The following is a 144,179-nucleotide window of genomic DNA, read 5'->3' on the forward strand; positions in this document are numbered from 1 at the left end:
CTTTTTCTTAAAACGAGTTTAATAATGTTGGATTTTTGTAGCAGCAATGTTTCCTTTCTATCAACATCTTTTTTTCACAAATGAATTTTTTTTTCACAAATGAATTTATGAATTCGGCTAGCGTTTCAAGTCGAATACAAGAAGCCCTGGGGGCTCTAAGAATTTCCGTTCGCTACCAAAACATTTGATGACAACCTGCTTATTCGTTGTGTTATCGTGCCAAACATTCGAAGAGGTTTGGTGCATGAAGCTCTGAAGATAAAGCACACAAGTGACATTATATCTTACAACAAACGCAAACAAAACGTGCTAACAAAAAATACAGCCATTCATGGTTGAAAGTCTTGCGATTGAAACGTTTATGGTCTTAAACGGCATTTAGTTGACAAGAAATCAAAATTTTGATGTGACCATTATGTTCACCATTATGTTCAGCATACTTTTTTTGTTAACTTTGCCAATTTTTGTTGAAAATGAAGCAGCTTTAATTTTTGGACCAATTTTGGCCTAAAATGGCATTTAAAGGTGGCAAAAAATTAAAATTTTAATGTCACCATCATGTTCAGCATACTTTATTTGTTAACTGTGCCAGATTTTGTCGAAAATTAAGTAGTATTAATTTTTGGACCAATTTTGGCCTAAAATGACATTTAAGGTGGCAAAAAATTAAAATTCTAATGTCACCATCATGTTCAGCATACTTTATTTGTTAACTGTGCCAAATTTTGTCGAAAACAAATACCAATTTGGCCTGAAACGTCATTTAGATGACTTCCCAGTACTTAGGGAGCTTGGGTACGAAGTTTAAATCTGTGACGTTGCAATTGACTATTTGGGACAGGGTTAGTTAGATCCTCCTCTCAGAGAAACGTGAAATCCCAGGGTCGATTTTTTCTCAAAAAATGCTCCGAAAGAAAAAACGACGGTTTTAAAGAATTTCCTACGCCTTCGGGCGCGGAAATTCAATTATTCTTGTGATCACTTCATAGACACGTCCTGCTACGGTGAACATGTAAAGATAGAAGTTATTTAAAATATGTACGAAACCTTGGATTTTGAGCGTAACGTCAAAATATAAAAAATAAAATGAGACCACAGCTTCAGATTATTAATTTCCATGACATTAGAGAGTGTTCCAGAGGAGAAGGATAACTTTTCGCTGTGATCAGCAGATAAAATCATTAAAAGCGGAAATACAGTCATCGAAACCGTGAAATTAAAAATGAGCAGAAAATTGTAAAATCCTATCTCCGTCTATTTTTTACTAGTTATCAAGAAATTTATCAAGTTATAGACTAATCTGTTGCGTTTAGTTGGTTAAGAAAACTTTGTTATCCCTGGTGTAAAGTTTTTTTAATGTTTTGAATATCCGTTGCTTAGAAACAACGCGTTACTAATCGGGCAGCTGAAACAAGAAGCGCGACCTCTGTTTGCCACATGTAGTCAAGCAAATAGCAGTAGAACTATACTTTTGATACAAAAGCAAGCGAGACAAACATTTGGAACGTCATTAATAAATTATTTTGACAGTTACAAAATTACAAAAAGATTTCTACTAAGCCAGCTTTTCACTGTATAATTTTTATCGCCTATATTTGACTGTGACTACATTATCTGCTGCACAACTGAAGAAAGATTGTGTTAGTTAAAAAATATAGGATCGCACCAGAACAGTAAAATGGATATTTTCAGGATTCATCTCGGAAACGCGAAAGTATAAATAGTTCAGACAATACTTCTGTCTGAAAAATACTAGTAGAGACAAACGTGATTTTTAAAAAAAATTAATTGGGTACAAAGAAGCAAAAATTCTTTTAATCTATTAAGTTCTACTTTGGATGCAGTGAAAATTTGCACAACTGAACTTAGCAAATTGTTTATCTAATAATTAATAACATTCACTAAGCTTATTTTACATTTGTAATATAAAATTTATAAAATTCACAAACCTTTCTTGCGCCTTTTTTACTGCGTCGGTTTTCTTGTTCAAACACGAAATTAAAAAAACTGTAGCAATGATTATATCGACTGTTAAAGAAAAAATCTCTTTTCTCTGCTGAGGTTGAGAAAACGATCTATGCTTTTTTCCATCGATGACTTATATGTGTAAACAATGCACACCCTCCTACGCGGATCCTTTGCATCTTGAGATAATTAATAAACAATAATGGGGGATGTTTTGAAATCATGAAATAATGTGTATAGCAATTAAATGAAAGATGTTTTTAGGTGTCGCAATAAACAAATGAGCAACGATTTATCATTCGAAAAACATTTTAAAAACAAAGAAAAGCGATATTTGTCATTCGCAGAAGTTAAAGAGGAATATAGAAACAGCTGATTTTTGACATTAAAATTTAATGATTTTCCTTTCCCCCTGAATAAACCGACGGAATATCAGACCAAACTGTCATCTTTAAAGCTAAAAAAGATTGTATAGCTGCTAAAATGACGTGTGGTAAAAAAACTACCAATAAATAAATAAAAAATAAATTAATAAAGAAATAAATAAAAAATAAACATAAATAAATAAAATAAAGATAGATAAATAAATACACTATAAAAGAAAAATGAAAAAAATGAAAGTAGACCACCTATATTAGGGCGCGTCCAAAAGGGTGTGTATAAGCGAAGGGTGTGTATGTTTATATATATAAAGCGGATTACATTTCCGTATATCTTATTACTCTATTTACACTTGCAGCTGTCTATTTTAATTACTTACACAAGGGCGAAACATAAAACTCTATTTACATTAGACAATTTAAGGATAAGAACACACAAAGGCCTATTTTACACGGCGAGATTTCTAAACCATTTAAGTTTTATTGTTTTCCTTGCCACAGATCATTTTCATTGCCTAATTACAACCGTCCTTAATTACATGAGGCGAGTTGTTTCTTTAGCAACGAGCAGCAGCTACAACTCTCTCCACCTCACTTTCTTTTACAAAAGTTGTTAAAACGAACCTTGTAAGAAAAACTTACGTAACCTTGTTAAGCCATCACATGCTTGGCTGTTTAAATGACACTTAAAATAGCAACCATAATTAATTCTGCAGCCAAAGTGAATAAATCAAAAACAAATATAACAACAACAAAATCAACATCAACAAAAACAACGACAACAATAACAACAACAATAACTTTTACAACTAGTAATGTAAACAGCTTCGTGTTAACACACACACAAAAAAAAAAACGATGGTAAAAAACGACATGAACCTTTCTTTAAAATTACCACAATGGTAAAATGTTACCATGGTGATGTAACTTCAAATAAATTAGATTAATTAAAATATGGAGTCGTATTACCCGTCACAAGTTTGAAAGCAAAGTTTTTTAAATTTGTATGTGTGATTATTTTAAATTTACTCATGTAAAAAAAAAAGAAAATTCAAAACCCTTCTAAATAAAAAAATTAAAAGTCTACTTCGCTGGACATGATACAAACATCATATTAGAATGAACATCGTACCAGTTTTTGTTAACTTAAGTTTTTCATATTGGTATGTCAGATAAAGACTCGTCTAGATTGTCTACCAAAAAATGCATGTATTTTTGTCATGTACACATGGCACATAACAAAAATACATCTTGTTTGGTCTGTTTAAATAAATTTTTGATCGCATGGTTCGTGCCAGTATTAGTTTCAAGGCTGTAGCAAGCTAGGGGAAGCGCTTCTTAAGTTTTTTAGATCACAGCTAATATAGGAAAGACTTACCCAATAGCAGGGAATGTGTTTTTAACAAATTTTAGGAGGAAAAAATGTGTGTGTATTCTGAGAACCTGAGTTCTAATTTTTTTAAAGCATGTAAACATAAATAGAAAACCCATTTTCAAACTAATACAACTTTAGTGCTAGCACAAATTCATGTCAGTAGGAGATTTTTTTCATGTATGATTTGTAACAGTTTGCAAATATAAGATTTTCAAAATATTCAAATCTCATGGGCATTGCATATTTGATACCCATGTTGAATCACACAAGTTATACATGTGTTTTCAGGTCATTACATCATTTTGGTAACGAAAGTGTTAGAAACCATTAAAAAAATTATTTAAGAATGAGACCGTAAATGCATAAAATTCTGAAGTATTCATATTCATCAAATGAATAGGTGTCTATTACCACATCTAAAATATCAACCACCATTTACTGAAAAACAAGTATATGCAACAAAACAATCCACAAAAATGCCAACAAAATATATTTATTAAAACACATGAATCATTCCATACATGAAAGTCCAAACTAATAAATAAGTAAAAAGTTCACCAAATACACCATTCGTCCAAACATGCATCTTTGTCAGAAAGTATCGATCGTATTTCGATTGAGTTTTTAAAGCCAGTAAGATAGACATGGCCAAAGAAACTATACCATAGAAAGCAAAACCGTAAAGTCCAGTCAACCCTAATATTCCAGCGGCCGAACCTGACATCAATGCCAAGAAAGCGCGACAATATTCGACTAGTGCTAAATTATTTCGAATTGCATAGGGGCTGTATGCTTCTATATCTAGTCCAGCAAATTCCTCGGCATCTCCCATGATGTAATAAGTTACTTTTCTAAAAGAAGGAAAACAAATATTAAATGGTAGAAAGGGAAACATTCTTATATATTTCTAAATATAACGACTTTAAGAGTTATAAATTTTGAACAATTGAATTTTTATAAAATACAATTATTAAGTATAAATGTAATATAAATATCACAAATGAAAATAGGTGTGTTTACAGCAACATGCAGAAATCAACCTCATATTCATTCACTCTTTACTATAAAAAACTTTTGCATTTTTTTGTTCTTATTACCATGATTACAACTATAGTGCATTGGCATTTGTGCTGAGAATTATTTTCATAACTTTGGACAAGAAGTATAAGCCTATTTTGTTATGAAATTGCAACGGAAAAGAGGATGATGTTTACAATAAAAAGCTTTTTGCAAAAGAGGACCTTGACTGTCCATATTATGGAAAAGTTTGAAAATGGGCTGTTTCAAGGTATAAATAGCAGGATACATACAGTACAATCATACTGACCAAATTTCAGGATGATTTTTACAGTCACAAATATATTAACACTAGGCTGAAGTCCCTTAAACAATCTTTTTTTCAACACTGTGGCATTAGATATGGTTGACGCATAACACTATCAAACTGATGAAAATTAGCATACTTTATAATACTCTTTTAGGAACAAATAAAATTCAGATTTTTGTTCCACTTTTTAATAATACTTCCCCCAAGATAAATGGAATTACAGTAGCAATGTGAAAGCAGTTTTATTTAAAGGTTAGTGAAAATGACAATATCTCCGCCATGTTTACTTTCATTTGATATTTTTTTAAGGGCATATCACACCATGCTCAGGACTGTACACAAGCATGGTTGAAAATTACAACCTTGTATAAAACAAATTAAATCCTATATACTAATAATCTAACTTTCTCTGGCGTCTGTGACATGCATAGTGGATGTGTTTTTTTTAAGGAAATGCAATGTCTCAAATGTTAAACAACATACATACTGAAAACATTACAATGTACTTATAACTTTGGGCCTAAACAACTTGAAAACAGGTGGAAATAACCAACATCATCTTCTGCATGCGTAATTAAGGAAGATCTGAGACCCAAAATAGGCCAATTTCCCAAAGTCAGGCAAGTTGATCCATATCAGTGCCAATATGTTCCTTTTCCTTTGATGTAGCCAAAAAATATCTTATTTGTTAATTTTTGAGACGTTACGGTATTTTGTCAATGCATTAGACTGGTGTCAATTGATTTTTGAGATTAGTTAAGTCATTGCATTGCACTGATGTTTATTATTTAGCTTAGAAACGGATGGACATTAATAACGTTATCTACTGTGTGGGTAACTATGGGATAATGGGAGCCAAATTGCGTAAGTTCCCACATACTACCTGTTTTGGAACAGACGGGTCGATTATAACACCTTTAAGCCCCAGTATCTCTTCAACCGTTCATCAAATCCTTGCAATTATTATGGAAATAGGCATCAATTTTACTGAAAACAGCCTAAGCCATCTTTCCTGACTACCTAAGTTTTAAATGTATTGTATTGTATATACTAATTACATATCCTGTCTCCTGAATGTAAATAAATTTCTCCGTGGGAGGGCTTGTTACATCAACTCCCAGATGATAATTTAACTGACATTGACGCCGCCTAGGATTTTGTATATACAATGTGTTTTAATATTTATAGCATGTACTGAAGATAAGCTTGCAACAGGTACTGATGATAAGTAATGACTTGTTTGCCACTTCTCTCACGAAAATTATGGGCTTTCAGTTTTAGTAAAATAATCTGCATAACTGTAGAAAATATACAAGAATGTCCACATAGACAAAGTTCTTGTTGTTTACAGTTTGACACAGCAAGCTTTTTTGATATAGAAGGTCAGTAAAGATCCTTCTTTGGCTACATTATTGGCAGCATTGAACAGCCAACCATGTGAGTAAACACACAAAGCCAAAACACCTGGTCATAGTTGTAATGGACTGGGTGCAGCCTAGCATCTTGACTTAAAATTCACACAACCTTGTCCCAGTGGTTCATGGCGTTCTTTGATATGAAACATGTGAGTGACACAAAAAACATGAAGTAATATTGAAAACAAAGAAAGAAAAAAGAAGAACAAGTACACATTTTATCCCTGGTATTAAAAGTTTGCTACATTGCTTGTGATCAAGGTTGAACTTCACACAGACACCTAGACATAGAGAGAATAGATAATAATAAATAAGAATAATGACAAGTCTGGTTAGAATTTTCCTATTGTTATAAAAAAGCGTGTAATAAAAAAGCCCTAGGCACAGCGCAACCTAAGAGAAGAGCGCGTAGCTATACCAGAATTTGTGCAGGGTCTATGATCAAAAACAGATTAGTGAAGTCATTGCATTGTACTTTTATGTGTAAGAGGCTTTTTTGCCATCCAAATAATGGGTTTAATCTAAAAAAAATACCACAAAATGCATAAGGAATAAACAAGTAACTACCATCTTATACAGAATGGCCAGAGAACTGGCAGCAAACTATATGTGGAATAGCAGAACAAGAAGCAGTTCAGAAAACCACTAAAGAAAAAAACCACAGGGAAAGGATAACGATGCCGAAACATTCCGAACGAGGCTGTGTGATGAAAAAGCTTTATATCTGACACTACAAATAAGGAAGCTGTAGGATAATGGACTCATTAATCCTATGTTAATATTTATTATTTGATTTCAGAGATGATTAAATTTGTTTTCCTGACAGCTTTACCTTTACATTGTATATTATGAATTTCTGCGATATTTTTTTGATTTTTAAATAAATTTCTTTTTAATTATTTAAACAGGCTAACCTATTCAGGTCATATTGGTTTGTTGTTTTAAAGAATCCTATAAGGGGGACCTAGATAGTGCCTGCCCAAGATATTGATTCTAATCTTGTGCTAAGCAGGAAGGATAGCTCCACATTCCAGTCTTTGACATACACTAGCCAGGGTGTAATCTTGCACACTTAAAGCAAATGCTGTACATAATTTTTTACAAGAACCACTAAAACTTTAACCAGAGGCTGGCTGTTTCATTTTTTCAAAAATTTTCCACCTGATTTGCTCTTTTTTTGTTCTTAATAATAAGAACAACTATAGCTTTGTTTGTTCTTTTTTATGGAATTTTTCTGAAAGTTCGCTCTGAATTTTAAATGTTTATTTATGTGAAATTTGAGTGATGCTAAAGGAACTCTATAACAATTACTGCAATATGAATAAAATTCAGCCAACATTGTATGTGGAAACAATCCTGAAAAAAATAATTTAGTGGAGGCTTAAACAAGAATTGATATTTAAAGCGTATACCACAAACTTTATAGACCACATTTTTCTTCTGACAAGTCATAAAAAAATAAGAACATTAAAGCTCACTAAAATTTTTCTGGTTCTTTTTAAAAAAGAAAAAAATGTAGTTTATTGAAAGAGAAACGAAAATTATGAAAAATTTTGTTTTGTCAAAACACTTTAAATCTCAAGATAAATGACATGATATTTTCGATTAAGATGATTGAAACATGGATAAAATTCATTCAATTTGTTATTTACTTCTGTATATCATAATGAATGTTCCAATATAAACAAAAGATAACCCCGAATTAACGTGTTGTATTAGTGCTCTTTTGGGTGGAGAGTTAAAACTTTGACTTTTGGGTGAAGAATTATGACGATGGTCTAATTCCACCGTTGAGAGATCAGCAACTGTGGGACAAAAGCTCTACAAGACATGTTTGATCAGGAAATGAAACTTAAACAATAGTTTTCTTAAAAGTTCAGAAACATCTAATCTAAAATCAAAAATTTGCTCCTTATAAAATTATATACATTGCCTTTTTTAAACAAATCAATATATTTTAATCAAGAACGCCACCTTCTTTCTGTTTCGTCACATTTTAAATGTTGGGAATGAAAACAAAACAAATAGATTTATCTTTGGGAATATTTAAAGGCTAGTGATTGCACTCTCCCGCAATTCACAATTTGCAAATCGAATGTTATCTTAGAATCATTCCAAGAAAGAAATGTTAAAATTCTGAATCCTATTTCTTCATCAGTCATCTGTATCACCTATTATTTCTTAACAGTTGCCGCAACAAACTAACCATTATCAAGGGATCAATGGCAAGTAGCCTACAGTGCTTTCACTGTATCGCACTAAATGACAGCTTTTGATGAAAAAGCATGCTGTAAACACAAAATAATATGGCTTTGTATTTTTTTATTACTTCAAATTTTACTTAATAAATGCTAAATTACTAATTCTTAATATCGTATCAACAGGATCAGATAAACTTTTTTGAAGTTTGAGGTAGCTTTAAAGGGATTCCTGAATTAAAAATGATATTTTTATGTTGTGGAGAATAAAAAGTTATGGAATTTTTTAAAAATCTTGTTTTGTTCTCTAAGTTATTTAGCTAAGATTTAAATATTTAAAGGATGACAACTTATCATGTCATAAGTACTTTTCTAAAAAATGCTGACGTTACATTTCCTTTAATTAAAGATAAATTTTTAAGCTACAAAACTTATGTCAAGATATTATCAAGATCGAGAGCATAAGTCCACACTGCTAAAAAGTTATGAAATTTTGCAAGTTTCCAAGATATTTAAATGATTAATTTATGCTTACTATGTTATTACATCATAAATGATGATGTCATAAGATCAGATGGTAATCTTTGAAGATGAATATCTGAAGAACAAAAAAAGATTTTCAAAAAATTCCAAAAGACTTGATATAAACAACTGTTTATCCTCCTAATATGCAAAAATATTATTTTCAATGCAGGAATCCCTTTATTAAGGTCACCAGCTATATAACTAGGTAGCTATCTTGTTACCGGCAAGAAGATTTATGTTGTGATATCATCATGTTGTGTTGTCATATTGCCGCACATAGTGTAGTGGGTTCGTCTGCGGCTCCCAGTTCTGGGGACCACGGATCGAATCCCGCTCACTGCTTGGCAGTATGTTAGTGATGAACAAAGTAGTTCTTCTTCAATATGACTTACATGCATTATACTCGCCCGTCATGATCAGAGGTCTGATCGGGGTGAAGCATTCTCTGTTGAGAATGAAATACGGATGTGCCATGATAAATATTCACCTATATGTAAACAGAAAAGTGTCGCGATAAAAAGGATACATCCACGGCGACAGAGGTTTACGTTAATAGGCGATAGCAATTAAACGTAGCTAGATATGTGTTAGAGCCAGCTAGCTATACTTATCGCCTGAAAAAGTTGTCCCATGTGCGCTCGTGGTAATAGACTGTACTGCAGTTCTGGCTATAAACAAAATATACAAATTTTATATCTTTGCCTGACAATGTCTGACGAGCTAAGCGGAGAAATAGAGTGGATGTAAAGTAAAAGACGAAATGCATCCGAATTTCAGCAATCAAATAATTTTTTTACATAGGGAGACATACCTCTTAAATCTCACTATGGATTTATTGATTTACTAAAATTAGCTACACATTTCAAAAGCATGTCTTCCCATTGGTTATACAACTTCCATGTTGGGGACTGGGCCTTTTACTTCGAAATTCTCGCGCATGGTACAGTCAACTCTTTTATATTGACGGGGCTGGCGTTGCAAATATGGTAAATATCTTGTTATTTTATTCATTACTTTCCTATGTTTTGATGTTATAATTTATGTATTATATTATTTGTAAGTGCCATGTAGAGTAGCTCTTATATAGCTAATGGAATATAGAAGACTTAGCTTAACTGTATAGCTAGTATTGTCAACATATCGCTCACAAATGATGCTAAAAATCAAGATACTGTAGTCTTATTTTTAGCATCATTTGTACGCTATAAAATTTACCTACCCAACTAGCCCTGTCAAAGTCATGTATATTAAGCATTAACTTTGTCATGCATGGCCACCAAAGTGTTTCTGTTTAAAACCTTAAATTCCACTTAATTTTTCAGTTAGGCCACCATCAAAAATATGTTGTGTTCGCGTCCCGAAGACCCGCAAAAATGAGTCGGTCGGGCAGTCAGGCGTATTTGTTTCCGGGATTTTCAGATCGGAGCAAGCAAATTCGTTCCCAGGGCCAAGACAATATAGCACCACTCATCATCGTTTGTAGACCATTTTTCGCCACCTTGTAAACTGTCAGTAGCCACAGGAGTGCCCTAAAGGAATTAGTTTTTACCAAAATTAATTTTCGTGAGTTTTTGTCAATTGTGCATAAATTTGTTCTGGCGAAAAAAAATTTATTTTTTAAAAATATTTCGCGAAATTTTTCCCGGTCTTTTTCTGACTTAATGACTCGGTTTTTTTTTTTACCACAAGTGAGTCGGTCGGAGGATGGGAATGCAACATATTTTTGATGACGTCCCTAAGATGTTTTTTTTTTTTTAGTATTTTACAAAAGTGATCCAATTTGATATCAGCATGTTAGATTTCCAACTATAGCACATACTAATTTCTATTGCAATTCTCACAACATTTTTGCACAGTTAAGGCGAATCCTCACAGGACGAATTTTAAAATCGGCGCAAATATGGTACAGTGGAGATTCGGCTTCAGGGGCTGTTGTCAAAAACTTATGCAAAACAGACTTCGTTCATTTAGGTCCAGGGGGCTGCTGACAAAAAACTTTTGTCATGCAAAACGGACTTTATTCATTTAGGTCAAGACACCTCCCCTGTATGTCAAAATGGACCATTAAGGGAAACTTAAAGTAGCAATGCGAACATCGGAAAATATTCACTGTTTGGAGTCAGACATTTATTACAAAAGTAGTTTAGTAAAAACTACTTGTTTCTTCTTCAATATTAGGTGTTGCAAAAAAATTATTTTCGTCTCTCATTTTTATTACTCTCCTTTCTATAAAAAGCTGCTACATTGGATAAAGGTGCTTCTTTCATGGTTCCTGGATAAGTTGCGATTCTTGACATGCGTTTGCATTCCAACACGAAGAAAAGAAATACCCCAAAGAAAATTTTCTTAATGTTTAGAGAGAGAGAAAAGAAAGACCCAAAAGAAAATTTTCTTAATGTTTGCATGCACATGTTTGTGTTTCTAGACACAAAATCATCACACTGCAACTCATCTTAACATTCAAATAAAAAAATGAGCAAGGGTAAAAAATTATTGTTTTTGCTTTGAATATGGTTCATATTTCCACCATTGAGATTTGAATAAAAAGGCTTAAAACGGGTGCAAATGTAATGTCAAACAGTAATACTCCCAACTTTGAAAATCCGTTTAAGAAAACAATTTTGTTAATTCCGGTTGATACATACAGTATATATTGAACTGTTATTACATATGGAAGATTTGCACTTATTTTAAATAAGTATTTTTTCAAAACAAAGACTAACCCCAGAGTTTTTCTACATTTTCTTTGGAATTTGCATTATATATTATTATATTTTGGCCCAGAGGGAGTAGGTGCTAATTCAACTTGATCAAGCAATTGTTAGAGTTTATAGAGGGTTTAATTTACAATAAATCATGCTTAATGATCATATGGTATTCAAAAATTCCTATTTTTATAATTTTTGCTAATAAATCCAAATATGTCACTTTTTTTTTGGTTTCCTCTTTACAAATTCGAGAATATGTTTTCGGTAGTTCAAAAGTCAAATAGGTACAGCTTCAGTTGTTGATCCACAAATTCGATTTCTTTTCTGTTATGTTATTACTGTTATGCCAAGTCTGCTTGTTGGAAATTAGGAATTAGCTCTCATTGATCGCTTTAACTGAATTTTTCCCTAGACCGAAATTGAATGGAAGTGTGTTGTATATAGTGACTCCATTAATTATCTTGGAGTTATTCTTGAGACTTTTTTGAATTGGAACAAACATATTAATAACATATGTTTGAAGCTTAGAAATGCAACTGGTATTATTACTAAACTAAGACACTTCTTAACTTGTAAAGCCTTATTACCTGTCTTCCATACACTATCTCTCTCACATTTGAACTATGCTTGTTAAGTTTGGGGTCAAAACTTATATTCCACTAATAGAATTCTTCTCTTTCAAAAGCGCTGTATCAGTCTTCTCACTTTTTCCAAATTTACTGATCACTCAACTCCTTTATTTTTCAAACTTAATTTCTTAAAATTTCTGATCTTATAAAATTCTGCAATGTTCTTTTGATCTTTCAAATCTCCAAGCAACTTACTCCTTTAAGGATAATCAACCTATTGTATATCAATCAATAATTCATTGAAACAGCTTTTAGAAACATTATCCTGGCACATGCCTAAACACCTTTTCTATTAATAAGTTGAAAACGTTATATTTCTGTTTTCTTACAGATCAATATCTAACTTGATTTGTCTAAATAAAACAACTTTACTTATATTGTTCTAATTCTTCTGTCAATCTTTATTTTAATTCAGCATGCATTTTTTTCTTTGTCTTTTTTTTAGTTCTTAAATTATTAATATATCTCTTATCTCGGTGACCTCTCCTTTGATTAGTTTTACTATTGGGAGGTCTCCCTCCATTTGTAAATTGTAGTTAGTTATTACCTCGTATACTATCTATATATGGAAAATAAGTTGTTTTTTTTGCCTGGCTGGAGCCTGCCAATAATTGTTTTGTGAGGCTATTTTTATATATATATATTTTATTATAGCCTCCAAAGAAGGATCAAAAGGGATCAAAGACCCCAGCAAAATCCCAAAAGCCAAAACCATCTGGTGGTGGAAAAGCCAAAAAGAAGGTAAATTTGTTGTTGTAAATTTGTTACATGTTGTTTAAAGTATTGTTCAGAACTGAGACTAAGGGCATCTTAAAGCAAATAATAATGTTGAAAATGTAAAGAGCACAAGAAACCTTCAAAAGCAATTCTTTAAGTCAAGCTGAGTATTAAAATATTAAAGTTTATCTTCACACTAGTATTTGGTAGTTTGTCTTACAGCATCGTTAAACTCATTTTGTCTTCATAAAAAGTCGTAGCTAATCCTTCCTTTCGAAACCCACATCAGCTTCTTATATTTTGTGTTGATGTCAGCTTCTTGTTACATTTTGTGTTGATGAAAATTAGAAGAACAGCATTAAAATTATTTTGTTTTTAATTCTGTAGAAGTGGTCAAAAGGAAAGGTCCGAGACAAGTTGAACAACTTAGTTCTTTTCGATAAAGCCACCTACGAGAAATTGAACAAAGAAGTTCCAAGTTATAAATTAATTACACCGTCCGTTGTTTCTGAAAGGCTGAAGGTCCGTGCCTCGCTTGCCCGTGCTGCTTTGAAAGATTTACTTGCGAAGGGTCTCATTAAAGAGGTAGATCATCACCATGCTCAGCAAATCTACACGAGAGCTACAAAAGAAGGTTAAACTTGTAATGCTAGTGTAATAAAAAATAACATAAAATAATTGGTATTATTTCTTTATTAGTATCAAAAAGAAAAGATTTCGTAAACAATTGCAGGGATGTTTCATACCAGCAGACAGTATACAATAGTAAGTAAGGGTGCAAAATAGCGCATTTTGGATATGTAGAAATGTTCCTTCGACGTTAAAAAGCAAACTTGGATTATATTGTCCAGCTTTCATTATGTTGCGATGGTTTTTTAAATCAAAGTTAGCTTTAGATAGATTATATTGTTTTTCTGTTAATTCAAGGTTGTAGTTTACAGAATCTGACTTTTACGCCCCTGGGAAATCATCTCTACGCATTGTTCGGTATTTCCTTCTGCACGATGTTAGAGTTCAAACCACTATGGTTGCCATATTTATTTTGCTTTTCTCAAACAAAATTCGAATGCGAAGATGTTTATGTTGGTTGGTTAGCATGCAGCTACCAGTTTTTGTGCACACTGTAGCGTCTTCTTTTCACCTCACCAATACGACAAAAATATGTGATACAAAGTAGGTACAAATGCAGTGCGTAACAATAAATGTAGTGATAGCTTGCGTCAGTGATGGTAAGTAAATACCTGCAAATACAGAATGTATAAACGTTCAAAACAAACAATAACTTCCTAAAAAATTTTTTTGACCATCAGGAGCTTATTAATGGATGAAATTACTAAGCGTCCCCCCTGCTTGAGCAAGCTTTTTGATGACTTAACGCACAAATTTTGATATGTTTACGCACTCACTCTGGCTAGGGTTTGTTGCCTGATGTCAAAGCCGCTAATGTTAACTTGACGGCTGCGTTTTAATTATAAAAACACTAGGGACGAGGTTGTTGCACACCTTTTTCGAGGTTCATAGGAGAAATTAAACCGTGAATGTTTTTTTTATAAGCTATCGAAATTCTAAAATGAGGCTTAGGGATGCGGTTAAAGGGGCCACGGAACGCTGTTGGTTTTCGACTTTAGTGACTTCACGAAAGTCGAGCTGATGGCGGCGAAAAACAAAAATGGCTATTTTCCGGCATGTATGTAATTTACAGATTCGAGCATAGATATATCTAGAATTTTTATCTTCTCCAGCCGTGGTCATGTTTTCATCCAGAATGAGTCTCGATGAAATATTTCTTTGTAATATACTTTTCAAAAAAAATATTGAAACAGCGAGCAAAGTGCGCCGGTCTGTTCATTGCGCCAAACGCGTTTGCCAGATTTTTAATATGTGCGCGGGATATGCGGAATGTGAGCATTTTAACCGGTTCGTAGCCCCTTTAAAAAGTACTTTTTCAGGCTGAAAATATGCTTAGGTTATGCAATAACAAAAAAATTATTGCAATATGCTTATGAAAAGATCAGGCTCAAAATATGCTTATTATTTGAAAAAGAAATTTTGCATTTAAATTTTAAACATCAGTAATTACAACTTTAATTTCACTATATTTTGGTTAATTTAGACATAAGAAAAACTGCTTGCGAAAAAAAAGACATCACAACATTTTGTTAGGAAAAAAAATTTATGCTTTTCCACCTTTACTAAACTCAGTGGCAACTCGTGCAGTTTCTCGATAAGCTACTTGCTCCATGGCCAAACTGACGATGCGCTTTGTTGGATATGTCTTTTGCCTAATCATAATTGTGGAGGATTTTATTAAAAGACGACAAGTTGCATCAAATAAGTTCAAATTTAAAACTAATCAATCATTCTCTGATTTGTTTTTAATGTGAACTTATTTTTGATGCAACTTGTCGTCTTTTAATAAAATCCTCCACAATTATGATTAGTTAATTCTTTTTCTACTTTTTTGGGACTGTACGCTGCAGAATGATGCAATCACATTTTTATCGATTTACTGTCTCAAAAATACGCGCGAGCGTAAAAATAGCCGGAATGAGAATCATACTTTGAAGAAAACACCAAGACAACCAAAATATAAAAAATTATATATTTAAGTCTTCTTTGTAAAAAAAATAAACTTTATCCTAGATGTCAACTTACATACTAAGAAATAAACTTTGTCGTGGAAAAGTCATTTACAATACCACGACTATAATAGATTTGTCGTTTCTAAAACATACTTTCAGTACAAGTGCTCCGAGGTACACCACGTGCTCCGAGGTATAGCTACACTCAAAAACTTTTCTAAATTATTCCAAGCGTTTTTCATATATTATATTTATCATATAATTATATATCAATTTATCTTTTATCTTATAGTAATAGAACAAATCTACAAGGACCACTTTGCTGCCTGGCTTTGTAGCAGGGATGTTCGATGCTTAGTGAATGGTTTTTAAGCGTGCAAAAAACGATAATTTTATAAAGTTTGTGAATTTCCATGCACTACTATGATCAAAGGAGCTAAGGAGAGACATTTATTTGAGAGCGCGTTCAACCATTTAGCGGAACATAGCAAATTTCAGTAATATGGAAGACAACAAGTAAATATTTTTTAAATAAGAAAATATAACACAATCTGCTCGTGCATAAATAGAAATATCCATCGTTGGCCATCCAACACACGCACGTGTGGTAAAAAAAAGATAACTCCACCATTCTCGTTCCCAGACTTCTTTGAACAAGGTTTATTTAAAAGAGCTTTGTGGACGAGGATGTATCGAAACAATTCTTTATGAAATCATCTGTACAGAACAGAGGCGATGTCTAATGATTTGTGATATAAATAAATAAAACGCAAAAGTATAAAATATCACATAAAAATATGGATCGTTATAAAAAGTTTTAGCAGAATTTCACAGTATTTAAAATACCGTTAACAAAATATTAAAAAACAAAAAACCGAACAAATAGCAAAAAATATATATATTACATCTTATCAACACTGCGACTAAAACATTTAACGAAGCGCACATTGACACTAAAGTGTTGTAACTTGAACCGCCCATTAGGTTAAATGGACGCTCAATCGCCAGGTGGTTTAACGCCCTGGCTCTTCATTCAAGTAAACTCCAAAAAGCAATGCGTTATGTGTTCAGTTAACACGAAGACCAGGAGACATTTTATGTCTACTGTTGTGCATAAGTAGGTTGGTTATTATCAGTACATCCAAGAAGCTGGAACCCATTCTGAAGAATGTTCTAATTGTTGCATGTGGTTGATCAGATCTTCGACAGTATCTTCAATCGTGTTATTTACAATCGTGTGATCGAACAAATGTTTATACCGATTCTTTAAATCGTTAGATTCGGAAACCAATTTCTGCAAGCTAGCATCCTACAAGAGTGAAAAATAAAAAAAAACTAAGCAATTTGTTTTGGTATAAAACTGTTGCGACATCTTTGGGGACCGCAGAGTAAAAAAAAATACAGAAATTAAGTTGGCCAATTCGAATCATGAAAGAAATCTGATAAAACACTCAAAAAATAATTAATACCCTATTGCCCTGCTTTTATCTGAATTTTTGTCAATTTTGAAACTTTCATTTTAAAAAACGCTTCCGTATAAAGCCCCATGGGCTTTTAAACTGGGTGGGTTTATATACGCCGGTGAAATAGGGTACATCCATCATCAGGGTGATTACATCCACTCCAACAATTTAGGAAAACCGAAAGTCACATTGATATTCTTACTTCAAAATAATTTAACATCAAGTCGTTAGTTTTAACTCCGCCACCTTTAGCAGCAAAATTTAGTAGAGAAAAGAAAATGATAAAGAGACAAGAAACAATTTCTACGTACCATTTTGGTATCGCCGCTATTTGGAAAGGTTGAAGGTGAAGAAACGAATACGAGATATGGTGAGAACTCCTTACAACGGAGAATCTTCAACGCCTAAAACAGAAAATCATTCAACAATTACAGATATAAAGTAACATACACTTTAAATAAAGCCGAAGCTAAACTTACCGGTGTTTCTATGTCTAGAATAGGAATTTTTCCGTCACGAATAACATCTCGCACTGCCGATAACTTTGTGCCGTACAGCGAACCTTCGTGTTGGCCGTACTCTAGAAAATGGTGTTTTGAAATCGACGACAACATATCTTCTTCACTAATAAAATGCCAGCTTTCTCCGTTACGTTCGTCTGATTTGCGACGACGAGACGTGTCTAGATTAATAAGTAACTTATGTGTTAAATAAACAATCAACCTTAAATGTTTTGTGTATACGATGGAGAACTAATTAAATTTTAATATATAAAAACAGAAATTTAAACCTCACCAAGCGTGGCTCAATGGTCTAGTGGTATGATTCTCGCTTTGGGTGCGAGAGGCCCCGGGTTCAAATCCCGGTTGAGCCCGAAGATCTTTTTATTTTTAAAATAAAAATACTAAAAAATCTTACGAGGTATAGGGTAACCATACTTTTCAGGATATCTTGAGATTAAAGAATGTTTAATGTGTCTTCTACCAACTCCATGTGCACCTAAATAATATTCGGAAGTTTGTTTGCGTTGTTTTGCTCCACTGGAGTATAGAAAGGAGAGGATCTTCTTGATTATTGTATGAACTTACCGATTAGAACAAGAGTTTTTCTTTGAAACGTTTTTTGAAAAAATACTTCCTCATAAGTCACCAGATCTAATTTGTCGAAAGCTATATAAAAAATTTGTAAAAAATCTCTTAGCTATAGCTTAGCTAGCTAGCTATCTTTCATGTCGAGAAGTTGATGAACGCCCATAAGCATACCTGTATTTAGTCTTATAGAATATTTTTTGTTCCCACGGGATTTTAACTTCTTTTTTCGCGGCCATATACAAGTTATATCTACCAAAAAAAAATAAAACGCAAAAGTATAAAATAATTCTACCCACAAGTAGAGATTTCGAAATTTCTGACCATGTTATATCACGAGAAAACATAAACTTATGATCTGTGTTGTATGAGCCGAGAGAAGGTTAGCATCTCCCTCGATAAGGACGAGAATAGACCTTGCGTCTATCAACCACAACACATATGGTTAAGGCTATGTCACTTACTTCGTGGCATCTAACCAGTTTTTTATGCAGGTGAGTTCGTATTTTTGTGTTCTGATAACAAAGAATGGAAACTTACTTTCGCCTTTTGCACGCCTTTCTATTGCCATGTTTGCTATTCTTCTAAATTTAACATAGAGTCAATTATAACAGTATATTAACTAGCTGTTGTTATATTTAAATTATTAGGAATTCCTTAGCTATACACAAAGAAAATCTAGCTCAAGATCACTAACAAATTATCAAAGGATTGTTGTAGTTTGTATAGGCAAAACCAACTAAACCCAACATATTTATGCAAAATGATGTAAAAAAGGTTTTTATTACTTTTTTCAAAACTATTGTGCCTATCCTTCAGTTCTTTAAAACAGCGATAAAAAGGTTTCTGTAAAAAGTTCAACAGGCGTAAAAATATAGCTAGCAAATTTATTGCTTGCGACTTGATAAAAAAGTACATAGGTTAGAAATTCAGGTAGACTACAAACTACAAATACAGATACAATCTTTTTGCATAAAATTTTGGCTTCAGGCTAACAATGTAAAACTTTCTTAGTCAAGCTGTTATTTTATTACCAAAGATAAAAAAATGTTTATAGACATTACATTTTAGCTTGGCAGCTCTATCAATGCAAAAAAACATCAACATGAAAAGAAATTCGCACAAGCCTGTGAATTCGAAGTCATAACGCAGAGAGCTAGTAATTTTATCTATTTTTTCTATCACAAACCATGCAAGCTTATCTCTTTGAAAATTTTTAGTTTTTGATAGTTTCCTCAAAAAATTATTTCTTACCTTTCTTGTAGTTCAGGTGAAGGAACAAGACCAGCTATTTGCTTTTCTCCTTCTTTTCGAGCCTAACCACAAAATGCAAAATACTGATTTCATAATTTTATCACTAAAATGCTGAAATAAAATACTTTTGAAATTTTTACTACAATTATTGGGGCATCATTAAAACTTTTCCACAAAGCAAATAAATAAAAAACAACAAGAAATTGCATTTGGTTTGAAATAACACATAATGAAAAAACATTTCATTCAGTCTACATGTTTCTGCAAAGAATATGTCGATATAATACCGATCTAGATATATGTTTTGTATTTAAGGAGGATGGGATAAAATTCAAACCAAATTGTTCATAAACTAATTAGAACATGGTGTGTCACAAGAGAAAGACAAACTAGCCAAAAATAAACCCAGCCTTTGACGTGTTAAGAATTTTAAAAATGCCCTGTGTAAGAGGTCGTTAAACTTTCTGCAAGCTTTAAAAATTTTTTAAACATTTTGATCACTCTGGACAATAGTTTTTTTTTAAAATGTTTTTTGTATGCAAACTATTTTCTCTGCGCGTGAGAGCTTATTTCAAAAGAATATGCAGAAAGAAAGCAAAACTGAATATGTATTTTGTTTGTGTGTGAGAGCATGTGAAAACATAAAATAAAAAAGATAAACTTTACATTTTTCATAATTTCCCTGCATAAAGTTAAAACTTTATATGTTAATACAACACTGTCTAGATAAGACACAATAAATTATATGACACATATATTTTTAGCTACAAATCTTTATTACATGGCGAAATATATATAATGAAAATTGGTTATTTTGTTTGTTTGTTTGCTTGTTCATTTGTTTTGCTGAAAAGAAAAATTTTCCTGCATAAAGTCTACAAATTCTGGCTAGCTATAAAGAACTTTGCAAACAGGAAGAAATATTACGTATTATAACATTAAAATACTTTTAAAGCATGTGTCCCTTCAATTCATCCTAAAATTGTTGGTTTTTAAAATTATTTTTTTACTTCACTTAATTTTTTCTTAAAAAATTTCAGCAACAAAAGGGTCTTTCTTCATCTGAACTAAGGGCCATGCTTCAATAAAAACAGCTAAAGATAAAGGTCATGTTCCTTAACCTTATATCAGGAAAGCACAACATCATCTTTCTGTTTACGCAAGAAAATAGTAGAGAATTTTTTTACTCAGTAAAATAAGCAATTTCAATGACTTGAATCTAGTGTGGTAAAACTTTCCTATAGACCACCACCATCACCGCTACGAAAGGGTAAAGCAACATATCACACTACTTTGTATGTGTAATTTAAAAATTATTGTAAAATCTTCCACCATGTAATTCTGACAAGGAACAAACGTTCCACAACACTTAACATAAAAATCTTCGCTTTTAAATTTAAAAAAAAAAATTTCACACACGCTCTAAGAAAGTTTTCATTGTATCCACATTTTACATGTAAATTATTAGGGGCCAGTGGCCAAATAAGTGTTCAGTGTAATAGTTTTTACACATTAAATAACCAGTGTGCTTAATCGATCATTCAAAGTAACTATCTTTGTCAACCTGCAGTTTTATATTTGTTCATTAAGGTTACGTCTTCCAGCAATTCTTTCATTTTCAATAACAGCATATTTTAATAAAAACTGAAATACTTTAAAAAGAAAAAAAAAAATAATCACCTGCCACCACTCATAATCAGATTTTGAGACAATTTCTATAATGTCACCACATTTAAACGGCATACCAGCTTGTTGGCAGGGAATTATGTGATCGGCCCGTGGATCATAATCAAACAAACATTTCATGTAGAGCTAGAAAGTTTAACATGTAAATAAAATAATTAATGTACTTCCGGTTTATGATAACAAATTGGAACAAAATAATTATTTGACGAAACTCTATCCTACCTTTTTTTGTTCCACTTCTTCACATCGTGCACTTGGAATAATTTTAAATGTGACATCAACGGCATCTCTCTGAAAACAAAAATGGAAGAAAGTTACAAAAATGGAAAAAAGTTAACTTTTAACTTAATCAGGTAAAAATGAACACAAAAAATTGACAGCCTACCAGTAACTGTTGTAATTGCTCAATCGAACGTCCATGCACATTTACACCATTTATCTCTCGGATGACGTCACCAACTTTCAACGTGCCTAAATTTAGAAAGGACACTTATTAAATACTAAGTATACATCTTCAAGGAGTATACATCTTCGAGGTAAGGTGAGCTTATTTAAATCTGCTAATTTTTGAATTACATGTTCAGGAAGATATGTTGGTTTACCCTTTAACTTAATTAAAATTATCTACTATTTCTATCTCTAACTTAGCATATACAGAAAGGTGATGTTATTGTCCTCTTTATATTGTGAAATGTGTTTAAAGTTAGTTAACTGAAGTATTGGGCAATTGCGAAAATTTTTAGTTAATTATATATCTACGCAGCTAGGAGAGGATGTGATGTTTAAATTAATTTGTCAATGTGAGTGCAGGAAGCTTTTCCATTCTTCTTTGCTTCAGAACAAAGATTTTTTTTAAATTGTAAAGTTATAGCTAGCAGTATTCATTTTAGTGCAAGAATTTATCAATATTGCTTTCATTATTCCTTTTCTGGGTATTTCTTGTGTTTTAACTGGAAAATTTGAACACAAATGTTCGTAATTTTTAATTTGATACATATATTTCATGTTGTTTTATGCATCCTTTTTTCAATAATAACACTTTAATCAAAGCACGACTAGAGGTTTTTCTCTTGTCTGAATGTGTATGAAAGTCATGCTTTTTTTTAAAAGAAAAGCCTCTCTGAAATTTTTAATATTCAATGAGATTTTAAAGCATAAAGAAAGTTTTGACAGAAAGTTTTTTTAACTTCGTACAGAAGAATTCCTTAAATCGGATTTAAAAAACCCATACCCTCCCCTGATTTGTATTAGACTTTGCTTTGTTTTGTTTTTATTTTTGCATCCTCTGAGATACTTTTCTAGTTGAATCAAAGTTACCCAGTTCATTTTCATAACTAACAAAAAATTTTGGCAGAGCTTAATGTTGCTTAAGCTTTATTCTTACAGGTTCTATTGTTATTTTTGCATTGCTTGCAGATTTTTTACATTAGAAGACAAAACTCACATGTTGGCTTACTCAGTTGGGCTAATGCAACAATAAAAATCAACTAAATTGTGTTTTTTTCGCACAACTAGTCTTTAGTTATTTACCTACACCAAGAAGCCTAAACACTTCGTTTTCAAAACGATTTTAGCTTTTTGTGTATGTGTGATTTCAAACTAAGCATGTTTTCTTTTTTTATCTCAAAATCGAAATATGGGTTCAGAAGCATATTTCAATTTTAATATTTTAACTTTTTATTTAATACTGTTTCAGTCCTTTTATCTAATGTCTAACACTGAAGGTAGTTACCTCAAAATTCTTGAAAGTGATTAAGACATATTTTAAAATTAAATTATAAAAAAATGTTCTTAAAGCATTTCAAAAATGCGAACAGGTACAAAATCGGATAGTTTCCTCAAAAAATTATTTTCTTTATTTAGTGTTTTGTTTTCGTTGAATTTCCTAAATACGCTAAAACAATTAATTCCATATATGTTTTTGAAACATTAACCCAAGTCAAATAGAAACAGACTCTAATCCAATCTTTGAAGTGAAGCGGTATTCTAAATAAGAAAAGATTTCCTGATTGTTTGCCACATTTTATGTTTGTAAGAAAATTACCTTGTCGATGTATCATACCACCATGAATGATTCTTGCTACAACACATTGTTTTTCTTCGTTTACTTTTAGTGTTATACCCTAAAAAATCAATAAGGAATCAAAGAAATTATTCCCTAGACTGTGAGTCTGTAAAAACAATATTTATGCTTTCTAGAGGAGTAATCATTATATTATGGATTGTTGGTATACGGTACAAGTGGGTTTAAATTTTATTAAAAAGACCAGAATGCCATAAGCGTAAATATCATAAAAAGAACTTTCACAAGACTTTGTAAATAAAGAACTGACAATATTAGATGGCGGTGCACAACAAGAAGTTGTGTAGAGGTTTAGTTACTTATTTTTAAACAAAAAAAGGTAAAAAACACTGGATTAGTATAGCTATCTAAATGTAAATGTATAACAGTTTACTTTGTGACTTCTGTCATATTTGTCATATAGCTGTTTCAGCGCATTATACTTTCTTTTGTTAGCCCTGTTAACTAAGCTTTTTCTGAGGATACTAAAGCTGTATTCAACACCTTGTTTATCAGAACGGCCAATGGTAAAAAAAATAATGCTTGGTCTTTGGGCTCTTCTTTTGTTGAAACTTACTTTTCTCTATATTTTTAATGTTTACATATCTGAAACTGTAAATCCCTTCTGTACGTCTCTCTCTGTTGAGTAGATGTTAACTTGAACTGAATATTTCAAAAAAACTTAGCCTAGTTAACTTAACTACGCTTTCTTTAGTTTGAGGATATTCAAATTAAGAACTCTTTGGACTTCATGATAGTAAGAAAAATCAAGCTATGTCTCTTGGGTAAAAAAAATCTAACTATTTTAATTTTGGGCCAAAGTCGTCACACAAATTTGGTGAAGTACATTTAGAATGTTTTGTGCACCTACTTATATCCCCCCACCTATATGAAGTAGACAATCATGTCATTACACAAAGTTATAATTCGTATAGGTATAGCCTGGGTATAGATACATACTCTCAACACCTTTTTATCATTAGCCCTGGTCATGGGAATATTTGAATTTAAAAAATTCAACCTGTGTCCTGGGATCATATGTCCCACTTTGCCTGTATGCCATGAATTGTTATTGATCTATTTTCATTTCCAATGGGAAATTTAAATTTGACATATTCAGATGGCAAAAGTGTTTTTCTCAACAAGTTATTTTTGGGAAACTTCACTGTTATACACTTTGTCACTCATAGAAAGGCTAAATAGAAAGAACAATTGCAAGGCTGAAATTTCACTGAAATCTATTTTTACTGAAAAAACAAACAACTTAACAGTGGCAGAAATTTATCCAGAATTAATTCTAATTTTGAAAAAGTTGTCCTATAATTTCATATTTTTAAGGGGGTGTTTTCATATTTTGAAGGGGGTGTTGGAAGAAGTGTTACTTGCAGGATAGGTTCTGCTTGGAAAAAGTTTAGAGAGTTACTTCCTTTATTGACTAGCAGAGTCCTGAGGTAAAAGGTAGGTTGTATGAGGCCTGTGTAAGAAGTGTTATGTTGTACGGTAGTGAGACATGGGCAGTGAAGCAGGAAGATCTTGACCGTTTAGAAAGGAATGATATGAGAATGGTTAGGTGGATGTGTAATGCCAGTCTGAGAGACAGAAAGAGTTCAGATGAGCTAAGAAGCAGGCTAAGTCTCTGTAGAATTAAAGATGTTATCCAGATAAGAAGATTGAATTGGCTGGGGCACTTGGAAAGAATGGAGGAGGATAATTGGGTAAGAAAGTGTAGAGACTTGATAGTTCCTGGGGCAAAGCCCAGAGGCAGACCGAGAAATACTTGGCAGGAGGTTATAAGGACAGACTTGATACAGAGGAAGTTGAGTTTAGATCTAACACAGTCTAGATCAGATTGGAAGAGGGTCATTAATATACCCCGTCCAACCCATGCTAGCATGGAAAACGGACGTTAAGCCGAGAATGATGATGATGATGATGATGATGATGATGATAATGTAATGCTTACTTCTTGGCCTGTAAGTGACCTTGCTACTTTATTTTAGAGTGCTGAAATAAGTAAATACCAGAAAGCTTCACGCCAGACCTTACTTAGGTTTCTGCATTTGTTATTTTTGTCTACCCAACAGGTTTTTTAAAAAGTTTATTTTAATTATTTATCCTTTTTTATAGATTTCTACAAAACTTTTATGGCTGTGCATGAGAAGTAATTTATGAAACCATGTTTTAGAGCAATTGGCTAAATAGATTGAAAGAAACCAATTTTAAAGTTGCAATTTCATGATATATAAATTCCTGTAATTAAGATTTTGTTCTTTTCGTATTTTTCACTTAAAAAGTTAAAGGTTTGATTTTTTATCTTCTTGTTGTTAGACTTTTTTGCATACCTTTGTTACTGTTTGATCAATTTTTAGACAATGCTCAGTGCATGTTTGAATTTCAATTGTATGAAAATACTCATGAAAAAGCCTAAAACTTCCTTGTATTTATGAACACGTCCCTCAGTGAGTAAATTGCATACAAAGCAAAAACAACAAAGAAATAATAGGCATCAACACCAAAACTCACCATGGGTTCACTATTGTTTTTTGTAAATTGAACAAGTCGCACTCTAGTTAAATTTCCAGTAAATCCTTCAGGTATGCTTGGTTTATATTCCTCATATATGTTGTTTTTTCCTTGTAATTCTTTTATGATATCATCATGACTTTGAATTACTGCCTAACACAAAGAAATACTTTTTACTGTATGGAAATTATGAATGAACAGTGTCAATAACAAAATTTATTTAAGTTTATTTAAAAGCAAAAAAAAAAGGGATTTGTGAAAGACACACTATGTATACCATCAGGGGAAAAACATTTTTGCAAGGTCTGATCTCTCGAGTGGAAGAAGGTGTAGAATTTACAGGATTTTTTTACAAACTAAAAAAAAATTTAAGCATGACCGTAATTTCCCAGACGCACATGAAGCAACTTAAGTTTCCAAGTGAAAAGAAGTTTTAAAGTAAAAAAAATCAAGTAAAATGGCATTCTTTCTTACTGCAAAAAATTATTTTAGCAAACTACAGAACACACAAAGCAATACAAAGCTAAATAAAAAGTGAATAAAAAGAAAAATAGTTTTTACCATAACGTGTGGATTGCTTAAAAGTACTTTTAGTTCAAGACAAGTGCTGTCCAACTCTTTTAAAGAGCTCAACAACAGTTCAACCTAAAACCAAAAGCTTGAAAATGTAGCAAGTTTTAAACAAATAGTTGTTAGGCTAATTTAGGAACAGATTTGGATGGCCAGAAACTAATTTAATAAAGCAATCAAAACAAACCTCATAATGAGCTTCTACAGCATTTGACTCTGCTTTTTTGATATCCAAATTGCTTGATGCTTTTTGTGATAATGAATGAATCTAAATACATAGCAGAAGAGTGTTTGTCACAGCAGTACTTATTAAATATTTCATATGTACACCTTAACCAAGACATTTATTAAGTTGTATACTGTATTAAACATTAATCTAGCTCAAAATGCCTGAAAAAGGGAAGTAACGAATAATACTTGCAGAAGAAATTTTACATTCTAAAAATATTTCGACTTGTCAGTCCAGCTTTTTCTATTTCGATAAGATTGTTTATCACGTCATGGACCTGAAGATTTCGATATGATAAACAATCATATCGATATTTTACATTGCGTACTTAGTCCATATCTATATACTTCGCAGAAGAATAAGAATGTACAGTGGACATACTCAACAACTTCTTTTATTTACTTTTATACAAAAAACAACTCCAAAAAAGTTTTAAGAAATGTTTACCCGTACAAAACTTTCAACAGTAGCCATCTCAATACATGCCCTAGCACATTAAGCTCTTTTCTTATCGTCAGAACAAGCAAACTCTATTTTTCCAACTTGTCACAAAAACATTTAACAAACTGTTATGAGATACAGGAGACTGAATGGCTGTTTTTTTAAAACAATGACCATTCCATTTGTAAACAACACTTCCTTGTTAGTGCGAAAGATCTTATATCAATAAACATACTGTGGTTAACAACTTTTGAACAAGCTAATCAAACTTGTTTTGACAAAACAAAAAGATGTATGAGAAAGATTGTTATTTAACACTCTTAGATTCTTGTCACAGTCATCTTCGACAGGTATAACAATAACTAGTGTGTATTACCAGCTTTTTGAAAATATAATGTATTGTAAAGCTAACATGATTTTTTTTAACATATGCGCATGTGACATATCTTAATTTTTATATACATCCTTAAAAGATAAGTAAAAACATCAGTCTTAAAATAATTGATGTATTAAAAAGAAAAACGTAGATATTTTGTTAAAAAGTTTTTAACTTTGTTGCTGATTTTATCTTAAAATATATTTAGAACCATTATATGTCTAGACACAAAAGAGCTTTCTCATAATGTACTTGAATATACTTAATGGATTTTTACTTTTTGCTTTAAGAGTTCAAAATTGCATCTGTTTTTAGAAGTTCTTATTTCTTCCCAAATATGAACACGTTAGCCTTTAAGCAGACATCTTACAAATAAAGAGATTTTGTTGTGTTTCTCAAAAAATAGCATGTCTTTTTAAACAAAGAATATGACTTTGTTGAGTATCTTAAGGACAAGCTGGGATAGAGTCCTTTTACATAAACATTACTTATTAATATTTCCTTATCCTTACACATGTTGAGCCGTTCGCAAATTTTTAAGTGACATAAGATTTACCTCTAATATTGCTTGAAGCCTTCTGTTTTCAAACAAACATTGTAGGAAATGAATGTCTGGCTTGGCTGCATTTGTCAGATCACCGATATGGTCCAAAGCATCTATTAACTGCAATACAACACCTAAAACATAACATGATGAATCAAAACCCTTTACCCTACATGTAAATGTCCTTGAGTTGTAAGTGCACTTTAACTTTTATAACGATATGGTTGCTCTAGTAAAATAGCAGTTGCGCTATATTTATATAATATATAGCAACTGGTATGTAACTGGTAAAAATGGTATTTATTGGCCGATAAAAAAGCTGCATGAGAAAAATTTGTGTTTTTTTATTCTCTTTGATAGACGCTTTGCACCTTTGTATGTGCGTAATTGGCTAAACAGGATTAATAATGTTAACAATACAAACTGCCCAATCACAACAGACGCATCTTGTATAGCCTCATATTTCTGCATTACAGTAGTCTCAATTGCTACTAAAGTTACATACATGATCTTTTTTAAAAATAAAGATTACCTGCACCAGAAGCTGTGTCATTTTTTCTTGCCTAAAAATAATAAAACCTTATTATATCATGAAAGCATAAAGGATAGCATTTTCTACTATAGTTACTATAGTTATTTAAGCAGAAATCGATTTCCTCTGTAATTCAATTTCCTTAAGTGTGTAATAAAATTTACAAAGTAATATGCTGGCTGCGGCAGACAAGAGATTCAATCTGTAAACTACTATAGAAAAAGAAAAAAGTGCATGGTAATGGTATCAATGAAACAGAATATTATAATTTGAAAAATTGTCACAGTAGAGAAGTGAAGATATCTCATGCTGTTTATGATTAACAGGAATACTTTTTAAAAATAAAAATGTTTTGTAATAAATTATTGATTAAACATTAACTCTTTCCTTTACTTTTACAGATGCAAAGTTTCGTTTACAAAAACCTCATATTTTAATACAACTTTATATTTTAATGTATAACATGTTATTAAGTTGATTACATTCATTCTTTTCATATTTTCCTTGTCCTTCATCTTTAAATGTTCCAACTGGGTCTTATTTTGAATTTTGCTCACTGTCTGAGAAATATACTACTTAACATACTTGAGTATCTCTTGCGAGAGAGAAAAACAATGTTGTCAAAAGTAGAATTCATCCAGTTTTTTTCACTAAGCACAAGAGCTGCTTTTCAGCATAAAAAATCTCTAAACCAGTTGTAACTTTGTCAAAATTTACATGCCTGAACAAAAACAAGCTTGAACTCTTTGTGTTATGGAAAATGGAGCCAAATAGAAATGAACCTTTTAATATTGAGGGCAGTACATTTTTCTATTTATAGGGTAGCCTGTTAATGTAACAAACATTAGCTGGCCTGACTTATTCATGTGAAAATTTCTTATTACAACAACAAATACTTTACAGCTGAATTTTATACAATAAAAATTCTAACTTTCCCTTGGCTTTTTGACCCAGTTTTAATATTCCCTGACTTTTACAGGTTTTTCACAACCCTGACCACCATGCATTTGTAGCAACATATTACATACGTCTGAGTACAGAAACCAACTTGAACTGCTGAAGAAATACAGCATGGAAGGGCAAATTAAAGAGACAGCAAATTACTCACATAGTGGTGTAAGGAACTGTATGATGATGTTGCACTGATCTGTTAAAAAAAATATTTGGCTTAAGTGAAGAAATCAAAACAAATAAATAAAGAGCCAGAGATGCTGAAATAAAAAGAAAACAAGAGTGGTTTTGCAAATTTGAAAAACTTTTTTATAAGATCTTTAGCATGAAATACATGACAAGTAAAATGTATAGTAAACAGAAGAACTATTAAAAAATGATACCTGCATTTTATCAGCTCGGCTACCTAAAATTAAAGTCGTTAAAAATTACAAAGATGGTTTAAACAACAAAATGCTAAGAGATCATTAAAAAACTGATCTGTCAAATGCTTGATATTATTGAAATACATTTTGTCTATTAAAAAGAAATTATCCACACACCTGCTTGTAGAGACCTGCTTGCCATTGTAGCAATGACAGCACCCTAAAGATAAAAAAAAATTAAATTCCATAAATACGTATCTTAAAGAAATTTTCCTGCAACTTATTTTTGCATATGAGTCCCAAAATGCTTTATTTTTAAAGAATAAATGTAGGTGACTAGATTCTTCTGAAATTTGAAGAATTAATTTTGGGCATGCTGCAGAATTTTAATAGAGGCGAAATCTGTATTTTGACTAACATATCCTTCGGAAATAGGGGGATTTTGAAACAAGCAATGGCTTAGGTCCTAAAGGAAATCAAAATACAAAAATTTTTAAATAAAAATTACTGGCAATACAAGAAATGTAAAATAATGTGGAAGAAAAAATTCTGCAAAAGTGAGTTCCACAAAATTACTTTCACAGATAATTTGTACCCTTAAGATAAGCAAAAGTCTTTTTTGACAAGTTGAGTCAGTTTATTGCTACAACAACTAATCATGTACCTTTAGTTTCCTTCTTGCATTAAATTTTTTTAATTCGTGTATAGATTCAGATAGGTGCATTTTACCAACATTATCTCTTTCCTAAAATAAAAATTATTAATAACAGTACATCCAACAGAAATACGTTGTATGGCAATATTAGTGATTAAAATTACTGCTTGAGTTATGAGTAGAAATAAGAATTTTTTGTGATACTTTGTTCATTATATAACAGATTAAAGTAAGTACACAAAAAACATGCTGAAATGTTAAACAACAAACCACAAAGAATTAAGCTACATAAATATAAATGAACTGTCAGAGTATAGAGGCAATTAAATTTTAGAAAACAATCTGTACCGTCAGCCATGCATGTTCAAGAGCTTCAGTGGCAGTTATACGTTCATTCGGGTCATACTCTAACATTCGCTTTACCAACTCTTTTGCAGAAGATGAAATATAATCCCATGTTTTTGAAGACATCTAGACGTTTCCGTTTTTAAATCAGTTTGAAAACTAGTTCAAAAGAATTACATAAAAAAAGGCAAAAATCATATGATATAAATACTCACGGAAATGTTGCCTTCAGCAATCAGCTCAAATAGAGTGTCTCCAATTCCATGAAATGGAAAGGTACCTCCCAAAAGGATGTATAATATCACACCTACGTATAATGTATAATAAATGTTGTTTTGTCAAAAAATTATTTAATAAATTTTTAAAAAAGGGTATTGCAACAATGGAGTAAAATAACTAAAACATATACATAGAACTATAATGATGAAAATCACACTATTTTAGCTTAAAAAGCGACGAAGGAAAAGAATATTTACAAATGTATAAATCCTAAATGACTTCAAATTAGTTATATGTATCATTGTCTTTTATGTCACATATTACATTGCAAAGAAACTTGTAGAAACTAGATTAAACAGCAGTGTAATAAAAATTCCACCATTACCATCTGTAAGCATATTTTTGCTATTAACTGCATGCCCAAATAAACATTAAAGAAATTACACAATAAAAATGTGAAAACTTACCACATCCCCAAATATCTACTGGAAATCCGTATGGTTGCCTGTTTACAACTTCTGGTGCCATGAAATGAGGAGTGCCGATACGACCACTTTTAATGTAACCACATTCAGGCATTTCAATAGCTATTCCAAAGTCTCCAATCTTGACAGGAGCTGCTTCATCTTGTGATGCAAGCATTACATTGTGTGGCTATGTAAAAAGTGACAATATTTTATTTTGAACACTATTTACAAGCAATGCAAAAAGTAATCCAGGGTTCGAATTAGAAAAGTTAAGTCGGTTCGCAAAAATTTTGGCACTCTGTAACGAAGAAAACCATAACGAAGAAAATATAGATGTGGCCTGGGAACAGCGTAGATCAATTATCATTGGCTTATTCTTTAAAAGCTACTTGTTTTTCAGTACTGTCCAGATGAAAGCGTGCATGTATGCTCAACTTGCAAAAATATTTGCTTTCATGCAAAAAAAAAATAGAAGTTCATTGTGTTAATTTTTAAACCACGATCTATTCCTTTTCTATCGGCGTTCTTCGTTCTTAAATTTTTAAAACGCGATTTAAAAAATCATTCCTATCGCCGCTTTTCGTTCTTAAACTTAAAAAACTTAAAAACTTAAAAAAAAAATAAACTTAAAAATGTGATATAATGAAGCTTTTTTATCGGCGTTTTTCGTTCTTAAATATTTAAAACGCGATCTGAAAAAGCATTTTTATTGCCGCCTAAAAATATTCGATTCGCAATTTTATCATTTTCTTCGCAATGTGATTCGCAAAAATGTCATTTCGATTCACGAATTGCGAACTGCTAATTCGAACCCTGTAATTGTGCTTGATAAGGTTTAACATACCTTCATGTCCCTATGCACGATACCACACTCATGAATCATGGCCAATCCTTCCAAAACTTGTCGAACATAATGGCTACAATAAAAACACAAGAGGACTGTATGATGGAAGTAATTACATTAGTGATGAAAATATGTGAAACTCACTTACCTAGCCACAGCTTCACTGTAAACGAATCCAGCATTTACTTTATTTACAATTTCATAACATAGATCCAAGCCACTTAATCTTAAAAAAAAAACAGATTACAGGATAATAAAGTATATAAAAGTTAAACAAAGGACAACATTGTTTTTTTCTGAAAAAAGTTGACGAAATTCTTTACTAGACAATAAATACATGGAAATTACCATACATATATTTGATATGCCAATCATATTACATCGATAATGCAGTGTATCATTGCTTTTGTGTAACACACCTTTCCCGAATTTCATAATTTATAATAATTATGATGTCATTCAAAATTTTATAATGGTTCTATGCGCTTCAAATAAGGATATTCAGATAGAATATCAAATTATCATGACAAAACTCTGCTAAGGGTTTGACCATAACTTTCAGTTCGCAATTGAAGCACTTAACGAACAGAAATATTTACGAAATTAGGTAATTGTTCTACCTTTTGCTACGGAACTTAGGGATAAGAATTATTTTTAATATCAACCTCTTTAATTGAGTTTGACATAATTAGAAAATTCGGGAAAGGTCTATTGCTGGCTAAATTAACCTTGGTGTACATCTATTTTATTCTCTCCTCCTCTCTGTCTCGTTTTTTGTTTTATTGTGTTGACATTTTAAAATTTCTAACTCTCACCATCAGACTACTCGTAAGAATGGTTTAATTGAGATATTTTCTACTCACTTATATGAGAATGCTAAAATTATTTTGCTTATCTTTAAATGTAATCATGGTGTGCTCAGTAAATGAATTACAGGAATGGAGAGGAAATATATCCTTTTCTATAAAAACCTAGTTTATCAAAACATTAAGGTATGGGCCAAAATTGAGAAAACATTAAGAACATTCTAAACCTGAATTCCTTCTTAGATTGTAAGAACAAAATAATGCATTAAATAATTTTTCCTTTATACTCCATTTATGCACATAATTTTTCACAATATGATCACTTCAACAATATCTACTTATTCTAATGTGCTCAAAGTGATTGCAAAGATATAAACAGAATAGAAAAACATTCAAAACAAAATAAGAAATCTCCTCAGGATTGTGGAATATTGCATGTGTAAGCCAACAAAACATAAAGCAATTTCATTGTGTGAAAAAGAATTGAACAATAGATTGCAAGGTAAAAAGTTAAATTATGTAAGGTTACTATTATTATTGCGTACACAGTTATATCAACATGTGCATTTTATAATGTGGGCATTTCAATTGAAGGTGGGCACTTCAATTGAAGGTGCCTTCCCTTGAATTAAAAGAGGAATTCATGTGTGGTAGATAGGCATGCTTCGAAAAAAATAAACCGACTGGCAAACAATATTTTCTATAGCAATATTAACAAGACAAACTTACAATTCACTGATAATGTATACTTCATTTTCCACTTTAAAACTTTCGTACACTTCAACTAAAAAACATAATACCAGCTAGTGTGAGCTGAAGTAACACATTAAAAAATAATTTTTTGAGGAAACTAAGCTAACAACCAGTTAAAAAAGAACACCTTTCACACATGACCGAGATTGGAACTTTCCTTCCTTTCTTATGTAAGGATTATTTCCCTTGTGTTGTAGCTTGCCCTAAATCATTTGTTTAAGATTTTACAAATCTTTTTGTGCACAATGGTTTACTGCACAATAATTTTCGAACACTTCTTGCAGATAATAAATACAAAAATAGCTTGAAGAAGTATTGTACATTTCAAAATTAGGTTATAAAGTTTATTAAAGTTTATAGAATAATAATTTTGTACAATAGTAGTAGTAGTAGTAGTAGTAGTATTTGTTTTCCATATATAGATAGTATACAAGGTAATAACTAACTAAAATTTACAAATGGAGGGAGACCTCCCAATAGTAAAACTAATCAAAGGAGAGGCCACCGAGATAAAGAACTACAAAAAACAAGTAAAAAAATTCATGTTGAAAGAAAATAAATAAAGATTGACAGAAGAATTAGAAAAATATAAGTAAAGTTGTTTTATTTTGACAAATCAAGTAAAATATTGATCTGTAAGAAAACAGAAATATAACGTTTTCAACTTATTAATAGAAAAGGTGTTTAGGCGTGTGTCAGGATAATGTTTCTGAAAGCTGTTTCAATGAATTATTGATTGATATACAATAGAATTTATACCATATGTCGAAGTATGACATTGAGGTTTCATGAAGTAGCCAGTTGCCCTTCCTCTGGTTACATGTTCCACAGGGTAATAATGAAGATCAAATGTGTTGATTATCCTTAAGGAAGTAAGTTGCTTGGAGATTTGAAAGATCAAAAGAACATTGCGGAATTTTATAAGATCAGAAATTTTAAGAATATTAAGTTTGAAGAATAAAGAGTTGAGTGATCACTAAATTTGAAAAAGGTGAGAAGTCTGATACAGTGCTTTTGAAAGAGAAGAATTCTATTAGTGGAATTTAAGTTTTGACCCCAAACTTGACAAGCATAGTTCAAGTGTGAGAGAAATAGTGTATGGAAGACAGGTAATAAGGGTTTACGAGTTAAGAAGTGTCTTAGTTTAGCAATAAATATTTAGCAATAAATATAGTTGACTGGTGTTCATCTCTCCTAGATTTAAAAGCTTCACACAACCAAATGTTGATGCAGCAGATCTGTGCAAAAATTGGATGTGCATGAAAATCTAGGGTATTTAAAATTCATAGGCACAGATGTTGTAAGAGTCTAAGTCAAGTTTATCTTCCATAAATAAAATGAAAACACAAAGGCCTATTAACATATGTCATAAAATAAAGAGCGTGATGAAATATGCACCCCATTGATGGAGCAAAATGTTCATGGACTGCCACATATTCCCAGTGGACTGACAGAGCGAATGAAAATGCACTTGTAAACAGAGAGTAGTAATTTGAAAATCGTATTTAAATAATGAAACAGCATAACCCGTATGTTGTGTGTGGTATATGGTTATTTATCAGGGTATTAATTATATATAGATGTTTAAGTTGAAAAAACGCTTAATAACATAATGCAGATAGAATTGTGGTTGGATGGTCTATACTGCAAATGCTATCTATGTGCTACTTGTGTATCGTGTTTAGGTTATATAAACTAAATTTTTTTTCTAAATTATACTCTGCCTTAATTAGCTTTGTAGATTGATCATCTTTCCTCACAGAAATTTTATCTCACATAGTTAATGATAGTTGATCAATCATTTCTGGCAGGGATATAGTTTACTTAATTTTTTTTTTATTAAAACGTCAATCAATGTATATTTCATTGACTCTCAATAAAGTTATCTTATCTTATCAATGATCTGTTTAGTTTGTACATACTTTTACTGATAAAAGTATTTGGCAAATAACACACAGGTTTTTTAAAAATAACCACTAAAAAGCATTCCCTTACCTATATGTGGATGGCTTAATCTTCTACATATTCGAACTTCTCTTTCAATATCTATAAGTTAGTTAGGAAAAACAACAAACAAATTTTTGATTATACCATCAAATATTTTTACCCTGTATTTTTGGGGTCTTGGTCAGGAGTTAGCATATTTTTTTAAACCTTCATATTATTATTTTTTATTTTATTAACTTAAAATCAGGTTTCAATCCAAGATACATAATTAGCTTTTAAAATTCTTTACTTTGTATACTAAAGCAAGAACAACATAAGAGTACAGGTGATAATCAATGTTGTTCAAGTTGAATACTGCACTTCAACAATAAAAAAGAAAATTCATAGTTAAATTTAAAAACAAACAAAATTGACTAAAACCATTATCTAAACAAACCTTCTTCTGTGAGGTTAGTTGACACAGCCAGTTGGTATAAGTTCACAATCTTGACAGCATACTCTTGTTGATCTCGCAAGTCAATACACCTCTTACTGACACAGAATGCTCCACTATGGAAAAGCAGCAGAGTTGATTAGGATAGTATATATTGACTAGTTGACTGGCACTTGGAAGTACTCGTTTGATTAGGTGGGACAACTGAAGACTGCTATCAAGTTGACATTCAACTAATAAGAAAGGCTCAGTGTGTATGTGAAAAATATTAATCACAGCAACAGATGTATGATATATAATATAGTTTTTGTCTTTTTTTCATATTTTAAAGTGGCCACTTGTTGCTTAGTGCAAAGATTAAAAAAATATTATTTGAATGTAATATTTAATTACAACATTTTTACATAGTTTTAACACACAGCAATTTATATGTAAGTCTTAGCCAATGGGAAATGACACATACAGTAGTTATTATAAAGCAACATGTTTTTTCTTTAAAATAAAAAGCAAATAGTATTAAAGGAAACCAGAGGTATAAAATGATGTTGGACTTATATTTTAGAATGCTTTTTCTTTGTTAAGACATTCACATTTAAAGCATTTGACTTAATTATGTTGCATAAATTATGATGTCATATTTAAGTAATACCAAATTTTGACATTTTCTGTCATCTGTAATTTTAAACCTGTTAAGGGGTGCATTTAAACTTTATCAGTGCATAGATATTATAAAGATGAATTGATTAACATGAATTTTTTTGCAAAAATCACTGTATATATCCTTGTTTTATGTTGTTAAAGCAATTTTTACCACAATAAAATAATAATAAAATTAGACCAACTAAGCAAATTGAATTGATTTTAAGAATACTTTTTAGAAAAGGACAATAATCAGAGATTTATTTCTTTTCGTTTTACTTGGGAAATCTTCTTGTATTTTGAGATACAAATTTTAAGATTTCACTAATAACAGCTTTAATTCTCCCATACATTTCAAAACATATATTTGAATATAATGTTTACATAGCAAAATTAAAACTAAACATCGTTTTTCAGTTTGATATTTTCAATGCACACAAAACTCTAGTTGCTAACTCCTATGTAATCAAATTATACTATTGAAAAAAAACTTCTATACATTTTTGTGTTGTCCCAAAATTAGTTTTTTTTTAAATATTTATTTATTTTAGGTTATAAACAATTTATACCATAAATATGGTTGTGGTATCCTTGCACATGGAAATGAAATTTGTACACAAAATTAATCTTTGAAAATACATAATATATACTGTAACAACTAGAAAAACGGAACCATGAACTACATATTTTTTTATAGAGAAGGAAAAAAAAACTGGCTTTTATTTTTTTTAAACAAGGATCAAATGTTGACATACTGTGAAAAACTTTTTTTTATTTTTATAATTTTCCAAGTTATGGCATTTACATATTTCTAACTTAGAAAAACCTAATAAAAAATGTATAAGTTATCCCTATACAGTCTTCTTGGGAAATAAAAAAATGAATAGGAAGCAGAACAGGAAAAGCTCCTTCATCAAGGTCAAGATTACATGAAGATAAAAGGAATATCCTGTCTACTTAACATGTAATAAGATAAATTACTCTTAAGACAACATACCATTTAAAACCCATATCAACCTTAATAAATAGATCACTGCTTTTTAAAATGGCTTTTGTTGACACAGCTTATAATAGCTTATACTTCATTAATCTTAATCCAAAGTTCTAATACATGATTTTTTCAAATTACTTGTATCTGCATAAATGTAATTGTTTGACATGTTCATAGCTTCTTAAAGGAATAAGTTTATTAGCAGTAACCCAACTGTAATGGTAGAGCTATGGCTGTTATGTACAGGAAGTGACCTTGTAATGTAACAACTTGTCAAAAAGAAAGAAAAAAAAATTGTAATAAAAAGAATTGTATCAGCTTTAATACCTTCATTGAAAAATAAATTGTGTACTCTGGAAAAAAATTCATACAGGAACATATTTTTATTAGAAGTAGAAACATTATATACATCAATACTTATACTCAAAACTATAAGTCCAAAATTTTTTGACACTAAACTAGAGCCAATTTTTTCTACACTATTACACCTTCTGTCACTGGAGATTTTTTATTGAATAATTAGGCTAGATGTCCTTACCACACGTGCTTATTGGTTTTGTGCTGCCAATGTTTAGGTTTTATATTTTCACATAGAGATTTTAAAAAAGTGTTGTATTGTAGTTTTAACATTTAAATTATATAATGTAAAACTGCCATGTCATTTCATCTGAAAGGTTAAACACATATAGATAATAAACGTGGCAAGGTTTGGTAAGGATGTCACCCCCTACATAAAATCAAATTTAAACACATCCTCAACATCAATGAAAAAACTTACCGTCCTATTTCATCAGCTAGAGTAAAATATGATGGTAGTCCTGCTTCCATCTTTACATTTATAAAAATGTTTAGTTTGTTATCTAGTTATATGCTTTGTATATACATATATATATATATTGACACTGAAAACAAACACATTTGATTGGCACATCTGCTTTATAGCTACAGCTATCTACAACACTTCAAAGCTAGCTTGCTATAGCAAACATTATAAACACTTATTTTGGTAATTTGATAATGCATTAAAAATTAAAAAAAATTATTTTTATAATTTAGGGACAAAATATAAAAGTACCACTTAAATATAAATTGAATAAATTTATAAAGAAAACAATGCTCACAAACCAAATTGCATTAATAATGAAAGCTATAGTTAGCTATAGCTTTCTTACTTAGTTATAAATTCATTTGATTATATGATATAAAAATGTTTGTCTTGTAAAGGGACTACAAATAACCAATGTCGCCAATATAACAAAACATCATTAGCTAGCCAAACAAAAATTATCTAGCTAGCTATAACCAGCAGCCAGTAAGCAAAAATAGAAATATATAATAAAAGCCGCTGTTAAATCCCACCTCGTTAAAAAATTATCTCAGCATTTCAGAAAACAAATAATATAGTAATGATATCTGATAACCAAAACTTAATATCTAAATTGAGCAAAACTTAATATCTAAATTCATGTGTCTTTTACAAAATAACTTTAGCCTTTGTCTTTTAATTGCGACCTTTCTTCTGATATGCTTATCAGCAAATAACATTTAAAGACAGGCACCTTTCTACATCGGAAAATACTGGCACATAAACGTTAAAACATGACTGCTTAAGATCAAAAGATGAATAATAAAAAAGGTAGCAAGTTTGGAAATAAATATAAAAGAAAATGGCGGATGGAGCTGCAGAGGTATACACGAGTGCATCTTCTTCACAAAATCCTTTATCAAGAAAGTTAAAAAAGATACTAGAAACTCGCTTAGACAATGATAAGGTAATCTCTTTCTCATGTGTTTTCAGTAGTATAACAGTCCGGCAATAAATACCTTTTGTCGCAAAATATTTTTATCAACAAGAAAACTAGCGACGAAAAAAAGGCAGAGGGAAGTCATATATGGATTTCCCGTCAGCACAACTTTTTAAAACCATGCGACTTACAAATACATATGCCACCGTCAAAACATGTCATGTTCGCCATTTCCCCCTATCCTTGCAGACGCAACCTGTCATGCCATGGCTATTTTTCGTAGTGGACAAAAAATGTTACTCAAGGTGCCAAATAAACTGGGGGTGGGAGGGTTCAAATAAATAGGGAGGGGTGGGAATTTTCTGAAAAATTTAATAAACATATAACATAAAAGTATAACACAGAAGTGCGATCAAAAAACCTAAAAGAGCTAAGATTCACGGCATATAGACCAACAGCCATGACGAGGGTGCCTATAAGCCGCATACGTCGTAAAAATTGCGGGCGTATTTGGACGAGTTCGGCGTTTTGAAAAAAAATCCAGTATTCGCCCGAAAAACCCTGCATAGGCCCGAACAATGCCTGAAAAGAAAAAAAGACAGTAATATATGATTCAAAAAATCTATGAAAATTAAAATAGTTTATTTAAAAATTAAAATAGTTTATTACTATGTGGTAGCAAAGTTCTTAGAAGAACTGTTTTTGATGGTTTTTGAAAAAGTTTACTTTATAAATAACTTATATATAAACTTTATTAAATCCTTTCTTTTCAAGTGCCTTCTTCCCAACCATCGTCCACATGGTTTGTTACAAGAAATTGCATTTCGGGAATGTTCCGGGCGAGTTCGGGAAAGTGCGGACGGTTTCGGGGGACAATCGCCAATTTTAATTAAAAAGTCACTCAAACTCGCCCGTATATATGCGGGCGTTTGCGGCTTATCGGTACCCTCTCCAGCCATGGCTCAAATATACCAAAGCAGTGACAAAATTTACGAGGCAAGAAAACAATCGGTTTGGTTTGACATAATGGCAGTATCAGACACAAAAAACACGCTAGAATGGGCATGGTAAAACTTGATTTTTTTCAAATTTGTATGGTAAGTAAGATTCCTTGAGCTCCAAAATTAATAAACAGGGGGTTTAAATAAGGTCTGGGGGTGACTGAAAATTATTAAGCAGGAGGGGACGTTTATATGGCACCTTAGAGTAGCTATTCTTGGATCCAGGTTAACATGCATGAAATTTTCTGATCATTTTCAATAAAAATGACCAATTCAGCACCAAAATTTATGGTAACAGGCAAATTTTCAAGTTTATACACTAAGTACAACTGGAGCTAGTGGCTGCTAGAAACATCGTCATATACCTTTCTCTGATGCTCAAAAAACAGACGTGGCATTTTTGCAACAAAATACTGACGATTGCCTTATAAATCAGACAAAATTTCTCACCTGGTGTTATTATCTTTTTAATAACAAAAATCATTTAACTATAACAAGTCCACAGTCATATTATAATAATATAAACTCAAGCTGGCAGCTATTAGAAACCTAAACTTCTAACAGAACTTTGATGGAAGCTTAAAATTTTGATTACATGTACAGGAATTTCTTTTTTGTATTATACTTTTTTCAGATACATTCTTTCAATAGCTTGCCGGATATAGTAACTACCCGAATAATGTAACCCTAATTTTTTCTACATTACATTTACTCATTTTTAAGGTCATCTGAATTTATTAGAAAAGTAAAACTTCTCAATAAAATCAGTGTTTTTGAGATAACTTTAAATTCCAACTCCTAAATGGCATAGAACACAAATTTCACAAACACCTATGCAGTTTTTAACTGTATGGGGATTATTAGAAGGAGGTTGGCAATTTGTGAGCCAAATCATTTAAGTATATTTTTAATGTCACAAAACAATAACATATTGGCATTGCAGGGTTGGAATTAGAAATGTAAAGTCGGTTCGCAAAAATTTTCACTTTGTGATAAAGTAAACCATCATGTGGTCTGAAAACACAGTCGACCACTTATACCATTGATTACTTCTTCAATTAGTAGCTACTTGTTTTTATTTTACTTGTAAGCAATTTTTGTTTTATAAATTTTTTCTATCAAAAGTTACTTCACCCTGGAAAATGTTGTAATTCTCTCTTTACTTTTCCTGGAGAAGGGTTAGGGAGGTTTAAACTGGGGACCTCAAACACAAGAAGCGATCGTCTGAGATATTGACTCTCTTAGCCTTTAACTTGTCTCTAATAGCCAAAAAATGTTGCAAAACCTAAAAAAATATATACTTTAACATCGCCAAACTCACGTCATAATGTAACTATTGTCTTAATCCTGTCTAAAACAGTTCTTAGCCATTTTTTGTGAAATTTTTTGTGTATCGTTGTTGATATGACGAAAAGGCCAATCTCAAAATCGACAAAAATTTTTTTATTGCTGAATCTGAACAAGAAGATCCAGTTCTTTCATCTGCATCAGGACTTAAAGAGCTAATTCCACAGGTCTTCTGTATTTGATCCAATCTCAATAATCATAATGTTGAATTATGACAAAAAGGCCAAATCCTACATTGGCCCTTTTTTCAGAATTTGTTAAAGTTTCACATAATGGCCAATCTCTACTTTGGCCTTTTTGTAAAAATGCTTTCTTTACTTTGTCACCAGGTTATAACCCTAATGCTGAGATTGGCCCAACATTGATGTTCTATCTTTTTCAGGTTTAAAGAAGTCATTACATTGTTTAGGCTAGTAAGTTTGATTTCCTAGGTTTAGAGAAGTGATTGCATTGCAATGTTTAGGTAAAAAGAAGTGTTTCTGCAGTTTAGATTAGATTAAAAAGTTTTATGGCAGCAGAAATTGCAAAACTACGTTGTCAACAGATTCAAGACTTTGTCTCTGGTGAGCATGTTTGGGTCGATGCAACCTACTTTGATGATCCAAAATCTGCACCAGAAAACCATTTCTCAACAAGTTGTGGTGAAGACAAAAAGGTGTATGGAGTCATACATTCAGTTGCTTCTGGTAGTTGCAAAATAGTATTTGATGATGGAACTAAATCATATGTTGCTAAAGCTGAATTACATCCTGCTGGCAATGCCAGGATTGTGAATTCAAATGAAAACGACGAGGAAGATAGTGAGAAGAACGAAGATGAGGAATGGAAACCAGTGGAAGAAGAAAGCAGTGACGAAGAAGAAGAAAATGAAAGAGCGGAGGCACGTACTTTTCTTGTTTTGCAATTTCAAAATTTACATTGACATCTTTCCTGTCTTTTTATTATCCCAATTTAAAATCAACCTTTGTGGGCGTATTTTCTAAAGTTAATTTAAAAAACCCTGTGTCATATCCCTAAAATCTTTGATGTCTTGCTGTAAACTTAGATCTATCCTTTTCATATAGGAAGATGATACAGAGTTCACACCAGCGGCCAGTGAAAGGTTGTATTATTTGATGGATCAGGATCGTAAGCTGTTTGTTGGGAAGTTGATTCCTGGAGCAGATGTTGTCCACAACATACCCTTGGTAGATACTCAAAGAAAGTTTGAAATAGTTTCTGTAATTGATGCTAAACAGTGGGAGCACTTTGATGAGGACAGACATACTGAGGGAACGTTTATTGCCTGGGACCTAAAATATGCTCAAGTGAAAGTAAGTGTATGCACCTGCACAAGTACACACAGACACACATGCACATACATACACACTAATAAGGTAAGTGCTTATTACACACACACACACACACACACACACACATATATTTCTATTTTGACATACCACTAAGCCGCAAAAACAATTTCAGATGCAGCCAAGACGTCCAGAAGCCGCCTTGGAATTGGTTATTCCTGCATACATTCTTGTTGGTTACAAGAGCCATTTTCAAGAAGGTTGTGATGTTGTATGTGGGGAAGTATGTCAGTTTCGCGAGGATAAAGTTTACCACGAGTGGACAGCTTTAATCCAAGCTCCTTGTGAAGGAACACCACAAAAAACCATAAAGCGCGGTAAACTGAACAAAAAAAAAGCAAGGAAGCGACTTAAGTTGGAAGGTAAAGAATACACAACCCAAAAGGGAAAGACGATGCCAGCAAGAAAACCAATGCAATGGGTAGAATGCAAGTGCAAGAACAAATGTGCAAGAATTTTCACCATAGAGGATCGAAATCTTTTATATGAGCGATATTGGAATATTCGTTCAGACAACGAAAGGAGACAGTACATTCTCGCGATGACTTCAACAAAAGATCCTGCCCAAAGAGCAACAAAAAAGGGAGAGAATTCGCGAAGAAACCAAACTCTTGTGTACTTCCTCAGTAAAACTAACAATGAAGAAGCTGAAGTCTGTGCAAACGTTTTCTTATCAACGTTACAAGTAACTAGAAAGTTTGTTCGATATACCCGTCAAAATGCAACTCAAGGCTTCAGCAAACCGGATAGCAGAGGTCAACAGACTCCAAAACACAAACTAACTGATGTGAGACGAAAACAGGTTTTGGCACATATCAACTCATTCCCTAAAGTCCCTGCTCATTATGTGCGGAAATCAAGCCAAAAAATCTACATCGAAGATACCACAAACTTTTCCAAACTAACTGTAATCAAAATGCATAGACTGTATCTAGCTGATTGTCAAAAGGAGGGTGTCAACGATCCTGTAGCGCTTAGTACTTACAAAGAAATTGTTAAATCTCAAAATATAGCAATACATAAACCAAAAAAAGACCAATGCAAAATCTGTGTTAAATATACTAGAAGTAATCCCAAAGAAAAAGAAAAATTAGAAGCAACCCAACAAACCCACATCAGTAACAACAAGAACGTGATGGACCTGAAACTAGCTTACAAGACAAGAGGAAAAGAAGATGCCAGTCTACTTGTATTCAATTTTGATCTTGAAGCCGTGTTGTATACACCATGTGATAAAGTCAGCACAATTTTCTACATGAGGAAGTTGTGTACGTATAACTCTACTGCCTTCAATTTAGTCACGAAAACGGGACAGTGCTACATCTGGGATGAAAGTGAAGGAAAACGAGGAAGTAATGAGATTGGTACTACTATCCACCGCTATTTGGAACAGTTTCATGGTAAAGAATTGGTAATGTTTTCAGACACGTGTGGAGGTCAAAACCGTAATCAATACATAGCTGCCTTGTTATTGTATATGGCACATAACCACAAAACCATCAAATCAATCGACTATATTTTCATGGTTCAAGGGCACTCCCACATGGAAGTGGACTCGATGCACTCAGCTATAGAGCGAAAGTCAGGTATACCTCTTATCTACCAGTTTTTTATATAAACAAAGTTAACATTATTCTCTATAATCGAACATGAACATTCTTCAAACTTCAACATGCATGCATTTCTAGTAACGTAGAAACGATTAAAATACTGAGCTTTATGTTATCAGTACAGCACTGATCTATTTAAAATTTTATATCAGTATTCAAGTTTACTTTTGTTTTTCAAGGTGGATTGCAGATATACGACCCTTATGGATGGACTGTTGTAGCATCAATTGCCAGGAGAAATCCTTATTTTGTTGAAAACTTGGAACACACTGACATCCTTGACCTGAAAAAGTTGAAGCAGGATATGAAAGTGACAAATGTCAATAAAGATGACGATGGCCAAAAAGTCAGATGGAACAATGATGGGAGTATTACCTGGATGCGGTTCGAAAAGGAACAACCAGACACCATTCTATACAAAGTCACATATGATCAAGCCACACCGTTCAAAAAAATGAAGGTTATTCGAAGTATGCGCCAGAATGTAGCTTCAGAGGCCTCAGGTTACACTTTACCAAAAGCTTACACTAGCAAACTTCTAATATCTAAAGCCAAGCATGAGGATCTTTTGAAACTTTGCAATGACCTAACCATCCCAACCCCCCACCATCAATTTTATAAAGATCTGCTATGTCCAGACCAAGAGGTCGAGGAGAGTTTCTCTTCTGAGAGTGAGGTAGAGGAAGAAGAAGAAGAAGAAGAAGAAAACGAGTGACATTCATTATGACATTTACTTTTCCAGTTTAGTTTATCAAAGACCTTGTAATTTTCGTTTTTTCGGTTAATTATCTCGTTTAAAGTATTAAGAACTGCTTTTTGATTTATAGTTCCTTTATTAGACCTTTTTAAGCATATTTTGACAACTTTTAGGCAAAACATACTTCTATGCAAAAAGGCAAACCTCAAAGAATTTTCTATAGTGAAACATGAAAAAAGGGCCAATCTCTTAACTAGGACCCATTCCTCCATATCCATCATGAAGACTACAACTAGACAATAGGCAAAAGAAAGTTAAAACTGTCACCCTCATAATTCATTTAAATGGTAACTGGTGCATTTGCGAGACAAAAGAAATTAAAAAAAAAACGGTTAAAAAAAACTTGTTTTGCTATTTCCCGAAATGCTGATTTTGAGATTGACCCTTTTGTCATATCAACAACGGTATATTGATTGAGTTGTTCTTTACAAATAAATTTGTTCAAAACAGTCTTTTAGTAAAATGTTGTTGCTTATTATCTTGGCTTCGTTGCAAGATAATGTGAAAAGATAATGCTGATTGCAAGTATTTTGAAAGAATACAGAAAAGACTTTGTACATAGCTACAAGAAAAAAAAAAGAAAAAAATGTCTTTTAAAACTAACTGCGCTGAAAATAAGAATATTTGTAATTTTGTAAACACTTTTGATCTACCAATTCTATTCTATTTTTATTTTTTTATGCCCTCTACTTTACTTATAATAAACTAGCTGTTCTAGATAACAAACGACTGTTGTAGCTTTGTGAAAATCTAAAATATCACCTAAAACCTCAACTTAGCCAAACATAGCCAACACAACAACACCAAATATTGAAAAATAAAAAAGAAACTGATGGATTATGCCTGAGGGTCATTGCACAGGGGATGTTCTTTTTTAACTTGTTGGCTCATTTGCTGATTCTTTTATGTAACCACGTTGGCTTTTGGCTGTTTATATGCATATTTTTCAAAGATAAAGAGCACTGAAATTGATGTTTAAGGATTTTGTTTTTTATTCATTACTAGTTAGAAGGGTTGAACAGAAGAACAATGGAAAAGGTCTTCTATTTGAATTTTAGTGTTGTCTACTCAGTGACCCAGAGACTACCTATTGCCTCTATTGTGAAGAGCTTGAAGCTCGAATTAGGATCCTGTGCTTCCAACGACGGTGAAGAAGATACAGGGTTACTGTACACGAAATAAAGTTTCATTATTCACATTTTTACATTTTACATTTTTATTTACAAAAGAAATACAAATCAAAATGTAAATAATGAAAGAAATTAACAAGATTATGTAAAGAATCAAATACTGTCTAAGGAAATATGAATGAAATATTTAAACACCCTTTATTTTTAAACGAAGAAAACATAAATTTTTATCATGTTGAGCAATCACGCAACAAAGATGCTAATATGCATTTGAGCATTTATTTTACCCTTTTTGTTGGAATTGACCAGACAGTAGAGATTGAACGTTGTGATGTTTTTACGTTGTTTATCTTATGAAAGCATATAACCTATATAAATTCAAACGCAGATACGTATATACTGAAGGGAAGAAACAACATCATAAAAAAATCAAAGATATATATTTAAGATATATATTTATATATTCAAAATTCGAATTTTTTTTTTCTTTCAGAGAACATAATGTAATATTTCAACTACTCGTGCAACAGAGAATTTTTAACAGAAACATTAAAAGTAAACATGTAATGTAAATGGAGACTTCGCTCTTGTCTTTTGATATTAAGTTAAAAATCAAGAGCATACAGTGTTATGTGTATGCATAATTTGAAATCACAGAGTAGAGAATTCATAAAGTGTTAAAAATGTGAAGAAACTACATTATCACTGTGTCGTCATTTATTTTTTACAGATTGAGTACTAATTGTTGCGTGGCCAAGTTCCATGGTTGTTTTATAGTGCAGGCATGCTAGAGAATGCCACTAGCAAATTTTAAATGCTGTCTGCCTGTCATGTGTGCAGGGCAACAACTGCCTTTCTCTCATTTTTTCCATGATTGTAGGTCTCCATTCTTTATTTTATAGGAATTGATTGATGCATTAAAGGCTCTATCAACATTTTTTGGTGAAAACACCTTACGAGCAAGACGTAATCTACGTGGTGATGTTGAACGGAGAAGTCTTGATATAAGTGAAAAATTTGAGACACAGTTCCGTGATGTCAAAAAGGTTGGTTTATTGATTAGTGTGTTTAAGGATTAACTTTGCCTTTTTTAACAGAGCTGGTTTTACTAAATTGAATTAACATCCTCTTATTGTTGTTTTGAAAGTGATTACATGTTGTTTACACTGGTATATGACGAGTAAAGTCCAGGTAAATCCCCGTAAAGGAGTATAAAAGAAGTTATTATTATTATAAGTTATGCAAGCTGAAAAATGTAGAACTTTTAAAAAACTTTTTATATCTGCCATGTTAAAGTATAATGACTTTTCACATTAAAACACGCACAATTAGATCTTACAATCTGAGATGGTTATTCTTTAGCATAAAAAACGCTTTCATATCAGCCCCACAGAGATTGTTAATATCTTTGCATACATTTTTTTAAACATGTAGAAATTGGATGAAATTTCTGATGATGTTCAAGCAATGAACAAATGTTGTCAAGAAATGACGAAGCGTCTGAAGGTATTCAATTTTTTTTTTACTTGTATCTGTTTGACTTAATGTTCTAACCGACTGGTGGCCTTGTGGTAGAGCGTTAGTCTCCATTGCGGTCTTGGGTTCAACCTCAGCTGAGTCAAGCCAGAGGCTATAAAAGTGCAAATCATCCTTTTACATGAGAATAGGATTGATATCTTAGGCGGTTGTCTAGTTAAGCAATTATTGTGCTTGCATGCTTTTCATACCTGCAATGGAAGCTCTAAATGTTACTAGGACCCCCTTGCAGGAACTCAGTGATAACAGTTCTATTAGGAACTAAAGAGCTTATGCTGGGTAAGATAATAATAACAATAATCTTTCATCTGTGTTTAGAACTCAAAAGAGTCCACTTCTGAACTGATTGTAAAAACTACCAAGCTTCAAAATGAAAGGTGTGTAATGTCTTAGTATATGACGAGGTTTTATTGTAAAAATAAACAACTGTTAGATGACAGCTAAATTTGTGTTAACATTTCTTGATCTGGTCAGGAAAACTGGGTATTTTATTAGAATTTCGTAACACTATGCAGCATTTTAACTAAGAACAGTTATATATAAATTTCTAAATGTATGGTGGCAAGTAAATAATTAAAAGAGACAAAAACTTGTTTGGTAATTAATGACATGCTTTATAAACTTTCATAAAATAAGGTACTAAGCTATGATTGCAGCACATGTAGATAATTCGTTTGTATATATAATTCTTTTGTAGAAAACAACTTGAACTTCAGTCCACTCTGGCTGAATCCTTTCTAGAAAAATATCAACTCAAACAACATGAAGTAAAGGCTTTGAGAGTATCGAAGGATAGTATTGTAAACGAAGTATGTGGTTTAATTGTTGTCTACCTTATCGAATTCTACCAGATAGATTCCTTACCACATGTTTTTTTAACAATGTTTGAGTCTGCAAACAAGGGATTTTAAGAAAGCAGAGTTGCTGAAGGGATAGAAATAAGAGAAATTGTAGTAATTAATAGCAATACGTTGAATGTAATAAAATTTGTTGATTGTCATAATTTTTTGTTCTCAGGATTTTTTTAACGCATTAACAAGAGCCAAGCAAATACATCAGGACTGTAAAATGCTTCTTCGTTCAAAACAACAAACTGCAGGGTAAGTAAAACAGCTTTTCTAAAGTTTGCACATTCAGTTTCTGTGTTTTTCTTACATTTGTGAACTGTAAACTAATATAAATATTTGTTATCACCATTAGTTTATAACTTTACCAAATTTGTTAAAGTTGTAAACTAATGGTGATAGCTTAAAATTTTTTAAATAAATAAATTGTAGATTGGAAATTATGGAGTCAATGGCGCTTTATCAAGAAACGGCTTATGAAAAATTATACAGGTGGACACAAGGTATGTACGTAATAACTTCATTACATCGATACCATAAATGTTATTTTATACGAATCATCTTTTTACTGTCATCCATATAATCGAAAGCATTTGTTAATTTTAAACCAACTTTAGGCTTTGTGTTGGAAGGAAACAAAAAAGCACCAACACATTTCCTCTTTTTCATTTCAAAAATTCTTTTTTACTTTATCCTCATTTCAACAGCTGCTCCACACATTTTTTACAATCAAACTCCATTGTAAGTGTTCGTTCTTTATCCATACGTTTATCCACACATTTTGCAACTTTTTTTACAATCATATCCGTCTTGTTCGAGTGAATGGTGAAATGATCTTTCGTTTTAGATATTTGCACATTCTTAATTCATGTTATCTTTGTTTTTAAGAGGAATGTCGTGGTATGACTGGTGATATTCCTGACGTCAGTGGAGGTTTGTGTCGAGCGATCGAAGCTTTACAAGACAGACAAGTGCTGTTGCGGTATACATTCGATGAGCTGGCTACTGCACGAAGAACAGCAGTTGTGCGATGCTTTATTGATGCCCTCACTCGTGGAGGTAAGTGCAACTTTTAGGAAGGTGTGAGGTGTTTTTGGGATACTAAGAGTCTGAGAGATGGAAGAGTTCTTTTAAATAAATAAGAGCGAAGAGTCAAGTTATAAGATAAACATATTCTAGTAGCTTCTCTGCTTTGCTTTTACATTGGATAGTTACTAAAGTCACTATTTCGCATGTTTCCAGCTTTAATTTTCAGGTTTCTTGTGTTATATAGGTTCGGGTGGTACGCCAAGACCAATCGAGTTATATTCTCACGATCCAGTTAGGTACGTCTATCTTCTGTTGATTGTTGTTATAAGTACAGTTAGTGTCCTCACTGTGTGCAAACTATGCCAAACCCCTTTTTTCGTTTGTTAGCGAATTTCTTTTTTCTTTTTAGATACGTTGGTGATATTCTAGCCTGGTTGCATCAAGCCGTTGCTGGAGAGAAAGAGTTGCTTCATAGCTTATTACGACGCACAAAAATAGCAGGTATGCTAAAGTGTATAGACCTTGAGTAGCGCACATGTATGTATTTCCCTTCGTAACTGTGTATCTTTAATGTGAGGCCTATTTTTTAAAACATTCACGACCTATTTTTTGGATATTTTCGGCGACGTTCCGATATTACCAAACAACATGAACTTGCCATCACTGCGTAAGCGTGCAAAAGTTGTTGATTTTAACAAGGTAAACAACGCTTCCCTTTGTAGAATAGTTCACATTACGACTAAAACCAAAGGATTCGAGATAGCGTGACATGCTGACCTCAGCGAAAATCAGTTCCGCCTAATATTTTTTCGCTGTGAAGTGTGAATGCGTGTGAATTACATATAAGTAGCGTTGCTAATTGCTTCTAGTTCCAATATTCGCAATTTGGTCATTTTTCCTGAAATAATTGTGCTGGGTTGTACATATTCTTCTTTCTGAATGCTTTACGTCTGTTCATTAGATCACAAACCTATGATTTTGGAAATCCTCAATCATATCATGGATGGTGTGTGCAGACCTTTTAAGGCGAGTGAACAAATTTTTTGTCATGTCATATTCCGTCTTGTAACTCTCTGTATATTCGAAAAACCTTTCTATAAGTCCTAAATAAAACCTAATTTAAGTGCACAGGTTTATTATGTGAATCAGTAAAGGTGCTACTGACAGAAGTATAAAAAACCCCACTGTCACACCTCTTTGTGTCCCTTTATCCACGTGAGTTAGTAAACAAAAGCAAATTTCTTTTCTTTTATAGGTTCGAGTGGAACAAGTGATCACTTCCGAAGCAGAAGCTCCAACTTTGTTTCGTCTTGGAAATATACTCAAGTTTTACGAAGATACTCTCCTGTACAGATGTTTGTTTTTCTTATTTTACAATATCAGGGCGGCCACCACTCCTTGATTTGCGTCTTAATGAGTGGTCACCCTAAATATTTGATCTAACCGTATCTACTAACTTTTGAGCAAATCTGGGTTGCCATTTTATTTTGGGAGAAGTAGAAGTATTGATTCCCCGAAAGAGTTGCTCTTATTTGAGGTTGGGAGTTTTTTTCCATCATAAGTACAAATTCGAATGAGTAGACAATTCTTCAGTGGTTTTCATTTTCAGCTTTTCACGAAACTAAGTTGTTTCTCTGGATTTAGCGCTATTTTTGAATCCGAAGATGTTACCATGTTAGCAAGTATTGAAGAGATGAGACACTTGAGTCATCAAATGTTTTTTAACAGTTTGTCCTGTTATGGTAGTAAGCTGGCAGAGAAGGTGAATAACTTTCCTATGTTACATATCAAAATTCTGCTAATTGGTGTTTCCCAGTGTTTAGTGTCAACCTGCAAGTATTTGATGTCATCAACCCATCTGTTATACACGGATGCATTGTCTTCATGTATTTTTAGGTAGATATACCGCCACCAGATCTAAGTCCTTCGCAGACTGTTAATACGACAATGCAGTTGTTGAAAGATGTTCTCTCAAGCCATGACTCAGCTATTACTCCTCTCAAAGAAAGACAACAGGATTATGGGAAGGTAGAGGTTATTTTTAACTTTTTTAACTTTTTTTGGAGAAACTACTTCCGACTTTACTTTCACTTACTTGTGTAGTTTTTGTAACCTTATCGTATCTTTCTTTTGTCAGATACTTCTACCTCCAGGTCAGTCAAAAACATTCCTAGTAATTAATTAAAATATTGACGGAAAAGATTATTTTTATACATTCGTAGACGAGACGTGTTCAAGCAAAATTAGATGCTAATTTTGATTTGTTCTTAACTTTCGACCGAACTGGAAGACCATTTTCCAATCCGTGCTTACATTTCAAGTTTCCTTTTAACAAGTAAAATTTACTGACCGCCATCCAGTCGTAAATTCTTCTGCTTTCCTCTTAGATCTTCTCGTGTTTGTTAGACCCGTTGGTTCAATGTTGTGTTCTCGCCGCTAGTCGTTTAAATTCTGCTGACATGGCGACGTACATGGTGAACTGTTTGTATCAGATGCAAGTCACTTTAGCCGTGTACGAATTCACTGACATTAAGTTAGAAATGTTGGCCGTTCAGGTAAGTTTCGTGTGACTTACCACGTAATTGTAGCTTTCAGTGGTTTCCTTTTGTTATGATGTTTTCGCATTCATTAGTTACAAATTTAAGTGTTTGCTTTTTTGTTGATGTGTATCTATTTTTGTGTGAAATTTTTTCCGCCCTTTGTAGAGTTATCAGGGCATATGTTTGTAATATAGCCCAATGCCAAAACAATAACAAGAGAACATTGACCAGTTTTCCCTGTCTTCAGAATTTCTTTTTGACGAGATAAATCGTATCTTCTTTTTAGACGCTTTAATTCATTCCCATCAATTACCAATTCTTACTAATATTTTTGTGTCCCAACAGTTGAGAAATTTCAGAAGGATTTGCTAACTTAAGTACTTGCTATTCAACTTTGAACAGGTGAAGATAGAAGTGTCACTCGACTTATGGAGATTTCTGGCAATTAGTGTAACTTCAATATTTCATTCTTGCTTTAGAACGATGCACACACCGAAACGTTGACGAACGAACAGGCATCTTTTATTCTCTCCAGATCTGGTCTGGGAAATATATACACGCCTTTGAAAGAAAATGAAAATAAAAAAGTAACTTTTTTATTTATTTATTTTATTTATTTTATTCATTGTCAAATTGTAACAACTGTAAGCGAATGGTAATTGGTAACAAAATTTATCAACTGCTCACTGAATATCTCGCAAGTAAATGTTCTTTAACATATTCTTCAGTTGCAGATTCAGATAAGAATGTTTTAGGTTCTTTGACTTTAATATTTATAAACAACTATAATTTCCAGCCTAGATATATTCTTATCTTAAAAAAACTTCAAAAGTGGGTATTTTTAAAGTTGCGAAAGAATATGTAATCCCAACTCTCTCAGTGCTCGCTTAAACCTTGAGCAACGAAAGAAGTCAACCGGGAAAGTTATTTTTCGAATTAGCAGCGAGGAGAGTTCAGGAATTCCAAACATTGTGAAAACGTCTTTACTGTAGAATATATCGTATATGCGTGTAGAAGTTTGAACCATGCCATTATTCATAATTTCTTATAATTGTATTTTCTAGATATCTCTTACTCATGGTATAGATGAACAGTTGGTTAAAACAGCCATGGTGAGTTTTTTGTAAATTAGAAATAATGAAATTTTGGATAACCACCATAATGATTAGAATTACGCCCTGGGCGCTGATTTTTAATATGGGCGCTCAATCATGTGAGTGCTTTTAAATTTTTCCAACGGAAAAAGATGGGTTTTTTTCAGTTTAAAATTTAGCAGCAGCAGTTCTCGAACAGCAAAATTTTTTTATAAACAAGTAACACAAATAAAAAAAAATTCAACAATTAAATATAAACATAAAAAAAGACAGTAATACAGTATAAAAGTTCTCAACTGATGAAATGTTTCATGAAAACTTAAAACATGGGTTTTTGTTTTTACCTTGCGAGAGAATTAAAATAACTAGAATATTCTATTAAGGGTTTCTTGAATAGAAAAGGCGCTTAATGTAAGCGTTAAAGAACTTTGAGACATAACGTGAGCGATTATTTAGGGGGGGGGGGGGGGGCGACTGCTGACAAAATGTTGGCGTTAATTCGAATCATTGCAGCATTCCTCCAATATCACGCCAACCGCATAAAGCAACTCACACGCACGCCTTACATACCCATATTGGACTTGTTTTTTACTATTTTAGTGTCCTTGTGTTGAGTTTCTATTAGTTTTGTCTCGATCTCTCAGTCGAAACGCATGCTATACCTCAACCAGAAGTTTTCACAACGTCGTGATCTCACACACAATTTTAAAATACGTTTAGACAAAGTTTGATCAGTATTTATCACATCCCGACAGTTTGAACATGCCTCAGTTGGAACTTATACGAAGTACACGCATAAGGTGAGGTAACTTTTTTGATTTCAACTATCACTCGATAGCACATTTTTTTGTTTGCTATTATAAATTGATGCTCCGATTAATGAATATTCTTTTCAGGGATACGATTCGTAAGAAAGCCGTAGATTTGATAAAAATGGCATTTTCAGCCGTTTACGCTGTGATTACGGACCCTAAAAGTAACTATGAAAATGCTGAGCATTTGATTGGTCGAACGCCAGAACAAATCAACCAATTACTGAGCTAATGTAATTTCCGTAGATCGTATTTTGATGCTATGTCAATTTAGACGGATTTATTTTTGATACGAAACAAACTCCAATATTTATTTACCATGCAGGTTTTTTTGCTTTTTTTTTTTTGAGAATGTTTATTTACTCGCGAGTAATTTAAAAAATTACCGTACATGATACTGGTTAGGCGGGACAAATTTTATCCCTAACTAATCTTCGTAATTTTAAAAGAAGTCGGGATGAAATTAATCCCTAAGCAAAAGTTCATCACCGATCCTACCTAATCGGGACAAAATTTCTCCATATAATCACTTACCCCGGCCAGCCGAGTCTTATTATACAATGCACCTATGCGCTTTTATCGATTCGTTCTAAAAAATTAAACGAATGATGGAGGAGACAGCAAACGAATGATAGCGGAGACAGCAAACGAAAGATGGCGGAGACAGCAAACGAAAGATGGCGGGGACAGCAAACGAAAGATGGCGGAGACAGCAAACGAAAGATGGCGGAGACAGCAAACGAAAGATGGCGGAGACAGCAAACGAAAGATGGCAGAGACAGCAAACGAAAGATGGTGGAGACAGCAAACGAATGATGGCGGAGACAGCAAACGAAAGATGGCGGAGACAGCAAACGAAAGATGGCGGAGACAGCAACAACAAACTTAAGAAATATTGTTTGCGAATAATCTGTCTTACAAACATATGTTACTATAAATGCATAGGCTGTACCGCCGATAAAGTTGAGCAATATGCAAAAATACTGGGCATGCTTGCTTCAGATTTTCCAGACTTTTCTCAATAGTACAACAACCACGTAATAATTTAAGAGATATCATTTTTCGTTGATTTTATTTTTTTTTTGATTTTTTAAAATTTTTTTTTTTAGCAGCGACAAAATATACCATTCACAAATTTCGTTTGATATGGTTTGTTTTTCTCATGATGACCGTATCGCGTTTAACAAGGTTCTGTAAAAACCGTTAACGTTTAAGCGAGGTTCACATCTATACGGAAAACGTTATTCTTATGTAAAAAAATAATTCTTAAGGCCGTTTCACATTCCAGCAATATATTGCTAATAAGAATTCCGGGAATGAATATACAGTTTCTATAATTCGAACGAGTGCTTAGTCACCGTCAATTTTCGTTAAGAAACTGTTTTAAGAAACTTTGTACAATTCGAATTTCTCTAATTCGAAACTTTCTATCATTCGAACAGTTTTTCAGTCCCTTCAGCACGATTCTCTCCCTAATTCGAATTTTAGAGTTTAAACATGGCTTTAAATTCAATTTGTTAACCTAAGAAAGCCCTTCGTGATGCAACTCGTATTGTCGAAAGAGATCGTCTCTCCAATGTAAAGCAATCAAATATCCAACAGTTTTTCAAATAGAGTTTTGTGAAAATAAAGATTGAACAAAATTTGAATTGTGTTTTCTTGATTGTGGAATAGCGTAATTTCTCTGACTCTCTGAAGCTGAAAGTTCGAATTACAGAGACTTTCTATAATTCGAATCTCTCTATTATTTGAACAAAACTTTTTCCCATGGGAATTCGAATTAGGGAGATTCAACTGTATGCGGATTGTTTCTGAACTTTTGTGTTTACATCAAACAGAACACGAATTCGTAAGAATAAAGACAGCTTTTAACTATGAACGTTTGTGATAGAAAATGCTTTGCGCTACAATTTTATGACCTAAATAACGAAAAGAAGACCGAAGTTAACATAAAAATGATCTACAGAATTATTTCTTCAAAAAGAATAAAAAAGTAAGTACAACATATTGCTAAGAGAAATTAGACTAAAATTTTTGATTTTCGACTTGACTATTTTTTTGCTCTATGATTCGTTTTCTTGAACAGAAATAATCACAGCAATTTTTTTTCTCCATTAAAACTTCGTAAAACAAAAGATTTAGAAAATAGATTTAGAAAGATCGAGCGGTGTTGCTTTGATGTTCCCATTTTGCATGTTATTCGCACGAAAAAATATCAAAAAGTTTTTATATTAATTCGCATGCTAATTCTTATCTAATTCATACGAATGACAGATGAAGTGCATAACGTGCGAATAAGGGACCTATTCATACCAGAAATTTTCATTCTCATCGCATGCGAATAACATGCGAATTGGCAATAGAATTACGTTATTCGCATTGGTGTAAATTTGTCTTTAATGGTTTTCTGGTGCAGGGCATTGTAAGTTAGTCCTTTGATGTTTATGTGCCTTATCAGGGAAAACATTGAGAAAATAAGCGTCTATTTTAGGGATAGTAAAATATCACATTTTTTTTAAATCTAGGGCAGGGAGAGTGAGGGAGGGTGATTTGTGAGTCATCCCTAGATATAAATAAGTTACTATATTCGGTGTTTAACACAAAAACGAGAGTGGTGTTTACTACAAGAGCGATCAAATCTCACTTTTGAACAAGAAGAACCTTAGATCACCAGTTGGTTGTTCCCTAAGGTCCATAAATTTGCCCAGAACATTTTGAAGAGTGTTTCGCAGATTCAAAACATTTGAAGAGTGTTCGCAGAACGATATCATGCAAGCAATTTACAAATGCAACTACTTTATGCAGAAAATCGTTTTACTTTCACAACTCTTCAATTTCCCCAATTTTTTTCCATAGAGATAAACCTTTTGGTTAATTTCAAAAGTGTAATAATTCCCCGTTTTATTTCAATGCTCGTTAGAAGGAAGGTACAATGCGAGGTCATCTGACTATCACAGACATAAAGTCACAACGTTCAAACATGGTTCCACCTTCCAACGTTCTTGTGACAATTCAACAACAGGTTGTATCCTACGTTTTCTTTAAACTAATCTGTTGAAAATTTTTAGAAAAGACATTGCACCTGACTTCACCTTAAGCGCTCCTATAGATGTTCAATGCAGCAAATCTGTGCGAATTAAAAAGTGCCATTACTCAACCAGTAGAAATATCTCTATAAAAGAGGAAATTAAAACCGCTAATTAAATTATAACTGGTTTATCCCCTGTTTGACATTCTTTCACATTTTTGTGCAATGAAAAAACTTTATTTCACACCCTGGTCTGCACATTGAGAAATTTCTGATAATCGAAACAAAAAAACAACCTTCGATTAATCTCCTAACCTTCTTTCATCGCCAACAACGTAAAAATCCCCTGAAAAATGAGATTGCAATGAAATTATTCTTATTTAGGTTGGAAGCTTAAAACAAAATATAATTGTCTGTTTTGAAAATTAAAAAAGTGTGTTTTTAGATGAGGTTGTTAAACAGGTATTAAAAAAGCGGTTACGCACGCAATACTACGAAGGTAGATGACTCATAACAGAAAACAAGAAAAAGATTTAGAAGGTTTTCTGATGTAATGATAGAGTTTGAACAGAAACAAAATTTAGATCCATGAATTTTAATCACAAATTTATTTTTTTGTTAAAAGAAAAACCATGGCTAGTTGTTTCCAGGTTCTACTAATATACGGAATAAGAAAACCCTTACGAATTTGATACTCGATCCTTCTTTTTTTTATTAAAGCCAACCTTTTTTACGTTTTTTCTGAAATTTTTCTTTTTTCACGTCAAAATTCTTCTCTTTTTGTTTTTATATTTTGATCATTTTTTTCATTCATTTTTCGACGCTTATTTTTTCCAAATCGAACGTTTGAGAAAAACAACAACGATATCTTCATTATAAAGATGATGTCAAAATAAAAAGTAAACAACAATAAATACTGCAAATTATTCTGCCACGTTTTGTTTTCAAAAAAATTCACAATTATTATTCTATTTTGTAAACTGAAAACTCGTCCGTAAACTGACCCTAGCTTCTTCTTTTTGAGCCACCAATTAACTGTTCAAGAAGAACATACCCAACCTTTTTAAAAAAAGTACTTATAAATTGAAACTGAGAAAAATGCTATCTTAAAATTTGATAAACACAATATCTAGCAAGAATATAACCCCCCTCCCCCCCCCCCCGCGTGACTGAATCAACTCAATGCTAATTTCAACTTGAGATCGAGTCTGCTGATATATCCCGCAATATTTCAAACCACCCAAACGTGAAATTCCCAAGGGATTTTTTATTCCGAGAAGTAAAAACCATCGTGTACAAAAAGAGAATATTCTTGCATGGAGAAAAAAAGGAGCAATACACAAAATATAAAAAAGCGTACCAAATTTACAAAGACAAAACTTATACAAAAGCGGAAACATTTTAAATATACATGGAATCGTAAAAAATATAAAAGAAATAAAAAAAATTATCAGATATAAAAAAATAACCAATCATCGAAGGAGAAGTCGAATACTTTAAACACAGAAATATGTTCCGAAAATCACGCCTGTGCTAAACTTTTACACTCGCTTTTCTTTTAATAATTTACTTTCATCACAAATCAATTGCAGAAACACACAAGTTGCGGGTAAGGCTGCGGGGTAAAATTACAGTTATAATGTAAATGTGGTGGCGACTTCTCTCCCAAACTTTTTCCAGATCGCGCAGGACTGTAGATAAGCACGGGTTCCCCTTGCACATCTGGCACCTAAAAAAATCCATTAAAACAATATACATCTTCACAGTTTAACTTGTTTGCTCATTTTCTGTAATAAAAAAGGAAGTAAATAGAGTGAATTTAACAAGGCTTTGACCATATTTATTATAAATATTTTTTTATTTTTTTGAATAAATAATTAGTCTCACGGCTCATGGAAATTTAGTATATTATTGGCAGTAACTCTACCTAAAACATTTGTGAAAAAATTGTGGCTTTTTTTTTCAAAATTTTTTACAAAAAAATATTTTATTTTTTTCATGGCTAGAGCCTTCCTATTTCGTAACAGTTCACTTTTTCAAATCTCATTGTTAGAACGCAACAAAAGAAAGATTTATTTGAACAATGGATAGGTGAAACTGTATTGTTTTTATAGAAATCGGTATAACCCCGTTATAGCATAATGATGGGTGTGAAAATTACAGGTGATTATAACAAACACCTGCTCTGTGTGTGATTAAAGATGAAGTTCCACCCAAGAACGAAACTTTTCTTGTGGACAGAAATAAAAAAAAATAATTATAAAAATGAAAAAAAATTTAGCTGATTCAGCATTTTTCTCGTTCCGTTCAGTTTACCTGTTGAGTGGAAATTTAGGTTAACTTCAAAAAGATAACTTTGTCGAATGATTTTCAGAATAGCAAAATTAAAAATATACCTGTTTTCTTACGGCCGGCCCTAGATTTAATTTTTGGCCATTCAAAAAGAGCTGTCCATGTTTCAATACATTGCTGACATCGCATTGCCCGGCGAAGGAGACAAAACCATATCTATGGAAAACATCAAATAATGAGAACCTGGGGACGAAGTACACGTTACAACAAACGACTTTATAAGAATCATACTTTCTGGTTCGCGTCTTACAATTCTTATATAAAACAAAATACGAGAAAAAAGCAAATATCTCTTTTTCAAAAATATATACAGATTGGTAACAAGATTTGGTGTCTGGATGATCGAGCTTAGGGATTATTCTTAAAAATTCTCAAATTAGAAATCGAGCTTTGACGATTCTTATAGAAAGATTTCTTATAAACTTAAACACCGAACACTTTTTGATATGAAAAATTATTTGTCCTAAAACCCTAAATACACTATGTCCATAAATACACCGTAATATTTTTTACCCCTTTGAAGCCCCAAATTTGTTAAGAATTATTTTCGCTTCAACAACTGTTCCATATCGTTGGAAATACTGAGCTAATTCTTTTGCTGTTATCTGAAAGAAAAAATAAATAATTGAAAATATTTTTTTTTATATTTTTATTTTCTCATCTCGACGAAGCTTACATTTTTCGCCAAACCACCAACGAAAAGTCTTTTCGGGAATTTCATTCCATGGATGTAAACAGAACGATCCTAGAAAAGCATAAGTAACAGTAGCACAGAGAAATAAAAATAACAAAAACTAAAAAATCCATTTTTAATATCTTACCATATTTTTGGAGCTGAAGAGAGTACAATGCGAACGCAATGAAGATGTTGTTAGAATGAACCTTCCACGTGCTTACAATTTTTATATCTTACTTAAACAATGACATCATAGTATTGCGTGCTCTCCTTCTCCTCTCCAGCTTTCTCATTTGCAAGTACTTGTTTACAATCCCAAAGGTGGGGTCAAAGAACAAGATGTCGTAAAAAGTTACTTTCACACCTCACAAAACAAAGAACCGTGTTGATGGATTTTCTTCTTTCTTGGTGCGACCATGTTCAGGCTCCACAGGCATAGTTTTAGGGCAGAGAAACTTTCGCGGGCAGAAACTTTAGCGCATTAAAAAAAAAAACGCGAAATTAATTTGTGGAATAAACTTTCGCGTTTTGCAGTTTGCAACAAATTTTGCGGAAAAACTTTCGCAACTGAGCAAAAAATAGATTTTTTGTTAATGTTTTGATTTTTTCTTGCTTGTTTAAAGTTGATTTTTTTAAAACAACGAAATTTAGGGAGGGTTTTAAACTTGCTTGGAAAAAAGAATTTTTCGCGTAAAAAACTTTCGCGTTTTTTAAATTGGATATGATTTCGCGTGAAAAAACTGTTTTGAAATTTCCAAAGGCAAAAACCTTCTCGAAAAAGGACCAAAAGCGCGAAAAAACGCGAAAGTTTCTGCCTGCGAAAGTATATTCATGTACCAAATTGCAAATATTGTTTTAAATCCTTATAAATCCTGCCTACCCATAAAGTCGACAATGGCTACTGAACACTTCATCACTTTGGCAACAAAGACAAATTTTGAAATTAATTACAGTATACTCACGATAACTCGAACCTCCAATAACTCGAACTTCCAGTAACTCGGACTGTTTTTGAATTCCCGTTAAACCTTCACTAATACTTTCTCACAAAAATCACTCGATAACTCGAACACCTGATAACTCGAACATTCGTTAAGTCGATCCATTTTTTCTGTCCCCTGGACAGAAATTCCCCCGATAACTCCTGATAACTCGAACTTCAGAGGAAAAATGAAAACAATCTTAGTAAAAAGTGACTACTTTTCTTTCAATAATATAAATTGCTCTTCCAAAGTTGACAAAAACTTTCTTGTTAGAATAGAAAAGAAAAAATTTTTTAGTAACTTGAAGTATTTTCACTTATCGGCTAAAGTTCGAGTTGTTGAATGCCCCGGTAAGTCGAACATTCGATAACTCGAACTATTTTTTTACCGTAAAATTACATCCTGAATGTGACTCGTTAGAAATCACATATTCGCTTTCAACCAATCTCGTTCCCAGTGATTTCTTTTCTTCTATCGGATCAGAAGAATGCATGTCGTAAGCTACACCACAGGGAAGTCATGGTGGTAGTCTCAACCTGATATTCTTATACAGAAAAAGTGAGTAGCTTATTACCAGACCACCCGAAATTTGATAATTTCAGTAACAAAAACCCATTGAAAAGTGAAATCACATATACTGCGATATACATCGGATCAACAGAGGTGATTGTCTGCAGCTAACCTCGTCCCCAGATCATCTTTTTCGGATATCAAAACGGTAAGGGATATTTAGACGAGGTTGTCATACATCATGATTCACCCTACACAGTAGCGAAATACTTAATTTCTTTTTTTTTTAAAAAAAACGGCTGTGAAATCATCGTTTGTCACATTGTGAAAGCATCGTTTGTCGCATTGTGATTACACACCCTTACTAAGATGTTGTTTATTATTCCCTTGCAGTCTTTTAAGAGCTTATTACAAACTTGTTGGACATTATTTGTCAGTACCAGTCGTTAGTGAAATAAGAAACCAACCATATGTAAAATACACTGCAATTTGCCTGTCGCTACTCCCAGCTACCATCTTTAGTTATCAAATTGAAAGTTGGGTATTATAGTACGGATTATTTGTTAGACAACAACAAAACGAAAGAATTTAACTTATTCTGAACATCGGTATTTTGCGCATCTTTAGCATAAAGTAGTTTTTCGCCATTTTAAATAAAATCTTGTCGTAAAAGAATCCACGCCTCGGATTTTTGCCCACCGTGCATATTTTTTCGCATCTATATTTCGTGCATTTTGTCCGCCTGTTAACATAAAGTAATGACATTACTCAGACAGGGATTCGAAAACTATTTTAAACACACAGACGAAATACGGCTAGTATTAAATAGACTAGTCAATAGCCTAGGAATAAAGTTACGAATTCGCTCGTTTTTGTATATATTGAATTTCGTGTAGCACAGTTCATGGACGTGTAACTGTAAACAAAGTGACAGGAACGATATTGTATTCAAAATTATAAGTTAGTGCAATTTTATTATAATGACAGTTACAGTGTCTTTGTGTTAGGAATTGGCTCTAGATAACATTTTTTTCGAGTTCTTATTTAACTAAATATTTAGTTTGAGCTATATTTATAAATAACATCCTGGCTCACTGCTAATACCTTAGTATTCTAGATAGGAGAGAGCAAACAAGCAACAAATTTTTGTAAATTCTTAAAGCCAAAATTTCTCTGTTAAAGTAAAAGCGGATTTCCTATCTCCTAAATTTACACCGCACAATTAGGGATTACGAATTGGCCTGTTATTGTCTATTTTAGTGACTTACATGAAATTCTACTGGTGGTGACTGATGTTTCGATCAATTCGTTCATTCTTTAAAATAAAAATTATAACAAACTAGCTTCTTAAGCTCCAGCGTACATGTATTTTTGGTCTCAGGGAAACAGAAAACGTGGTTTGTTTTGACTCAATCATGAATGTAGGGGACAATAGAGAAAACTGAGAAATCCAAATTTCTTGTATACACTGATTTGTGTCACTTTTTAATATTCCGTCATCATTTGTCAATTTACTTTGTTTTCATTAAACATTTAGTCTTTGCAGACTTTGTTTTATATCTATGTTTGTTCGTGCATGTATTTTAAATCTTCGATAAAACAATTTTGTTTAAATGTATCAATGACTCCACTTACAGCAATGCTATCTTTGATAAAAGAATTAAAAACAAAAAAGTTTGGAATTACACGCATGGCTTTGAAGGTTGACAAAGTGACACACTTTGGTCTCGGCTGACGTCATTTTAGCCTGAAGACTGCAGTTTTATGAAAAACTTTGTCATGTGTCTGGCGTCAGATTATGTTAATAAACCAGGTTGACTTTCATACACTACATACCTCCCATACAAATTTTAGCGCTGTTGCTTATTAAGATCACTAAAAATTTTATCAAAGAAATAAAAATTCATTTTTTAAGAAAAAATATTTCTAATAATTCAGGAAACAAAGATCACATAGCGTCGGAAAAACTTATTTTCTTTTGAAATCAAAGTTTTTGTATCATTCGAAAAATTTATTCTTGCCAGATCTTTTGTTTTTGATACAAAACAACGTGGCCTGTCGACTCTGCATTAAGTTTTACTATTTTTTCTGAAAATTCATGCGCTTTTCGTACTTTTTTTTAGTTTCCTGTATCGGAAACGCAAGTGGAATAATAAATTGCAAAAAAATTTTATTTAGAAGTAACATCTACTATATCCAGTTCCCATGGCTTTGTTTCTCTCTTTGACAATTTCGTCTGGAAGTGAACTTAAACATACTGTTTTTGAATGAAATTGATGTTTCGCTTTTATGGCTATGAAAACAGAACTTTGTTTGCAAGTATTTTTACCTTCTAACAAAGTTTTCTTTAAAGCTGCATGGACTTTCTACTTGAGTTTCCAATTTTTTTAAACTGTTCAACACAGAATTCACTGATTTGTTGGCTGGTATACATTCTTGGGAGAAGAAATCATGACGTAACAAAGCGCTTTCATCAGTTAAAAGGCTAGAACGAGTAACATAGATTTTTATGTAAGACAAAAAAGTGTGGTTATTTTGTTGTTATACAATTTTTTAAATTAGTGCTAATACGAGTCACGGAAGATCCGAGCCAGAATGAGCAAGAAACTGTTCCAAATTTAGACAAGCATAACTCGGGAGCGATAGGTTGTCATTGGAAGGGCTCTATGTGTCTTTAAAAGAGGACGAAATAACCTACATAACGGTGTGCAAAACGCTCTCTCTAGATTTTCCCCCGGCCTCCCATTGTAGGATCAAGTTAGGATATGTCTAGGCTGCAAAAATTAAATGCAAAAACTAAAGAATGTTTTTAAGTTTTCTCGAAATAAGTTTACTGAGTCAGAAGATCCGGGAAAGCAATCGCTACTGTTAACATTTCAAGAAAAAAAGTGTTAATACTCGAATCAGAAGGTTTAAATAAACTTTAAACCTTCTTGTTCGAATTAACCTTACCGTGAATGCTCTAAATAAGTATTCGGGCGTAGATTTTAGGGGGCGTTAAATAGATATTGGACTTATAAAAAAATTAACAAATAGAATATTCATTTTTGACATATACCTAAAATTTCATCATAAATAAATTGCTTGAAGGTTTTAGCACAGACTGTCCAGTTATTTTTTTAAAGAAATTTTTAGTGGAACGCTTTGGGGACGGGGTTGCCAATTTTGTCAATTAATTCTTTTCTGAGGAAAGGGATAAGGGTAATTGGAGGCAGGCGTTCAATAAAAACTGCGCGTTTTCTAGGTCTCTTTCACCTGAATAGAAGGTTTTCTTACTGATATGTTATTTCTCTGATATATTTCATTACTTTACAAACTTTTATCAATTTTATATATATACACCGTGCGTTCAAGTTAATACAAAAGTAACAAACAATAATAAATATAGAATCTCGTGAATTTTCAAGTTATGGGGGAAATAAATAAAGAAAAAAAAATAAAAATAGAGAGAAAAAATGTTTGTTTTTGTGTGAGAAAAAAAGGTACTGTACTCCTGTTTCATTTTAAGCCGAGTCTTCGTACGGACCTATTTGGAATGAACATCTTCACTTGAAGAAGAATGTCCATTAAAAAAAACCCTTTCCCCTACTACTCTCACTTAACAATATCTTCTCCAAAAATGAGAACGTTAATTCGATACATCAAAAATGAGCGTCCATAGTTCAGTATAGTGAACACGCTTCTTTTAACGACTTTCTGTCGTGGAAAATTTAGCACATTCAGCTTAGAATTATGGTGAATTACTTTCAGTATATTTATTTGGAACAGAAAAACATCTCGAGTATCATGTTCTTTCAGGAAAAAACAAATATCCTGCCCAATTAGTTAGACGCTTTTTTAAAGTGGAAAAACATAAGAAAGTTATTAGCCTGTGGTCACACGAATTAATTAAACAAACTAACCTAAATCTTAATAACATACTTAAGTACAAGGCGCCATGATAAATATGAGAATGCGTCACGATAAATTTTCCGGTTGGCCTCGATGACACCAGCCTCTTTTTTGGTTTTATATACGTCTCTTGCATGATTATGGAATATTTATTTATTATCCATATACTTCTAGATTATCACATGATGCAATTTTATGTTTCCATTGTTGATAAACCATACATTCATCACTTCGAAATGACTTTTTTGGTTTTCCTGCAATTACACATGCTTTTAAAGCAATTAATTAATTTATTTATTTATTCATTGCAACCACATTTGCATTCTGCAAGGACATCGAGATCCATTGATCTCCATTTACACCCCGAAGATACGGCATTGTAATCGTTCAGACAAGTGTATATCAACACAGCTACTGTCTTCCATTTTGACTTTTCACATTTCATACCCGCGGGAAATGAACATGTCTTTTTTCTTGAGCACGATCCTCTTTTAATAAAACGCGGGAAAATATTTTCACCCAGATCAATCCATCGATAGCGAACAGGACATTTGGATAAATTCCACAGCCACTGCTGAAACTTATACGTTAATCTTTTTCCATATTCCTTCTTCTTTCCACTCGGTTTTCTCCCGAAGAATTTCATGTTTTTCAGTTCCTGACTCATTTTCGGATTACTTTTCACTTCAGCTTCGTTATGATCTTTTATTTTGATCGTACTTGGTTCTCGCGCTTTCAAAGACTCAGGTGTAAGTATAGAACTGAATCGCGGGTTGTATTTTGAACCAAGTTGGCTCAATAAACTTTTAATGTCTTTCTCAGCAGCCTTAGGTTTTTGCAACGATTTAAAAAGTGGCAGAAAGTCTTTTATATCCGGCTTAAGTGGGGAAGTTTTTAACCTTGAAAATGTCAACGTCATTGCTGAGCATATGTCTGTGTTGAATAACACGACCACCAGAAGGAACGTGATTTTCATGTTGTTGTTGTTCTGAAATAAGAATGTTACATTACAGTGATACAAAATGTGACAAGTTACAAAACAATAAAGATATATATCTTCATCATCAACAACATTACCAAAAACAACAACAAACAATAACAACAAAATGCAGCGGAAAACAGTAACGACCGCCATCTACCTTCCTTCCTACTTTTACAAAACTAATTTTAAAAAGTTGCAGTATACCACAATTATAACAGATTTTTCTTCTCACCTCAGATAACAATCATATTAAACAGACTAATAACACTTAGCATGGCGGCACGCAATCTCGATTATGTTGTGAACTGACGTGCTGCATATCGATTTTGTTTTCATAACGTTTGGTATAATCCACTTCCCTATTAAACCTGAAGATTATCGTCTACAAAATGTCTTATTATTGTTTATTCTTTCGCGCCGCTACGCTTAACAAGCATTATACCAGTGCAAGCAAGATCGATGTTATCTTCTTCTATATTCATACACTTAATATATATACTGTACTCCCACACGATGAATATAAGAATTAGTTATTAAATAAATCATGAATAAAATTAACCTTTCTCTTGGTAATTTTTCTCCCTGGTTTTATACAGACGGAAAATTTTAGAGTATTGCATTTTATCACACTAGCAAATATTTGGATTAGAGGCCACCTGTACTGCAAAGTCTGTTGAGAGTAATTTATTTTTTTCAAAGCTTTGCAACGAATGATAACAAACGAAGTTTTTTTGCGACGTGTCGGCGTTACTCTAACTAGTTCGCTTCTAAAACGTCGTAAGAATTGTTTCGTTGTGATAGCATGTGGACTCTTAAAAAAATTTCATTTCAAGATTTATATTCGCCGTAATAGCGGACAGGATACACCGTAAAGCTCTAGTTGTTATAAAAACATTTATTTCCAAACAAAGTGTCGATCCGCAAATACGCAGAGTTTAAAAATCGGATTAAATTTTTACGGTGACCGAAAACGATATACACAAAGCACAATAAAGTTAACTGCCAGAATCTCCAAGGAGACGAGACGATATAATAACATAAGGGCAATTTTTATATATGGAAAGTTCAAAGGACCCAATAAAGTAGTTCCAGAGAATGAAAGTTGCAGTCAATGGAGGCTCTCTCTATTTTTCGTTTCATGCAAGTTTCGTGATCCTATGTGTAAATTTGACACACATCTGTGAACGGTTTTTCTAAATGAATTCAAAGTTGTAAATAGGGCTACAAGTATTTCATTTTCGTCATCAAACTATCTATTCATGCGGAAAAATGTCGGCTTGCCTTATTCAAGCATGTTCTTTTAAAAAAAAGTCAGAAAATATGATAATGCTATTAGTGTGAGCAAAAGAAGATAGGAGCGAGGTTTGAAACTCCTGAACACATACTTCACAGATTAGTGTTCTCATTTTGATGAACATAGTTCGGATTTCCTTGCCAATACAACACGCGAATTGTCATTTCACTTGGTATATTTTAACACGTAATGCGCACATAAAATTTAACATTAGTTCTAACGTTAATCTGAGGTTAGCGAGACATATCGCGTGAAAGAAGAATGCAGTCAAGGATGCTAAAATTAATCTGATGGAAAGTACCGCTTTTAAAAAAACAGATATCCTTAAAAATTTACACAGATAAATGTGACGCAGCTCTTTCAATTCGGTTTCCGTACTATTAGTATTGTCGGAAAAAAATTCGAAAGATTCGTTCTTATTTTGTAGGGTTTTTCAGCGAAATAATTGAGTCAAACACGTCACAAGTCGTCACTGCAATTGCTACTACTGTTTCTATGAAGAAATCAGTGGAACTCCTTCCCATTGTTTCTTTTTTCGTTTTCTAATATGGTAACCACTAATTAGAAAGCGAAAAAAAAGCCCTGGAAAAAAGAAGCCCTGGGAAAAGAAGCTCTGGAAAGGAGATTGATAAGAAATTTTTTAAGTACGCTTTTTACAGAGCTGTAACGTTTTTGTCATAAAAGGTTTAACATTATTCATTTTTATTATATATGTTCCCTGTACCTCTCAAACACGTACCTCTCAAACACGTACCTTGGTGCAATTAACAAGGTTCACGATTTGGTTACAACACCGTCCTTGCCAGATCATTTTTAGAAATAAAGATGGATAGTGTGGAACAAGTGAGTAATGTAGAAGCCAACTTCTAGTCACAGATGAACGTGGTCCCATAGCCACGGGACAATGTCACCTTCCAGGGGTTTTGTCTCTCACTAGCGTTGCGCTTATTGGCTGATAGCGTCGCAATCAGATATACAAATATAAAAACAAGGCATGGGATCGAGGTTGGTGCAACAATCGTGCTGGTAATCAAAATATGTTAGCTTATTAAGTGACCTAGCTGTAAAGGATGTCGGACAGAAAAGAAAAAATTGTGAATAGACATCAATACATTTAGAGCTTAAAACAAGCGGATATCATCCAAAATAGACTACCCACTGCTTAGCCTTTCCGTTGATAATATAAGCCTTCATTGGGTATTCAAATTTTGGCGAATTTTAATAAAAAACAACACAACTCGAATGTAAAACATACGAAAGACAATTAAATGAAGTTTCCTAACCTGAAAAATAAATATATACAAGCTTTGATGTTATAAGAATATGCTTTATAAGAACACCCGGCTGAGATTTCAACTTAAAAACAAAAAGTCTAATGTTTAAAAGAATAGAGAAATGCGAATAATGACCAGCCTGTTTAGAATATTGATATTCTTATAAAAAAACGTGTGCGACAAAGGACTCGATCATATTCAGAAAAATCGTGTAACATTTGTTAACACTATCTACCACAGAGTGATAAAAAAACATTCTGTTCAAATAGAATTCCACACGATTGTTTGAAAATATAGATTGATGAGGTGGCATACTATATAGTGGGGTAAAAAAATAGAATATTCGTCTCTATTTTACGCATGCGCTCTAAAGTTTTTTTATATGGCACAGACAGATTGTCAAACATTTTACGAGTCAAGGTATGGTAACATGCAAAGAAAATTTTAAACACGTACTTTTAGAAACTCTCTGTTATTGAGAAGTTTTTTTGCAAACTAGATTTTGTTGTCGATTACAATTGTTTGAAAAGCAAAATTTATATATCTTGTTCATCCAATATGTGGCAAGATGAAAAAGTTAAAAAGAAGTTAAAATTTTTGCGACTTTTCTCACTGCACAAAATATGAAATAAAAACAAAGTTGCAAAAGATATAATCTACATACTTACAAGATATAAAACTTTTATGTCTGCTTGATCAAAGTAACAAAAATTTATAAAGTTCATACGAAAAAATTGTATCTTATATATACACTTTAATTATAACGTCGTAATCTCTCTTAATAAAGCAAGCAATGAGCACTATAGAATCTTCATTTCCTAGTTATTTCGCAGATTAACATTCGTCAGTCACACGAAAAAAAGTTGTTTTTTATAGTTAGTGCTAAACAGGCCACCAACTAAGTTATCGCATTTTAGATTGTCGTCTTTTAACAAATGTTGTAGAGATGTCACACAACAAATGTTGTAGAGATGTTGCACAACAAATGTTGTAGAGTTGTTGCACAACAAATGTTGTAGAGAAGTCGCACAACAAATGTTATGGAGATGTCGCTCAACAAATGTTATAGAGAAGTCGCACAACAAATGTTATAGAGAAGTCGCACAACAAATGTTATGGAGATGTAGCACAACAAATGTTATGGAGATGTCGCACAACAAATGTTGTAGAGATGTCGTACAACAAATGTTATGGAGATGTACCACATTTTCTTTACCGTCCACCGATTTTTACCGATTTCATTCTTCGGTGGCTAAGTCATTTTTGTGCTTAAAGATCCAAATGTCTTAAAATGAGGAAACAGATGTGGCACATTTTTAGTTGAGATTTTTTTATTTTGTAATAAATTCCTTTGTATATATTATATATTATTATAACGTGACTAAATTTTTTACCGACAAGGCACTACACTCTGAAGTGAAATTTGTATACAGACAAATCTTCGTATACATATTTTAAAGCTACTTGTGCGTTCCATTTTATTCACGAGTTGCGAACATTCCCTTTTTAGTGGAAACATTAACAATAATTACTGTCAATACGTAAAAGATTTCTAAGACAATCGAAAAGATTAAAAATAGCAAATCCGACCTTCTTAACAAAAATTCCTGACAAGCACAAAAATTAACATGTGAACGTCGATAGAATAAAAAATATATACATTTTTCCATATTCCACACCAAATGGATGAAAGAGTTTTATTAGGGAAGTTTAAGACTAAAGTGTCTGATCTAAAAAAGATTGCGAAATGGGTCATCAGTCTTGACTTTCGTGACTTACACGAAAAACATTTTGTGGGTTAAACAAATTATATTTGCGCTGCGATTCAACGTAACATAACGACATTCAGTACATACTGTTTTTTCTTATACACACTGTTTTAAATAACCAAAATCTTATAGAAACAACAGCCACCATACCCTGGAAGAAACAGCAAGAATTGGAAAAACAGCAATGCTTTTTACGAGACATGCCCTGTGCAAAAAAACATACAATCTTTAGATGATAATTAATGTGATTAAAAGTTGTTCATTGCGCACATGGCTAACTGAGAAGTCAAAGCGCCTTCCTGTGTAGATAGTCAACAAGCAACATGTACTCAACAGTCGAGCTTGTAAAATACAGAAACTTAAGCAACATTGGGCTTGGTGCCCATAAAAAAAGTTTGTAACAATATATATATATACTTGCCTATTTATGAATTTCAGCGAGTGGATATATTATACTTTTACTAATAGCCACTCGTTCTGTCGACAGTTCCACTCTCAAGTTGTTTGTTATATTGACTATTATACTTTATTATATTATATATTTACGTTTGTATGCTTTTAATAACAACAACTTGTTTATTTTGTTGCAAAGCATAGAGTAAACATGTTAATTTCACACCCGTTTATTACCAAAGCGTGAAAAGACGATTCCCGAGGTCTATTTTGTACGGATGCTAAAAACACATTCACGGTTTACTCACAACACCCTCCTTGTCAGATCATGCTTAGAAAGAAAGATGGATAGTGTGCAAGAAGTGAGACATGTAGTATCCAACATCTAGTAACGCTTCTTTCCATTCACTCGTTCTTCACCGCAGCTTTTAGCGTTTAGTATTTGCGCATGCGTATTAGAATTTCGGTCTGTCCGCCCTGCCTAAGTTTGACAGTTTAGAATAGTTAACATTCTAATGTTTGCCGACGTACAAATTTTCAAAACCCATAGAAACTCAGAAAACGTTGCCATCTTTCACATAGTGAGAATTAAGCAGCCTTATTAAGCTGACAGTAACTGAAGTCTGTTTGAGGATGAAAAATTAAAAGCTGTTTCCTAGACTTATGATGAATCGCGACGAGATGTAAATCTTTTATTTACCATCTTACTTTGCTTTGATTTTATAGGAAGGATAGAGCAAGACGTTTTTGTAATAAATCGCGAATCAAAAATAATATTCCCAAGCGCTTCACAATTCTTGCAACGCGACTTTTTATTAAGTATTATACGTTAGCCCATGGAAAAATATACACCTTTTTTTTATAGAATACGTAAAGTTCTAACCAGGCTAGTCATTTTTCCCTTATTCTTATTTCTCTATTGCTGTAAACAACAGACCTAGTGATTTAAACCTGAACCCCAGTTTGATGTTCTTTTAAATTTATATTCTTATATAAAAAACACCTATGTGGCATTTTTTTTCGTGCGTCGATATTCGGCACGACTGTGACCTCACGGATGCAGACAAATTAAAGAGATTTAAAGCATAAAATGGGGTCAAAATTATCATCAAAGGAAAATGACCTAATGCAAAAAAGAAAAATAAGTGGATTACTTGTGCTGCTCTACTTTATTCAATGGCACCACCCACCCACCCACTGAAACACCCACCCACCAGAAAAGGAAGTGGTTAGTGGTAGTGGTTTATAGTTCACGTGATTAGCCTTACTAAATTATGAGAGATATACCTTGTCAAGACACGAGGGATCACAAAGGCTGTTCTTGTGTGTTTAGAGCTCACATTTATGGTACCTTTGAAATTACTGCCAAACTATTACGTTAGAGGTTGAAAATCTTAGAAAAATTGTTGACCAGTTTCTCCTTGCGTTTGAGTGATTGATTTTTGGGAAATAGAAAGCATTTCGTCGTGAACGATAAACAATTACCTGATACACACAAATCCCATTTTTCCGCTCAATACGTCATTAGTTCAACTTGAAGACAACAACGAAGAAAATACAGATGCCATGCTGTCTAACCGAAACACAAGCTAGCTGCGATATTTGAAAAGCATTATTAAAATTTTAAATATCGTTCCAAACGTACTTTAAAATTTCGTAATATCTGAGTTTTTGTAGAAAAAATAATAAAACAGTACATGAATCATTTAGGCTACTTATTGTTAATTCCTATTATCATTGAAACGAAACCACCAACAGAATTGTTTTCATCGTATTCAGCAACATTGACTCAAGAAAAGCAACATCTGAGCACAAGTGTTTTTTCCCGTAAACAGGATGACATCAATAATGAAGTCTTAGCAAAAACGTTAAGCTTGATGATCATTGGTTAATCGCTTAATACACCCGATGATAATTAGTTAATTATTGAGCATGTAGATAGATAACCACCTAGCCCCTTGATATTTCGTCGTTAAAACATAAAACATTTTTGTAAGCCCACACAATCACTAAAATCTTCATATAAAATAATTTTTGAAAGTGCATCGTTGAGGACCCTAATTTTGCAAACCAAAACAAACTCGTTCATCTTCACCTTCTCGCCTTTTAAGGTCAGTGGAAAAAAGAAAAAACGCCTAAAGATTTCCTTACATGCCATAGGCTGAACTAAGATCAAAAATGCGCAGATTTTGCAAAATATTACCTTTGCCTCTTTTTCCTTTGTCCTTGTTTTGCAAAACGTTAGAAAACCACCACAGCGGATATTGATTCAGATAAATCTATTGCGACCTCCGTTGTACTCCAACAACACTGTTAAGATTACTCTTGCAGCCGTTGTATGAGCACTTTGTTTAAATGTTCTGCCCATTCAAGCAATTAATTGTCCATATTACGTATCGTCATGACAACATGGTTTCTACTTGTAAAATATATATCCGGCAAAATTATTTAGACTGGAAAACTCTCACCGAACTGACTTGGTCATTCACTGGGTTTGCAACTTCGTTTCCATTGGTCATATCACTGTCCTAATGGCCGAAACGGTGGATAATTACATAATCGCAATAAAATTTCAGCTTTGGATAATCGGGATAAGTCAGATATTAGTTAAATAAGGGAATTTTCAAGCAGTGATTTACAAAACAAAAAAGAATTAACACAACTTCAGTAAGTCGTGCTAAAAAAGCACAAGAACCTTGTAGAAACCGGGATATTTTTTCGTACATTTTTTGAACGTTGGAAGCGCGACAATAGAGACTCATCACCGACTGTGCTAATGCAAAAGACCAAAGGTGAGATTAATCTAGTTCGTTATTAACAGCAAATGAGACAATTAACAGCTCACAGTTTTCCCATCAATAACTGCTGTGCACTACTTAAAGATGGCTTCTCTATGTGACACCATATAATTGATGACATTAATGAGTGCAGGCGTATGAACAGACAATAACAATATTAAGTCTTCAATTTGATGAGACAGACAATGTTGACTTTTAGGAGTTTTTTACTTGAAGAGTACTCTCCCGTGGCTTAATTATTTTCGGAATTTTATTCCATCTTTATTCGCACATCATATGCTTATTTATTATACAGACCTTCTAAAAGTTAGAAGGAGTTACACTTGTGCATTGTCCAACCTCGTCTCCAGAGCCGTTTTTATAATAAGATAGGCAGACGGTTTAGAAAGTGCCCGCATTATTGCATGAAAAATCCTGGGAACGACGTTGGGTCTCTTATCAATAACATTTTAAACCTTATTTAAGAATTGCATTTTCCTAAAAGTTAGCTATTTTTAAAAACAGCAAAATAATATACACGCGGCTCAACCTTTTTCTATAACTTTATCACATATTTGTCATTTGAAAAATTAGCAAATGGCTCCACCCAAGGTTACCGAAATATGTTGCTTTTTTCTACAATAATATTCCTAATTTCCGGGGTTTTTTAATTTTGTGATTTTTCTTGTATGTTTGACATGTACGGTGTTTGGTGGTAAAAACATAATGGCAGTTTTTATTCTGTCTTTCATGTAGTAATTAGCTAAATAATTATAACACAGTAAAAAAATAAACTTCGGTTTACATAAAGTTTGTTAAATTTTTAACCCTGTTTTTCAGATTGAGTTTACAAACAATTATTTTTACTCTAAATTTGATCTTGGAAAGCATCTTCTTCATTCCCATTTTCTTTATTGCTCAGCCAATAATGTTTTTTGGCGCGAAGTTATATGAGGCCTTCTCGTCAATTATAAATTAGCTTTCTAAAGCTAAATTTACACTTTAAAAAAAATTTACACTTCTAACAGTCTTTTCGAGAATGCTTTATGTTCCTGTTCGTGAAAATGTTAAAGTGTTATAAAAACACACAAACTAACAAAAAGGTTTTATAACAGCCAGCAGAATAACAGATAAACCTAGAGTGTAAACTCAGCTTAATTTTAGGCTTAAAAAGTCTCCAGTGAAGTAGAGCTCGCCAACCAAAGTGAAATGTATATTCAACATTGTAGTTGATAAGTCTAAGCTGTTGCGGTGGAATAAATTGAATTGATAATTTTGGTTTCGTATTCTTCTTCTACTTAAATTCTTCTTTGTTACAACTTCAATTCTATACTCCGTTAAATTTCATTCTGTTTACAAGCAAATTCAGCTCCTATTTATACTGCTTCGAAATTGCTGAATCGTCAAGAAATTTCGCTTATCTCATATAAACAAGTCATGATGACTTAGCATTATTTAGCATAAATACAATATATCATAACAAAAGAAAGAACTATGTTCGATTGTTCGGGAAAATTATTGCGTGAAAAGTCACACGTCTTGTTAAATATTCGTGAATCTAGAACGTTCACGACATAAGCTTGTAGCCATGTTCAGTTTGACTATGTTAAAACACGTTTTTCTGTAATAAGGTTTGTACAAAACCTCACGTAGGCGTCGAAACGTTACAAAATAAACTTTAGGCGGCCTTTGGAACAGCTTGCGGTTTAAATAGACTGTCTGGCTATTTCAGTAATCATGACGAGACAAGATAAAAACGTACAAGCAAATATCAGAATTGGATATTTAATTAACAATTTAAAACAATTAAACTATTTTAATTTTATTCCTCGATCAACCAAACTATTTTCTGAAAATATTTGCGATTATTCTAGTCGTTTAGACTGGAAATATACACGGGCTCGCCCGTCTTTAAATTACACGCTATTTCGTATGGCTGTTGCACGTTGCTTTTCTTGCGGACAGACAGAGGCTATTTTTTTAGAGAATAGCCGGTAGCCCGTAGAAAAATTCACGGGGTTGCCCGTCCTTTATATATTGCATATTTCATGTTTCCGTAGCACAATGTTTATTTTGTGCACAAACAGACAGACGAAATACGGCTATTAATAAAGAGAAATAAATTCCACTCCATAAACCCAAGGGTAGAGGGAAGGAGGAACTCCCTGCTGTAGGTTTCCTTTTGCAAATTTTTGTATATTAACATGTTCTTACTGAAAAAATTTGTCATTTCGCGATATAACAAACATTGATAAATCTAAGTAGGAAACCTTAACACAAGTAAATTAATACATCTTTTCAAAAACATGATAACAATTTACTTGATTTTCCTGTATATGTCGATTTTCACACTTATCGGGGATTTTTTACCATCAACGGGCCAGGTCTTTTTGGACTCAAATAATTTGGAGAGAAAGAGGGGGGAGGAGGAGAGTGCTAAAAAGCCCCGCCCTAATAAAGTGGACAAATGTTTGTTAGAAATTTGGAGGACTACTGGAATAAAAATTTTTCAATGACGTCATCCGGTTTTAGATGACGTCATCATCCTAAACCTAAAAAATAGTGGAACATAAACTTCGGATGAAAAAACTTGGTAAAGACAAGAACGCTGAAATATGACTTTGAAGTTGTTAATAAGAGTCTTTAAAAGATTTGTGACTGATTTTTTCGTGAATCACCGTGACAACAGGTGTGACGTCACACCAAATTTTTTTCTTGTTTTGAATCTAACGAAAAAGGATATATTAATCCTGAAAAACGGGAGTTAGTACAGAAAATTCCAGAAGGGGCATTTTTAACCACGCTTTAACCCTCGGCTCAAATGAATGTCAATGTTGACTTATCAGAAAGTGCGGAAAACATCAAACAAATCTTTATGCCAATCTTCTGCTTTTATTTAATAATACTACATATTTTTTTTTCAAATTTCACCACTTCAACTTAATCCAATCAGAAAAAATCGAGGCGATGGATATTAGGCGTAATGTTTTCTCTAAGCGTATGCAAGAGAAGCGAAATAAATTTGAAATACATAATCAACTCACCCCGGGGTGAAAGTAAAACTTATTATAAAATCAAATCGCGAGCAGCACAACAACTTCTTGAAGAAATTGTAAAATGTATAAGTACATAAGCGATAGAAAAACAGTCTTTCACCATAGTTTCGCGTTTTTACTCCTACGAAGCAATGTGGTTACATGTAAAAATCATAAATCTTCGCCCCATTCTGAAATCTCGCCCCTATGCTAAAAACAGCGGTGAAATCATCCCGGGGCAAAACTTCACCTCTGCAAACGCATCTAACTAATAAGTACAACTTGATTAAGCATGGAGTTGGTTTCACCTCGACGCAAAATTCGCTCGGGGCGAAATTGTGGATGTAAAAGGACCCCGAAAGAAACTCAATCCTAATATAATTGAATCCCTATTATTGAAACCGCATAGATACAAAAACAACAAAAAACAACCGCTCTTAATTAATTAGCTGCGAAAATTTTTTTTATCAATTGCACCTAGCCATATCCTTTCAAAAATGTCAACTTCCTCAAAGATATATCTAAGAAATAAAAATCTCTCGTTTATTCTAACTTGTTGTTGTTAAATTAGTGTTTAATTCCATCTAAGATTTTCTGGTGGTGTTTAATTCTATCCAAAAAATTGACATTGAACTATCGAGACGAAAGAAAAAAATTGTCTCGTTTATTCTAATTATTAAAACCAGTCATCATCATCATTTTAAGTAACAAGAACTGCTTTTTTATCGTCCCTTTCAAATTATTTATTACCTAGTTGTATTTTTTAATCTCTCCATTTGCTTTTTAAATACCATATTAAAAGTTAGTGATATTTTTAGTATTATACAAGCGTTTTTCCTCTCCATTTGAACGAAAGAATCAGAGTAGCCTTAGCGTCAGATTTGTCACAAACACGTAAACTTAATAAGCTGTAAGTACTCTTAAACCATTTTTAATTTTGTCACTGAGCAACCGACATATTTGACATACAGCTAATGTCGGTCAGTGCAGTTTCATGTTGCACTGTAAACAAAGATTCATTCATTTGCAACGATGCTTAATTCACTCGCTTATTCACTCATCACTTACCCGCAACTTCACTCATTAATCCGACTCATTTATTCATTCATTCATTCATTCATTCACTCAATTATTCATTCGTTTATTCATTCATTCATTTATTTATTTATTCATTCATTCAATCATTTATTCCTTTACCCAAATAGCACTATCAGTGTCTAGGCAAACATAAAACAGAGAGCATGGAAAGGCTAACTGGAAAAACGATTTGCAGAATTGAAAAACCAGAAACATCTTACCGTTCTTTATACTACTTTCTTCAACCGCTCTTTTTTATTCGTACTTCTTTTTTACGTTCAGTTTTTCTTTGTATCGCACATCAACCTGTCTCCACGTTTGGTCGAGCTGTTCCAAATCACGTCACAAATTCGTAGTTAGAAAATAACTACTTGAAATTCTCTCACACAAAGAATGTCCACTGACTAATATCTATTTTTTGCAAAAAAATTTCTTACTTAGCAAGTTTTGCAGTAATTTTCTACACCTGTAATGTCAGCTTGTCATGCGTCTCGTCCTCTCATCATAAAAGTCAAGTTACATGAATTGGTGTCTCTTGCAAAATTGACCTGTTTTATTTTAAGCACGTTTACATATGCAAAGAATGTTAGAATTGTATTTTTAGGCTTGTTTTACATTGCTTGGTTTTAACCTTTTTTTTTAATTGTCTTATTTGAAACTAACGTTACAAACAATAAAGCTAAAGAGGTATTTACAAAATTATTTCTGTTTTTAGATCTAACATGTGTTTTTGCAGTTATAAATACAGTGGTTCGTAATTTACCTTAAAATTGTATTTTCCGAAATTGGCATGTTGTGTGGTATTCTGAACAAAAAGAATGCAAAAGACGTGCTTGTCCTCAAAATTAAACTAAGAGTGACCTGAGTGAAAAGTTAAACTTTTCACGTTAAAATTTGTTTCTTTTAACATAAACTTGTGAAGGGTTTTCACTGAACATCTGCGAAAAAGAGCTTCACTTGTGAAGGGTTTACACTGAACATCTGCGAGAAAGACCTTTAATTGCGTCCGTGGTAAGGACAACTATGCAGACCTTTAATGACATTTGTCGCTCTTCATCTGGGATGAAAACGACAATTTTGAAATATAGTGTAAGAAATACTCTTCATCTTTGATGTCGTTTCCGCACAAGCTTCATAAACCTTGTATTTCTTAGCACCTAGAACGTGAAGTAGTGAATGATTTTCTCAGGATGTACTTCAATTTATAGACAGACATGTACAACTTCCGGCGTATTGGCGGATGTATGCTGGAATAACAACAAAATTTCCGAAACGTTATAACAAATGCGGGGAAGGGAGATGTTTGTTTTCTTGTGCCTACTGCGCTTACATTGCCAGTTTTTAAGCTATACATAAAACAATATGTCAGATCTGTCATTTTGCTGTCATACTCCACTTTTTGAACTTATTTTTGTTCCACTTACATGTACTTAATGTTTCGTTACTTCCTTCTGCAACGTTGTGCGTTCACACATATTTTATTCTGCTAATTTTATTACATCATCTTGCAACATGTAGCTAGAAGGGTCACGTACAGGCGTCATGAAACTTTGCTTTGCTGAAAATTGTGTTTATTATCATCAGACAGAGAAGAAATGTTCGTCTTGAATCAGTATCTTATAGCACAAAAGGAAATGATGTCATGATATTTCTGGGAACAAATGGTTTTGACTTAAAGTCATATAGGTTGTTTGTGCGTGAGTGAAGTTTTGTTGAGGAAAATGAGCTATTAAAATGACTTTTTTACATTTCCCAACACCGCAACTAGGAAGTAAAAAGAATTTAAAAAGTATATTTAAGATTAGACAAAAAGAAAAACGTTGAAAGTCGGCAAACTTAAGCGGAGAAGGATTTTAGGAGGTTTAGCTAAGAATTGTTTAACAGAGAATGTCAGCTGACTATTAAAAAACATTAAAAGTAGGAATACACTCTTTAATTTTCAACTTAATCGCCGGAAACCCAAAATGCGCGGTTTCCCGTAAGTCTCGGGCCCGGCTGGGATAGTCGAATATAGACGAAGAAAGTATCTGGCGAGTAAATCTATTTCCCGAACGACTTTTGAAATGCGGTTTCCACCACTAAAACGCGTGAGACTTGTAGTTTTCAAAAAGGTTTCATTTTCTGATCAGACGCGGAATGACAACCTCGTTCCCAGGGTCTTGTGGCTCCTGAGTGGTCACCGCTATCAACTTTATCACAAGGCAAAATGCCCTGGAAACGAAGTTGGCTGAATAAAAGCAGTTTAAAATGTTAAACTTGATAATGTTGTTTACTTTTATATTTTGTAAAGTTGTAGCAGTCTATTCTTCAAAAATGTTCTGCCTTGGGGAAGATCTATTCCATGTTTAATCTTATTTTTCAAAAAAAAAAAAAAAGAAAACACTAACAAATTTTAGTTTAACCATTGTTTTTAATTTGGGATTATTACATATCCCCTAACCCACTGTTCTTACAAAATTGTTGTTAACAAATGTTGGTATGTGATAAATATACATCAGCAACTTTGAAAAAAGCAACAACAGAAGTTGGTACAGATTACCGAAGAAGTAGTAAGATATCACGCAATAAAATAGGAGCACCAAAACAAACAAACAAACAAACAAACAAACAAACAAACAAACAAACAAACAAACAAACAAAACAAAAACAAAACAAACAAAAACTAGAAAGCGAACGGCCTCATAGTTTTATAAGGAAACGCTTCCTCTTAAATAAAATCCCCCTCCTTGATCCCTGAATGAGACATACTGTGTGCCAAAGTAAACGCAATATAGTGACCCTTGGGGTTCATCACATGTCTTTTTCAATTGTTTACCTTACCATTTTCTCCATAAACCGCCGTTTTTTTTAAAATGTTACGAGGTTTTTTTAAATGTTTTACGGTTTATAAAAAGCAAAGTGCTTTTTTATTCGAATGTTACGCGTATGTATAAATGTAATGTGCTTTTGTCAAAAAAAAAATGCAACGGAGTTAAGTATATATTCTAACAAATTTTGTCAAACTGAGTTTTCATGCTGATTTTTGCAATTCTTTTCAATACGCCCTCACACTCAAAATCATTTCTGACAAATACGCCTCGGGGTGGTTAAAATCGGAAATTTACGGTACCATATTTACTATATTATTCCCGCCTCTGTATTATTCCCGCCTCTGTATTATTCCCGCTTCTCTATTATTCCCGCTTCTCTAACATTCCCGCCTCTCTATTATTGCCGCCTTTCTAATATTTCCGCCTTTATTTCTTAGGTGGTAACACTCGCAAGAAGCGGAAATAACAGAGTAAATACTTTTATTTAAGCTATTATTTAAGCTCATATTAAGGGCAGTACGGCCTTTATATATAGAGATACATTTTAAGTTTTTATTTAACTTTATAGATACTTATTTTAATCAATATTGTGCTATAAGAATAAGTTAAATTAATGTTGTTGGCGCTAAGTTTGAAGAGAGATGACATCGTGAGACACTTCCCATGGCGATAGATTACTCACACATTTGTAAATTATGCTCGTTCATTAGCAAGCCAGAACACTTTGGACTTCATAGTGAGAAAATTTTTGGCGCGCTTAAGAAAATAAACAAAAACATATTAGTGAGTAAAACAAAATGGCGTCAGTTTACCTCTGAGAAAAACTTAATATAGAAAATAAATCCATTGAGTTATAACACAGTGCAAATTCGATATCTTTTTGTTTTAAAATGCTTTTAATATCATCCAAGCTTAAATTTTGCAAACCAAACCTGGCTAAAAGAACAGAAGGTAAAAGTAAGTTACAGGCGTCTAAGAATTTTAACATCTCGTTGCAAAATATCGACTCAGCCTCCTTTACAGACTAATGTTTCCGTCCAAAATAGAAAGTTCACAACGCAGAATATTCACAACACAAGAAATAAAACTGGCTGTCTGCACTACGGCGATTGTTTTCCACGTGGTCTTCTCCGCAGAGCTTTCCTATTGAATGATTCTTTGCACTGTTCCTTTATTATTAAGAACTAGTCGTTACCTCGTGGAAAAATCCACGGGCTCGCCCGTCCTCTTTATACCGCATTGCGTGCGTCTCGCTACTCGCGCAGCTAAGCTACAATTTTGCGTCACAGACAGACAGGCGTATACGGGTATTTTAATATAGATGACATTACGACGAAGGAAGTATAAGAGCGGTTAAAATCATTATTATTAACTGCTAACTATCTCGTACAACCATTATGTTAAAAATAACAGTTATCTTTCCCGCCCCTTTAATATGTTGAAATGTATTATGGCGTCTGATATGGAGACAAAGAAATTTTATTGACTATAGGATAAGCTGAGGAAGAAAAGAAATAACCTTTTCGTGTCACTTACCGAATGTTAATTGTACTTTTACTAGGAGAAACTTTGTTTTCCGCTTTAAACTTGAACTTGAATAACAAATAACTTAAATAACAAATTAGGTTTTCGGCTAATACTTACGAAAAAGAAAGCATGGCGCCAATATACACAATTACGTCTTTAACTGTCGTTTTACAAGGAATTTTATGTGTTTTATATCTTTTGTTTAATTTCATTTTTTCCTTCTTTTAAAATGTGTTTTTCTCTTGTTGCGAAGCATACTGATAAAGCACCGGATAAGTGTTGATTTTTGATAGTTAAAACGCTTGCGCTAAAAAGTGACTTACATTGTAGAGGTTTTATAATGTTCTACATAGCTGTAGTAATAAGCATGATCCATAAGTTTCCGATATACCACGGTGTGCCTATCTTATCGGACAGAAAATTTCGGGAAAATGTGACAAAAGTTTTCGCAGTTAACAAAAATTTTATCCGGCAAATTATGCTTTAGAATTCTCACTTAAAAATTAAACTCTAGAGTTGTTTTAAGTGTTGCTACCGTCTACATAGCTAAAAGAAAAACAAACAAGATTTTTAAAAAGGGACAAAAGTGATGAAATTTCCGCTACACGACGAGAACTTTATTTCACATTATTTTAACCAATCATCCATGGAAAAGCAGCATATTCATGGTAAAAGGTGGAAATCTATGTAACGTGGTGATTATATGCAGGCACTACCAGTATGATATATCATATTTAATCCTTATCAATTAAGTACAGCTCTCTCAAGTAGTGAGAGATGTTACTTTCGAGCAGAGTATCCATGATAACTCATCTAATACATACATATATCGGTAAACAACATTCTATTTACATATGAAAATATAAATAATAAAAAAATAGATTTAAATAATTTCTTAAAAACATATTTTTAAGCAAATAAAAAAAATGACCTAAGCATTTTCGGAGAAAGTAATATAATACAGTAACGAAGAATCGCGACGTAAAACGCTTCATCATTGGTATTGATGTGTTTGAAGTTCTCAATCAACCAGTTATCTTAAAAACCATCTTTCACAAAGTGGACTCGCTATAATGTCGAAAAAACTAACACAAAAAAAGAGATGCGACACACTCTATCTATCGCCAAAGTAAACTCGCTTTGGGAAAAGGTTATCCTATATTTCGTAAAAAGTTTTTTTTATTTTTAGATTATTTTCATTACCAAACTTCGCATTTTTCTTTTGGATTCATATTACTACCAGTTGGACATTGGAAAGCTTTAGCAAATTCTTTCGAGTTGCTCAATGTTCCAATAATTCTAAAAACAAAGCAACATACATATCTAATCGAGTCTTGAATTAAAGAAAATGTTGAATGCTTTTTGTTTAACTAATCATGAGTCTGTGGGAAAATTTAGGGAAAATTTATCCGCCAGAAGATCAATTAAAATTCGCACGAAAATTTGGGTATTTATAACACAAATAATTCAAAACAAACTCGTGCATTCTAATCACGTGTTCAAACTTTTTTCTTAAAATTCTACTCCATTGAACAATCAATTTCAGAAAACTCTCTCGTTTCAAAATAAAAAAATTATCAACAAATTTTGTGTTCTCATCTCTTACCTAAACATAGAAGGTGCATGCACATCATCTTTAATTGCATCTATTAAAGCTTTCTTTGTCGAGCTATGGCATTCCTTCTGAAATGTTAGAAAAAAAAATTTTGCATTGCAGTTATATGTACCAAGTGTTGATGTGTTCATGAGAACTAAACTCACCTGCGCATAACCAATGAAAAACATCTCAGCATTAGTTTTGTTGATCTTAGGAAGCACATATTCTTCTCCATTTGTCTCCACCCATCTTTTGTAAGCCTGAAAATTCAATATTAACTTTTTATCGGTGATTCAAGTAAACCCAGGTGACTTTTACTTGTTGTTAAAAAAGTTTTTTCTATGCTTGTCAACGTTCACCGATTCGAACTCGATTAGTTAGACATTCAAAAAGAATTAGACGAAATTCTAAGCGCCAGAAATAATTTAATAATTTAAACTTCCATCAAAGAATAGGATACAGGTAGTTACAAATAAAACAAAACAGGGGTATGTCAGGGATTGAGATTGGGAATTTATTTTAGCTGTACGCCAAAATATTATTTTTGCATCGCTGTGGCATCACTTAATACATATATTTCATTTTTTGTACCATTTTTATTACATGTTTTTCATCCAATCAAAAAACTTACCATATGCGCCATTTTAACTCCTCCACCATCAGCTATATTTTCACCTAATGTGTTAGTTCCATCAATCTAAATCAGTCAATAATAAACAATGAAATTGCAGTACATTGTGTATCGTCATTCATTCCGAACATCCACAAAACATGATAACATTTTGCAGACAGTTAACGCCGTGCCACTTCCACCCCCTAGGCCTTAGCCCCTAACCCCCAGCACCCAGCTATCTTGTCCTCTATCTTGCTGCTATGTAGCTAATATAAAATTTGAAATGATGTTAGCCGAGGAAAAGAAATTTAAACCTGTCCTCACTTCTCCAGCTCTTTGAGTTAAGTCTATAACAATAAAAAAAGAGAATCTATTCTTACATGTAAGGTATTTCCGATTTTATATTTCGAAAATTGCCTTGATAAGCATTTCGCTCGCTTCTCGAACATTTTTATAGAAGGATCACTCCACTTTGTTCGTTTCTGAATCAACTCTCCAAGTTTGTTAAATTTCCTGCCTAAACAGATAAAATACACTGTACAATATACCCACATTATCATACTTTAACTTTTGTGTTGGCGTACTGTCGAGAAAAGTTACATGATAAAGTATCAGGAGATTGTGAGACATTTACCTAGAGTATCAAAACCATGCGTCAATTCGTGACCAAGAACGTGACCAATCGCGCCGTAACTGATGGATCTATATAGGAAAGAAAGTTTCATGTAAAAAACATTCAATAAAATGTCAACTATGTAGAAATGTTTGAGATTTACCTACCTTGGAATTGGCTCACCATAAAAGAATGGTGGTTGAAGAATGCCAGCAGGTATCACGATTTCGTTTTTGGTGACAACATAGAACGCATTGGCCATATGTGGTACGCTCACCCATCTAAAATAGAAAGCATAATCATACTACTTTAAGTTCGTTAGGGGTTGTTCATATGAGGCGGGTTGGCTCGGTTAGGCGGGCTGATATTTTGTTACGTTCATATGACAACCGAGCCAGCCTGCCTTGCCGAGATCTCGCTTGTTTTTACCGAGATCTCGGCTAGGCGGGATGAAAATTTTCATATGAACCGGCTAGGCCGGCCAGGCGGGCTGACTCACTTTAGATTGTTTTATTTGTAGAAAGCATTTTTATTCCGCACAGAAATACTGCAGATGTTGAAGGTTTATCTTTTTTGTCAATTTATATAACTATTTGTGAAAATAATATTACATATGCATTGGCACAATCAATATATAAAGACAGTCCAGATGGATAAGATTATCATCAAATTTTATTGTTGTAATGTTATCCATCTGGACATATTTTTTTATGTGTTTCTTGATAGTAGCGAGATCCCGCCCAGCCAAGCCAGCCCGCTTCCATATGAACAGCCCCTTAGTCTACGAAGATAACTGAAAATAACAGCAATAACAATTTGTTATATAGAACAAGAAAATTAAACTATTAATAACAAACATTTATATACAGTTCATAAAAGGGTCGTATTCCCGTTTTGATTTTCATTTTAAAGGTTCACAGCTGAATTTGGACTCCACCAAATTTCTTGCAGCAGAATCCGGTACAGACGGTTAGATAGAATAATTCAGTTAAACAATTTCCAGCCCGCCGAAAATTCATATATGGAAAATTCGAAAACCAAAATTCTTCTTCAAAATACCAGCTGCATGTAACAGCATGGGGCACTAAAATAACTTCCGCAGTAAAGTTAGGTAATGACAAGACTTACTGATGAGGGTCCACTGGTTTGTCGAGTTTTCTAAATGTTCTTCTGTTAGAAAACTTATCGATACTTGCCACGTTTTCAAAGAATGTGTTCGGCTTAATTGAGATCTGAAAAGTAAAATTACTATCTTACTTCTACGAATTTCCTTCTTTTTACACCAAAAAAAGCAGTGTATCCTATGTCCCGGTTATTATCCCTTATGTTGATGGATTGTTGTCATTTGATTTGTACAGGAGTAACAGTCTTTCTATCTCCTGCTAATGGTTATCGCATAATCTGGCATGAATTGGAACCCATTTCAATGACAGTACTTTGACTCAAATCTGTTTTCATAAGGTGTGATTGGTTATACGTGTTAAAAGAGTCAAACTGGATCTTTTGTAGTTGGGAAAGTCAACAATTAGTACAAATCAGATAATGCAGTGTCAGGTGCAAAGAGAATTGTAATAACATTTACCATTGCTAAGAAATATTGTTTTTTGTTTGAATAACAGTAGGACAAACTGCGATCAATGATTTACTGTTTATCAGTTAACAGATGATGTTTACCACTGCAATGAATGATATGAGACAATAAGGAAAGCTAGTTTACCGTGGATTTTAATTCCATATTTCTGTCAATGTTAACACTCTCCATTAATGTGACTACTTACGATTCATAACGATCGTTTATATCTTCCTAATGTCGTTCGGGATTAATGGACACAAAGTAATCTTTCCAAAAGAACCAAGTGATTTTGTCATTGATTTGTTGGTTTTTGAAGAAACGGTAAATAGAATAACAAGCAAATATAATGCTTGAGTAATCATCTTTTTGAGGGGACATACAAATCTGACGCACAACTGGTTTAAATAGTCAAAGATTCCAAAAAAATTTAGCAGTTAATATGCCAGAAGTATTATCAAAATCACCTGTCGATTCAAACAATCTGTGGCTGCAACAGGCATGGGTGGCATTATATTTTTATTCTAATTTTTGAGTTTATGTGAAGTTGGTGTCATAGAATTCAGTTGAATTTCTTACACAATTATTATACATTTGAAATTTCTAGAAGCTAAATAAAAGTTATTTAACATATTTTCCGGTTTTTACGTGAATCGCATAAAAAATTGCCAAAAATTGCCCGAAAATCCGTTTTTTCCGATTTTCGGGTAAAAGCCGACAAAATCGGAAAATCGGATTATTTACGTGTCTAAATTATGCAAATTGATTCTTCTTAATAAACAAAGTTGTGTTGCAAGTTTCAAGGTCTAAGAATAATCCTAACAGGATTTATTAAATTTTCCCCATTATAAGGATTTTATAGAAATTTTTAGGGGTAGTTTCTAGTAATGGCCAACATCAAAGTCTCTGAAAGGTATGGGACCAAAAAATTTGGCATTCAGGTGTCTAATAGACAAATATTGAAATTCAGAAAGTTTCATAGCTATGTAACATAGCAATAAGGAGTTATTAAAAAAAACCCGTCAGGGTGCGGAATCTGCCACCGCCCCCCCACCCCCGGGCCGAATAGGGTTAAGGGAGAAGAGGGGTGGGTGAGATAAAACGATGTTCTTTTAAGATGTTAAGTTACAATTTTTTCTTGCAACTAGCGCCAACACATTGCTTCATCATTTCCTGACAAATATTAAATGTAGAACCGAGCACTAGCGCTGTATTTGAGCAGAATCCCGGAGCAGATTCTGAAAAATCTATACTTTTGTATGAAAATATCAAGTATTTTGTGAAGTATCACTATTTACGCGAGAATCCTAAACTTTGTTTTTAATTCGTGATTGGCATATCAGTTAAAGAAATAATAAGTATTCTTTCACCTACGGGAATAAGTAACCATGGATACCTTTAAATCACACAGAAGCTGAGTCATGCCAAAGTATTGCGGTTAATTATCTTCCACTATTTTTGCCATGAAATACTCTGCAATGCTTTGTTCATTTTACAAAAGCAATGAGCACGAGGTGATTTTGCTTGATTTTTAATTTTTTTTTAACTAGTGAGTTTCTTTACTGAACATGAAATGTGATTTTGTAATTTTATACGAGCAAGTTGAAAAAACTGGCTCGTCCGGGCTAGCTTAAAAAATTATTTGTCAAATTACGTAAATGCGCGTTACCTTGGATACCATTATATATAATCAACTCAAAGTATTGCGAGTGCCCACGTAACACAAAACATTCCATTTCAATCAGATATTACCTATTGTTTTTTATATCTTGATTAAGTTCCAACTTCTTGGTTAAGACCTCGAGAAAATAATACACGTTGTTACTCTACAACCTTTTAGGCCGATTCTCAACTTCTGGAAACCTTAATAAAAAATGGCAACAAAGAGTTCTATTTCACTGAATCTTTTTTGACAGGAAAAATGTTATTCCTCTACTAAACCTGCAAAACGATTCGTATAAATTTCGTCATAGTTAATATGGGGAGAATTATTACATGTGTGGAAATGGATGTGGAGAACAACGTAAAACACAGAAAATTTCTATTAAATGGTAACATCAGTTAAAATCATTGTTTTGACGCCAGCTGTGTTAAAGTGCTTAGTGCATCTGTTCTGCCCAATCTTAGGACGCTGCCCAATCTTTGGACATAAAATTGCCCAGTCTTAAGACTGGCCGGCCAGTCTTAAAACTGGGCAGGGCGTCACAAGATTGGGCAATCTTTGGCGCCTTTTTAGATTTTAAGGAAGGGATGTACCACACGAGCTCTGTTTTTTGGACACAGTAGAGTGAAAATCGTAGATAGCGAGCTGGCTAGCTAGCTAGGTAGCTGGTAGAGCATGCGTTATACATTTAGCATTTATATACAGCTTGTAGTAGTGGCTAAATTTTAAAAATAAAATGTTTATATTTATGAAGTATCAGAAAAATCGTATTCAACGATATTATTAGTTAGCTAGCTGTTAATTTCATTGGATGAGATGTTTAACCAGCTAGCGAGCTGTAGCCAGCTAGCTAATATCATAGTCTATAGAAAAAAAACCTTCTAGACTATGCTAATATGGTTGAGTAGTTTCAATTTTTTTATAAAAATACATGGTATATATAAATTTTTGGCTTTTGATTTTCCAAGAAAAGTTTCAATTTAAAGTTTCTATTAAGAGGTAAATTCTAAAAAATTTATTGTTCTGTTTGTCTTCCACAATTGTCCTAAGATTGGGCATGTACGTCCGTAGATTGAGCAGTCCAGTCTTAGGACTGGCCACCCATTTGTCACTGTCGGAAGATTGGCCTGGCCAGTCTTAAGACGGGGCGCGTTCCAAGATTGGACAGAACACATCCGTCAACTTTCATTGGCATGACAAATATGTGAAATATGCTTTTTTTCAAAATTACTCGACGGTCCAAATTACTCGTCGATCAATATTTTTGACAACATTCTAAGGCAATGATGGATTTCTCGTAATCAATGAGGAATTTTTAATAATATGATGAGATCATGCCACAGAGCGAAACAATCGATCGATAAAATAAAACGCAAAAAGCTTTCGTAGATAAAATGTAGGCTCTATTATGTGTTTAAACCCACCTTAAATTTTTTGTTCGATCTAATTACCTAATTTTGTGGGGATGACAGGACAAATCACGGAGACGATATACTGTCAAAGTTCCCTCATAATAACCATGATCAACATCATTCAAAGTAAAGTTAGGAAGGACTGTACCCTTATTAGACTGTTACAGTCCTGTTTTTTTAATTTGTTACTTTCTTCAAATTCAAGGCAAGCAAAATATCATGTCAACTCACAACAACTTTATGGAGAATTTTCGTAAGTTCAACCATATGGAAATGTCAACTGCAAATTTGCATGACATTTTGAGAAATGAAGAATGTTGAAACAAAATATTATAATACTTGTGAGTCAAAAATGGTAGCTACGAGTAATAAATTTCTATGGATTCCTCAGAACGCGGGCTTACGACTAGTCATACTTTGCTAAATTCTGGACGCTTCAAATTTATGCAAAGTAAGTTACATTTATATTAAAACGATTACAAACTCTTTAAAAGGTAGATAAGGCCGGATAAATTGTCACCATAAAGCCAGTTAATCAAAAATGACCACAACAATTTTGCTTGTGACTTTTATTCATTAAAGTGCGCTTAAAATATAACAAGATGGTATTTTTAAACACAAGGATAATAAAACAGAATTGAAAATCATGAATACCTAATTTCAGCAAAAAACCGTAAAAAACATGTTACAGAAAAACTAGGCAACAGAAAAATAGACTGAAAATATTTAACGCAACCAACAGTTTTAAAAAGCAATTGATAGATATAAAAATAATAAAAATGTGTCTTATTACTAAATGCTGCATATAATAAATGACATTGTCACATATTGTGCTGTATGCAAAAGTTTTCAATTCAAAGTTTTTATGGTAAAGTCAAGTATGGAATGTTGTTATAATTTGTGCAAGGTGGGTTAGAGCATGTCCAAAAGTCATTATTTTGGCAGCATAAGCTATCTATCCCCAAAACACTTCCATTGCAACTGACACCTTGTGGCATTCTGATTTCAAAAACGGGTTTTTCCATTCCAGTTGCACAACAATATTCACCATGCCAGTAAGCGTAAGGAAAGTTCATTGAACACTTGCCACCAACTTGATTATTATCACCGCAACCAAAACCAGCTGGACAAGCGACAAACTCGTTTTGATAGCAGCATTCACTTGATGCACCGATATCTCCACCATCGCAGCCTGCATCTTGAACAATTCTGTTTTCATACGCTGGTTTCTCATACCGGAACTGGCAGCAGTATGCACCACTGAAGTATGAGTAAGGATGTCTCAGTGGACAGTTTTGACATATTACGTTTACAGCAATAGCTGCCATAATGGCAAAAATGATCAAACATTTTGGAACCATTGTTGTTTCAAGTTAGTTCTTTTTAAATGTCCGTTGCATACAATTAAAAGTCGTCCACTAATTATTTTTATTCGTTTACAATCATTAGTCACTATTTATTTAGCTATTTTTTTGAGCATGCGCGATTTGATAATCAATTGCGATAGAGGTATCTGCATCATAAATATGTCTATTGATACACCTATCTCTGCAATCTTATTTATTCCGCCTCTGCAAACACAATAACCCAATAATTTTAAATTCAAAAGTAAAACTCTTCTTGCCCACTTGTTTTGAAGTTGTCTGGGGAAGCAATTGGCAGTGAAGGAAGTATGACACGATGAGTCATTGTGTTTTATATTAGGCAGTCGGTGTCCAAAATAGGGTGCTCTCAAGAAAATGCTACCATCATGAACTTACCTGTAGATTTTAAAATATTAAGTTCTTTATTTATATGCATATTTAAAAAAATAGGCGTCTCGCACATCTGACTATGGCTGCACTGAAAAAAATTGATAAATAGCTTCGTCTGCACGCATAAAAAGTCTATTTGGTGAATAATAACTATTTGTTCCCGCACAGTTTTTTGCATGCTTAAGTTTCTGTATAACAAATAACTCCATAGAGATGTTTAATAGATTAGCTGGCAAGATAGCAAGATAGCAGGGCAGTAAGATATTCTAAAATTTTTGGTTTGAAGCATAATTTCATTGACATCTGTTTTCACACTTTAGAGTTAAATTAAGTGGTTATTTTAGGGGCGCACGCTGCTGACATCAACAAGATCTAAAGCTGACACTCTCCAACTTAATTTACGGTCGTTTGTGATATGTAAGATTAGATTCCAATTAGAGGATATTTTTACAAATTCATGATGATTTCAATTCTTCACGAGTTTACTTATGCATTTCAGGGTAGGCTAGGGTAATTCTCTGCATATTTATTACCCTGGATGGAAATCAGAATAATCTCTAAAAATTATAAAATATTGAAAGAACTTGATAAATTAGATTATAAGTACTTTTTCATAAATTGTGTTTGTCGGACTGGTTAACAAGTCGAGTTATAAAGAGGTTCTGTTAACTCCTTTCCGAAAACATACCCAGCGAGGGTTCGATTTGACGCTTGTCTATTGTTATTGTGTATCATGTCAATCATACCTTCCCAATCATACGGTCCCATTCATCTCACTACAATTACTTTAAATTATATTTAACAATGCAACAACAAGTAAACGACAACCAGATTTTTTATCAATATACCTCTGAAATTGTCACAGCAGTATATTGTAAGTCTTGTTTACTTTGAAATGTCAGTCAAGAAAAATAATTATATTTGAATTACTTGAATAATCTAAATTAATTAAATCTGTCCTTTCTTTAGATAGAACCTGCTAAGTCCCGTTGGCTACTTTACGTGATGCAAACTTCTGAAAAAGGATTGTAGACGTTATTAAATAAATACATCTTAGTATATTTTGTGTTATTATTTGCCGGGAGCGTAGCTTATTGGTTATGTGGCACCGTAGCTGACTGGTTATAACTCTCTGACTTTGTGCGGGATACCGTGGTTCCATTTCCCTTTGCAGCGATTCAATATGGGCGAGTGAATGTTATGATAGTTCCAGGTTAACCACAGTCACGTAAGCGAAGTGGAAAGGATTGCACACTATGTGTGACGTTATATGTCTCAGGGAGTTGTCTGGAATACCCTAATTGGATATGCGAAGCTCAAAGTAAGCATTAAATACTCCAGGACTCCCCATCTAAGTCTACCCCCCTTGGAAGTAATAGACAGGGTATATCCCTCGATATTTGTAACCCTGGCCATATAAAAAATATGCGCATGCGCATCTTGATAATAGTAGTGTGTAACTAATTTGAATTACATTTTCGTTCAATAAGAAGAGTAAAAGGCAGAATATAACAGTCGCTTCATTATTGACTTCATTATTAACTTAGGATATTAAAATTAAATCAATATGTGAATTCAGTGTTTGCGTGCTCTTCAAGAACACAAGAAAACAAACAACAGGAAAACTTTGAATATTATTCTTAACCCCATTTATGCTGGGCAATTTAGGGGCTCCTCTCAATGCTGGGGGAGGGGGGCGACTGCTCTCTGTACTTTTCACTGTTATAGTTTAATAGACATAAAATTTAACCACAAGTGTTACCCAAAGAGCTTGGGAGTTCGGAAGCTATGCGAACATACCTTAAGTAATATGATGCATATGAACGTGAGAGGCTAAAACTATATTACTTTTTTTACTGCAACCAGCACCAACACCCTCTTCCATTAAGACCTGGCAAATTGCGATAAAACTATAGATATAGATGTACAGGCTAGCACTACATGAAATATTGTTTTGCATTTCGGGAAAAGTCCGATGTGATTGTGTTCATTAACAATCGCGATATGGATATCATTTTGCAGTTGTGGATAAAAAAAGAACAATCGAAACCATTTATCGGTAACTTAACGCAGAATTATAAGAGATTTCTTTTTCTGGATTGATTATATTCTAAAAAAAAAATGCTAATGTGATTTTCTTCGATTTCATACTAATAAAATTAGGCTATTCTTATTCTGTGCAAAATCTCACATTCGTGTAAAATTGTACTTATAAATAAAACACGTGTAGTTTTGATATTTTCACATAGTCATATCAGCAATCGTTACCCGGAAATTTTTATTTGAAAAAAAACCTGGCCGTACTCTTTATCATGCAGTTTGGTAAGCATTTTGTGGATATTAAAGTATTAGCCCTCTGCAGATTCTGAAAAATCTATACTTTTGTATAAAAAATATCAAGTATTTTTTGAAATATTACTGTTTACGCGAGAATCCTAAACTTTGTTTTTGATTCGTGATTGGCATATCAGTTAAAGAAATAAATAAGTATTCTTTCACCTACGGGAATTTAAGTAACCATGGATACCTTTAAATCACACGGAAGCTGAGTCATGCCAAAGTATTGCGGTTAATTATTTTCCAATATTTTTGCCATGAAATACTCTGCAAGGTTTTTATTAATTCCACAAAAGTCACGAGCACGGAATGATTTTGCATGATTCTTTAATTTTTTTTTAAACTAGTGTGTTTTTTTACTGAACATGAAATATGATTTTGTAATTTTATCCGAGCTAGTTAAAAAAACTGAGTCGACCGAGCTAGCTAAAAAATTATTTGTTAAATTACGTAAATGTTCGTTACTTTGGATACCATTTAACACAAAACATTCAATATTAATCAGAGGTTACCTATTGTTTTTGATATCTTGAATAAGTATCAACTTCCTTGCTAAGACCTCGAGAAAATAATATACGTTGTTATTCTACAAACTTTTATGCCGAATTTTAAACACCCATTAATTTCCATACCCCGTCCTCTCGATGTCAATCCACTAAGAACAGTTTTAACTTCTAAAAACTTTAATATGAAATGTCAACAAGGAGGTCTATTCCACTGATTTTTTTTTAACCGAGAAGATGTTATTCCCCTACGAAAGCGATTCGTATAAATTTCGTCATAGTTAATATGGGGAGAATTATTACATGTGTGGGAATGTGGAGAACAACGTAAAACGCAGAAAATTTCTACTAAATGGTAACATCAGTTAAAATCATTGTTTTGACATCAACTATGTTAAAGTGGTTAGTGCATCCGTCAACTTTCATTCGCATGACAAATATGTGAAACATATTGTACATGAATATACTATGTTGTGCAATTTATTGATAGCAGTGAAAATTATTTTTAATGTCTGTTTTTCAAAATTACTCGTCGGTCCAAATTACTCGTCGATCCATATTTTTGACAACATTTAAAGGCGATAATGAATTTCTATTAATCAATGAGGAATGTTTAATAATATGAGAAGATCGTAATCCGCCCCGACCCCTGATGTTTTTTTTTAATAACTCCTTACTGCTATGTTATATGGCTATGAAACTTAGTGAGTTTCAATATTTATCTATTAGACGCCTGCATGTCAAATTTTTAGGACCCATACCTTTCAGAGGCTTTGATATTGGACATTGCTCGAAACTACCCCTAAATATCTCTATGAAATCCTTATGGTGGTGAAAATTGAATAACTCCTGTTGGGATTATTCTTAGAACTTTAAACTTGCAACATAACTTCCTTTTATTAAGAAGAATAATTTCGCATAATAAGGACACGTGAGTAACACGATTTCCCGATTTTGTCGGATTTTACCCGGAAATCAGAAAAAAACGGATTTTCGGGCAATCTTTGGCAATATTTAATGCGATCCATGTAAAAACTGGAAAATATGATAACTTTTGTTTACCTTTCAGAAACTTCAAATAGAATGCAAATATTCGCTCTGGAACAAAAGTAATTAAATTCTAAGCAGATAGTGGCATTTTTGACAAATTTCAAGCTTCTGATGACATCACAGAAAATGTGCTGACGCAAGGAAAAATTTATCGCTGCCATTTTGTTCCTTTTATGACGTACTATAAATGTGCCAAGTTTGATTCAATTTGAACAAAATTATGAAAAATTATTGAGGGGGGACGGATTCCCCCCCCCCCCCCCGGTCATAGTATGTTCGAAAAGCCCCGGACCGAATAGGGTTAAACTGTTGCAGTCCTGATTTTTTAATCTGTTATTTTCTTCAAATTTAGGGCAAGCAAAATATGATGTCAACTCACAACAACTTTACCGAATTTTCGTTAATTTTCAACCATATGGAAATGCCAACTGCAAATTTGCAAAACATTTTGAAAAATTGAAGAATGTTGAAACAAAATTTTATAATACTTGTGAGTCAAAGATGGTAGCTACGAGTAATAAATTTGTATGGAATCCTCAGAACGCAGGCTTACGACTAGTCATACTTTACTAAATTCTGGACGCTTTAAATTTATGCAAAGTTATGTTACATTTAAATTAAACAGATTGCAAACTCTTTAAAAGGTAGATAAGGCCGGATGTATGAAGCCAGTTAATCAAAATTGATTACAACAATTTTACTTGTGACTTTTATTCATTAAAGTGCGCTGAAAATATAACAAGATGGCATTTTTAAACACAAGGATAATAAAACAGAATTGAAAATCATGAATACTTAATTTCAGCAAAAAACCGTAAAAACAGGTCAAAGAAAAACTAGGCAACAGTTTTGAAAAGCAATTGATAGATATAAAAATAATAAAAATGTGTCATATTACTAAATGCTGCATATGATAAATGACATTGTCACATATTGTGCTGTATGCAAAAGTTTGCAATTCAAAGTTTTTATGGTAAAGTCAAGTATGGAATGTTGTTATAATTTGTGCAAGGTGGGTTAGAGCATGTCCAAAAGTCATTATTTTGGCAGCATAAGCTATCCATCCCCAAAACACTTCCATTGCAACTGACACCTTGTGGCATTCTGATTTCAAAAACGGGTTTTTCCATTCCAGTTGCACAACAATATTCACCATGCCAGTAAGCATAAGGAAAGTTCATTGAACACTTGCCACCAACTTGATTGTTATCACCGCAACCAGAACCAGCTGGACAAGCGACAAACTCGTTTTGATAGCAGCATTCACTTGATGCACCGATATCTCCACCATCGCAGCCTGCATCTTGAACAATTCTGTTTTCATACGCTGGTTTCTCATACCGGAACTGGCAGCAGTATGCACCACTGAAGTATGAGTAAGGATGTCTCAGTGGGCAGTTTTGACATATTACGTTTACAGCAATAGCTGCCACAATGGCAAAAATGATCAAACCTTTTGGAACCATTGTTGTTTCAAGTTAGTTCTTTCCAAAATGTCCGTTGCATATGTTTAAAAGTCGTTAACTAATTTTTTTTTATTTACACACATTAGTCGATATTTATTGGTTATTCCTTTGGACATGCGCGAATTTTTAACCAATCATAATAAAGGTATTTTTGCATCATAAATATGGCTATTATTACACCCATGTCTGAAATACAATTATTCCGCCTCTGCAAACACAATAATACTCAATAATATTAAAATTAAAAAGTAAAACTCTTGTTGCCCACTTGTTTTGATGTTGTCAGTGAAAAAAATTTGGTAGTGAAGGAAGTATGACATGCATAGTTAAAAACTGAGGCTATGGCACGTAGAAAATTCTCGAGAGGCCACACGTCGCAGCAATCAATAAAAATATATCGCATTTGTTATATAACTTCGTGTGTGGATTGACCAAAAACTATTTTTATAGAGACTAGTCGTTAGCCCAAGGAGAACCCATGGGAATTTGCCTGTCGCAGCAAAGCTAATAATAGTAATATATCGCATTTGTTATTTGTAGTTTGAACATTTCTTTCTGGTTTGCATGACCCGGTTTTGATTTGCAGAAAAGTACGAGTATGCAGACTTGCAGACTTTAATAGATTATATGGCAAGATAGCAAGATAGCAGGGTAGCATGATAAACATTTTGTTTGCAGAATAATTCTATAGACATATGTTTATACTATTAGTTAAAAATTAAATCAAGTAGTTTAATCAAGTCTCCGCTACTGACATCAACAAAATGTCAAGTTGTCACTCCCCAACCTAATTTACATTCGTATGTTATACGTAAGATGATTCTAATATGTGTAAATATATCACAATAGGTTTCTGTTAAGTGAGATTCCGAATAGAAGAGATTTTTACAAAGACACGATTTTTAATTCTTTATGAGTTTTTTTATGCAATTTTGGGTAATTCTCAGCATATTTAGTACCTTGGGTTAGAAATCAGAATAATCTCTGGAGATTAAAAAATACTGAAGGAAATTAATAAATGAGATTATAAGTACTCTTTTATATTCTATTTTTTGGACTGATTAACCAGTCGAGTTATCGAGAACTTGGCTAGGTAATTTGTAAAGTCATACCCGGTAAGGGTTTGACGCTTGGCTACTGTACTTGTGTAACAATGCATACCTCTTTATAACGTTCTTTGAATTGTGTTTCGTTGTAAAGATAATCTGGATAACCAACTTTTATAACAGCTGAATCAGCCTAAACAAAAATACACTGTGATGATATATAAATATACATAGGCTTTTTGTGAAAGAAATCGGTATTCTATAAAATATCTCTTCTATAAAAGAATGTTAAAAAGGCGACAAAGCATACCATATTGACAACTCTTAAATATTTTTTACATAATGGTTACATAGCGGTTTTCATGATGAAATATTTACTTGATAAACGTGCTTATTTTTGCGGGTTTTACGAGTTGGAGAAAAAAATGTCACAACCTTACTCAAGATTTGCAACTGCATCAAAGAATAGAAAAATGAAAACGGAATATAAAAACAAGTTGTTGGATGTGATAGCGGCAAGAGGTTGACAGTAAAAAAATAAAAGAAAAAAAGGAAGAAACAAAAAACAGCCATAGCGCAATTTTAATTAATTACGCGTCGTATTAAGTATGTTTTATGTTGTATTATAACAAAATTTAATAAGGAATTCTAACCTTCTCTCGAACTGATTTAATGGTTTGCTTGGATATCCAGTCAACAGTCTCAGCATTCCTTTCAAATGATTTCACAATAAGTTCCATCATTTCTTCTACTTCTGCTTTATCGTTGGGTGAGAAGGCGTAACGAATAAACAACGCCCCAACTAAAGGTCCCAATATTTCATCTGTATATTTAAAGCAGATCTCCTCGCGGGTCTTGTTATTGGCAACTCCAGTAAGTTCTGTTTTAAAGGAGTTGTATTGTTTTGTGAAATCCGAGCCTAAAAATGGCACCATGTCTTTCACCATACGCCATGCCATGTAATTGCACAATATTCTAAAATAGAAAAATGGTATAACTCTATACTTTTTATTCTTGAGGCTTTGTTGACTTGAATCTTTTAACTCAGATGTTAAAAATTTTGTAAACATTTCCATATCAAATTTTTTTGTTTGATACAACTCCATAAGGTATTGAATTCCACATGCAGTTAGGTTTACCTCCAGTCACTTTCGTCGATTTACACATATTCTAGACAGTTACCAACTAATTTTGACATTTGAAAAACACAAATTAAAAACAATTTTTTTCCGAAGTAGCAATAGATATATTTACTTACGCTGGATCTGTGTTATTTATTAACTTCACCACATCAGCTAAATAATCGTTTGATAAGACAACTATTTTGTCATCTTTTGTCACTTTGCGTGGAGATAAAACTTCTTTCAGATGGTCAAGCCAAGGGAACTAAAGAAAAAATTGTATAAATATTGATAAAAAGAAAACAGCACAGAAATGTCAGCTTGTAATTTCGAAAGAAATAATTATGGAATGTTCAATAGAGATACCTCTGGGATAGCATCTTTTAAATGTTCAATCGAGGTTCTTGCGTATCTTTTAGCTTGCTTTGGCACTGATATCTGGAAAAAAACAATAAAAATGCAGCAATTAAAATGACGAACTGCGAGTCTATCGAACTTTTTCGACTAAAGCAACGTTTATCTGTTTTAAATTAATAGTTAACACAAAAAGTGTTAACATTTCGGAGAACATATCACCTAATATTTGCGTAACCTACAAGCCCCGATGAGAGGACTACTTATTTAATATATATAAAGGTTGATGAGAGGGTAATCTTATGCATAATGCGTACAAGTTAAGCTTCCATATAATTTTACGTAAACGCACTACCAATACGATCTATTACGTCAAAAATATGAACTTTATACTAAAAATAGAATTTTTTTAATGCTTGTATTTTTCTCAATATACAATATATATTGTTTGAAAATTCTGTTTGTAGTTCTCTGAAGAATAATTAAATAAAATTTTTTTTTTTGCAAACCTCGATCCCCTTCAACACAGAGATTACAAAAAAGAAATTTTGAACTTAGAGTTGTGTGAACTTACCTTAGCTAGAGCGATTTCAAAGGTGACGACATCTTTCATCTTCTGCAGGACACTATCATACATATCTGGATCATCATCACGTGATTTGATATCTTCGGTTAACAAAGCTATATCAGTCGCGTATTTTACAACTGTCTGTAAAGCCTGAAGAGAAAATTTGAAAATGATGTAAATATTTTCAGATAGCAAGTTATTTGACTAGTTACTGCATATCTGAGAATTCATAGTCACTTTCCAGGTAATTCTAATTAGGAAAAGTAACGCACAATCAATCTAATTTTGGGAATAGATTGTCAGAACTCCCACTTTAACTCTGCAACAATTTCTTTTTATAACTTTTAATAGGTAATAGTGAATGAAATGAAACGGGGTAAAATTGTGGTACATCTAAAACATCTAAAACGTCCAAAAAAACACTGAATTTTCATCTTTTAGTTTTAAATAAGTTAAAGGTTATATCACATACTTTCCGGATTTTTTTTGAAAAGAGGAGAATAAAATCGGTTTGGCGATGAGATTTTAAAGGATGATTTCCCTCGATCATTTAGTTAAAGCAGTAGTTGGTGACAGCAACATGAACATCAGCAACAAAAGTATACAAGAACTACCTTTTTATTGGTGAAATACGAAATCTGTGGTAAACTCAATTTAGCTTGGTCTATCTAAAGAAGAAAGGTCGATCAAAATAAACGTTAGAAAGAAAATACGATAAATGTTAAAACCAATTGATGTTGATCACAACATGGCTTCTTACAACAGTGGATAACTGCATTTTGACGTAATAAGTTTTTTATGTAACGTTAACGGATACACAACAGTTCCGCACAAAGGCAAACACTCATGCCAGTGTCCATTATTTTCGACCTAGCTATTTAGAAAGCGTGTTCATATAATGTGTTCCTTCATTTCCCTTTACTTACAGAATTTTGGTTTTCAAAAATTACCGTGCTTATTTACCTTATCTTCAATTCTTCTTTACTCCTTTTACAGACCTTCGTCCCAGCCAAAAATCAAGAAAATTACAAACAAAGTCTCTTCTAAGCGAGTGCTTAGCACAGAAGACGATACCTTATACCCCAGCAGCCTTTTTTGGACAAGGGCGAAGCTTTTAGCAGTTAAAAAATTCCTTTAAGGAATGAAAAATCGAAACAGATTATTTGGGGGGAAAGTGTAGAATTTATTATTATTATTTCGAATATTTATACAGGCTAGCCACGTGTGGTGATGTGTTGTTTTGAAAATATTATTATCAATGTATTTTGCTGTGTTCTGAACGTATACACCGACATTACCCACATGGCTTGCGTTGACCCGTAGCTGTGGTAAAGGCACTTGCTAAACATGCCCGCGCAGTAGGCCAAACAACGGACCTTGGAATACAAAACGAACTCAACAACCACTAGGTCACGCGCCGTTACATAAGCTATCTTCTTCCACCACCCTTATCACTATGGTTAGTGGATCAAAGCAGATCCAAGAAGGCATCTAAGGTTAAGTACATGTATACAAAACTTAAACGCACCGTGACAATATTTTGAGTTCGATTTTTTGGGTCAACATCTACATCAACAGTAAAAAAAATCTCCGCCGGATATTCTTTATGTAACAATCTCAATGTGTTCACAAAATTCCAGCTACTACCATTCCAATTTGGACTTATATCCCATGATCCTATGCGCTTTAAAAACTTTTTTATTGGTTCGGCGCCTAATTTATCCACTGTGCTTGTGTCCAAGCACGATCTATAAAAGTCTTTTACTTTTCTAATCGTTTCTGTGTCGTTTTTCATTGCTTTTGGTAGAAGTTTTTTTAACAAATGATCATCATTATCTGATAGTTCTACTATAGCTGAATATTCGTCTTTGCTTTTTGGTATTTTATGCGTTTTTATCCATCCACCGCATGCGTATTGATAAAAATTTTCACATGGATCAGCTGCTAGGTCCATATTCTCCATGATCTTATCAGCTACTTTTTTACATCTTGATGCATTGCATATTGGTCCACCACCTTTGGCCAATGTTTTAGGCTTTACACAAGTGCTTTCGCGCAAGAAATGAATCAATAAAAACAACATAAAACTCTTCATGATGTACAATAATTAGTCCTAAAGTACTATTTTAAACTCATTTGACTAACATATGCAATATATATAACACTAAACGCTTTTAATAAGGCTGATAAGAAGTTTTTTCATAGCCTTCTATTTTAGTTTTTTGTAGCAGCTTTTTCACATGCTGTATGATTTTGCATGCTTGAGTGGATTGTGCCGGTATAACTGTTTTATTACAACATGCCTTCTGTATGATTTGAGAATGTTTGCCTTTGGCATTTTGTTAGCAAGTTTGGTTAATACATTTACAAAGTTGATGTGATTCAATATATTCCATCTAAACAACAATATGCAGCAATGGCAATTTAATTGTATTCACAGATTTTTTTGATCTAGTCAAAAACTTTTTCATAAGAAGAAAGATTATAAGAACGTTAAGTCAGAGAATTTGCCACAGATTAAGAACATATTAAGAACGCTGTAAGGGATAAAATAGGGGCTCCTATATTTTTAAGATTGCGACAACAACATAAACAACAACAACAACAACAACAACAAATAAAAAACAAATAAAACAAATCAAAAAACGCACTAGAATAATAATACTGACCGGCGTAAAAATATCACAAATAACTATTATTATAATTTTACATTCTGTTTCAGAAAATAGTTATAACAAAAAGATAATGTTTTATTAGCTAAGTCGGTAAAAAATTTTCATCAACTAATTTTTTTAACAACTAATTTTGGAAAGAATTGGGAAATGACTTTTATCCAAGAAAGGAATATTTGAATGAAAAATGAATGATCACGATAATGAACCGTTATTCAGCAAAATATCATCATTTTTATATGACAATTTCAATGCAAAATGTAAACTGAATAAAATGCAACCTTATTTTTTAGACATTTTAGAAACTAATTTTACCCATAAGGTATGTCAACCGCTGCGAATGAAGAAATTCTTGATTTAAAGTTTTCAGAATATTTGCGATTTACAGACATTTATAGCCGCAAAGTTAAACATTTCGATTAATATTTGATTTGCAAATCAAAAACGATGAAATTTTACAGTTTTGGGTGCTCTCATTTGCTACTTACGACAAGGACAATATGAAAAAAAAGCAAAAACAACAACAATAAATTGAAAAGCGTTTATTATATATATTTTTTTGTAAAAGAGTAGCTTCATAATGCCAAATGAATGGTTGGTATAAGTGTGCTTCCATGGTCAAGCATTAAAGTTTTTTTGTTGATGTCACACTCAGGGTTGAAGTTGAGCTGGGTTGAGATGCAGTAAATCAACGTTGCAAAAGTTTTGAAGAGTTCTCCAGTGTCACCTTTTCGCATCAACACATAACTCGTTATTGTTGTTTTAAGTGTGTAGACTGTTAATTAACATATTAAAAAAAATTAATCTTAAGTTGAGTTTTTTTTCATAGAGCAATAAGAAAGTACTACGAGAAATGAAAATTTTTGAATACATAATTACTCATCCATACTATTAATAAAGACATGCAGTGAAATATATTAAATTTAACATTATTAAATAAAGATCATTAAAATTTTATTTCTGTCGCACTAAAACGATTTATTATCCCCCTGATTAACTATCAAACTGCGCACATCAAATCTTTATTTTGTAAATAGAACGGGGGTTAATTCAATTTTTCATCAACAGAAAATTTTTTAATGAATTATGATTATATTAGCTTGAGAAAGAACACGCCACGAAAGTAAAAGTGGAGCTGATACATTTGAGTAACATTGATTTTTTGTCATGCTTTTGATTAAATTTGTGGTGTTTTTCTTGCTTCAAAGAGGTATGCCTTCTTCTTCTTCTTCTTCTTCTTCTTCTTCTTCTTCTTCTTCTTCTTCTTCTTCTTCTTCTTCTTCTTCTTCTTCTTCTTCTTCTTCTTCTTCTTCTTCTTCTTCTTCTTCTTCTTCTTCTTCTTTTTCTTCTTTTTCTTTTTCTTCTTTTTCTTCTTCTTCTTTTTCTTCTTCTTCTTCTTTTTCTTCTTTTTCTTTTTCTTCTTTTTCTTTTTCTTTTTCTTTTTCTTCTTCTTCTTCTTCTTCTTCTTCTTCTTCTTCTTCTTCTTCTTCTTCTTCTTCTTCTTCTTCTTCTTCTTTTTCTTTTTCTTTTTCTTCTTTTTCTTCTTCTTCTTCTTCTTCTTCTTCTTCTTCTTCTTCTTCTTCTTCTTCTTCTTCTTCTTATTCTTCTTCTTCTTCTTATTCTTCTTCTTCTTCTTATTCTTCTTCTTCTTCTTCTTCTGCCATGTAAGTTATCTTCCATTTTCTTGTGATTTTTAGAACTTGTTGCTACTCCTGGATTCACAAGCGTACCTGGCAGGATAATATATGTTAGTGCTGGTGATAAAGCTGTAATGAAATGGACATTTGAAACTGACCAAACATTCTTGCGTGCACGTTGGGGACTTTTTAATAAAGCAGAGAACAGAATAATTGTTGTGTATATTTCAAAAAAGGAACAAAAAGACGTGGAACTGTATGATAACAGAATTAAATATCAAAACGGCGCAATGATAGTGGAGCAGGCTTCTTTGAGTGATAGTGGGTGGTATCGATGTGAATTAGATTATCAAGAAGTCGCAGCACCAATTGTTAATGATACACAACTTATTGTGACAGGTGTGGTAGATATCTAAAAGTTTCTTTTTACATTCAGGTACAACAAATGGCTGACATTATGTTGGTCTTTTAACAGCTCTGATCACCTCTATCCTGCTCTAGTTTTCACAACAGCAATGACAGTAATACAAACAAAGAATAAAATCAATTTATTAAAACCGAAGCTTTTCGTACTTCTATCAGATATCTTCATCATTGAGGAAATTTCAGCGATACATCGAGGACTTTCTTATTGTTTTTACTTGTTTGAAATTACAATGAAGTTAACTTTACAGTGTAATCATTTTTACAGTATAGTATTTATAAGGAAGTAAATAAGATTAGAGAGCTGTTATGAAGCTGTCAGATTACAGTTACAGTTAAGTTAGTTGTGTCACATTTTACAGCTGCCAAAATATTTCTCCTATACCTATAGATACGCTTCTTGCTTCAGTGCACAGTGCGGTAGCAGTGTAGGGAGCTGACGGCTTGGTCCCCTGTTGTGGCTTTTGTGCTTAATATAAAAGAGACTGACGATGCGTTTTTACCCCATCCCCGGGTTAAAGCCTATCCCATGCCGACCCATCCCCCCCCCCAAAAAAAAAAACCCAAATCAGGGGTCACCTACAGCCCTGACTGGAGCAAGATCTGTAACCCTTAATTAATCAATTTGCAAGTCTAGTCTTCTTCAAGACATCTAAGTGATCTGAAAATAATCCCTAAGAAGCTCTTGAGTATTTAGGCTTTGTCAGTGTGTTGATCGAAACAAGTTTGGGTTTTATCGGAGAGCGCAATAAACTAGGTATTTTCGAAAAAACAACAAACAAACAAACAAATGGTTTATTTTAAATTATTAAGCTGTGGCATTTAGCCACCGAAATATCAGCTTCTGATTAGGTAAAAAAAAAAAATATATAGCTATATATAAAAATGTTAAATTGCAATTTACTTTTTTTAGATTTGAATGAGATTGCAAGCAATGCAACTCAATTTGAAGTAGTTGAAAATTCAACACTCACTCTTCATCTAAATGTAACTGGATCACCCAAACCTGTCATTAACTGGTACTTCAATGGTGCTCCACTGCGAGAAAAACATGAATCTTCGGTGATTGAACACCCTTCCTCAATCTACCAGCTAATACTACGAATCAACATTACATCACACGCAAACAACTTTGGTTATTATCAACCTCGAATTGAGTTTCCAGGAGCAACTTCAAAACAACTGCAAAAATTTGAAGTAAAAGTAAGATGTAAGTTAAGAAATTGATTATACCGAAGTAGTCTGAAAGTAACTGATGGAGAATTACTTATCGTGGTTTAGTCAACTAAAAGTTAAAAATGTCAACAACATCTGATATGGCTTGATTACTTTGTGTTTAGAAATATGACCAATTATAATCGATTTTTTTTAAACACAAAAGTTTACTTTAACCTTCTTCAATTCTGTTTAAATCAAAAGTTTTTTACCGTTCTATCGTATTGTTGTGCAACTATTGAGATAGAAAATTTTTACCTTTGACAACACATGTTGTGCAACTGCTCTTGTGACATTTTATTGTACAACATGTGTTTCCAATGAAGTCGTAAAATTAACCTTTGTACAACAGTTGCTGAACACTTAATGGAAACCGACTTTTGCATAGAACTATTCTGCAGATGAAGCGGATTGACTGTACCTTACATTTTGTGTGCTGTTTTCAGCTTGATATCTCACGTTCTTGTATAACAACGCATAGAAGTTTTTGAGTTTTAAAGCGATGAAATCAAATGTTCCTGCGTGACTTGCGTACAGATATCATCAAAATTCAAGTGATGGTTCTCTTTTTCATTGTTCCCCTAACTAAGTGGATTTTTCCACGGGCCTTGTCGACAGGCTTAAAGTAAGCGTTCATGTCAATTCTTTCTTGGCGTAAATAATCTTTTTTTCAAGTAACTTAACGTAAAAAAACTTAAAAACTTTTTTACAGACATGCCCTCCACTGCCAACTTTACTGTTAACAACACACTTAAAGACAATCATACGATCAAATCGGGAGAGCAGGTAATAATAAAATGTGTAGTGTCATCATACCCAGCATCAAATTACGTAATTAGAAAAAATGGAAGCTTAATTCTAAATGACACGACTGGTCAACATATCATTAAGTATATGACGTTTCATGATGAAGGTTGGTACACATGCTTTGCAAGGAATGGAATTGGAGAGGGTATAACAACACGTCTATATCTTACGTACGGAGGTAATAAAATATTGAGACTTCTTTTCTCCCTTTATTTTTGCATTTGTTGTTTTTTGTATTATTTGAACCTATTGTTATCACACACGCATCACTGAAAATACGGCTGAAATCCTTTATTTTTAACTTTTTTTAAACTTTTTTAAGCTCTGTTGTAACATCAATTCGTGATAATTGATAACGTGTAGCAAATATTTGTTAAATATATATTAAACCTCTTGCATAACACTGTTTAGATTTGTCTTCCTCACACAATAATTGTATAAACATGTTAATTCCATTTTCAGTGCTGCCACGTTTCTTGAACAGTAACAGATCCTCAGATATACCATCTGGTGAAAACATGAAGCTAGTCTTTAATATTACATCGAAACCTCGACCAGAAATTACCTTTCAATTTAACGGAAAGTCATTACATCGTGAGTTTGAAAGAAATGACGAAGAATCAGTCATGTTTTATACAGCCACTCTTATCGTGAAGAATGCACTTCCAGAGGACCATGGTATTTTTACTTGTCATGCTGTGAATGAAATTGGAGAAGCAGTATCCTTCTTTAATTTGAATGTTTTATGTAAGTTTGTTATCGATTAATTCTGTGGATCTACTTTAAAATATGTTAAGCTTCTATTTCTACTACAAAAAACAAGCGCGCAGAGGCTGTAGAGTGCATTAAAATCTTTGAGTTAAGCAAATGAAAACAGCTTAACCTTAATTCTTAAGATGTATAAAGTCCTAGAAATGCCCGTGTTTTTTTTTATCTTTGTAATAAAACCACCAGCATTTGCTGCAGGTATAGCATGCACTATACCTGCAGCAAAAATGCTTTTGCTGACACAGCTTTCTCAGGGACCTAACGGACAATCTGTCAAGCTGTAACATGCTGGAGACATTAAATAGGTAGTCACCATTGGTATATGAAAAGCGTTCGGATATTATTTCGTATTTTAAAAACCATGAAAATGAAGTAAAATTATTCACTTTACCTCTTGAGCTTGTTTTATCAAACTGAGATTTTGTAAAAACAGACAAACCCGTAGACCCTTCTTCTATAAACATAAATTTAACCGATGTCAATTTTTCTCGAATTCATGTTGTCTTTCAAGAGCTAATATATATAGCAGGCATGGGCAGCTAAAGTTGTAATTCACGTGTTTATGATAGATAATTTAGAAGGAAAAAGTTCTCGTTATCCTAAAAGAAATTTCGCAAGAAATAATTTTCAAGAGTGTCGCAAATATTACAGCGAATTCTCAATAATTTTCGCGGAAACTACTTTTCGCTAAATTGGCAAAATCAGCGAAATCTGTTAGGACTTAGAAGTTTCGCTAATTTTGCGAAATTATGACGTCATGACTTACCATGGAAACATGTAATTGTTGTTAAGCATAATTTTGTAACATTTTAAAATTTATGTAAGATAACGCCTATATAAATGGCTAGACACATATTTAACCCAAAATACCTCAGTAAAACTGGTAAATTCAATAACCTACACAAAGCTAGTTCATGATTTCATGCATAATCAGCGGAATTTGAAGTCTAATATCTTAACAGTCGAAATCTGCTAAAACTACACACAAAATACCAGCTCTTTCATATGAAATGAAATACCTTGTTTATTTCACGGAAGGTAAGGCTTTAGGTAAAATGTGTTTCATTGTAACCTTCAATTACTAGATACTCTTCAATTTCCTGCCAATGGTAAGCCAAAGAATTTAACTGGAATTCTCACCAACAACATCACAATACCTTGCGAAGCCATCATAAATCCTGGTGATGTTCTGTACACGTGGTTATTTAACAATAAAACAATATCCTCTCATATCAACAAAAATTATGGCAATCTAACGTTACAAAGTTTGAAACACACTCATCAGGGATTTTATACATGCGTAGCAAGCAGTAGGAATAATGTAATTGAGGCTTCGAGCTACTTGAATATTATAGGTATGGTTTTCTCAAGTGATTTTCTCAAATAAAAAAAATGTTTTCGAGAATCATTATGATATTAAAGTCTTCAACCAATTCAGAAGATGACTTATTGTGACTATTTAAATATACATTTTTATTTTGTTGATAGAAGTAACCAAGCAAATAGCCAGCTAGTAAAAGTTTCTTAAATTCTAAGACCCAATTCCATAAAAAGTTTTTTAATTTAACTAGGAGACCTCCTTTATCTATATTATAATACCCGTATACGTCTGTCCGTCTGTCACGCAAAATGGTACCTTAGCTGCGAAAGTAGCGAGACGCACGCAGTACGGTATAAAAAGGACGGGCGAACCTGTGGATTTTTCCACGGGCTAACGACTAGTTTATATCTAAAATGATTAGGAAAGTTTCTTAATTTTTTTGACTACGACCACCGTATGTTCTCTTATAAGAAACCCCCTCAAATACTACATCCACTTCTAATTGTAGTCTTCTAATTGTACTTTTCAAGCTTTGGTCAAATTAGTAGTAGAGCCGTTTTATATTAGAAACCTTTGACGCTAATGACTTGTAGCGTCATTGACTTAGGAGTAGGGTTAGGAAAATACAATTTTAACTCAATAAAGCTGTTCTGCCTACAATACGATAAACATGCGTCCGAGCACTCTAAAAAATAAAATTTCTGACGAGTACATAGTCAGAAGAATAGATTTTTTTTGTTTATCAATTACATAGTTTTGTTAAAATATGTTGTAAATCTAAGACTAATTGAAATAAACATTTTTATATCTAGTGTCACCAAACATCACTTATATATCTAAAGACACAATACTTAGTACGGATAATATTGGAGATTTTAAGTGTGAAGCCAGCGGCTCGCCACCGCCGCAAATATTGTGGAGAAGAAATGACTCAAACTTGGTCATTCACGAAGGAGAAAGATTAACTTTTTTCCCAGCAGAAACAGATTTGGGAAAAATATATTTTGAATGTGAAGCAACTAGCATCGCTGGATCTCAAAAGAAAACCATTCTGGTTGCTGTGATAGGTATTGTAACAAATTCGATCAATATTTGTAAGCAGTAAATAATTTTCCGAGCACCAAGCGTCATTTTCACCTTTTTATTGATGTCAATGCTGTGTAGTTTTATAAGTAAAGTCACGTGTTTATTTCCCTTTTTGGATGATTGGAAAGAACAGTGACAAAGAATTAAAGTTCATTCTTTTTATTCTTTTCAGCACCAACTAAAGATTCACGTAAGTTTTTTTTATTTATTCCGTCAGTTCTAACGCAGAGCTTTTTATATACGCGTATGAAAACATTTCGTTTCTTAAGGAGCAGATGACACTTCGACAACAAAACTAACAAAATTATATTAACATTAGGATCTAAAACGTTTTTAGAAAAGCGAAACATTTGGATTTAAATTTTTGGAGTGGAGTGGATTGGTTAGTAACTGCACCAACTCTATATGTTTATTATCCATAACTTTTATATGACATATCAGGCTAGAAAGATTTTTAATTTTTTGCTTACGTAAAAAGTCTTGTTCTTCTTAAGTGAAAAAAGTGAGATTTTTACATTTTGGAATGAATACAAAAAGAAAAACAAAAAACACTTTCTCACTTTGTGATTTTTCAGAAACATCTCTTCTGACGAAGTTTCCTGTTAGGTAAATATAACTTAAAATAACGAAAAAAACCAGAAAAATTGAATGAAGTCCTTCTTTGGAAAAAGATAACGCCAGCAAAATTAATGACGTCAGCATTGGATTGTACTATCGTTACTGTTCCAAGTTTAATATTCACACCATTAGTCCTTTTCAAATTTACCAACCTGACCTGAAAACAAGACGAAAAATGCCCTTTAACATAGGAAAAGAAAGATTTACGCCATTCACTGTAGCTTGTTTGCACGTTGTGAAAGGTATCATAATTCTTAGCAATTAGCTTTACTCGATCAAGTATAGTAAATCAAAGAAAATAATGTTTAAACTGTGTAAGACGTTTTTACAGTGTACATAAACGTTCACACAGGCGATGGAATATAGTTTTGTATTTGTTTATTGTAATGAAACCATGTCTAAAAAGTTGAGGTGAAAAAATTGAATCAAAAAGAAAAAATGATGTATTTAAATAACACACGAATTTATAATTTAAAATATTCAGTTGCCTATAAATTTTTTATATACATTCATATATATGTTTTCCTTTTTTTTAAATCGATGAAAAATTAACCAGGATCGAATTTTTCTCAGTTAAAAACAGAGAACATGAAAGGAAAGTTGACCATATTTTGAAAACATGACCCTGCGTTGCACAGTTTTGCAAGAATGGTGAATGATAACAAAGTTGGAAACTACAACGAAATAAGTATTTCTAAAATTTCATAACTTAACATTTTTTCATTTGTATTTTTTTTAAATGAGTCATCGAGTTGTGAGATGATGGCGGAGAGGACTCGATGGAAAAATTTATTTGTATGCTTTTTGTATTAATTATCGTTGCTATTGTAGTTGGACTAGGTAAGATAGACTAATCGAAAAGAACTTTTTCAAAAATAATCATTTCTATATAATTTTTTTTTATGAAAGACATTAAAGAATTGCACTAAGAGTTGCTTATTTGTAAATAACAAAAGATAATTACAAACGTTATTAAGCGGTGGCATTAAAGGAAGAACGATTTTTTACAGAAGAACCTATTTTAACACAACCAACAGTTCAGCAATTTCTAACGTAGTGTAATTCACCATGTAAATTATCTTCTAAGGACGAATTTGAAACTTACGTTGTACGCATTGAGAAGAAATTAGATTTATTTCTTTTTCAACAGATTTTGTTTCTCATACTTCAGACACACCACAAAAAGTTTGTTTATGATGTTAAATGTGATCAAGATTAATTGTGTAGATGAAAGTTTGTTTAAAATTAAAATTTCTACTGAATACTAAGCTATTTGATGCAAATAAAGAGAAATTGAAAAGAAATTAGAAGCTTTAGAAGACTCGATAGTTTCCAAATAGCTTCAATTACTGTGACCTCGATGCATGAAAGACGAAAAAAGTATTGCTGTTACGCATATGATTGTTTAATTATAAAAATGTTGTTGTTTTTTTATTTGTCGCCCTAAACTCCTAAAGAATCTATACAAATTTAGTAAATTTAAGCCCAATCAATCTATACAAATTTGTCCAACCCTAAATTTTTTCTCTCTAAATGTATAAAACAACGACTAAAGCTCATAGTAGGCTGCCATCACAAGTCTCACATTTAAGAAGTACAAATTTTGATCACATTGTAATTAGACTACAAAAACTGGACCTGCAGTGCTGCATCCTGAAAATAAAAAAAAACAACAAAAAGTTGACAGTAGCTATAATAGCGATTAAAAGGAAAGTATATATGCGACAAAATTCGCATAATATGATCAACTTTTTCTCACACACAATAATTTAGTGAATGTCGTCTATGATATTATACACACACACCAGCACTCTCTTTGCCTGATAACATCTACATTTTTGCTGTGCATGGTTTTTATAGCTACTGATGATAAAGCGGGTTGGCTGATACCACTTCTGATTGGAATTTCTCTGCTGTTGTTGTTAATTTTGTTTGCTTTCTTTATCAGACGAAAATTAAAAGGGTAGGTTTGTTTTCATTGCAGTAGTCACTTGTATACATACATGCCCATGTTATTAGGACATTTTGGCCGGTTTCTCTCATGTTAACGTCATCCGGTATTTGTAATTAATCTAAAAATAAATGTTTTTTATTAATAATTATCCACTCTGTCTCGTTAAAATGTCTTGTTAAAATGTCCGATTGTTAAAATTTCTAAGTACCATAAACAAAAGTTTTAGTCCATGTTTAAATAAAGTATATTTTTAGATATCTAAAAAAAATTACGTTACCTTCTTTCTTTTAAACCAATATTTTTTCTCTATATATTCAGACAAAAGAAGGACACAGAAAGCGTTACAAAGTCAGAAGAAACTGAGATCTTCTCTGATCGATCAGAAAGAAGAGAGACAACAAATCAACGAGACAAGTTAACGCTAAACCCTATGTTTCAAGACGGGGAAAACCACATACAAGCTATGTACCCTGTTTATCTACCAAGAGAAATCGAGTCAAGCAACATGCAAATACTAAGCGTGCAACGATTTCAAGGGGAGCCAGCTCCGTGGCCAGGTTCTGAAGGTAGGGATGTCTTTTGATAATTTATTTCTGATGCTTAAATAAAATATAAGAAGAATAAAGTAAAGTCTGTGAGGTATTATCTGTTTAAACTTATAAAGTTTCTTCTTATCTTTTCTTTTAACGTCCAAACTATTTTATACATCCATATACATTTTTAATCGAATGAAAGAAATTTGTAATTTATAGACCTTTCTTCTTATTGACGATATCATGTGGCCACTCCACCCCTCATTGACTACGCCCCTGGTATGTTTGGAATGGTTATCTAGAGATGGTTCACCTTTGCTTTTCTTAAACAAAACACAACAACAAGATTGTGATCTTAAAATATTAAATTGAATAAAAACTCAGTTTACAAGAATTTCTACGTGAAAAAATGTCTTTAGAGCATGTCCAACCTTCCAAATTGCTAGAAAATAGCAAGAAAGACAAAACAGCAATGCATATTTTCAATTTATGGATGTTGATCCACTGCTTTATTTACAGTAAAACTTTTTAAAATATCGAAAGCTGAAAATCAATAATGGTAAGGAAGAGAAAACAATTTGAGGGATGTTGACACTCAAATATTTGGAGGTCGAGTGATTTGAAGCGCCACGGGAGAATGTTGAGTTATATTCCGTATAAATGTTAAAAATGCATCCTCTTTACTTGTTTCTCCCAATATTAAACGCAATCGCTTGATAAAAGTTTTTGTGGGAGGCCGTTTCAGGACTTACTTTTAAGGTCTATATTGGACAAAGAGTAAAGAAGTTTAGATCTTACGTAGAGATCATTAAGATTTTGTTTTGAGATTCGACTGCTTGATTTAATTTTTATCCTTTCTTTTATGTTTTTCATGTTTCAGGAACGCGAAAGGAAGAGATGACAGTTGAAATGCTGTTTGGTGACGAAGAAGAGAAGTATGACCGACAGAAGAGTTTACTCATCACAAAATCGTTTGTAAATGAAGGATTTAAGAACGAGGAAATTAAATCGAACGGCAGAGTGGTGGAAGGTGAATACAAACAAGAACTGGAAGAAATAGATTTTGAAATTGAAAATGAAAACGATATTGATGAAAATGTTGATCAATATGTTGATGATTTGTTTGATTTTCGCTGATAGCTCATTGGTCAATTGTTCAATGTAATTGCATGTGATTGGCTGATTCATAAGAAATACAGAAAACAAGCAGATATACAACAATCCACTTAACATTTTGTCCAAACACGTGAAACAAAACTCTATTCAGCTTATAGTAATTCTTCAAATTCTACGAGAATTGGTAGGTGGAAGAAGCGAATGATTTACCAGAGGAATGATTTGGAGCGAAAAAATCTAGGTAAATATAAGAAGCTGCGTTGTGACGTAAAAATTCCGAAACAAAACAATAGTTGGAAATCTTTTTTGAGTAATATAAAATAAAAGGATAAATGCGTTGGTTACGGTTGTGTTACGACGGTTTTAAGGAAACACACACTGACACACTGACACCAACCTCGTTCCTGGACCACGAGAACGAAATTTCAAAATTTTAAGAACACGTGCAATTAAGTTCTTACGCTATAAAGATTTTATGTTACAAAATCTGAGAGATTTCATGGTGCACTGTGAGTTTCATGAGCGGCTGAAAATCAAGAAATCAGGCCGGAAAAGCAGTTCAACAAAGCTTGTTTTGAATTTATTGGTATTCCAAGATCTGATAAAAAAAGAGAAAATGAAATAACATTAAATAAAACTGTTGCCTTCAAACACAAGTTACAGAATCTAGTTATCTTCTGTCACCGCCACGATGTGATCCTCTATGCGATCTTAAAAAATTCAAGTGTGGTTAAAATAATATTATGTAGGGATAGGCGGGACGCACCATGACACCACTTAGATTTTGTAACCGAAAACCTGAAGTTTATTGAACGCAGCAGCAGCAACAATAAAATTCTAAAATCTCATGTTACGTAATCTTTTAAGATTTCATAGCGCACTTCATGTCCGATCGACCTTCATACCCTGATTAAGGACAATTTTTTTCAAAGCTGTCTATGGACATGCTCATCAAAAAATGTTTCTGCATATTTAAGCGAACAGATTCAGTTATATGCTTATTATAAAATAGCTGGCATGTTTGTTTCCTACTTCAGTTGCTACGTTTCAAATATTTGCAACTGTGGCATCCTTTTTAAATGGGTGAGATGAAGCAGCTGATCGAATGGAATGTTCCTTCAAATTAGACACAACAATACCTACTGTCTGAAGAACCGACTTGAGCCACCTCCCTATGGTACTAGGGGTAACTGCGTTAAGTGATTTTCTAAAACTAAAAAATAAGAGGGTATGCGAATCATCTTTACGCCACAAATTACGCCACAACTAAATTATGGTATGCCTCTGACACTGACCGGTGACTATATCAATAATTTAGTCCCTTATGTAAAAGCTTACTTGAAAAATACAATTTACAGAAGCTTCCATGAGATCTATTTCTCTTTGCTCGCACAACAGTACCTATTATTTCCAAGGCGACGCTTACTGCTTGCAACACGATGTTTGTTGCGCTTGCAAATATTCCTCGTGTTTTGAGTCCAGATATTAAAAAACGCCACTAATTTAAGTTTCTCCGACTTGAGTGGAGGGTGACTTTCGCCCTTCTAATTTCGAAACTAATTTTGTCTGCTTGGCAGAAGTAGTGGGTGTGATATGACCATATCAAGTAAAATAGGGGTACCATGTCTGACCTGACCAACTGGTGCTATGAGTATTGTCCTTTGAAGTTCCTCTTCCTTAACCTCTTTGAGGACTCTGCCTATTAGACGAAATGGTGTAAATAGGTTGGGGGAAAACTTGTTTCATTTCTGATACAGACAGTTTGTTGCTGGACAATCTCGTTCGGATGCCAGAGACATGTATGTTTGTAATTTTTTCATGGACCTTGAAGCGAAAAAGTCCAGATTTGCTTTTCCTAAGTGAAAATATATCCTTTGAAAAGTTTGATTGGAAAGTTCCTATTTGCTTGAGTTGGGTCAAGACCGGTTTTTTCACTCCACAGTTTTGTTCATATGACTGGGGATCCTGGTTGCAGTGATTTTGTTTTCCTGTAGGTATTACCAGATTGTTTTGGATATTTGTGTCTTTTTCAGAATTTTTATCAAGTAAAAAAGAGCTGTCATATTGTTCAGGTAAGTATGTAAATATGACATATTCGTCTGCTTTGTGGACGTTTTGATTGCTAGGTTTGCTGCAATCAACGCTAATTCGTTATGTGGTATGTGTTTTTCTCCATCAACGTCCAAGTTCCACCTGTTAAGGTTCCATCCGCTAGAGCTGCAGCCCTCGTGGGATGATGCATCTGAGAAAATTTCCATATGAGGGTACCCAAGTTTAACCGGTTTCCCTCTTGTTTCAACACACACCATCTGACCTTGGTTATCGCCTCCTTTGAGAGAGGAATCTTCACCCAGTAGCGTTATCCCAGATTTTTATCATGTTCTATTGGATGTTCTTCTGCTACAAAGATGCTACGGGCATTGCTGATTGCATAGCATACCTAACAGGCAGGCTATATTCCGAACAGGATGAGTTTCCTTGACCAAGATTTCCCGCAGAAGACGTTCTAATTTCTGAATCTTTTCTTTTGGTGGGGAGATACCAAGAGGAGATTTTGCCTGTTTATTTTTATGCTTGAAAATTCCTTTATTTGAGTTGGTTTTGACACAGATTTCTTCCAATTTATTGTGAAGCCTAGTTAATGTAAAAAAATCACTAAATCCATGGTCTGACTTGCTTCTTTCTTTCCTATTAACGATAGATCGTCTAAGTAAGCAATAATTATGATAATTAACTGCCGCAATGTGGTGAGAGGGACTTTTATTAGTTTTGTAAACATTCTGGGACTCTGATCTACCCCAAATGCTAACACCAACTTTTCGTAAAGTTTCTGTCTCCATTGAAACCTTAGGTATTTCTGAGATAAATAGTGAATTGAAATGTGACAGTAGGCGTCTTTCAGGTCTATCTTTACCATAAAGTCCCCTTTTTGTAGATAGTCCACTACATGTTTCATGCTCTCCACTTTGAAATGGATATATGGTATATGTTTGCACGTTATTCACGTACATGTCGTGCCAGGGAGTATTCCAGAGAGACCTTCAGGCAGTCACCTGTATGGACACTTCTGTATGCAGGTGGCTGGTTAGACTTTGTTTTTTGCTAGCCTTGGAAACCAATTTAACAAGCTGGGGTGAATCCGTTGAAGCTTCTGTGCACACAGGGATGGAGGGAAATAGAACTAATTTTCCCCCCTCTTTTCCGTGAACTTAGTGGCAAGACTCATTTGACCTGCTTCTGCATGTTGGTAGCTTAAATCGCTTCCACGGGAGGAGCCTTGATTTTGTGTCCATTTCGTCGCTTAGTAGAAAATAACTTCAGAACATTCCTGTGCCTTACTAAGTGCTTTCAATTTCTTCCAAATTTTTCTCAGCAAACAGCAAACTTTTCTCCTTATCCATGAGCATTATATGATCCCTAATTTCTTTCTATGCTGATTTAAAATCGGATATTGCTGTCAGTATCGATAAGCAGCGTTTGTACGTTACTCTATTGATGGCTCGACTAAAAAAATATTGTTGAGTTTAGCGATACTATGATCTTCTCAATGTTGACATCTTTTTCATCTTGGATATTAAAGTATGTCCTTTTGCGCCTTACCAAGTGGGCAAGTTATTTGGTATATTTTAGCATGGACCTTAGTTTTCATCGTTCCCCTCTTTTCTACATAAGTGCGTGATAATAGATAGTGGTGGTATTTCCTTGAACTGTTGCAGTTCTTTCTCAGTAAGAACGAAACTTGTAGAATTGTGTAGAATCATACGCCTTCTTTTGAACTTTCTATTTTGTCATACAACTTGTTGGTACAACATATATATCCTTTCAAATATTAATGATTATATCTCTTAATAATGTGACGTGGAAAAAAATATTGGGACTAAGCAGTTTTTTCATCATTATCCAAATATGGACAAAACTGTCAAACGATCAATGCCCTGCACCCGGTAGACTTCAAAGTCGCTACTTTTGCAAACACGTAGGCCAGGAAGACAACGTTGAAAAGTTGCTAGACACATTTTTAGAACGCCCGCACATCGAAATAATTCACGTCGCGGACCACGAAAGTCCCGAAATTAGCAAATAATGGCCATGCTGACGTCAGCAACAATTAGCATATTTTAAGAATTTGGACTTGACCAAATAACCTAAGAAGTCCTAAGTCCAATCTTAACATTGGCAAGTTCAAAATGTGTGAATCTAATATAGAACAAGAGCCTTATAGCGCGAACACGGTTGCAATTTCCCAAACAAAGATGGCGGAGTGAGTGTCCTCGAATTGAGTTATCACACGTCGAAAAAAAAAGAGAAAAGCTTTCAAAAATTAAAAAAAAATTTTTCATTTAGGGGCTGATTACACGGAGAATGCTGAAAAATGTTTTGCTACTACATGGAGATTGAGCACATGCGCATGGTTGTTTTCAACCCCGGTTAAAAATGATTTTGCGATTATATGGCATTTCCCGCCGAAGCGAAGATCCTAGCCCGGTTAGTTAGCTCTACCCAAGTTGAAATTTTAGCCAGGGCTTAAATTCTCCATGTAATCAGCCCCTTAGTTAGGAATTTGACATACGGCAGACTTTCTCCCGCTGATTGTTTTACCATAAAACCTAGCCCTAACCCACTAACATACGGGGAGTGACCCAGCGTTGAACACTCTGTGGAGGCTTAATAAGAGCCGTAAACTGTGCCACACGGTCAGATGGAGCGCTTTATTACAGGTATACAGTATGTCGCAAATCAAGTGAAGCGCATGCACCATTTTAGTGTTGCAAATATAACATATTTTTCAAAAAATAAATTTCCCGCAACAATAGGGAAAATAAAAGTAGGGTTTACAAACCGTTGTTAACCTGTCATAACAAAAACAATTGGTCAATATTATTTTATTTTGCGGAATGAGTTTTTGTGAAAGTTAAGAAATTAATTGTGACTCCGGGCTGAGCGCTTAGTATAGTTAGACCGTGTATATGGATAATACCTTTTTAAAAAAAACTTTCTCGCAGACACAGGACTGAGCGGTTAGTATCCGTACAGGCGTGATTCCCGAGAAAATTAAAAAATTATTGTCACAGTGGGCTGACCTTAGTACAGGTAAAACGTGTTGCACATGCCATAGGCGTAACAGCCTTTACCAAAAAAGCAGACTGGGCTAAGCACTTAGTACAGTTAAACAGAGCTGAACAGGTGTATAGAGTTGTAATACCATTTTCCAAAAAAACTTCATTGCAACTTCGGTTTAAATAAAAACAAAGGGAACATCCTGTCGTTACCTGTCCAGCTAAAACAATTTATTTGCAAGAAAAAGTTTTCAGGAAAATAAGAAAAGATGTAGCCAGCTACCTAGCTAACTGCATATTTAGCATAAGAATTATTGCTTAAGAATATTGCAGTAGCCAAACTGTATTTTTTTACTCTCAGTTTTTAGCCAAAGATAGGAGCTAGCTGAATGGCTACAGTATCAACATAAAAAATAATGTTGGATAGGATAAGAAGCTCTTTATACCAAACAGATTAGTAATAAGGCTCTAGCAAGCTAGCCTAAAAAATCTTCGTTCCTAGCCAAAAATTCTAAAACTGGTGCGTTTAAGATCTGTACGTAACGAAAAACGTGACAATATATTTATCTTAACATTTTAGAACATACAAAAAACAAATATTACAAAAATAAAAAGGTTATATAAGACAAAAAGGTGAAAGACCTACAAACAACTGTGTTTTTTGTGTGTGTTTATTTTGTGATCTGACTCACGCACTTTAAATTCCATAATACACATAGAAAACGTAAATGCGTAAGTTAGACCAATGATTCAGCATGTAGCCTCAACCCCGTTAAAGGCTTAAACACAGGTTATATTCCCATTTCGCGCGTCGTAGTTGTAGGAGTTGCCCGATGATTTTATACACGATTCCACTGCGTTGCAACCGTGAAATAGCCTACGTAATTACTTGTGGTAGCGAATTTTGTCCACGATTGTAGTCCGCATCAAGTTTATTTCACGTAGCTCACAGATAGTATATGTATTGAACTCTCAACAACATTACAGAGCGGGTGGACGCATATATTTATTTCTTTATGTTTTTATATCTCTTGTTCTGTTAAAGCGACATTTACGACAAAAAAATCGCCAAAAATGTTGACCACACCGAACAAGACAAGCATTATGGACTTTTTGGATGTCATACACGTCAACCAGTTCATTAGTATTACGACAGCTTTTTTTACAGAAGTCACGACGCCTAAAAACTAAAATCACAACAGCCATATAAATTCAGATAACAACTTGAACAGTTACGACACGAAATTCCCACAACAAACTTACGAAATCCACAAAAAATTAAAATCCAAAGTCTTTAGGCTTAAGTGAGGAATTAGCTTTATCAGCATCTTACAGGCAAGGGAAAACCGCTCGCGTAAATTATAGTTCGGTTTCCAATGAATAAAAACAAAACATTATTTTGTTATATTTTTTTAAAGAAATGTCTCAATAGACTAAGGGACATAAAAACGAAGTTAGGTAATTTAATATTTTGTTTTGAAGTGTTGTAACGTAGTAACGATGGCCAATAATTTTTCTACAATAAGGACTTAAAAATGAATACATACTAACATCGCACATGAAAACTAATCCTGGGAACAAATTTGTGCCTTTCACACAAAGCAGGTCGTGGGGTTGAGGTTGGGCTATCAGCGCGATGACAACAATAAAAATTTTAAAATTAGCAGACAGCTTAAACGACTTGAAACTATAAAAAGATAAAGTTGTTTTTAATTGTCTGCATTGTTCTTCGTGTTATTTTCTTAGAAAAAACACAATGTAGGTTTAATCTGAATTAAAAATAGGTTTGATAAAAAATACGCTTTGGTTTTGTGTAAGCTCTCTTTACACAGTATAAAAATGTGTTCACTTGTATTATACGCGTTTTGTAAATTCACTTTTAGAAATCTGTGTCAGGTTTTTGCTAGCGTGAATAGTTGTAGAAGAAATAGCTGGATAAAGAAAGGAGAAGAGAAAATTGAAAGCGCTTTTATTGCGAGGGTGATTTTCATAGCATAATAAACAAACTCAGGCTTATTTAAGAAACTGTGCACCCCTGAGGCTTGTTCAAGAACAGGGGCAGAAACCTTTCGGGCAGGAAGTTTTGCGAGGTTAAAAATCGTAAAATTTTATATTATAGATAAAATCCTCTGCGAATTGTACTTTTGGGACAAATTTCGCGTAAAGAACTTTCGCGAAAATCAAAAATCACTTTATTTGGAAGGGAAAATGTGTAGAGAATGATAACAATTATTTTTTCTTCTTCGTCTTTTCTTTTATTATTGCTCTTAGTATTAGTATTAAAAATTTTCATTTATTATTGTCAACCTCATTCCCAGGGCTTTTTGTCTCTTTTTTGACAATGGGTGGCGTGACGAACAAACGCCAGAAAGTTTTAATTTGCCCTGGGAAGGAGGTTGCTATTATTGTTTTAAAGAATCGTGATATCCGACGTTCAAAGCACTAATAAAAAATGAAAACATTAAATGTTATTGTAGCTGATGATGAAAGAAGAAATAAGTTAGAACTTTCAGATTTCCTCATTTTGTGTCTGGGAAAATATCCATGACTTCGCCTGAAAAAACCTTTGCGTTTCGCTGATTTTATAAAAAACCCTCGACTATTTTGAAAATCTGGGTGTAAAGTTCTTAGAACAGAATGACAAAAATGTGATTCAGTGCCAAGACTTTATCTTATTGTATGTGCGTCGAAACTGAAAGAAGGATAGACATTTTAACAATGTAGTAATTAAAATGTACAATTCATGAGGATTTTCCCTGCTGATATCTACTTATTTCTATATTGTGACATTCTCGAACCCAGTCCTCTTTGAGAAAAATCTAGGTTTTAATCTTAGAAAACTCTGGGAACGAGAATGATGTTATGAGTATTATTTATCTTTTTAAGGCCCCTTTTACACTTGTATGTTTTTTTTATAATGAAACTAAGCATCCCAGCGCAAGTCATTTATTTCTTGTAAATTCTAAAGTTGTGTTTCCAGTTTTTTGTGTAATGTAGATGATTGGTACTGCACACTGGAAAAATATCGTGTAATATTTTGATGAATATCTAAATACTCACCTTAAAGTGTATGGTACTATAGTTCAACAAAAATCAAAACATCTTAAAAGTTTGTATTTATGTGCTGAAACTTGTCGAAAGAAGAAAATGCTGGGAGTGTAAGTAATATAGTATTTTTATTTCACTACATGTTATATTTTTCATATCATGTGTTTTATTTACCGTTCATGTAACTTTACTTTAGTTGAAAGATTTGGATTTTACACTTTTTTAATAAAATTTGTATTTTTTGGCTTTTGTAGAGAAAGCATGATTTTTACTATTGGGTTGTTTACATAATCTTGATAGGCTCGCGCATGCGTATGTCAGAAAAAACGGTTGTTTTAAGCTATTCTTTTTAAGAGCAGGTTTAGCTCATTTCAGCAGAAGGTAGTTTTTTAAGTTGGATTTCTTTCATCGCAGCGGTTTGTTGTTTACATTTTTTACGTCTATGCATGCGCGCATATCCATTGTTTTCAACGAAAGATTAAACCATAATGGCGCATTTAAAAGAAACAAAAATAAATAAATAAAAATAAGTGCGATTAAAAACGCTTTTTGAGTTGATTGCCTTAAATTAATTAAATCAATTGTGTCATTAATTCCAAAACCTACGTTGATCAACCTCGTTCCCAGGACTCCATTAAAGGTACTAATGCTTGTGAAAAAGACATGTTATAAACAATTTCAATTTTCTTTTTTTAAACATTTCTCAAAATTTAGGTTGCTTGTTGCAGCTTTAAATTTCTGTGAAAATATTGCATCGTGTGTTAAGAAAGCACCAAAAAAATCCCAGTAATTGTCATTTACTCAACAGATCTGATATCAGGACACTCACTGCTAAAACTTTATGCGCTTGAACACCAGTGAAAAAAAATCTTATTTTTTAAGATGTTATTAGCCATTAAACAGATTACGTGCATTCTTTCTAACTGTGTTTATGTCAGAAGGTGAAGCTTTCATTTTTTAAACCATTTTCAAAATTATAACTTGATTATGGAAATAATACCTTCTTAAAATTTTATCAAAAAATAATTTTGAACGAATTTTAATTCAGAAAAACAGACCACAAAATTCACGATTTTTTAATGTTTTAAGACCAGCGTAAAATTCTTTCAACAACCCTTTTATAAATAAAGCCTTACCGCTTTTAATTTTGGACACAAGTTTACAACGGGTGAGCAGGAGGAGAAAAAAAGAGCCTCATCCTAGTATTTCCTTTTTTGTCCCAACTACAAACGTCTGCCAGTTATATACTACAACGACACACAGAATCAACTTTTGCCAATGTTCCCTAGATTGTCTCAAGACGGGTCGGGTTCAAGTGTTGATACATGTAAACCGTGCCTTTAACGGTTTTTCCTACAATTGAGAAACACAAAGACACGTCACTTCTGGACTGCTGCTGGAGATTGTCATAAGATAGACCAAGCTTAACTATTGAGACATGACTTTTAAACCTTAATTTTTTCACAGAATGGTCTGGTTCCAATGGATATATGAAACACTTATTACTTATAGCTTTTTATACTTCCTAAACTGCAAAATAAAAGTATAAAAATTTTTTGAAACCTAGATAAATATCCTATTGGATATTTTAATTTAGTTATTAAATTATAAACTACAAAGATTTAAAAAATTATCAAACACCTTTTTTAAGTTGCCAACTCTTGAGCCTGAAAGGTAAAAAACGTTTGAAGCCTAACGTGGGAAAATCACACTATTCAATTCTGTTCTACTTGAGTACTAAAACAGTTCTTTTTAACGGCTAGTCACTTGAATATCTTATAAGCCGTCATTGGATTGATAATGATGCGTCAATCATTGTCTTATATACGACTCACATACTGATCTTAGAACGTCCAGAAGGGAGTTAAAGCTAACAACTAACTTATGTCATACAGACGACCACCCCACTTATTAAGACCATTCCATCCCCTTTGGTCTGTTAGAGTTTGAAAGGTATTTAACCACATCGTAGTCTCTTCTATTAAACATTTAATTCAAATGTGTATGGTTGTAATTTCTGATGAAACAGCATACTTATTTAACATAGCAAAAATAGAACCTCTTGTGGGCTTTTGCGAGAGTGAAAATTCGCTAGCATAATCGTTGTTGTAAGTATACTCTTTTGGTAATGGAGAAGAATGAAAAAAGTTTTTTGCCAAGTAATTACCACAGTTTCATTGGAAAATAATTTTTTTTTAAATTGATGTCTCATCAGTATGAATGAAGCATTTGTATTTGACAAAAGTTTATAATTTACAGCAGAAATTATTATTTTTTTGCACAGTTCAAATTTTGCTTATTAAGTAATAAATCTAGATTCAAAAGTGCAGAATAACAAAGGAATATTTATTTGATGTAAGTTACATCCTCCGTGAAGTAGAAAACAACAAACGATTTTTTGTTTAGATATTTGTAAACACACGTTAATCAAATGCTTTGGATAATTTGCACGTTGTTATGGAGTTTCTCCATACGTCAATGTAAGTGATTTTATTTACGTTGAAAATTCTGTACTCCTTTTATCGATATTAACATTGATATACACAACTTATTTTACAAGCAACATCAGGCTGGATTCCTTCAAAAAACGCAGCAATATGTAAGCGAGACCGAAACCTGTAGTGGATAAATAAAATAAGAAAAACAAACACAGTAGAAAGATTGATATGTACAAGTTTTACTGACAGTTAGCTCCCTTAAAAAATTTGTAGGTTTCACTTCTAATGTAAGTGCCAAACAACAAACGTGACTCCTAAATAGGTAGTCAACAGCAACGAATCAGCAACAGTCAATGTTGGAAAAGAGAGAAACTTCGGTAACGTTGAAACTCGAACTTTGTGTTGTTTTGCAAGGAAAGTTGAAACTTTAAACTCTGCAACCTTTGCTTTTTCATCCTAAGGTATCATGTCTGATCAACAAAATGGTTAAAATATTGATAAGGCGGAAGAAAACAACCAAATTTTGCCTTGTTTTTTTCCCGCCAACAGTTATGCTGAGTGGAGTTTTTAACTTTGGGCAGAAATTCACTCTGCCCATCTTTGGTGTGCAAATAAAATTTTAAATTGAGTTTCTTTGAAGTTGCTTTCTAAACAAGATCAATTATAGCTGTCATCTTAATTCTTATCCTATGATAGCTGTACGGTGTTTGTAAACCCGGCATTTTAAAGAAGTGACGAGATCATTTCTATTGCGAGTGTGAGTTGGTTATTCTGTTGACCAACACCCAAAAATTAGTAAAGAACTTTAAGCTTGAAAAAGTAAAATAATTCTGTCTCCTTTTAGAGATTTATTGCTTATTTATTTTTTTAAAACTCAGTAAACCTTTTCTACCCATGAAATCCATGCCCTTGAGCTACAACTGATTTTGAACATAAATTCTCATTGAAGATAAAATCAATAACGAAGCTGAAATGTTTGTTCCGATAATTTTAAGAAAAGGATGAGTGAAAAGATTATTGTTTTTCGTGCAATATTATAGGCACATGTGGTACTATATCATGCACAATACGAAAAATTAGCGAAAGTGTGAATCATAATATATCTTTGACATGGAAAGTCATACCCTCAGCAGGCGAAAAGATACACGAAATTTCGATCTATGTCTTACCAGAGGGTGACACTGTTTATCCTGAAAAGAAATATAATTCCAGCATATCTGTGCAAGTTAAGTTGCCATACGTGTATCTGAACTTCACCAAGCTACAATACGCAAGCCCTCATACCTACCAACTCCATGTTGGGTTCTCTCGCAACAGCACGGATATGAAGTCGCATCTTGATAAATCAACTGAACTTTCCAATGTACTAGGTTGGTATTGCGAAGTTTTTATGGGTTTGGGATGCTTTGTTTACTCTATAACCTATTTAAATGTTTATAAAACTGGTGTTATTATGTGAATACAATTTTTGTGGCTGATTAGCAAGCTGTACAACAGGCGTATTAACAACCCCATCATACTTTAGGGGTAGAAAGGTTTCGCGAAAACTCGCAAAAATTTAGGTCAGAAATTTTCGCGAGAGATATGACTTTTCCAAATTTTGTTTTCGCTATTAAAGAAAAAAGTCGCAAATTTTTGATGCATTTTCAGATTTTTAGTTTCTTATTAAAGAAAAAAAGTTAAAAATCGTGAAAATGCATTGTATGCAGCCATTGTTCATTGTGTGCAACTTTTGTTCAGCTCCGTGTTACCACGAATTAAAGAAAGACAAAAAGGTGGTTCGAAAAAAACTAAAAAACAAAATCGAAGACCTCCTAACACCTGTTGTATTTGGAGTGATCTCTATTTTAATTGTCTTCGTTCTTGCAACCTACTTGTATAAAGGTAAGATCAACTTTTTTTCGAGCATCATTTTCTTTCTTTGCAAAAAAAAAAAAAAACGTTTTTGAGCATCGTCAAACTAAATTTCAATTGTGTAATTTTTGTTGAAATATTTATTTGTGAAAATGTCTAATTTTTTCAAGGAAAATTATTAAAAAAAATTAAACTTCCATTGAAACATCATTATTATTATTGTGTTGTGATACGGTTTGTTTTGATCTTATTTTAGTTTTAAAGAATCAACGATTGATACCATCACCTCTGCAGGAGTACTCTTCTCTCACCCTCAATAGTAATATGCAGCCAAATACTCAATATGCGGAGCTTAACCCGCGACCACTCCCGCCACTACCAACACCAATAAGCCCCTATGCTGAAGCTACAATTGTCGATGACGGCTGGAGTCAATACGAAGTGTCACCAGTAGATGTTTATGGACATGAAACTAGGCTGAATCATCATTATACAGAGGTTAATAATCATTTGAGACGTCTGTTTTCGAACGGTAATGAAGTGGCAATATAAATATTTATAGTTATTATATATAACTAGTCGTTAACCCGTGAAACAATCCACGGGAATTAGCTGACGTAATTATATTTCGCGCATCTGTTAATTAAAATATTTCGCGCATCTGTTATGAAATTACTCTGCGGTAGTCATGGTCCCTGGAAATATACACAGAAGCAGTGTAAACTACACTTTTTTATTTTTTATGGTATAGTTTATCGGAATTAGTGTTACGGCACTTTCTCGTAAAATTCATATATTTAACAATAATTTGTGCATTTTTACGGCCTGAGTTTGATGTAAAAAAGAGGCAAATAGCTTTTGAAAAACTAAATTTGACATTTTCTTACACTTTTTATTCAGTTTTGAAAAACAATAAGTTTCAGCAAAAAAATAAGCACATCCAGGTTTATTGTTTTTATTAAAAATATAAATGGTTTAAGATGAAAAAAAATTTACAAAATAAATTTCACATTCATGTTTAGAACAAAAAAAAAATCACTTACAAAATCTTTCTAAAATTTATTGTTCTCCTTCTATTATTAAAAACTTGTTTCTGTTAATTTCCTTGAAAAGGCGCGAATAATTAAAACTTTTTCAATGAAATAGACAACGCAAAGTAATTGTCCGCAACTTTGACGTAGTTATTTATAACAAAGAAACTGCATCGGAGGAACAATAAAAGTTAATTAACCATGAATTTTGTATAAGAAAATTTTTAAATTTAACTTTTGTGAAACAACACAAAAGACAAAATAAAATTTTAAAATAGCGTAGCAAAAAGATCAAAGAGCTGTGCGCAATTTCGTGCGTGGTTAACACAAGTCGCTTTTGACGCACGAACAGACAGACGGAATACGGCTATTATTAAAGAGACTAGTCGTTAGCCCGTGGAAAAATCCACGGGGTCGTCCGTCCTTCAAATTAACCCGTTGCAACAAAGTGGACAGAAATATATCGCATTTGGTATTGATGCGCATTTTAAAAATTCGTGTTTCCGTTATGGGACACGGCTTTCGCGGACACACAGACAGACAGACGACGGCTATTATTAAAGAGACTAGTCGTTGCCCGTGGAAAAATCCACGGGTTCGCCCGTCCTTTATATTTACCCGTCGCAACAAAGCGGATAGAAATATATCGCATTCGATATTCGTGTTTCCGTAACATGATTTTCTAACTCAGCGGGGGGGGGGGGGGGGGGGGTGAGGGGGTCCGCGCAGAGACAGACAGACGACGGCTATTATTATAGAGAAGTTATTTTAAAAAGAATAATTTTAAAATTTAGTAATCACGTGGTGCTGAATTCAATCTGATTTTTAAAGTATTGTGTTTATGTTCAAAGAAAAACTCGTGAGTTATAACTGCAAAGTTGTCGTTGATGATTAAAATAATAAACTTCAGTCAACATTTTTGCAGGACAATATTTAAACACTGGTGCGCTTTTTTTCTGTAAGAAATATTTTTCTTTCGATGCTTTTTGCAACATTAAAGTTTTGGATAGGTTTATTTCCATGGAAACTGTGTGTACATCTCCATGACAACTATGTGTATATTTCCATGGAAACTGTGTGTATATTTCTATGGAAACTGTGTGTAAGTTTTCATGAAAAGTGTGTGTATATATTTGTACATTGTTGATAGTTAGAGCGCACAAAATTTCTTGGGTGCGGGTCACCTGAGAAAATCATGAAGACTGCAAACTTGTTATAAAAGTGCGATTTGCGCTGCGCAATGTTTAACACGGATTTTTTTTTAAATAAAATTAGCTAAATGTCTAGGACAAATCTTATTCTTCCTAGTTTTTATATTAATATTTTTGTATAAATATTGTTATCACACATAGTTGTGTAATATCACAAAGTAATAAATCTTCACTTTCGCCATTCCTTAGCAATTTTGTTAGGCTTCAGAGCTACGTTCATCAGCTGATCAGAATCTGCAATACAAAACTTGAGCTCAGCCTTGAATTATTACTTCCACAAACCCGAGTTTTCTATACGAAATTGCCACCTGTAATGTTAGCAGATTTTCAATTTAAAGGCTTGCAGGTTCGACTGATGATTTTGACTTTAAGTAAAGTGTTATCGATCAGTTCAACTGTAAATGTGGGCATCCAACGTGCTTACCCTGTTTTTCAAAGTCCCAATATTGTATATTTTTTTTATTACAAGATATATAAATTAACTTTTTAAACGGTGTACTTTTAAAACATCAACATGAAAAAATCTTTCGCTTAAGCTGTAGATAATGCTTTGTATTTTTTTTGGCGACTCGTAAGTTTCAAACTATCCAACTCTCGTTTCTGTAGAGCGCTTGTGATAGCTTTTGATTTATATTGATCATACCATACGACACAAAACTCTTCTCATGCAGATTTTCAAAATTACAACAAAGCAAGAATTTGTTTTCCTCCATCAAGTCCACCATTTTATTCAGACTATAGCTATTCTTCTATCATTTATTCATAGATTTTGAACAGAAAATCAAACCAAATTTCAGGATCACTCTTCACAAACAGGAAAATTGTAAATATTCTTTCGTTAGGGCTTGGCGAAAAAAAGCTATCTTCCATATTTTATTTTGACCAATTTAAAAATTATGACTGGTAGTTTTTATTTTTTTCCTGGATTTGCAGAATTTCTTGACATTCTTTTGTAAAAAAAGTATGGTATTATTTTCGCCGCCATCCTCTCCTCCACTTTCCTTCCACTTCCTCCTCCCCTCAAAAAATCAAGAATTGCTAATAATTTGTGAAGATTTATATCAAAGTGAAAAATTATACAGCCAAAATGAAATGTGTACTTGTGTTTCATTAAGAAATAGCTTTTCCTTAAAAATATTTATTAACGTTTTTACGTCATTCCCAAACACTATAAGTCGCGAACAATCATTCGCGAAAAAATTACGCACATCGTTGAACAACTAAAGAAATTATTCATAGAATCTTTGTTCTTGTAGCTTCTTGAAATCGAACGAAAAAAAAATTGAGCACAAGTAATTAATAATTTTTTCTTCTAATTGGAATCTATACAAGGTAAAAGAAATAACATCGCTCCAAAAAATCATTCATTTTAATAAGTTTTGCCAGGTATGCAAGAATATTTCATATTTCATTTCAGTTGCTTAGGGAAGGATTTTCACTAAATATAAGTGTGACTAATTTTAGCTTGACACTAATAATAAACATATTTTTAATAATTTCCCTTTTTATAAGTAGGTTGTTAAACTTTCAGCTTGACGAGTTGCTCAGCAGTTACTCAGGTTTTGACCTAAATTTCAGCCAGTACTATCAACTCGGTTACACTAAAAAGTGTACCTCTCTCTTATGTATCAATTTCTAAATTGGGATTCGCTAAATAAATCAAATATCTTTAAGATATAGAAAAGCGTTTATACTGATGACACTGAAGATCTTAAAAAAATAAAGAGTATCAGAAAAGATGTTCAAAATTCTTTAAAAGCTGCAATGGACAGTTCTAAAGTTTTAAAAGTCAATAATTAAATTACTACTACAACCCACCAAGACAGACGTACTTCAGCTCCAAATAATCGCTGATTCCATATATGGAGCCTTCCCTTCCAAGTCCTGATTCTTTTATACCTCCAAATGGGATCATTTCGTTTGAAATTGCAACTTCGTTTACACCAACCATCCCTACTTCCAATTCTTCTGCAACTCTCCAAATCTGTTGATAATCAGTTGAGAAAAAGTAACCAGCCAAACCAGAGTTTTCCGTATTTGCAAGAGCTAATATTTCCTGCTCTGTTTTGAATTTAATCACAGGGGCAACAGGACCAAATGTTTCTTCTTTTACACACTGCATTTCGTCATTGCAATCTCCAATTATTGTCGGTTCAAAAAACAGGCCTCCTCGATCAGATAATTTACCACCAAGAACAATTTTACCACCGTGTTGTTCAGCATCTTTGATATGATGTAGAACTTTCTCAAGTGCACCTTGATTTATTAACGTACTAAGCGTAGTGTCTTTCTCTAACGGATCGCCAATCTTTAACTTAGAGACAGCTTTTGTGAACTCGGACATAAATTCATCGTAAATTCCCTCCTGAACAAATATTCGCTCCGCGCAAATACACGTTTGTCCCGAATTGCGAAAACGCGACACAACGGCTTTGGATGCTGCCAATTTAGCATCAGCAGAATTGAACACGATAAATGGAGCATTTCCTCCAAGTTCCATTGAAACCTTTTTGACGGTAGGTGCCGACTTTTCCAGCAACCATTTGCCAACTTTTGTAGAACCAGTAAAAGTTATTTTTTTAATCAAAGGGCTAGTACACAAGGCTGTACCAGCCATCACTGTATTTTCTCGCGAACAAGTGATTACATTCACAACACCGGGGGGTACATCCAAATCCTCCACAAGTTGACAGAAAGCTAATGCCGACAACGGCGTCTCTTCGGACGGCTTAATTACTGACGTGCAACCTGCAGCCATGGCAGCGCCTACTTTTCTGGTTATCATGGCCAAGGGGAAGTTCCATGGAGTTATCATACCGCAAACACCAACTGGCTGTTTCAGAATCATCTTACGTGTGTTAGCTTCAGCATTTGGCAATATGTCTCCGTTGATGCGTTTGGCTTCTTCCGAATACCACTCCAAGAACGAAGCCGCATATTTAACTTCACCCACGGACTCGCTGATTGGTTTTCCTAAAATAAATTTCGACGCAAAGTTACAGCAACCTAATAATTTGGACAAATATTTCTACGTTGACGGTCAATTGAAAAATATTTAAGCCTGATATATAAAAGATTGTTTATAAATAAGAAAATTGAAAGCAATTTTTTTTTTCTTTTATGACCAATATGAGTAATGACCATCAGTAATGATGTGTTCAGAAGTTAGGAGTTATAAAAAAAAATCTTGCAATTAAAATGAAAATTCAATTGAAAAGTCAATGCAAAAGATGACATCCCACGAATTCTTCATGACTTGTGGACGACCTAATTTTTCGCGTCATTGCTTTTTATTGTAATGACTCCCTAGGGGGGGGGGTCGTTATATACTTCCCGTCTGTTTTTTAATCAATACGCTCGCAATCGCTTTAAAATTATATATTTTAAGCTTAAAACTGAAAATTTTTAGGATGGTCAAGGCTAAAAAAATTTAGGTATCCAATCTAAAAAAAAGGGCATATAAAGGACACAATAAAATATGGTTTAGCAAGGTATGGGAAAGTGAACTCATAAGGAGACATATATAAATAGAAAGAGAGAGTATAGTTTGACTTAGTTTTGGTATGAGAACTTAAAATTTAGACGTACCACATTCTAATGTCATAATGGTGGCCAAATCATGCTCGTTCTCCTGCATGCTTTGACCAAGCTTTCGCAAGATCTCACTTCTGTATTTACATGATGACTTCTTGTACGTTTGAAATGCAATATGAGCGCTTTTGATTGCACCATTAACATCATCTTCATCCAAATCAGACACATTAGCAATAATCTAGAAAAAAGTAACAGGAATTTTGCAGTGGTGAACAATGTAGAAAAATATTGGAGATATCTACATGAACTTTAGTGAAAATTTTAATGTATGCGAATTTGTTGACATGTAAGCAAATATAATTTGACACAAAAAGTGAAAATAAATCAATGTTTTTCTCCTTTTTCTCAAAAACATTGTTCGAGGTAAAACCCTTGCCTATGAAATTTCAAAGATATAAACTTACTGACTTAGAATAAAATATCATACATATCATAAAATTAATTAATAACTCTGAGTTTTCCTCCTTCCCTTAACAATGACTCTTTAACTGTCATAAAACAACAAGGAATTGTAAAAGTTTTTCTGTTTAAAGCATGTAATTTCTGCACGTTACACGTAAACTTTTTAAAATAAAAATTAGTGTTTAAGACAAGTAAAATGTTGAAGCTGGTGTAAAACTATTTTGTAAGGATTCTGATCAGTGTTTTGGCACAAAGTCATCATGCCATGTTAATCAACATTGTAAATCCTTTCCAAAAAATGTCAAACTTTTCCAAAATGGTAGGAGGGCGCTTGCTATGATAAAACTTATATAAAACTTTTACCCGCATGACAACAAATTTTTAAATATAAACATAATTCGAAAAAAAATTAAAAAGAAAATCGCCAACATGCAATACTGCCATTTATGTAACTGCTCTTATAAGAGATTCTATCATTTTAGAACTTGTTCACTGCAAACAAAAGTTTATTTTAAATAAAAGATATAGAAAAGTGGTCCAGGATTTTTCTTCTTTTCGTTTGAAAAGCCTTCATACGTTTTCGAGATACAGATCCTCAAAGTTTTAATAATTATGCAAAATAATGACGTCATAGATAAGATGTTGGGAAACGATTGCTGTGATCACTAATAATAAATAAGTAACTTTTGTGTAAATATAATAAAACTGAATTGGTATATCTCTTATAATAATACGCTAGGTGTGTCTGTCTGTCACTCTTGCAAAGTGGATTACATTCTTCAAAATTTTCTTTAACAAATTCTATAAAACATCGCCTATAAATTGTTCTGTAATTTACCGATAACTTTACCGATAAAATAGTATTGACGTCAAAGGAAAGTTAATTAAGATTATTGAAGCCATTACAATGCACTTAAAACTTTGAGGCCAAATAACTTGGAAACGAGGTGGTGACGTCAATGTTTTTTCACCGCGTGGGTAACTAGGGACAACCTGGGACCAATTTGGGTAAGTTTTCCAAACCTGGGTCCCCGAATCCGTTTCGGAATGGACGGGTTAATTACGTCATCAAAAATCTTCAAACCCTAATATCTCTGCAACCGTTTACCAAAAGTACATGATCCTATACATTTTCTTAATCAGTGCTTCAAGATCTATACGATGAAGGCAACATGTATACAAATTTCTTAAAAAAAATTTTGGGTTTTGACGGTTCATTGCTGACGTCAGCAAAATTTTTAAAACCTTATATCTCCTTAGGCGTTTGTCGAAAACATATGATCCTATACATTATTTTGATCAGCGTTTTAACCTCTACACAGTACAGGCAACGAATAAACTAAACTTCGCCAATTTTTTTGTACCTGCACTGCTGACGTCAGCAAAAAATCTAAAAAAACCTATTTTCCATTGTCCCTCTTCCTAAGTGGATTACTCCACGGGCCTTATCGACTAGTATATGACGTCAATACTATTCGGGGACCCAGGTTTGGAAAACTTACCCAAATTGGTCCCAGGTTGTCCCTAGTTACCCACGCGGTGAAAAAACATTGACGTCACCACCTCGTTTCCAAGTTATTTGGCCTCAAAGTTTTAAGTGCATTGTAATGGTTTCAATAATCTTAATTAACTTTCCTTTGACGTCAATACTATTTTATCGGTAAAGTTATCGGTAAATTACAGAACAATTTATAGGCGATGTTTTATAGAATTTGTTAAAGAAAATTTTGAAGAATGTAATCCACTTTGCAAAAGTGACAGACAGACACACCTAGCGTATTATTATTCTACTAGTGATTATAGGCATTGACATTACATAACATTTTTAATTTTTACGTTGAGGGCAAAGATTGAGTGTCAGAATGCAGTTTTGTTACAATATTCGTTTTGTGAGTATCACTCATAAAGATTTCTGGTAAAAGTTACGTTCCCTATATGTGTATTAAAATTTTTTTCTCACACACTATCCTGACTTTGTCTGAAGTATATCTGAAATGCAATTTCTTAGGCCCTAATACCAGAAAAATAGGAAGCTTGAAAAGAATGGAGTAGTGTGAAGACCTGTTGTTTCAAAAAGGCCTGTGCAATGTAGAGCTAGGGGAATCTTACAATCATAAAATACAGTAATTGTAAACCGAAACTTTTTCCTATATACTTAACAAGCTCTTCTTAACCTAATTTTATATATATATATACACTCTGTAAATAGAAAAATCATTTCAAGTTTTTTAATAATGTACATTGTACTTTTTCTTTCAAAATGCATGTCATGTTTTACATTACACACATTTCACTCACATCTTGAGAAATTAATGTGCTATTTTTTATGCGCATGCAATGCCATTTTGTTGTGCGAGCAAAATTGCACTGTGATGCCGTGCATGTTCTTTTCCTTTTCCTACGCAATTAAGCAGAATTGCACCATGCAACATTTTTTTAGTTGCATTATTATCAGAATATAAAAAAGCAAACAAGAAAACCAAATTTTTATTTATTTATTTATACTGAATATTTACACAGGATAAAAACATTTTCAGTATTTAAAACACTTCTATTTAAATGTGTCCTGTGTATAATAAAGTTAGTAAAACATAGTAAAAAAAATTGAAAAACTTGAAAAACATATAAGAAACGTATAAGAAATAAGACAATAAAAGTTACCGTGTAACAATGCAGACTAAAAAAAGAAAACAAGGAAGCATGAAAGGGCAAAGTTGGATAGACTTCATGAAAAAATTATAGACTTCAATATACATAATACTATATCTAATACTATCTATCAAAATATGTGTCGCATAGCTTCTTAAAATCCCTAACGGAATCTGTTTGTCTGATCTCAACGGGCAAAGAAGTGAAATCTTTTATATCCATTATGAAAAAGCCAGAATGGGCAAACTCGAGTTTCACTCAGGGAATTTTTATAAAATAGCCATTATTTCTGGTTCTCTTCGTGTGCCTCATAAACTGAAAATAATTAGCAAAATCATCACACATCAACACAATTTCGCACAATTAAAACTGACCTTCTCTCAACTAAATTTATAATATTCTTTTGTGGAACATTAGTGATCCTTTCAGCTCGATTTCTTATTGATTAAAGTTTATATTTTTCTGTAGAGTTCAAATTTAAATTTGTTGTACAATCGTACATTAGTGCAGATAAAATTATTGATTGGTAAATTTTGCTAGAGTATTCATTGTCCAAGCCATCTCTCAGGTTACTCAACATACGAAGTTTATTTGAGGCTTGTTTATAGAGGTAATTAAAATTTTCCTCCATGTTCAACGATTGATTGATTCCGGTACCCAGATATCTGTATCGAGCACAACTCCTTATGATCGTACGAAAGGCTTAGTCCAGTTGGAAATTTTGATAGCTTTATAGCTGTTCCAAGCAACATGGATTCGTTTTTCCTTTACTGAGATTGATAATCAATTCATGATATAACAATAGGCTGCATTCGATTGCAAATCTTCATTTAGTTCACGTTCAATTGTGTTAAAACACTTATCTGATACATAAACAACTGTATCGTCAGGGAATTGAATCACTTTTGAATGTTTAAGGATGTCTTTAAAATCATTAAAGTAAATAAGGAAAATGAAGGTCCCAGAATGGACCCTTGCGGTACGTCACAGGTTATGGGATAGACATGTATTGACACAATTGCGTTCTGTTAAATAAGTAACTAGAGAACCAATCCAACTCAACGCATGATATACCATATGATTTCAACTTTGATAGCAGTATGGAGTTCCCTAACGTATCAAATGCTATCAAATGCGTCGGAAAGATCTACGAAGACAGTTCCTACAAGCTTTTCCTGATCTGCTTCTTTATGTATGTCGTCTAGCAATAACGTTGTAGCTAGCTCTGTGGATCTTAGATAGTAAGGCTAAAAAGACTGCCTTACAACTTGACATTCGAGATTAAAAAAATGAAGATGGTATTACAAAACTTACGGACAGATTGGACAAGATATTTCTTAAAGATGCAAAGCATCGTGCATATGAAGCATATTAAAAATTTGAGCAATTTAAAAGGTAAAAGGACATGTTGTTACAGGATTATACCATTGAGTTTGAAGACCTTTACTATAATTTGAAAAAGTATGATATTGATTTACCAGAAGCTGTTACAGCTTATCGATGTTTAAATAGTGCTAACCTTTCTACGCAACAGAAAGAAACTGTTTGAGCAACAATTCCAGATTTAAAGTATAACTTGATGGTTGATCAAGTTAAGAAGGTATTTAATGAATCTTCAAATTCAAAAGAAGATGACGATGCACCGGTTCAAATTAATGAGGTTTCGGGTGGAATGGAAACTCTCATTGGTGAGACATTTACCATGGCAGTATCGGGTTTTGGTTGCACTAAAACAGTTTGCCGGCAGAATTGGTTAAACTATTATGTAGAAAGTCTTTCAGACGAGGATGCTTCATCAATCAAAGAAGAGCCATCATGAACAGTATTTAAATTCGGAGATGGTAACGAAATCAAAGCATCAAAACGTGTCACCATACCTGCTTGGCTTAGTGGAAAATATGTTAGCATAATAAAAGAAGTTGTAGACAAGGACTTACCATTACTATTTAGTAAGCAAGCAATGAAGAATGCAAAAGTTTTTATTGATTTTGAAAATGACAAGGTTGAAATTTTGCGACAAGAACACCAGATCCAATTTAGTTTCACCGGACATTATTGTATTTCCATTAACAAAGAGGGTAGCGGAATTGAAAAGACTTTTGCTCAAGTATACCTGATGATGAATAATTTGGATGATACTCAAGAAAAGGAAAAAGTGGCCCTGAAATTGCATAAACAGTTTGCGCATCCATCAAAGGACAAGCTTCAGCAGCTTTTGAGAAATGCTGATGTAACTGACCCAGATCTTTTAAAAATGATTGCCGGAGTTTCAGATAGTTGTGATACAGAATTTAATGAATGCGTTGGCATGGATTTGAAACAATGGTCGTATGGTGATAAAATTTGTTTGTTACATCTTGTTGATCACTTGGCCAGGATTTAGTGCATCCTTTGTTATTTGAAGTAAAAGGAAAGAAATTATCATTAACTCCATTTTTAAGATCTGGATTTCCATATTTGGGTCTGCTAAAAAGTTTTTAGTGGATAATGGTGGGGAATTTGATAATGAGGATTACCGTGACATGTGTGAGAATTTAAACATCAATATTGTTACAGCAGCTGCTGAGAGCCCATGGAGTAATGGACTTGTTGAGCGACATAATTTCACACTTGGCAATACAGTCTGTAAAATGATGGACAAGCCTAATTATTCATTAGAAACAGCTGCGGCTTGGGCTGTTGCTGCTAAGAATTCCTTAAAAAACGTACATGGCTTTTCACCAAATCAACTAGTGTTTGGCAGCAATCCAAATTTTCCAGTTATAGAAATGAATGATCCCCCAGCTCTAGAAGGAAGGAAAGTAGTCAAGTAGTTGCTGATAACTTGAACGCATTGCATGCTGCAAGAGAAGCCTTTATAAAATCTTAATCCTCTGAAAAGCTCAGAAGAGCCTTGAAACATAATGTAAGACCTTCAACAGGTGTGAAGTATGCAACAGGAGATAAAGTATATTATAAACGGAGATCTGATGATACTTGGAATGATCCTGCTACTGTGATAGGTCAAGAAAGTCAGCAAGTTCTAGTGAAGCATGGATCAACATATGTTAGAATGCATCCATGCAGACTACGATTAAAAGAAGAAAAGTTAGAAGCACATGTAGAAGTGGAAATTGACCATGAAGAAAAACAGGAAACTGGAAAGGAAATATTGGAAGATGAGGAATTAAGTAGTGAAGCATCAATTACTAACAGCGATGTTAATAATGATACGGGTATGGATACAAATGTGAAAGCAAAGAATATTATGCCAAACGTTAAAGATAAAGTGAAATACAAAACAAAAGTTGGTTGGAAAACAGGAACTGTGCACTCAAGAGCAGGGTAAACAAGTGGAAAATATAGGAATCGGCTGAATATTGTTATTGAAGTTGGGAATGTTGAGAATTTAGACTGGAAAAAGGTTGAAAAGTGGGATTTTGCTGAAAAGGTATCACAAGAGGCTTTGATATGCTTGAATAAAGGCAATGAAAAGGAGATTAAGTCTGCCAAGGAGAAGGAATTGAACAACTGGATCAAAAATAAAGTTTTTGATGAAGTGGAAGATAAAAACCAAAGTTGCATTAGCACCAGATGGATTCTGACAGAGAAGAATGTTGATGGACAAAGAACTGTGAAAGCTAGATTAGTGGCACAAGGTTTTGAGGAGTTTGAAAAACCAATTCAGACAGACTCTCCAACTTGCACAAAGGAATCATTACGTTTAATGTTGTCAATTTTAGCTTGTAAGGAATGAAAAGAGTAGTGAATAGTACCCTTTCTGCAGAGACCATGCTGTTTATTCGAAGAAATTTTCAATATTGCACCATCAATTCAATGTTTAACAGATAGTAAAACACTTTACGATTCTGTACATTCCACAAAACAAGTTTTGGACAATCGCTTAAGAGTAGATTTGGCTATTTTGAAAAAAATGATTCGAAATAAAGAAGTGAATCACATAACATGAGTTTCAAAAGAACAGGAAATCGCTGATTGTCTTACCAAATGAGGAGCTAGTTGCAAGAATCTTCTTTTTACATTGGCAACTGGTGTACTCAAACAAGAAAAATAAAAATAGAGGAGATCTGAGGAAAGATGTGTAAATAGTTTAAACAGATTTGTGATTTTGTTAATACTAACCATTTTGGAGTTGATTTCGTTAAACTGGCCACAATATGGATTGGTTGCTGTTTTGTTTATGTGTCAAATGACTTATCTTGTTGTTAACTTTGATATAGCTGCATATGGATATCCATTCAATTCTGTTAATAAATTTGGTTGAACTAAAAGTTGATCAAACTGACAAAAGAAAGAAAAAGAAAAGAGGGGAAGATTGTTAACATTTATTGTCATATAGAACAAAGAGTAAGACAATATCACTGACCCCGTAAATATAGCTAAGGTGTTGGGTTATACAAGAAGATTGCATATGAGTATTGGATGAAAGTATTATTCAGCAAGGAAGAATATTAGAAAGCAAGAGAAGCTGTTGGATTCCATCAAAAAGATTATAGACTATCAGAACATAAGATTACTGAGGAAGAAGAATATTAGAAAGTCTTATAGAAGAAAAAAGGTTAGTGGTTTTATTAACTATCAGCTTTTTCCATAATTTTAAAAACTATCAGGATTAGGGAAATTGGTCTATAGTTATTTGCAGAAGTACGGTTACCATTTTTCAGTATAGGAACAACTTTACTTATTTTCCAATCGGATGGTACCTCTCCAGATTAATGAGGCAGGTTTATGATGTGACTTAATGGTCCTACTATAATACTTTAATAAGTGTGGTGGAAGATCATCCAGACTGGTCGATTTCTTTGTTTTTACCTGTTTTTCCACAAAGATTTTACTAACGTACTTAAATTTGAAAATTTGGTTAGTTCGCAATGGCAGTTCTTTGGTCCACTTCCACGTAAATTCAACGAGAGGATATGCATCATCATCATCATTCATCATTCTCGCCTTAACGTCCGTTTTCCATGCTAGCATGGGTTGGACGTATATTAATGACCCTCTTCCAATCTGATCTAGACTGTGTTAGATCTAAACTCAACTTCCTCTGTATCAAGTCTGTCCTTATAACCTCCTGCCAAGTCTTTCTCGGTCGGCCTCTGGGCTTTGCCCCAGGAACTATCAAGTCTCTACACCTTCTTACCCAATTATCCTCCTCCATTCTTTCCAAGTGCCCCAGCCAATTCAATCTTCTTATCTGGATAACATCTTTAATTCTACGGAGACTTAGCCTGCTTCTTATCTTATCTGAACTCTTTCTGTCTCTCAGACTGGCGTTACACATTCACCTAACCATTCTCATATCATTCCTTTCTAAACGGTCAAGATCTTCCTGCTTCACTGCCCATGTCTCACTACCGTACAACATAACACAGGCCTCATACAACCTACCTTTTACCTCAATTGACAGGACTCTGCTAGTCAACAAAGGAAGTAAATCTCTGAACTTTTTCCAAGCAGAACCTATCCTGCAAGTAACACTTCTTCCAACACCCCCTCCACTGCCCAACATATCACCTAAGTAACAGAAGTTCTCAACTATCTCTAACGAGCCACTGTTGCACATCATTAAAGCTGGAAATACTTCATTCTCTTTAATCTCATGCAACGGTTTTTAACTGAGAAGCAAACCTTGAAAAAAAATTACAAAAAGTGTTTTGTCTCACTGTGTTGTCTACCATCTTTGTTTACATCAGTGCTTGTTGTCTCATTCATCTCTGTAATATTGTCTCAGTTATCCATAATGTCTGAATGTATATATGTTGGATCTTCTTTTACCTTTAATTGCTAAACTCTGAAGACGCCAGCATTTTTTATGACATACGCAGCACTGTAGAAACTTTATATATAATAGGAATAAAAAACCTGATTAGGTGACAACTAAGATCACTAGTGGTAACTTAATTCAGGACATGTGGTAATTAGGGGAATAAAAACTTACTGTTGCAATTATATATGCTTAAATCATTGTAACTCACAGAACAATTTCAACACAGATTTATGTTCTTCATAGAAATATTGTTCTATTTGAACTGTGTTAATAACTTATGGCACAAACCCCCTGAAAGTTACTTCGTTATTTTCAAATGGAATTTAGCACATCAAATAAAGAAAATACAGATAAAAAATCACCTAATTAGGCTACTTACTTTGTTTTGCGATAACATAATTGCTGCCGAAGCTATCAAGATATGAATAGACCTTTTGTAATGCTGGTCACATTCTCCTGGTCAGAATGTCATGTGGTATATAAAACATTGGTTGAGGGAAAACATTGATGTTTCATGGTCAAACTCTCACAAAAGAAATTTTGATTAAACAAGAACTACATGTATCTGAATTAAAGCTAAACTAAAGCAAAAAATTTCCTTACACAATTTGATAGGATGAAGTTTGAAAATAGAGACTCTATTTATAAAGAGGTCTCTGGGTGAATGGGGTGTTTTCCCATAAATCATAACGGCTACCCTGAAAAATATAGACCAGCCATTGGCTTAAAGGCGCAAAATCACCCTTATCGAAAAAAATTAACATATCCGTTTTTTATATCTATTTCAAAGTTCAGACGGAGTTATGACTTTCCTGAAAATTTGAGGATACAAAACCTACTAGAAATGGAAATAATGGTACTTCACTATCTTGAATTTATTGGGGTTTTTTTCTAGCCGCTATATTTAACTGTCTTGCTGATTTCTTATTCTCGTCTAATAAGCGGGCCGTCGCAAAATATTCGTGTGAAACCGTAGGTAAACAAACGGCCTTATCTTTAAATGAGCAATAGGATGGAGTTCGATAAAATCGCCATTATGGTTGGCTCCGTTCACGCTGTTTTTTGGCTTGTTTTTCTTTGTAAAACATAGCATTAAAAAATGGAAAGAAATTTTGGTTCTGTTTAAAAAACAGGCCGAGCGTAAAAACATCTGTATTACTTTCTCCACTTAGATTTAATTTTCTTCTATTCTATTCGCCATTGTTTTTGGACACCAGACAAAACAAAACAGAAAGAAGAAATCAAAGCATTGCCTCGTGGCTATTAGTTATGATAATTAATGCTTATCACGCTCTTTCATTTTTGATTAGCTGACCGGGATTATTGCATATTATAGGCAAAATAACCCAACGAGGGAGAATGCTCATTGTGATAGTTGAAGATAGTTGAAGCACTATGGAGATAATTAAATTTAGAGCATGAAAGGGGAAATTCTAAATACTTAGGTATTCTAATTGTGTAGATTTGATACTGTCTCCATAAGGAAACGACTAACTGTTTAAACAAAGGAAAATAATCAAAAAGTAAGACAGCTAGCGAGGCGAAGCTGTCTTCAGAAACAACAACAACAAGTGCTCAGTGTTGCAAAGAAGTCTGATTTCAGTAAGTTAAAACGTTTAAATAATAAAGAATAACACAGAAACTTCGATTGATTTATCTAATTTATTATGTTTGGAACTTTGTTGATACATTTGTAAAAGCATTACGATGGAAACACAGCTACAGATACTCTCCCTCCTTCATTATTATTTCTGTAATGGCATGAATCGAGCAACCATGTGATCGATTTTGCCGTGCGTTTATTATCGCATGATCCGTGCAATGAAATGCAATGGCGGTTCTGTAGGCGAAGAGAAATTGGGGTGATTTTGTTATTTTCATGAAACATTAGAACATGTTCTGGTTGTCAGTTTTAAATAAAATTTTCTGGGTAATGTTTTCTCATGTATATATTTCAATTTTTACAATAAAATAAAAAAAGTTGCCTACAGGGTGATTACGCGCCTTTAAAAGTAACATGCAATATTTGCTGACCAAGAGAATTACCCATTCCTAACTCAGAATCACTGTGGTTAGGTACACAATGCCTAGTACGTGTCTCTTTAACAGGTAATATGGCCTAATTAAGCTAGAG

At 33.1% G+C, this 144,179-nt stretch overlaps 11 protein-coding genes and 2 non-coding genes across 14 annotated transcripts in view; 7 read left to right on the top strand and 6 right to left on the bottom strand.

Annotated features, from left to right (window-relative positions):
* Nucleotides 1–4,197: 4,197 nt before the first annotated feature.
* LOC130636769 (ER membrane protein complex subunit 6-like) lies at nucleotides 4,198–4,595 on the bottom strand. Its single transcript, XM_057446612.1, has one exon. It carries the CDS (start codon nucleotides 4,550–4,552, stop codon nucleotides 4,217–4,219), a length of 336 nt encoding a protein of 111 aa, XP_057302595.1. The 5' UTR covers nucleotides 4,553–4,595; the 3' UTR covers nucleotides 4,198–4,216.
* A 5,455-nt stretch (nucleotides 4,596–10,050) lies between these two features.
* On the top strand, nucleotides 10,051–13,917 carry LOC130636770 (40S ribosomal protein S25-like). Its single transcript, XM_057446613.1, has 3 exons — nucleotides 10,051–10,171; nucleotides 13,177–13,263; nucleotides 13,627–13,917. Exons 1-3 carry the CDS (start codon nucleotides 10,169–10,171, stop codon nucleotides 13,876–13,878), a joined length of 342 nt encoding a protein of 113 aa, XP_057302596.1. The 5' UTR covers nucleotides 10,051–10,168; the 3' UTR covers nucleotides 13,879–13,917.
* A 1,910-nt stretch (nucleotides 13,918–15,827) lies between these two features.
* Nucleotides 15,828–38,936, bottom strand: LOC130636771 (peripheral plasma membrane protein CASK-like). Its single transcript, XM_057446614.1, has 30 exons — nucleotides 38,783–38,936; nucleotides 36,378–36,490; nucleotides 35,990–36,040; nucleotides 33,971–34,025; nucleotides 32,584–32,661; nucleotides 32,436–32,508; nucleotides 31,592–31,778; nucleotides 31,121–31,212; nucleotides 30,909–31,031; nucleotides 30,570–30,650; nucleotides 30,083–30,125; nucleotides 29,924–29,946; nucleotides 29,698–29,736; nucleotides 28,590–28,620; nucleotides 28,070–28,191; nucleotides 26,655–26,735; nucleotides 26,459–26,542; nucleotides 25,898–26,050; nucleotides 23,357–23,435; nucleotides 21,698–21,783; nucleotides 21,535–21,603; nucleotides 21,307–21,438; nucleotides 19,627–19,688; nucleotides 18,913–18,956; nucleotides 18,547–18,624; nucleotides 18,373–18,453; nucleotides 18,203–18,283; nucleotides 17,764–17,966; nucleotides 17,596–17,688; nucleotides 15,828–17,130 (listed from the first exon to the last, which is right to left on the bottom strand). The coding sequence occupies exons 1-30, from the start codon at nucleotides 38,830–38,832 to the stop codon at nucleotides 16,954–16,956; spliced, it is 2,664 nt and encodes an 887-aa protein (XP_057302597.1). The 5' UTR covers nucleotides 38,833–38,936; the 3' UTR covers nucleotides 15,828–16,953.
* On the top strand, nucleotides 18,087–18,158 carry Trnap-ugg (transfer RNA proline (anticodon UGG)). The gene has a single exon. It is a non-coding gene; the product is annotated as a tRNA-Pro (tRNA).
* LOC130637058 (U6atac minor spliceosomal RNA) lies at nucleotides 18,733–18,862 on the top strand. The gene has a single exon (XR_008982303.1). It is a non-coding gene; the product is annotated as a U6atac minor spliceosomal RNA (small nuclear RNA).
* Nucleotides 38,937–39,616: 680 nt separating the features above from the next.
* Nucleotides 39,617–55,117, top strand: LOC130636773 (conserved oligomeric Golgi complex subunit 6-like). Its single transcript, XM_057446617.1, has 19 exons — nucleotides 39,617–39,776; nucleotides 47,846–47,989; nucleotides 48,378–48,449; nucleotides 48,798–48,856; nucleotides 49,177–49,288; nucleotides 49,497–49,579; nucleotides 49,757–49,827; nucleotides 50,213–50,383; nucleotides 50,598–50,649; nucleotides 50,763–50,854; nucleotides 51,315–51,379; nucleotides 51,609–51,700; nucleotides 51,998–52,115; nucleotides 52,250–52,381; nucleotides 52,741–52,908; nucleotides 53,373–53,480; nucleotides 53,958–54,005; nucleotides 54,708–54,787; nucleotides 54,884–55,117. The coding sequence occupies exons 1-19, from the start codon at nucleotides 39,672–39,674 to the stop codon at nucleotides 55,029–55,031; spliced, it is 1,920 nt and encodes a 639-aa protein (XP_057302600.1). The 5' UTR covers nucleotides 39,617–39,671; the 3' UTR covers nucleotides 55,032–55,117.
* Nucleotides 43,562–46,125, top strand: LOC130636772 (uncharacterized). The gene is made up of 2 exons (XM_057446616.1): nucleotides 43,562–45,032; nucleotides 45,236–46,125. Exons 1-2 carry the CDS (start codon nucleotides 43,562–43,564, stop codon nucleotides 45,769–45,771), a joined length of 2,007 nt encoding a protein of 668 aa, XP_057302599.1. The 3' UTR covers nucleotides 45,772–46,125.
* Nucleotides 55,118–58,700: 3,583 nt separating the features above from the next.
* LOC130636774 (deleted in azoospermia protein 4-like) lies at nucleotides 58,701–61,051 on the bottom strand. The gene is made up of 4 exons (XM_057446618.1): nucleotides 60,856–61,051; nucleotides 60,693–60,784; nucleotides 60,224–60,335; nucleotides 58,701–59,556 (listed from the first exon to the last, which is right to left on the bottom strand). Exons 1-4 carry the CDS (start codon nucleotides 60,898–60,900, stop codon nucleotides 59,410–59,412), a joined length of 396 nt encoding a protein of 131 aa, XP_057302601.1. The 5' UTR covers nucleotides 60,901–61,051; the 3' UTR covers nucleotides 58,701–59,409.
* A 4,533-nt stretch (nucleotides 61,052–65,584) lies between these two features.
* LOC130636775 (noggin-like) lies at nucleotides 65,585–76,068 on the bottom strand. Of its 2 annotated transcripts, none has more exons than XM_057446619.1 (2): nucleotides 74,155–76,068; nucleotides 65,585–67,227 (listed from the first exon to the last, which is right to left on the bottom strand). In XM_057446619.1, exon 2 carries the CDS (start codon nucleotides 67,213–67,215, stop codon nucleotides 66,538–66,540), a length of 678 nt encoding a protein of 225 aa, XP_057302602.1. In that variant the 5' UTR covers nucleotides 67,216–67,227; nucleotides 74,155–76,068; the 3' UTR covers nucleotides 65,585–66,537. The 2 variants fall into 2 exon arrangements, with proteins under 2 accessions (XP_057302602.1, XP_057302603.1); XM_057446620.1 differs by lacking the exon at nucleotides 74,155–76,068 and adding an exon at nucleotides 71,980–72,912.
* Nucleotides 76,069–83,903: 7,835 nt separating this feature from the next.
* Nucleotides 83,904–103,066, bottom strand: LOC130636776 (endothelin-converting enzyme 1-like). Its single transcript, XM_057446621.1, has 15 exons — nucleotides 102,373–103,066; nucleotides 101,459–101,512; nucleotides 100,851–100,994; nucleotides 100,289–100,360; nucleotides 100,060–100,187; nucleotides 99,455–99,776; nucleotides 98,917–98,994; nucleotides 87,129–87,232; nucleotides 86,168–86,281; nucleotides 86,022–86,089; nucleotides 85,768–85,904; nucleotides 85,406–85,471; nucleotides 84,939–85,034; nucleotides 84,784–84,860; nucleotides 83,904–84,476 (listed from the first exon to the last, which is right to left on the bottom strand). Exons 1-15 carry the CDS (start codon nucleotides 102,937–102,939, stop codon nucleotides 84,377–84,379), a joined length of 2,127 nt encoding a protein of 708 aa, XP_057302604.1. The 5' UTR covers nucleotides 102,940–103,066; the 3' UTR covers nucleotides 83,904–84,376.
* A 1,529-nt stretch (nucleotides 103,067–104,595) lies between these two features.
* LOC130636777 (hemicentin-1-like) lies at nucleotides 104,596–115,327 on the top strand. The gene is made up of 11 exons (XM_057446622.1): nucleotides 104,596–104,726; nucleotides 105,214–105,552; nucleotides 106,490–106,786; nucleotides 107,504–107,776; nucleotides 108,061–108,345; nucleotides 109,452–109,721; nucleotides 110,500–110,754; nucleotides 110,946–110,963; nucleotides 113,252–113,354; nucleotides 113,664–113,911; nucleotides 114,759–115,327. Exons 1-11 carry the CDS (start codon nucleotides 104,684–104,686, stop codon nucleotides 115,013–115,015), a joined length of 2,388 nt encoding a protein of 795 aa, XP_057302605.1. The 5' UTR covers nucleotides 104,596–104,683; the 3' UTR covers nucleotides 115,016–115,327.
* Nucleotides 115,328–122,970: 7,643 nt separating this feature from the next.
* Nucleotides 122,971–128,114, top strand: LOC130636779 (uncharacterized). The gene is made up of 5 exons (XM_057446623.1): nucleotides 122,971–123,209; nucleotides 125,506–125,579; nucleotides 126,578–126,907; nucleotides 127,278–127,421; nucleotides 127,648–128,114. Exons 2-5 carry the CDS (start codon nucleotides 125,531–125,533, stop codon nucleotides 127,941–127,943), a joined length of 819 nt encoding a protein of 272 aa, XP_057302606.1. The 5' UTR covers nucleotides 122,971–123,209; nucleotides 125,506–125,530; the 3' UTR covers nucleotides 127,944–128,114.
* Nucleotides 128,115–130,926: 2,812 nt separating this feature from the next.
* LOC130636780 (glutarate-semialdehyde dehydrogenase-like) overlaps nucleotides 130,927–144,179 on the bottom strand; it is a 13,791-nt gene continuing 538 nt past the window's right edge. Inside the window, exons 2-3 of the mRNA XM_057446624.1 lie at nucleotides 133,222–133,405; nucleotides 130,927–132,606 (exon numbers count right to left, since the gene is read on the bottom strand). Coding sequence (XP_057302607.1) covers nucleotides 131,441–132,606; nucleotides 133,222–133,405 — 1,350 coding nt within the window. The 3' untranslated portion in view covers nucleotides 130,927–131,440. The remainder of the gene's footprint in view (nucleotides 132,607–133,221; nucleotides 133,406–144,179) is intronic.

This window comes from Hydractinia symbiolongicarpus, chromosome 3, assembly GCF_029227915.1.
Source record: "Hydractinia symbiolongicarpus strain clone_291-10 chromosome 3, HSymV2.1, whole genome shotgun sequence".
Taxonomy (NCBI): domain Eukaryota; kingdom Metazoa; phylum Cnidaria; class Hydrozoa; order Anthoathecata; family Hydractiniidae; genus Hydractinia; species Hydractinia symbiolongicarpus.

Excerpts from the sequence above, each read along its gene's own strand:
- LOC130636769 (XM_057446612.1), bottom strand. The coding sequence starts at position 4,552 with ATGGGAGATGCCGAGGAATTTGCTGGACTAGATATAGAAGCATACAGC.
- LOC130636770 (XM_057446613.1), top strand. Across the intron at positions 13,264-13,626 it reads GTGGAAAAGCCAAAAAGAAG|AAGTGGTCAAAAGGAAAGGT; the intron begins GTAAATTTGTTG and ends TTAATTCTGTAG.
- LOC130636771 (XM_057446614.1), bottom strand. The coding sequence starts at position 38,832 with ATGGAAGCAGGACTACCATCATATTTTACTCTAGCTGATGAAATAGGA. Across the intron at positions 31,032-31,120 it reads TTGCTGAAGGCAACATTTCC|ATGTCTTCAAAAACATGGGA; the intron begins GTGAGTATTTAT and ends GGAAACGTCTAG. Across the intron at positions 18,957-19,626 it reads TCACCTGAACTACAAGAAAG|AAGAATAGCAAACATGGCAA; the intron begins GTAAGAAATAAT and ends TGTTAAATTTAG.
- LOC130636773 (XM_057446617.1), top strand. The coding sequence starts at position 39,672 with ATGGCGGATGGAGCTGCAGAGGTATACACGAGTGCATCTTCTTCACAA. Across the intron at positions 48,450-48,797 it reads AAATGACGAAGCGTCTGAAG|AACTCAAAAGAGTCCACTTC; the intron begins GTATTCAATTTT and ends ATCTGTGTTTAG. Across the intron at positions 49,828-50,212 it reads ATTATACAGGTGGACACAAG|AGGAATGTCGTGGTATGACT; the intron begins GTATGTACGTAA and ends TTTGTTTTTAAG.
- LOC130636772 (XM_057446616.1), top strand. The coding sequence starts at position 43,562 with ATGCAGCCAAGACGTCCAGAAGCCGCCTTGGAATTGGTTATTCCTGCA. Across the intron at positions 45,033-45,235 it reads AGCTATAGAGCGAAAGTCAG|GTGGATTGCAGATATACGAC; the intron begins GTATACCTCTTA and ends TTGTTTTTCAAG.
- LOC130636774 (XM_057446618.1), bottom strand. The coding sequence starts at position 60,900 with ATGAAATTCCCGAAAAGACTTTTCGTTGGTGGTTTGGCGAAAAAT. Across the intron at positions 60,785-60,855 it reads TTGGTGGTTTGGCGAAAAAT|ATAACAGCAAAAGAATTAGC; the intron begins GTAAGCTTCGTC and ends TTTTTCTTTCAG. Across the intron at positions 60,336-60,692 it reads AAATTTGGGGCTTCAAAGGG|ATATGGTTTTGTCTCCTTCG; the intron begins GTAAAAAATATT and ends TGTTTTCCATAG.
- LOC130636775 (XM_057446619.1), bottom strand. The coding sequence starts at position 67,215 with ATGAAAATCACGTTCCTTCTGGTGGTCGTGTTATTCAACACAGACATA.
- LOC130636776 (XM_057446621.1), bottom strand. The coding sequence starts at position 102,939 with ATGAAGAGTTTTATGTTGTTTTTATTGATTCATTTCTTGCGCGAAAGC. Across the intron at positions 100,995-101,458 it reads CGTATTTCACCAATAAAAAG|GCTTTACAGACAGTTGTAAA; the intron begins GTAGTTCTTGTA and ends TTTTCTCTTCAG. Across the intron at positions 86,090-86,167 it reads TATGGTGAGCCAATTCCAAG|ATCCATCAGTTACGGCGCGA; the intron begins GTAGGTAAATCT and ends TTTCCTATATAG.
- LOC130636777 (XM_057446622.1), top strand. The coding sequence starts at position 104,684 with ATGCTTTTGATTAAATTTGTGGTGTTTTTCTTGCTTCAAAGAG. Across the intron at positions 104,727-105,213 it reads GTTTTTCTTGCTTCAAAGAG|AACTTGTTGCTACTCCTGGA; the intron begins GTATGCCTTCTT and ends TGTGATTTTTAG. Across the intron at positions 113,355-113,663 it reads ATCAGACGAAAATTAAAAGG|ACAAAAGAAGGACACAGAAA; the intron begins GTAGGTTTGTTT and ends CTATATATTCAG.
- LOC130636779 (XM_057446623.1), top strand. The coding sequence starts at position 125,531 with ATGCTTTGGATAATTTGCACGTTGTTATGGAGTTTCTCCATACGTCAA. Across the intron at positions 125,580-126,577 it reads GAGTTTCTCCATACGTCAAT|GCACATGTGGTACTATATCA; the intron begins GTAAGTGATTTT and ends GCAATATTATAG. Across the intron at positions 127,422-127,647 it reads TGCAACCTACTTGTATAAAG|TTTTAAAGAATCAACGATTG; the intron begins GTAAGATCAACT and ends ATCTTATTTTAG.